General features: G+C 45.6%; 1 protein-coding gene across 1 annotated transcript; it reads left to right on the forward strand.

Annotated features, from left to right (window-relative positions):
• Nucleotides 1-23,137: 23,137 nt before the first annotated feature.
• Nucleotides 23,138-111,168, forward strand: FKBP7 (FKBP prolyl isomerase 7). The gene is made up of 4 exons (XM_085645210.1): nucleotides 23,138-23,569; nucleotides 83,865-84,016; nucleotides 105,063-105,190; nucleotides 110,887-111,168. The coding sequence occupies exons 1-4, from the start codon at nucleotides 23,352-23,354 to the stop codon at nucleotides 111,046-111,048; spliced, it is 660 nt and encodes a 219-aa protein (XP_085501336.1). The 5' UTR covers nucleotides 23,138-23,351; the 3' UTR covers nucleotides 111,049-111,168.
• Nucleotides 111,169-144,179: the final 33,011 nt, after the last annotated feature.

A 144,179-nucleotide genomic window follows, 5' to 3' on the forward strand; every position in this document is an offset into this window, starting at 1 on the left:
GCCCTGAGGAAGATTTCTCTTTTGCTTTATCCCCACCCTTCTCTTGAGGTTTGGTGGTATCTTTCTTTTGGTCACAACCCTGATTCTTAGGCCTGATCCTGGTCCTGACCCATTTATCTGCCCTCTTTCCCAATTCTTGGGGAGAGGTCAAATCTGAGTCTACCAGGTGTTGATGGAGGAGCTGGTTTTGACAGTTACTTAAAATCTGTTCTCTCATCATCAAATTATACAATCCTGTAAAATCAGATACCTTACTTCCCAGCAACCAACCCTCCAAAGCCTTAGTGGCACATTCAACATATTCAGACCAGTCCTGAGTCTGTGTCTTTTGGGTGTCTCTGAACATTAACCTGTACTGTTCAGTGGTTAAGCCTAACCCATCAACTAGGACACTCTTCAGGGCTCTGTAATTTCTGACATCCTCCTCCCTAACAGTGAGGAGTCTGTCTCTGCCTCTTCCTTCAAAGGAGAGCCAGAGGATTGCTGCCCACTGGTCTTCAGGAACCTGCTGCACTTTGCAGGCTCTCTCAAGAGCAGTCATCCATTTGTGGATGTCATCCCCACTTTTGTAGGGGGGCACAACCTTAGACAGGTTCCTATTATCAAAGACCCTATCTTTGTCCTTAGGGACAATGCTGCCACCAGTGGGTATAGACCCACTCTCTCTAGGTTGCCTAGCCTTACTCAGTTTTTCTTCCATCAGGGCTACTTCTAGCTCCTGCTTCCTGATCCTCAGCTGGGCTTCCTGCATTCTGGCCTCATGTTCCCTCCTCTGAGGGGTGGTCATCCTTTTCCTGGAGTGACCTTGAGAGCCTCTAGAGGCATGAGAAGCATTAGAGTCACCTGAGCGATTCCTTTGCCTCCCAAGCCCCTGGTTAAGTCCACTGGGGAGATCCAATGGGATGGTCCCATTGTCAGTCCCCAATAGCCTTAGTTTAGCTGGGCCAAGTATAACACTTGGCACTGGGCTAGTTCTCCCTTCATCATCACTACTTTCTGTATCCTCCCCACTTTCCTCCTCTGTAGTATGGTTCCCATCTAAGGGATGGCTATTGGAAAGGGGTACTTCTGTGGCATCTTCAGAAGGGGGGCCTCCTGTTCCTGTCCCTAAGGGGGCTAACTGGGAAGCTTTCTTGAGCTCTCTCTGATTTTCATCATTTTGCAAGAGTTCTCTGAGCTCAGCAGAGGTAGGGTTCTTGGGCTGTTTAAGGCCTCTAAGAGTTGCCAAATGCCTGAGCTCATTCTGGTTAAGGGTAGCAAAGATGGATGGTGCCCTCTGGGGGTCACTCTCAACAGAGATAGGTACAGTGGACCCCTCTGCCCCAGCCATTGCTCTTAAGTGTGGGTGGATGTGTTGCAATCTACCTACACTTGGGTTTACCTACTAAACCTATCTAGTAGTTGTAGTCAGGGTGTGCTACTCCCTTTGCTCTACAACAACTAAGTTCAGTAGAACTTATGTATATCTAATCTTGTTTTATATGTACCTACAGGTACCTATGTGATCTTTCAATTGGTAACCAAGAGATTACAATGGTAAAACACAGCAAGCTCAAATCCAACCGCTACTCACCAATGTGAGAAGTTGGCCTGGTATATGATGCTCACTAGTTAAAGTGATCACCTTGTACCATGCCAAGCAACCCTTATGGTGTGGTTGTAAGTCAACCTTTTCGGACTAGCTGCCCTAGTGGTAGCGTAGGCTAAGCAGTCTTTGAGGCTAAACTCGTGAAGCGTGTTAAGCCAGCTGTTTTACCAAATGTAACCCCCTTTTATACCAATGAAAGGACACCACACAGATATATATTCAAAATATATATGTATTTATTTTGCAAAGTAACCCCTAGTCTCTTTATGAGCACAGGAGCACAAATCGTCAAACAAGATTACAGTAGAATACACAGAAGTTGCACTTTATATGGATAGGCCCTGGTGGCCGCTCGAACCATATACTAAAATAGTGGTATAAGTACCACGAACAGAAAAGGGAAAAGGCCTAGGGCCTCTAGAATCGCTGGGCCTACAAGGAGCTAACTTCAGTTAGTGACCAGGAGGTCCACGGGTGGCGTGTGCAGAGCAAATAGTCACACGCCTGCTCCCATAGGTTTCAATGGGTGCGTAAAAAGTACAAAGTTACTGCAAAGAGGATCTTCCGGATGGACTAGGAACTCAAGATTTGGAACACAGGCACTAGAGATGTAATACTACACTTGGGCACAGGTGTGCCAGCTTTACCTCACCCACAGGAAGCGGGTGCATAGGCCTCGAAGTGCGTCGGGTTTCTTCTATCTGTTCCTTGGAGCTTGAAGACAAAGATGCTGCAGGCGGTCGGTCCGGGAGAGATGCAGTGGATCCAAGAGTGGATCGGAGATGTTGAAGACCTGTAAGCAGAGGGGACAGTGTTCACAGTCACTAGCCAGTGACCAGCGTGGCACCAGGTGGGTACCAGGCAATGTCGGGTGCAAACAGGAAGAAAGGTGTAGCTTGTCTCTGCAGCCACGTGGTCCCTGGAGGTCGACGACGTCCAGGAGTCGGTTCACGAGCTGTCCCACGCAGGCTCTCACTGTCGGCGGTGTCGGCGACTTGATCGAAGCAAACAAGCCTTGGCAAAAGCAATTGTTGTAGGAGATGAAATAAGCTGATGGTTCTGACCAGCAAGGTCAGAAGGACTGCTCCTTTGGAGGGGAGCAAGGGCCAGTCTGGAGCAACCAGACCAGCGGTGTATTTTGTGAAGTTCGTCGCCAAGATGGCTACTAGCCAGCGGGCCAGCAACCGGTTAGGCGCGTCGAGTGGCAAAATGCAGAAGGGCCCCACGCAGATCGTGGAGATGCTGGAGGGCTCACCTTTGGTGCAGATGCTGCTCGAGGGTTGGGCTTCTCAGATCCCAAAGCACAACTCGGAGGGAGCCTCGGTTGTTGCACTTGTCAGCTTGTCGTGGTCGTTCCAAGATGGCTGGCTCCACGTGTCTCGGTGCCTCCACGGGTCTCCTCTTTTCAGGGACTGTGGATCGGACGGTGAGAGGTCTGGAGGTCCAGGTCTTGTCAGTCTCTGGGCTCGGGCTCCGGCGGGAGGCGGCGGCAAAGCAGACGTTGATTCGCTGGATGGTGCTTACGTTAGCAAGGTGGTCACTCCCTGACCACAGGGGAGATTTCCTTCAGTCTTCTGTGCAGCAGAATGTCGAAGTTCCCGTCTTCTTCTTAGTTTCAAGTTGATTCCAGGATGTCTGAAGTCTTAGGACACAGCTCCTACCTTTAAGCGGATTCTAGGGGCCGGACTACCTGCTAGGTCCCCCCCTATGGGTGGGACCAGGAAGGGGGGTGGTCACACCCCCAATCCTTTGTCCAGCTCGCCCCCGGCCCGGGACTGGTGTGCCCCAGGACCGGTTTGAACTGGCCTATGCACCGAGGCTCCTTGTGAGCCACAGGCATGTCTGGTTTCTTTCAAGCCCTACCTGACCAATACACAAAATCCTGTCTGGGGTGGTGCATGCACCTCCCCTGGCAGGAAACCCTTTGTCCACACCTCCCAAGCTGGAAGGACTCCCAGCAGCAGGAGGGCAGACTTGTGTCTGTGGTGGCAGCATCCATTTTGTGGAGCTGAGGCTATGTCTGATTTTACCCGGGTTTCAGGTACTGTACATGTCGTGTCCCTCTAGAAGGGTGGAATGCTAACCCCGTCGCCAGAATTGGCGAGGGGTTAGTATTCCAATTCGTATGACACCTTACTCGACATGTTTTGATAAAGCCAAACCAAAGATAGCATTTAACCGCGAGGTTCATAATGCACTTAAGAGTATATGGTATGACGATATCTGGAAACAGTAGAAGGAAGTTGTTCCGACCACTGCAGACAGGCTCAGCTCATGCCAGAGCACCATCTCACATGGAACCAAGCACTCTGCCTTCAGGATTGTTAAGGCCTGCCATAGGAGTGACTTATAGGTTACCAGGTGTCCCATTTAAGGTTAGGTATAGGTATACTACACCTAAGTAAGAGGTGATTACACCAACTTACCCCAGCTGAGTGATCAGCCAGTTGTGTCAGATTGTTAGGCCAAGCCTGGGGTGGCATAATACATGCTTCAGCCCCTGGCAGGCCTTGGGTACACCAATGCCCTGGGTACCTAGTGTACACTGGTACAGGGGCTGACAGGGTGATCCACTTCCAATTGGTTATGCACCTAGGGTGCATGGAGTCCATTTTAAAGAGAGAACAGCCAGGCTGAGATCCTGAATAGCAGGATCTCAGGCCAACTAAGTCGAAAAACCAGCTAGACACTAGGCAAAAATTTGGGGGTAACCATAGTCAGATATCCACCTTCCTACACACACCATGTAATAAACCACTTTCCTCACACCGCTTAATTCCTCCTGCGGAGTAAGGCATCAAGCTGTAGCAAGGAAACTTGCAGTGAAGTCCACCAGACTTGCTGCGAGAGTCCACTGAGCTGGATTTTCAAATATCATAGAACTCCAAGCAGAACCAACCAATTTTCTTGCCCAGCTTGGATGGTTGGTCCTGGTTCCCCAGTGGTCTGACAGCCCAAAATGTTTCTATGTCCACATTTTTCAGAATAAGCCCCTCTGGACGCCACTAAGGCTTCCAGGACATCAGGTACCACATTCATATATCAGGACACACTCCAGCAGAGTCCTCTTCCAGTTGCAACTCGTCACTGATCCCTCCAGGAAAAAAGGCCTCTTGCAGCTTTGTATGTCACGGTAGCCTCACAGGAGGACACCCAACTGACTCCTAGAGCCCAAGTCTTTGGCCTGGGTACAAGTGGGAGCAGGTCCAGCCCTACGGTCTCCCAGATTTCAAACAGCAGGTTCAGCCCTCTTCAATCTTCTTTTGTTCTTCCGCAGGTCCAGAAAGTATCTGCTGAACTATAGTGAGGTGCCACTTTTTTTTTTCAAACTCATTTTATTAATCAGTTGCTTATTACACATTGCAATATTTAGACAATACACATTACAATAGGGCATTCTGGTAACTTTTATAGCAATACACATTATAATAGTGCTGAGCTTTCCCACTCTTTATCCCCCGTACCCACTCAGTAGAGGTGCCACTTTTGTACGATTTACTAGCCAGTGGGTGGGGTCACTCTGGGACCAATGAGGAAAAAGTTCTGGGGGCACCTTTTCCTACTTTTGCAGCACAACCTGTTTGACTGACTGCAAACTATCTCACATTCATCCATTCAAGGGAAATACAAGACTGGTCAAGCTTTCTGCTGCTTAAATGAGTCTGTCTGCCTGCCTTTTAGGAATTGGGTCTCTAGTTGGCAGAGGTTTGCACCCTGTCAAAGTAGGGACCACAATCCTAGTCAGGGTAAGTCAGTTACACAACCAAAAGCAACCTGTGCTCACCCTCTGGTAGCTTGGCACAGAGCAGTCAGGCTTAATTTAAGAGGCAATGTATAAAGTATTTGTACAACACTTGAATTACAGTAACACAGTGAAAACACCAGAAAAAGACTCCACACCAGTTTAGAACAATAGGGAATACTTATTTGAGTATGTTAGAAAAACACTCCCACACCGGAAGGGTGGTGGTGTTCTCCCAGACATACACTGTGGTAGCTTGGCTCGAGTGGTCAGGGATCAGGCACCGTGCTAAGCATACGTCATACCCACACAATAACGACACTACACCTTAAAAATTATACTGAAAATATATCTCTTTATCTTCTTTTCTCTTAGTTGCTGATTAAATAAATAATAATACAATCACAGTACACAAGGCTTTTCCTGTGGAAGGGTAAGTCAAATAAATAATACTTCAACGATTCAATAAATAAGGTAGATCATAAATAATCAGGGCATAAATATAAGTGCATTACATAAAAGGCAATTAAATATTACGAGGCAATAAATACTGCGAGACAATAAATACTGTGCGACAATAAATACTGTGAAACAATAAATACTGTAAGGCAATAAATACTGTGAGGCAATAAATAGGATGAATACAATAAATACAGTGCTCTCAATCAATAATAAAAGCCAACAGTGACACTTGAAAATCAGTTCACACTCCTGAGGTACTATGGGATGATTTGGCCCAATCCCAGCTTGTAGAGATTTGGATGGCCTGAGGGGTATACTCCCTGGCGTGGACAAGGCTGAGGCCTAAACTGAGGTAGATCAAGGGGGAATCTAGAGATCTGGCTCTCCCACACTACACAACCCCTCTGTATTAGTCTCAGCTCACCCCTGGCACTTTCAAGCTGGTTCCAGCACCTCTCTAGCCCCTAGGATGGTCTCTTAGGGCTCCACAGGGCCTTAGGCGCCCTCTATTCCACTTACTGCCCTTTTTATGAAGCTCCAATGCCGCTGGAGTCGTGTCGACGCCGTGAGGCGGCTCCGGTTCGATGTCGGCGGCCTCGGCGCAATGACAGTTCTTGACGACGCCGGTAGGCGGTTCCGGTTCGATGTCGGCGGCCTCGGCTCGATGTTGACCTCCGGTTCGATGACGTCGGGCAGTCTTGGCTCGATGTCGACTTCGGGCGGCTCCGGTTCGATGTCGGCGGCCTCGGCTCGATGTCGACCTCCGGTTTGATGACGTAGGGCAGTCTTGGCTCGATGTCGACTTTGGGCGGCTCCGGAGTGCGATCTCCACTCCCGACCTCCGGTGCTCCTTTCCTCAGGTTCCGGCGACCCCGGAGTGCGACCTCCACTCCCGACCTCCGGCACAATTCTCTTCAGGTTCCGGCGACTCCGGAGTGCGATCTCCACTCCCGACCTCCGGCACGCTTCACCTCGGTCTCCGGCGACTCCGGAGGGCGGACTTCACTCCCCCGTCGACGCCGCACACTCGACCTCAGGTGACTTCCTCCTCGACCTCTGGTGTCTCCACGACCTCCGTCGGCGCCCTCTCTCGACCTCTGGCGGCTCCGGGTACGACGTCTGCTTTCCAGTCAGCGCCGCTTCTCCACCTCGGGCTCCAGGTCTCCAGGCTTCTCGACGTCGGACTTCAGGAAGTTACCAGTAACCAGGTCAGGAACTTGCTGTTCTTTACTTTTAAGGCCTGTTCCGGCTGTCCAGGTCCTTAAGATGGTTTTTCTGGCTTTCTCCCACACAGGGCTCCAGGCTGGGCTCAGTCAGCAGGAACTAGTATCAAGGGTGGGTTTCTGGACCCCACTCCAGGCACAAGTTTCCACCCCTGTTGCCTCACTCCTTCTTCCTTTAGTTCTGTGCTCCTCTCTCTTCACCAGTCAGGTGCCAACTGCCCACTCCAACTGTCAACTCTGACTTAGCTTCCCAACATTCTAAACCGCCTCCAACTGTCACAGGGTTCCAGAATGTTGCAGAAGGTTCTAGTAGGTTCCAGTGATGTCACAGGTGACAATGGGTGGCCACCATTTTGTGCTCCAGGCCCTCAGACAGAAGTTCCAGGGGTAGATAAAATGGCTCCCTGAATCTGCATCAATACTAAAAAGTCTGGTGGTTCCCAAAAAGGAAAAAATACTACCAGGGTTTGAGGCAAAAGTGGGACAAAATAAATAATGATGAGGAGGGACCACCCAAAGGGCTGACAGGTTTAACACGCGTCCCCCCCAGCTGAAAGTGGGGAGAGCTACCCAACCCCTTGGGAGTTCTCATCACTAAGGCGGAAATACCTTGAGAGACCGTCTGCATTGGCGTGGTCCACTCCAGGCCGATGTTCCACCTGAAAGTCCATTCCCTGTAGGGAGATAGACCACCTCAACAACTTGGGATTCTCCCCCTTCATCTGCATCAGCCAACGAAGGGGTCTGTGGTCGGTCTGAACTAGGAAGTGCGAGCCAAACAGGTATGGCCGCAACTTCTTCAGAGCCTATACCACTGCAAAGGCTTCACACTCTATTGCACTCCACTTCTGTTCCCTGGGAAGTAGTCTCCGGGATAGGAAGACCACGGGTTGATCCAGACCCTCTTCATTGAGTTGCGATAACACTGCCCCAATGCCATGTTCCGACGCATCCGTCTGGACAATGAACTCCTTGGAAAAGTCTGGGGCCCGTAGGACCGGGGCCTCGCACATGGCTTGCTTCAGTTTCACAAAGGCCTGCTGACAAGCCTCCGTCCAGACTACCCGTCGAGGTTGTTTCTTGGACGTAAGCTCCGTGAGGGGGGCCACGATGGCACCGTATCCCTTCACGAAGCGGCGGTAATATCCGGTGAGGCCCAAAAATGCTCGGACCTCAGTCTGAGTCTTGGGGGGTTCCCAGGCCATGATGGCCTCGATCTTCGCCTGGAGGGGTTGCACCGCTCCCCTACCCACCAAGTGTCCAAGGTACACTACCGACCCCTGCCCGATCTGGCACTTGCTGGCCTTGATCGTTAACCCAGCTTGTCTCAGGGCCTGGAGAACAGCTTGCAGGTGACGCAAGTGATCCTCCCAGCTGTTACTGAAGACGGCTATGTCATCCAGATAAGCAGCAGAGAAACTCTCCATTCCAGTGAGGATCTGGTTCACCAGACGCTGAAACGTGGCAGGTGCGTTCTTGAGCCCAAAGGGCATCACACAGAACTGGTAGTGGCCATTGGGCGTGGAGAAGGCTGACCTTTCCCTAGCTCCATCAGTCAAAGAGATCTGCCAGTACCCAGAAGTAAGGTCAAAGGTACTTTGATATTGGGCAGCTCCCAGCCGGTCAATCAATTCATCCGCCCTTGGGATCGGATGAGCATCAGTTTTGGTTACTGAATTCAGTCCCCGGTAGTCCACACAGAACCTCAGTTCCGGTTGGCTACCCGGTGGTGCGGCTTTTGGTACTAACACCACCGGACTGGACCAGGGGCTGCTGGAAGGTTCGATCACTCCTAGCTCCAGCATCTTAGTGACTTCACCGTTAATGCTGGCCTTCACCTTGTCTGACATCCGGTAGATCTTGGACTTCACAGGTGGGCTGTCTCCTGTGTCCACGTCATGGACGCACAGGTGAATCCTACCCGGAACAAGGCAGAACAACGAAGAGTACTGTCCCAGGACCTGGCGGCAGTCCTCCTGCTGTTCAGGAGTTAGAGATGGGGAGAGAATCACTCCCTCCACCGACCCATCCTTCTCTTGAGACGCAAATAAATCGGGGAGAGGCTCGCTTTCCGCGTCCTCTGCTCCGTCAGTCACCATCATCAAAATGACTTCGGGCCTCTCGTGGTGGGGTTTGAGGCGGTTGGCATGCAGCACCCGTAGGGGCTGACGAGGGGTCTTAAGATCCACCAAGTAGGTAGCCTTACCCTTCTTCTCCAATACCTCAAAGGGTCCTGACCAGCGATCCTGGAGGGCGCTAAGCTCTCCTGGTTCGATCACCCACACCTTCTGGCCAGGCTCCAACTCCACCGGGTGAGCGTTGTGGTCATACCACGCCTTCATTACTGCTTGGCTGGCCTCCAAGTTGTCAGAAGCTTGCTTCCACAACTTAGCCATTTGGCTCCGGAAGGCCAGCATGTAGCTCACCACATCCTGGGGAAGCTTTCTGGGAGTTCTTTCCCATCCGTCTCTCACCAGGCTGAGAGGTCCACGCACAGGGTGCCCATACAAAAGCTCGAAGGGGCTGAAGCCCACTCCCTTCTGTGGCACTTCCCTGTAGGAAAACAATAGACAGGGTAGGAGGACGTCCCATTTCCTCCGCAGGCTTTCAGGCAGACTTCTGATCATGCCTTTCAAGGTCTTATTGAACCTCTCCACCAGACCATTGGTCTGGGGGTGGTAAGGAGTGGTGAACCGGTAGGTCACTCCACACTCCTTCCACTTCGCCCGCATGTATGCTGACATGAAGTTGGTCCCCCTGTCGGACACAACTTCCTTGGGAAAACCCACTCGGGTAAAGATTCCCATCAGGGCCCTAGCCACAACAGGTGCAGTAATGGTCCTCAGAGGTATAGCCTCTGGGTACCGTGTGGCATGATCCACCAAAACCAGGATAAACCTGTGACCAGCTGTAGTAGGCGGATCTAATGGACCCACAATGTCGATGCCCACCCTTTCAAAGGGGGTGCTAATGACAGGAAGTGGTTCCAGGGGAGCTTTCAGCTTCACCCCTGTTTTCCCACTGGCTTGGCAAGACACACATGTCCGGCAGTAGGTATCGGACGACACTTTCATTGAGGCCAATAAAAGTGTGGGACAAGACGGGCGAAGGTCTTGTCTTGCCCCAGGTGTCCTGCCAATGGGATCTCGTGAGCCAACTCCAGAAGGAAGGCTCGATAACGTTGAGGGACTACCAAGGCTCGTGACGATCCATGTAGGGGTGCCTTGGGTTCACTGTAGAGGAGGCCATCCTCCCAGTAAACACTGTAGTTCCCTTCAACGTTCCCTGCTGCCTGGGCTTCGGCCTGTCGCATCAGTCCCTCAAGGGTAGGGCACTCCTCCTGGCCCTGGCAGAATTCCTCCCTGGTCGAGCCTCCCTCCACGTGCCACTCGGCCGGGATGGGGAGGTCCTCCAGTTTGGTGACATCCCCCACCGCAGACTCCTGGTCCACCACCTCCGGTGGCCTATCCGTCCTACGGGGTGCGGACGCCGAGGCAGGCTCCTCCTGTCCTCGGTTCTTCCCTTGATCGGCAGCTGGCTGGGCCTTTGTTCCAGGCTCCAGCCTGAACGAACTCCCTCTCCGGGTAGTCGCGGACCTTGTGCTCACACAGGCCCAGTCAGGTGTACCCAGCATCTCAGTGTGAGTCCGGTATTCCACCTCTTTCCAAGCATTGTGCTCCATGTCATTCCCCAGCAGACAATCGACTGGCACGGCAGGGCTTACGGCAACTCGAAGTGAACCTGCAACCCCTTCCCATTCAAAGGGAACCTCGGCCACCGGATAGTGGCCCATTCTGCCGTCAGCCATCGCGGCAGGGTGGAGTACATCGGGAATCACCTGCTCTGGAGACACCAGTTGGCTACGCACCATAGTCATACTGGCTCCTGTGTCTCTCAGAGCCTCCCCCCTTTGGCCGTTGATGGTGACCCACTGCCCATACTTTATAGTATTTGCGGGCACCTGGATCTTAGGAACCATCGCCCAAATGTCCGCCTCCTCAGCAAGCTTCCGGGGATTGGTCAGCTTGCTATCCACCAGGTGTTGACGCAGTTCAGGGAAACATTTTTCGAGCAGGTGTTCCTTCAATACTAAATCAAACAACCCCTCGTAGTTCCTTACTTCACTGCCCTGAATCCAACCCTCTAATGCCTTCTTTGCATAATCCAGGAAGTCCACCCAATTCTGTGTGCCCAGTTTGTGGCTACCCCGGAACTTCTGTCTGTATTTCTCAGGTGTTAGTCCAAACTTTCGTATGAGCGCCACTTTCATGATGGGGTAGTGGGTCTGCTCATCCTGCTCTAGGGCCAATAATGCATCCCTACCAGCTGGAGGCATGTACCTGTACAATCCCCCTCCCCAGTACTTCTCTGGAACCCCATGGGCCCTTAATGAGACCTCATAGGCCGCTAGCCACTTGGCAATATCGTCGCCCACACCATAGCTAGCCACTAGGTCTTTCGGCAAATAGGGTTTGGGTTCCCTGGTGAACTCTCTTTCTTCGCTGCCACCATTAGGAATAGGGTGTGCCCCGGCTCGTAGGATCTGGAGATCTATCTCCCTTAACCTCAGCTCATGAGCCATCCTCTGTTCCTCCTTCTCTTTCTCCAGCCTTGCTAAGTCCCATGTGAGCTGTCTTTTCTCCCTCCGGTCTGTTAACTCCACTTCAGACAAGCCACCGCTAGAGGCACTGCTGCCCTTCCTAGAAAGTGTCCTGGGTCCCGCTAACAGGTTCCCCACCTCAGGTTGGTACAAACCAGCTCCCTCACTGTCGGGCTCTCTATCCCTGTCCTCCTCCTCAGCCTTGCTTTCTCGTCGTGCCTCCCCCCAAGCCCTTAAGCTGGTTTGGAGTGCACCCTTCTTTGCTCCTGGGGGACAATACACCCCCTCCCGCTGACAAAACTCCCTGAGTTGGGCCACAGTGTACGTTTCTAAATTCTCCAGTACAAACTCCATCTTGCCCACTCAGGTCAGAGGACAGTTATTTGCAGAAGCTATGCAGGGGGGTACCTTTTATAATACCTCCTCCCACCACCAGAGTAAATTTGGAAAAAACAAAAACTCACAATTAGGAAGTCCGCTTGGAGAAAACTCCCGGTGTAGGCCTATGGACTACCCACAGTTATTGTCGAGTATACGTAGGCACAGCTCTATCCCACCACTGAACACCAATTATGTTAGAAAAACACTCCCACACCGGAAGGGTGGTGGTGTTCTCCCAGACATACACTGTGGTAGCTTGGCTCGAGTGGTCAGGGATCAGGCACCGTGCTAAGCATACGTCATACCCACACAATAACCATGCGTGCATCCGTTCCAAAAACGACACTACACCTTAAAAATTATACTGAAAATATATCTCTTTATCTTCTTTTCTCTTAGTTGCTGATTAAATAAATAATAATACAATCACAGTACACAAGGCTTTTCCTGTGGAAGGGTAAGTCAAATAAATAATACTTCAACGATTCAATAAATAAGGTAGATCATAAATAATCAGGGCATAAATATAAGTGCATTACATAAAAGGCAATTAAATATTACGAGGCAATAAATACTGCGAGACAATAAATACTGTGCGACAATAAATACTGTGAAACAATAAATACTGTAAGGCAATAAATACTGTGAGGCAATAAATAGGATGAATACAATAAATACAGTGCACTCAATAAATAATAAAAGCCAACAGTGACACTTGAAAACCAGTTCACACTCCTGAGGTACTATGGGATGATTTGGCCCAATCCCAGCTTGTAGAGATTTGGATGGCCTGAGGTATACTCCCTGGCGTGGACAAGGCTGAGGCCTAAACTGAGGTAGATCAAGGGGGAATCTAGAGATCTGGCTCTCCCACACTACACAACCCCTCTGTATTAGTCTCAGCTCACCCCTGGCACTATCAAGCTGGTTCCAGCACCTCTCTAGCCCCTAGGATGGTCTCTTAGGGCTCCACAGGGCCTTAGGCGCCCTCTATTCCACTTACTGCCCTTTTTATGAAGCTCCGATGCCGCTGGAGTCGTGTCAACGCCGTGAGGCGGCTCCGGTTCGATGTCGGCGGCCTCGGCGCAATGACAGTTCTTGACGACGCCGGTAGGCGGTTCCGGTTCGATGTCGGCGGCCTCGGCTCGATGTCGACCTCCGGTTCGATGACGTCGGGCAGTCTTGGCTCGATGTCGACTTCGGGCGGCTCCGGTTCGATGTCGGCGGCCTCGGCTCGATGTCGACCTCCGGTTCGATGACGTAGGGCAGTCTTGGCTCGATGTCGACTTCGGGCAGCTCCGGATTGCGATCTCCACTCCCGACCTCCGGCACGCTTCACCTCGGTCTCCGGCGACTCCGGAGGGCGGACTTCACTCCCCCGTCGACGCCGCACACTCGACCTCAGGTGACTTCCTCCTCGACCTCTGGTGTCTCCACGACCTCCGTCGGCGCCCTCTCTCGACCTCTGGCGGCTCCGGGTATGACGTCTGCTTTCCAGTCAGCGCCGCTTCTCCACCTCGGGCTCCAGGTCTCCAGGCTTCTCGACGTCGGACTTCAGGAAGTTACCAGTAACCAGGTCAGGAACTTGCTGTTCTTTACTTTTAAGGCCTGTTCCGGCTGTCCAGGTCCTTAAGATGGTTTTTCTGGCTTTCTCCCACACAGGGCTCCAGGCTGGGCTCAGTCAGCAGGGACTAGTATCAAGGGTGGGTTTCTGGACCCCACTCCAGGCACAAGTTTCCACCCCTTTTGCCTCACTCCTTCCTCCTTTAGTTCTGTGCTCCTCTCTCTTCACCAGTCAGGTGCCAACTGCCCACTCCAACTGTCAACTCTGACTTAGCTTCCCAACATTCTAAACCGCCTCCAACTGTCACAGGGTTCCAGAATGTTGCAGAAGGTTCTAGTAGGTTCCAGTGATGTCACAGGTGACAATGGGTGGCCACCATTTTGTGCTCCAGGCCCTCAGACAGAAGTTCCAGGGGTAGATAAAATGGCTCCCTGAATCTGCATCAATACTAAAAAGTCTGGTGGTTCCCAAAAAGGAAAAAATACTACCAGGGTTTGAGGCAAAAGTGGGACAAAATAAATAATGATGAGGAGGGACCACCCAAAGGGCTGACAGGTCTAACAGAGTACAACAAGACCACAATGACAAACATCCAATAAGTAGAACTTGACATATGAATTTTTAAAGAATGGCTGCAATATAGTGCTAAAAAGTCAATAGCGCTTAAGGGTTGCTTGAGGTTGCGTTGGACCGGGTAAATCCAAAGTGTCAGGTCAACTGGGAGTTCAGGTCAACTCTCACACTCCCAGCTGGTAGCTGGGAGTTTGCTACCAGCCTTCCTTAACCAAACTGAGAGGTCCTCTCACAGGGTGACCATATAGAAGTTCAAAAGGGCTGAACCCAACCCCCTTCTGTGGTACCACCTGGTAGGCGAACAAAAGTCATTGCAGGAGGATGTCCCACTTACGCCTCATTAGTTCGCGGAGACCAATAATGATGCTTTCGAAGGTGTCGTTGAACCTTTCGGTTTGAAGGTAGTAAGGAGTGGTGAACCTGTAGGTCACCCCACACTCCTTCCACATGGCCTTCACGTAATTGAACATGAAGTTGGTACCCCGGTCAGATACCATCTCCTTGGGGATATCCATACGGGTAAAAATCCTCATCAGTGCCTTGGCCACGACTGGCGCAGTCACTGTCCTCAGAGGGATAGCTTCCAGGCACTGGGTGGCGTGGTGCACCAAGATCAGAACAAATCTGTTGCCCATGGCTGTCTTGGGAGCCAGAGGCCCCATAATATTGATGCCAACCTGATCACAAGGGGTGCTAAGGACAGGAAAAGTTTGCAGAGTGGCTTGCACTTCACCCCTTACTTGCCACTCCCTTGACAGGTAGGAGAGGACCTGCAGAAGGCATCTGTGGCCTTCCTCATTTGAGGCTAATAAAAGTGGGTGGGAAGCCCGTCACAGGTCTTGTCTTGCCCAGATGACCTGCTAGTGGCACATCATGAGCCAGACCCATTAGGAAAGACCTGAAGCACTGGGATACCACCAACACACGTGTTGCACCTGCCTCAAGAGCCTTAGACTCATTATACAAGAGATCATTCTCCCAATAAACGAGGTGCTTGCCAGCGGCGTCACCAGCTGCCGAAGACCCACAAGAGTAGGGCACTCCTGCACCTTGCAGACCTCTTCCCTGGAGGGACTTCCTTCCTTCTGCTGTTGGTTAGCTCAGACAGGTTCTCCAATTCAGCCACATCTTTCCCTGTAGTTACCCGGGTGTCCACCTCAGGGTCTGCCGCCTCCCGGACCGTGTGAATCTCAGGAGTTGGTTTGCCGCGGCCCCTGCCCTCCCTCTTTTTGGCAGTTAGCTGGGCCATTCTTCCAGGCTCCAAGTCCTTCTGGCCATCCTCTTGAATTGCAAAGATCTGTGTGGTCAGGCAGACCCACTCAGGCAGCCCCATCATCTCCAAGTGTGACCTGATCTCCAACTCCTTCCAGATGGTGTGCTCCAGGTCATTGCACAGCAGACAATCCACAGGACTGGACGGACTCACAGCTACCTCCTGCTGACCCAAGACCTCCGCCCTCATTCAAAGAGAATCCGAGCCACTGGGTAGTGGCTCTCACGGTTGTCAGCACCAACAACTTGATGGAATGTATTAGGAACTTCCTGCTCTGAAGACACCTGATGGTTATCATGCTGGCTCCTGTGTCTCAGTGCCTCCATCCTCTGCTCATTGATGGATACCCACTGACTGTACTTCCTAGTATTGGCAGGCATGTGGGTTCTCTGTACCATCTGTCCATCACCCAGTGACACTAGGGTCAACTCTACCCAAAACTATCTGGGGCAATCTCCTCCCCAAGCGCTACACTAGCCAACCCCAGTAACTGCCCACCGGTGCCCTCTTGGGACACTTGGCATCCCCTTTGTAGTGCCCTTCTTGCTGACACTCATAACATTTCACAGGAACCTTTCCTGCAGACTTACTGTCAGGAAACCATTTCATTTTCTTATCTGTACGGGGAAGGGAACCCTGACCCACAGAACTAGTTTGGGATCCTTTAAAGAACTTCTCACTCTTTTTGTGTCCCCCCTCCTTCTGGTGTGCACCTTTCCCGCCCTTGTGGTGACCCACCCCGGATATCTTCCAGGGGACCCTGGTGCTGACCCAGTGGTCCGCCTCCTTAGCAAGGTCTCTGGGGTCAGTGAGCTTACTATCAACAAGGTGTTGGAGCAGATCTGGAAAACAAAGATGGAACATATGCTCTGTTCCAAAAGGAATCTACACAATCCACCCAGGTCTGTTGGGATAGCTTCTGACTGCAAACACAACAAGATGATGGACGTTATACTGAAACTTTTCAACCATTCACCCCCAGTCAGGAGATCTGGGTTGAATCCATTATTCTTTTGCTCACTATGCCTCCCCAGTTTGGACTCAGCCATATGCAAATCATTCTTGACCCTGCTCCTCATGGGAACAATCCAGGATGAATTACCAGGCTAGTTCCTCCCTGGGCCAGAAACAAGCATCCTGGGACCGGTTTCGGGATATCAACCCTCATCAGCCAGGCTAGCTTGAATCTGGTGACCCACATCTGAAAGGATGTTCAAAGGATCAAAGGAGGATTGTTTCTGGTGCAGGGAGTGCCTGGCCTGGCAGTTCGGGACGGACTGTCCCCATGGGGAGAATAGGTCAAGACTGATTTTCATATGGCTGTATCTAAACTGGAATGGCATGGAGTGCAAAAAAACAATGTATTTAACCCTGATCTGTGACTGGGGGTGAATGTTTGAATTTTTCAGCATTCTGTCCATCATCTGATGTTTTTGCAATAGCTTTTGACTGTCCCCGAACTTTTGTCTATACTTTCCTGGGATCAAACAAAACTTCCTGATCAGGGCCTCCTTCATGGGAGGCGTACCTCATCCCGTCTCTCATATCTAGTGCCAGTAAAGTGTCCATCCCCTCAATAGGGATATTCCTCCACAGACTAGCTCCCAAAGCGTCTCAGAGACCTTGTACATCTGCAAATCAATTTCTTAGGCCTCAAACCAGCTGTCTATGCCGTCTCCCACCACAAAGTCAGACACCAGACCCTTGGGTATGTGGACCCCCCTGTCAGAGGGCACTGAAGAAATGCTGCCACCATCTTGGCTGGACTCAGCCCTCCTGGTTTCGATGTCCAGCTCTCTCAGGCTCAGCCCCTGAGCCAACATATTCTTTTTTTCTTCCATGGCCAATGTCTTTCTCTTTTCTTCCTTCGCTATATCCAGCCTTCTCTCCTCTAAGGCTCTCTCTTTATCAAGTTTGAGCTTAGCGAGCTCCAATTTTAATTTCCTCTCCTACCTCCTGTCCTCCAGCTCCTCTGGGAAATGGCCTTTAGAGGACACGCTGCCCCTGCCCTTAGGAAAACCATCTGTCCTTGCTGGCTGTTGTGCCCCTGTCCCATAGGCAGTCCCAGAACCTGGTGCGGCTCCACAACATCCTCTATGTCCTCTTCATCCTCCTCAAGGATCTCATATGCTGCATCCCTAGCTTCTATCGAGGCCCTCAGTGCCTGTTGCAGCTCCACCTTCTTGGTGAAGTCTTTGGTAGAAACCCCATGCAAAACTGTTTGAGCTGTTTCACTGTGTACTTCTCCAATTTGAACAACTTAAAATCGATGCTTGCGGGTGCAAGTGCAGTTATGGGACCTCCAATCAGAGACATGATTTAGAAAAAAACAAAAATGCTAATCAGGGAGTATGAAATAAAATGTACATTCCAATTTTAAAAAAGCAGGAAAATGCCAAATGGGGATCAGAGATAACTGATAAGAATTGGTCTAGAGGTGGGAAGTAGTGTACACCAAATTACTGTAAGGTACTGCACAGGTCCTATCCTCACCACTGATCACCAGTGTTAGGAATTGGGTTTCTAGTTGGCAGAGGTTTGCACCCTTTCTGAGTAGGGACCACAATCCTAGTCAGTGTAAGTCAGATACACAACCTAAATTAACATGTGCTCACCCTCTGGCAGCTTGGCACAGAGCAGTCAGGCTTCACTTAAGAAGCAATGTGTAAAGTATTTGTGCAACACTTGAATTACAGTAACATAGAGAAAACACCACAAAAAGACTCCACACCAGTTTAGAAAACTAGCGAATATTTATCCAAGTACAACAAGACCACAACAACAAAAATCCAATAAGTAGAACTTGAAATTTGAATTTTTAATAACTGCAATATAATTCTTAAAAGTCAATTGTGCTCATTGGTTACTTGAGGTCACTCTGAACTGTGGTAAATCCAAAGTTTCAGGTCCACCGCAATGGATGGCAGGCTGGCTCCAGGACCCATACAGGGCCTGCTGAAAAATCACCTTGGATGGAGCAAGAGTCAGCGTCAAAGACTCAATGTGTCGGTTCTGATTCACACAGTTGGGTTGATGCATCGAAGTCAACCTCACAGACGGGTCCCACTTTGTTGTTGAACTCCTTACGATGCAGGCGCTGCGTCGTCTTCGAGCAACGCAGTTGTGACCCCGGATAGGCTCAGCTTTGCCATCGAAACTTGCAGTTGGGACCTCGGATCGGCTCTGCATCATCATCAAGCCATGGAGGGATGTCTTCAGGTTGGCACTGCATACCCAACTGGCAACAGAGGCACTAAATACTAACAGCCTTCTCCCCTTACCCATAACTATGAATGTGTAGGCCACACTCTGGTCTTTTTAAAGTTAATGAATGCCATTTTTCCTTTGTTAGCTTAGTGAATGGCACATGTATGCAGCCCACAGATGACATTCAAATTCCCCATGCCCTTAGTGTTTCCTGTGCCATATGCTATGGTCTTACTACTATATTAATTAGGAGTTAGCCACTTTTACCATTTTTAAGGGTTGGAGCACATACTCGGGGACTGGACGACAGTGCCCCACTGTGCAGAGTTCAAAACTAGCAACATCATTACAAACAAGCATTTGCAATGCAATAGGTCTCGCATTTGTTAGAGTTGGAGCTATTAGCATTGTAAATGGCAATTTTGATTTTGTTGCAGTGAAATGATTATTTAAAGCCAAAAAGTGCACACTATATCATATTCTAAGCTTTTATAGCAAATATACAGTAAAGCTCTGGCTATATTAATGTAAAGGGTGTGAATGGATTAATAAAAATACATAAAAAAGAATCTTAAAATGCAAGGTGCAATGTGTAGCAGGTGACAGGGACTACCTATTAGTTAATAAAAATACACATTTAAAAGCAAATAAATAGAATGTGGAACGTGCAAATTTTAGGAAAGTAGCTGGCACCAGCGTGGTGACAGACACATAGGGGTTCATTTTTCAGTATATGTGTGTGCAAATGCACCAGGACATGGTCTCCCCTATGTTTTACTTTACCATTTTAAGATGGTTAGACACCTATCTTGGAGAGCAGCGAGGTAGGACCTGACTTAGCTGCGTGTAAAATAAATAACACATAGGAGGGGCACAGGAAGCAATAAACTTTGGGGAGTCAGGGTGCCACATGTAGAGGGTAGGGGGGTAGATCTGAAATGTGAGTAGCAGACAGGGGAGAGAGTAAGAAGTAACATGCACTCCAAAGGGTTTTGGATTTAAAATAAATAAAAAATCCGGGGTTTATTAGAACATCGCCTTAAAAAAATTAGACAGTGGGGGTTTGTCAAGTACTGTGTTTTTTCCTAATTTGCAGAGGTTTGCAAAGAAGCCTTTTGTGCTCACTTTGCTAACAATCCCGATGAGAATGCCCACATAGTCCCGATTCTATCCTTTATCCTAAATACCTGTTAATTAGGGGGATGCAATATTTAAGAATTTTTGCTCACGCTAGGGAAAGGAACTGCTATAAAAACAAGATTACATTCCAAATTCATGGGGCGAACAAAGCCGTCAGTAATAAACTGGACTGTCGCATTCCACAGAATAAATAAAAAACCCAGCATGCCTGCAAGTGTGCGCTGCCAGGAAGTAAAATAGGCTTAAAATTAATGCGTTGTCCTTATCGGTGAGACAGGATCTCATGCACAAACTTGTTGCCGGCGCTAAAGCCTGGCAAGTTGAACAAGGAAAACAACTTAACCAATGATTCGATTAAACTTCCAGCCTGACAGCTAAGGTCCTTCTAACTACACACATGCACACATGTTTACCAACATGTTATGGAAGGGGAACTGTGAACGTCGCGGGACGGTGGTGGAGGCAACAAAGTGGGACCTGTAAAAGGCTGCAGAACCACAGTGAGTGGAGGGGGCGGAGCAAAGTGCCCATTGCATGCATACAATCAAGCAATGACAAACCCAGCACAGAGAATACATGCAAGTTGGAGGGAGCAGTTAAGTTTCTGTGCTAAAAAAAAAAAAACATGAAATCAGCTCTGCATTCGCCTTTGTCACACATAATTCCACTGAGCTGTCCAGCCGTGCCGGCAGTAAAAACACGAAAACATGCAGTCAAGCCCTAAAGAAATGTACACAAAGCGCATTTACTGTTTAAAATATTAGGCACGGTCAGCCAGTGCTTCATTTGTAAAATATTAAGTGACAGGGCTCTGACCAGGAGGTCACTGCAGCTTGTACCACCCATCGCCCCTGTCATCGCTGCCAAAACAACTATTAACCATCTCCCTCCCTTGTAAATGCGACAGTTCCAATTATTCCAGGTCCCCAAACCTAAAGGAATGGCTGGGGAGGCAGGTATTAGTAATTTTTTAATGTATATTGTTTTCCTAAATAACTGTTAGACTTCTCATCTCAAAATTACATGAGCAGCGCCACCTTGAAGCAGACTGCCCTAAATGTAGTGTTGACAATTAGCTGCCGGTGCCGAGCACCGGAAACCAATTAAGTGCCAGTGCTCAGCACCGGAAAGCTCCGGCTCAAATTAAGCACTGCGGTCAGCCGATTTCAGCCTCATCCACAAAAGCAGTTTCTCTCTCAAAACATGAAAGCATGTTTCACAGTGTAAAGATCAGCATTTCTAGAAAACAATTGTACAAAAGATGTGTGCAGGTTTGCAGAAGCGTCACGATTAGAGAACCCTTGTTTCTGAGATCGTTAAAAGAATCATGGGGGAAATTGTCACAGTCTACCTTTGACCCACAAAATCAGAACTTGATAACAGAACACTGGTACTGCAAATATGTTCTTGCTAGTCTGGGAAGCAGTTATCCGATGGGCATCTGACTACTAAACAGAATAAATATGCAACACAAACACGAATGTTAAATGACTATTTACAAACGGAAGCACGGTGCAGACAAATTATGTATAATGCAGACTGGCTAGTCATGTCTTCCTTCCCCTACATGTCATATGGTCCCCAAAAGCAGGTCGTGGTTGGAATTAGCAATTATTTATCAGTCAGGCTGTGTGCACCTCTGAGCTCCGTGCCTGCTTAGCTGGCCTGGCTGCTGCAGCTCTGCCGCTCCCTGTGTGCCCATGGGCTGTCCCTGCCTCGTGGCAATACACGGCAGGCAGAAATCAGAGGACCGCAAAAGTAAAAGCGGCCCGCGTGCAAATCATTCGGCTAATTGATTAAAAATAAGCACACCGAGACAGGAGGGCACACGCACGGCTCTCTGTCCCCGGAAGTCCCCCTCGTATGGTGCTGCCTCACAGCTGTTGCAGCGGGGAGGAGGGACAGTCACGTCGGCGTGAAGGCAGCGTGATTTTAATAGAGGCCCAATCAGAGAGCCGACTGGAGCGTGTAAACAGTGTGACTGATAAGAAATGTAGTCACGTGCAGAGACGCCGTAGACTTGGTGTCCCAAGAGCATGTCCAAACCAGGCGGGAGTTTATCAGCAGGCTGCAGCAGCTTCAAAAACACTGGACAAATAAAATAGCTTGCGGGTACAGTGTGATTAAAGACAAGATGTCAGTCAATTGTCAGAAAGACGAGTGTAAATAAAACATTTATGGTATTGCAGGGGAGGAGCGGAGCGGATGGAGCTTTGTGGGTACACAGGTGGGAAGGCAGGCGCTGTGGGTTTAAAGTGAAGTTGATGGGCATTGCTGAAGCGTGCTGCTGGTGTTGTGTTGCCAGGGGGCCATGGGCGGCGGTTATGACAGAGTTTGCCTTGTGGCCTTGTTTGCGCCATGAAGGAATAAAGCAGCTGTAGCGCGTCTGCTCCTGGCATGGGGGAGTTGTGTGTGGTGGGGGGGGGGTTCTGTGCCAGGGCAGCTGCTTTAAGAGGTGTGGGCTTGGTTTCGCTGGAGATGCATGGGGAGTATCGTAGCATGCCTGGAGTGCGGTTGCCATGGTAGGACGTGGCTGGTGTGATGGTGTTGAGTTAATGGCCATTTGCGAAGCGTGAAAGGGCATGTTGCAGGAAGGCCACGGGTCACATGATGTTTTCGCTCCACCAGCTGTGGATAAGTCCATTGTGTTCGAGCTGCAATAAAAACAAGAACAAGCGGCGCGAAACTGAAAGTGATCGCAATCGCGATCAAACATCAAAGCGGCCGTGCGGCCGCGAAACTGAAAGAAAACGAATGCTTTCAGGCTGCCAAATGGTGCGCGCGCCCGGAGCACATGCACTGTAGTTGGCGGCCTGAAATGCACTCGTTTCCACTTCCAAAAGTCGCTTACTATAAGTCTCGCCAGAGCAGCGCTAAAGCGCTGTCTCAGGCGAGACCTAAAAATGAGGGTGACCAGGCAAAAAGAGGCACTTTCTCACACCAATATTCAAGGGATTGATAGTATCCTAGGAGAGCTAGAACAGTCAATAGAGGCAAACACACGAAAAGGAAAACAAATATAGCAGGGACAAGACCTTGACCTACCAGGTGCAGAGTGCAGGGGACTGAATAAGCCTACAAACTTACTGAAGTCGTGCTCAATAGCCGAGGTATGAGAAGTAGGGAGGCAAAGCAAACAATCACTAGGTATAGGCAAGTGACAGATATAAGGAAGGATGGGAAACCCAGAGAACTGAGAAGAGGGGAAAACAGGATGTTATCAGACATACAAATGTGAACAAATATTTTCAAAATGCGCCGTAAAGTATTTATAGCATGTGTGCTATTTTTTATTCGGTTACTTGGAAATAACGGTAAAACGATAATAATGAGGTTATAGTTTGTAGCTTGCTGTCTACATCATTATGCATGACAAAAAAGAGCGAGGAGAGGAATTCGGATTGTTCGGTCTGTCAGAATGTAGCTGGAGGGGTTGAATCAAAAAAGAGAGCGCGAGCGGATGAACAGTGCTCGAAGCAGCCTGAAGTAAATTATAGTGTTTTTTTGTCTAAGTGCCACGTGTTCAAGAGATCAGTCAAACGCTTTGCGGAATCTCGAGAGCTACACTAGTCGGGGCATCTGTAAATCGGCATTAACCATGTTTGCGTTTTTCGAACCACTTTTCTTCCTGCAGTGCTTTAGCCTTCTCTCGGTTCGCGTTTTCGGACAGACGAACGAAGTTGTGTTCAAGGAAGGGGTGAAAATAGAAGTTGTGGAACTTCCGAGCGTGTGCAGCCAGAAAAGCAAGAAAGGCGACCTTGTGAACGCCCATTACGACGGATACCTAGCGGAAGATAACACTAAATTCTATTGCAGGTAAGTCCGAGGCATCTTGTTTCTATTAATATATATATCTGCATTAAAAACATAATTTCATGCCAGCTTTTGAAACGTAATCTTTACAGGGCAGACAGAAAAGTGGAACGAACCTTCGATGGAAATACTGTGACAAAGATTGTTTTCAGAGGTTCGGCGACTCTTTCACCTTATTTGTTACGGTTTGCAACGCCAGTATACACCAAGCTCGAGCCAATCGGATTTTTTATCAGATGACTCGGGCTACACGGGGTAGGAGGGAGAACGGGGTATGAATGCTAGGATAGAGTTACGTTACGGCAGCCAGCGGGGCATAAGGATGCCGAGAGGAGACAAATCTCCTCCCCGTTCTCACTGCGTGGAAGGTGCAGCTAGCAGAGGATTTGTTAGAGCGACGAAAAGTTGTTTGCAGAGGAGAGTGTGGGACGGAACCACTACATTTGCAGATTACCCCCAAAAACATACGTAGCCAGGTAAAATACGTTCAAGAGTTTCATGTCACTGTTTGTACTTGGCTTCAGTGCATTTAACAGCTAATGTAAAAATGCCCAATAGGAAAAAAAAAGTGAAAGTAACAAGCATTAAACCAGCAAATGCGCCAAAGAAGTATCTGAAACGGCTGGTTTCAGTGCCCCTTAAGACGTGACAGGCAGACCACATTGTGTGAGCCTGTCTAGACACGTAGGGCACTTGTACTAGCAGCACATAGTATTTGGCCGAAAGCCAAGTGTACTCTTTGGTCTTGTGCTTGCTCATGTACAAGAAAGAATACAGCTTGCAGTAAGCCTTGCTAAATATCTTTCTTTCTTAGCAAACACTTACATCGAACAATAAACAAGCACATATGCCAAAAGGAGAGATCTCAAATTGTTACAAGGCAAGTGTCAAATATTTCATCAGTCATGGCTGGGCTTGTGGAAATATGTTTTCAATTTTAGGCGGCTATATGTGAGAAGAGTAGAGCTTCAGAATGAGACTGAAAACTAAGTGTAATTTTCTTTACAAGGAATAGGGTGACCACGTGACAAGGAAGCAAATCCTGGACAGTGACAGTAAAAATATTTGACAAAGGGTCAAAACTCAAAACAAAAGGTCAATTTTAAGGCCACATCGGAGGATGTCACCCAATTATAAAATAGATATCCGATACAGGTACTAGTCAAAATAGGTTTATGTTCTTAGGTTTGTACAATACATAGCAGTATTTATCACACATTCACTTGTAGTTGGATTTATTTAAGGATTAAAAAAACTAGAAAACATATACACACAAAGAAATATTTGTTAACCAACATCAGGGTCAGTTCACAGTTATACCTCTGCACCAAGAATGGTGTCAGGAGCAGTGGTCTGTTGGCAAACATGGAATTAATCAGTAGTAACACTACTAATTACAGGATTATTTGTAATCTTTCGACTCACAAAGTGTATACCACTGACAATGGTGTCATTGTCGTATGCCATATTATTGTGCCAGTATATTTTAAAAATACCAAATAATGTGTTGACAAAATGATAACTGGAGCAACATTATGGACTATTAAACCATATACAAGAGAGTTTTTCCTCTGCTCTCAAATATCGTGTCCAGAGAAAAGGAGCTGCAGTGAAGAAATGTAATGGCCCAGGTTAGAGGTGGGCAAGCCACTGAATGCTCGAGCAACGCTCAACTCAGATGCCCGACTCAACTCAGATGCCTCTTGCTCAGCTTGAAGTCCTCTAGTACCCCTGAGCCCAAAACGAGCCAACCTTTCATGTTGCCATGCTGCCCGCGCACTAACTTCATGTTCCAAGAATTCAAGACAAAGCATTAACATTGGATGTAAAACAGGAGAAAGAGATTTCTACCTAGTGACTGAACTGCACAATCTGAAACCAGAAAACCTGGGCTGAACACAGAGTTCCCTGGCAAACCTAATTGTGTGAGCCAAGGCAAGTATCTGTCTTGTGTTCGATTTAATAGGCTATAGTATTTCTATATGTATGATAAGAATCCAGGCCGCATGTAGGATGCACGTCACAACAGACTTGCCTCCTAGTTCACCAGTAGGACTGTAGTTGGGTCGGGGTGGCAGGAATGTTTCTTAGTTCATTGTTTAAAAACTATTGCTTAATGAATGTTGTGCAATATAATGATATCTGATGTTTAAGGTGAAACACTTCTGCATGTTAAAGAAATATAGGGTTTTATTTATAATATTTTTACATGATGTTTGTTGCATGAATTACATGGCAGAGATTTTTATGGCTTGGCTCGTGCAACGGATGTTAGAGCCAAGACCCTTGGCTCTACTATCCCCGTTCATTTTTTGAATCGCCCTTGTCTAACCCAGGGCCACATAGTTTGGTCAAGCTGGGACGCCGGGATTGAATATGGTATGAGTGAACATTAGAAGCTATGTGCCCAGAAATAGAGTTTGAGTCTGCTGATAAAGGAAAACCTCGACGAACATGTGAGAACTAGCCCTGTCTATCTACAATAACCATTAGCCACCACCCTATGGAAACAATACATATATACCATTTATATGTAAATGACTAACAGATGTAACTTAAAAAGGCGGATACCTAGGAAAGAGAAAACATGATAATTATTACAAGTGTGCTACTGCTACTTTTTATAAGGGTGATCCAGAAGCAAACCTCTCTTTTTGGATTCAAATAAATGGGCTAAAATGTAAACTTCAAATATTATTATTCCAACTATATTCGCTAAAGGGCAATAGGTTTTTTAGAGAAGGTTCTGGAAGGGGTCGGTGACACTCATAAAAAAATCCAGTAATTCAGGATCTGACAAAGACTCTGATGCCAAAAATGTCTTTATGAATCGCTTCTGTTTTTTTCTGCCTTTTCATTTGCACAGTGGCATAGTGGGGGGTTGGCGGTCATCTTGGCTGTTTGGGGGCCAAGGGAGGGGATTGAGAAGGGTTTTATGAATCCTCTCTAAATAAATTCCATGTGCTCAGTCTTGGAGTACATATTCCAGAAGGGAACAAGTGCGTCCATCTTGATAAGGAGGGACCATTGGTCAGTGTGGGTTTTTTGGGCATGGAAAGGGGGGCTTCCATACTACTTCTGGGTGGAGCTTGTGGCATGCGAGGAAGAGATGACCACCAACAGAGATGGAGCATTATGTTGGTTTTATCGAGTCAACTGCACAGTGTAAATAATGTCTATGAACACCCACTAACTTATTTCCTTCTTCCCGTATTTGGCAATGTGCCATGCCACGGACTGCCTGGCAACCTCCACAAAAGACTGACTTTTGTTGGATATTGCTCACTTTTATGTTTAAAGCCACTGAAAATATTAAATAATATATTAGCGACGGGCCCCGCTTGTCACCCTTTACCCCAGCTTCTTTCATTTTTACGTGCCGTAGCTTACACACAAAGTATGTATAAATTGTTTTTGTCATCTTTATATTTTGTATGTTAAATATTTGTTCTTTCAGATAGTTTCTCACTTCTACACCAGCAACCTAGTACTGCTGTGTGGACCATCGTCACTGTCCTTAGTTAATAGTTGCTGGTTGTTCACCCAGAATCCAGAGTAGTGCTGACTAAAATCTTTCACTCCACTAACAAAAATTAAGATGATGATGGCAATGAAAGAGTACTTCTGACGGATAAGTAACTTAGTAGGCTGACAGGAGATCCTAAATATTTCTTGCAACTGTAGTTTGTAAGCAGTAAGATTTCCGCTGTGGAAGTTTGTATGTCAAGGCTAGTAGAGTAACCTTTGAAAAATCAGTAAAAGCTGGCATTTGTCCTCGTTAAACTATACGCGTATGCAGGAAATACAAGAAGGCCTCATAGTAATTCACAGCTGTCTAAATGATTCTCAAATGTATATTAAGGAAAACAGGGCAGATATGCCTTTTGAAAAAAAAATATCCAGGTATGTTGTTCCATTATTTATTGTAGAGCTTGCTCCTGGCTTTTCCAGTATCCAAAACCATAAACACATAGGAAGTATTATCTCTGTAAACGCTGGAGATTTTACATGCAGGCTGGAATGCAAAGAATATACATGTTTAATTATTTTCTGTTCCAAACATGCCTGGCTGAGATGAGGTGAACAATAGAGGCAAGGTCAGGTATTGTATCATATTGTGTTGTTCTGGTATTTATATAGTGCTATCCACACACTTTATGAGAACTGAAGTGCTGTAGTACTTTGCAAAACGTATAGAATTTTGAAATGATGGGCACCCCCCACCATTTTAAGCTGGGGAGTAGGAATTAAAACTATGACAGTTTCAGGAAAGCATGTAAAGCACATGCCAGGCTAAATTGCTGACTTATACCATGCCAAAAGCATCTGAGGACACGTTTGCTACTTTTAAAAGATCAACGACGTCTATACGTTTTGATGATAAACCCTTGACAAAAACAGATAACATACATGGCTGTTAAGTCTGAAACACCTTTATGCACTTTAAAAGATGAATCACATGAACTACATTTGGTTATAAATTTGAAACCATCAGACAATTGCTTATAGATGAATGACTGCCACGGGAATCAGACTCCATAGCAATTCCAGGCTAAAACATAGTGGTCTGGTATGTCAGCCATGATACACAATGCCCCTCAAAAGATTATTAATATCAATCAACAGTTGTTTTGAAAAACAAAATGCCCAGATGTGCTTTGCTACAGTAAACAATTCTCAGAGGAGAGAAATGTAAGGTTGTTTCAAGTTACCCTAGAACTCCTTATTTCTCTTCATCTGTCATCTTGTCTACATGTTTCGACTGTAATGATAGTTTAGTTTAGTTTAATGGTAAATGGAACAAGATACATTTTCGGGACCAAAGCTTTTTATTAGTACAACTGCACATTGCTGGTTATCTCTTGACACGTTTAAAAGTATTTTTATTGTTTTTCAGCATGGTGTTCAGATAGATTCAGGTAGTTTTAGGGTTAAAATGTTAATTATTGAAGTAACAACTGAGGATGGTTCATAAAAGCAATTTTTTCTGCACAAAAAATGTCATGAATGTTTCTCAGGGCTCGAAAAATCCAATAAAGTGTACTAGTCCTGAAGGTCTAGTCCCTTGGAAAATCCCCTCGACCTCACTGCAACCTACTTGACCTCCGTCTCTGAAAACAGAGCAAAAGTGACAAGATAACAAGATTTAAAGGCATCTTTATTGCTCATTCCCTTTGTGAGCAATAGAACTGCCTTTAAATCTTGTTATCTTGTCACTTTTGCTCCGTTTTCAAAGACAGAGGACAAAAGTTAGTTTGTCTTCCTACTGGCCAGAAAGGGCGAGTAGGACCTAAAAATAGCTCGTCCTCATCAATTCTCCCTCGCAAATGCGAGAGGGCGAGTGGATTTGTCGAGCCCTGTTTCTTATTTAGTTTTACGCACCGCAGCTTTATCAATTATGTTCTACTTAAAGCTTCATAGATGCTGTTAAACATGAGCAGCAAATGCTGCTATGGTACAACACAGGCATAGGCTAAACTTCTTCCCTCGGTTGGATAGTGGGACATTCTGTAGTGCTTTAAGTAAAGGGAAGCAGTTACTTCTCGCTTGTGTTGTTTTTCACATCCTGCTGCCTGTATTTGTATTTTCTTTTCTTTTCTGGTCAGCTTTACAAATGATCATATAATCAGCTTTCCTGCTGCTCTGAAGAAGCATCCTCTGAAATGCATGCCCGATGCCTCACTGCGCGGACATACATTACAAAGTACGCAGGCACCCAGCTAAGACCGAACTGTAGATATAACACTCTTGTGCAAGGATCTGCAAAAAACAGTTGTCTGAGTAACGGAGGTAGATGGCCTCTTTTCTGAATTCTAAACTACGGTGAGAGAGATCAAAACTATTGTACAGCAATTAAAAGTTATTTCTATCAAACAGTCAGCACGAGCAAAAGATACAAAGGAACACTCTCACTGCAACAATTTAAGAATCATAGGCTTCCTAAAAAGAATAGAAGGCCCTAGGCCAGAATATGTTGAAGACGTGGCGTAAGAGCTTTCTGCCCAATGACATGCTTTCCCCTTGATTTCTAGTTGAACAGGCACACTGTACTCTAATCCTCAAATTGCCCTCTGGGCCCTGCCCAAATTTGATCGGAAGATTCCTGAGATACTGACCTTACTTTAAGAATAAAAAGGGACTAAGAGGAAGTGCAGTGTGATTCACCAATTATTCTAGAGTTCCCAGACTATACAAGACTGGTCTACGAGCAGAGGAAATTATTTGATGAGGTGAAACAAAAACAGAGCCATAGATCTAAAGTACATGTTGTTACATCACTCGAAGATGAAAGTCAGAGGGAAATGTATTACAATCTTGTAATTGTGGTTATGCATATTAGTGCACATTCTAAATGCTCCCTATTAATAGTTACACTTATACCCTTTCAGTTTCCATATGTAACATGAGCAGATAAGGTGGTTTCTTGGTTTAAAAATGGTTTAGTTTGAGAGAAGCAGTGCAACACTGTGTAAATCGTAAGATCACACTAACATTGATACAATTAGAGTTAGTTAACATGGAGACAGACAATGACTCAGGCTAGACCGCAAAATAAGTCAGGAGAAATTCATTATGTATAGTGGATTGTGAATGGCTTACCAAAAAAAATTAAGCACACAGCAGTCCTACAATCTGCCTAAGTCCGGATATATTAGTGATGTATGAAACACATTTGATGAGAAATAATTGTGAGTCCCTTGGAAGACAGGGCTTTGACTGAGTGCATCATACTGGCTTCAAATGTAGTTTGAGATGCATTGTGATTCTACTTAAAGCAATTTGCATTTTTTGTAGCTCATACTAAGAATGGCAGGATAATGGTGTCAGGTACAATGGAGAAGAAGGCAGGCATTTGTTTGATGGAAGCTTTGAAGAAGTCTCTTTTGATACGAAACACATGTCGGCTGTAAGCTATTGGATTTGCAGTTGTGTAGTTTATTGTCCAATCAAGATTTTCCACAACTACCAGAAGTGGTGAAAATAAAGGCATCATTACTAAGCTGGGCAACACACTAACTACGGCTCTGAACACTTTACGCCACAGGCGCTCCTGGTCCAAATGGAATCCCATCTAGTATTTTAACGGCAGCTACAGCAGAATGGACAAATAGACTCCTCTTTTTCATATATGCTTGATGAGGAATCAGGTTCTGGAGAGTTGGTGGGACTCTCTTTTAGTTCCCATACATAAGAAAGGCTCTTACGATAAGCCTGAACATTTCCATTTCATTGCCCTACTTGATGTGATGGAGGGTGTTTTTTTTTAATTCTGAATAAAAAATTGGAGGAAATGGCAAGCGACAAGAAAATTATCCCCGCAACACAAACAGGCTTCCAAAAGGGCATGGGGATGGAGATTAATTTGGCATGTTTAATAGCACTGATTGCTTTGGGAAGTATGTTCATTGACTTTGCCACAGCGTTTATTGAGGTGGATAAATGTCTATTCTGGGCCAAATTATAAGTCTGGGACATTCCTTCATGCATGCTGATGGGCATCATGAACCTCTACTCCAATACATGGGTGAAAGTGAGAGTATTAAGCAAATGGTCCACCTCAACAAACACTTATACTAATAGGGGGCTGAAACGGGGTTGCATTTTGGCCCTTCTGCTCTTTAATCCGTACTTTTCAGACTTCGGATGATCACCTGAGCACAGCCAAAGCCTTCCCTCCTAAAATAGCAGGCAGAAATATGCACTTATTGCAGTATGCTCATGATATGATTTTAATGGACCAATCTGCAATTTGGTTACAAAGATCTTTGACCAGCCTATCAGATTACTATAAAGCTAACAAGTTTAGCATTAATACATCCAAAACTAAGATTCTAGGCGAATTAAGCAACAGATTCTATCTATTGTGTCCATCAAAACTTACTGTCAGAAAACAATTGCTTCGTCTACGGCTCAACCTGATTCCTCTAAAAGCATAGAAGCATGGAAACTTCACTAACGAACAAGATGATTTATGCAGGTTTGTCGAGCCACGAATGAGTCTCTTTCTCACATTATTTGCTTGTGCCCTTATCTTTCGTGTATCAGGCATTACTAGCTTCTACCTATTTTTAGACAACTGAATATTAGATCTTGTAAAGCTGCTGTTGTTGAATGTCTGAAGGGAGAGTTGTTTTAATTCTGGTCAAGAGGTCTGCTTTGTACTAGATTGTGTATTGACTGCAAGTTTTAGTAGAACTTGATACAAACTTCACCAATACTTTTGTTCCAGAGGTGGACTGGTTGCACTTACTATAATGCTGGCACAACTTTCTTATTGTCAACTCTTTTTCATTTTGAACTGCAATGTTTGCACAAATACCGGCTACTGACTTTTCTTGACTCTTTTGTCAGCGGTTTCAGCTGCTGTTAGCCATTTGTAATGTTTAGATAATTGCCAGCTAGATGCTGCTTCTGTTTGCACAGTAGCTGTAAGTACAAATAGAATCCGATTGTTATAATTGCACTTTTTTCATCTTATTTACTGTCGACCTGGGCCGCCTGTGTATTTTTATCCCTCGGGCAACTTTATTATATATGTGAAGGTTTGTGAATTACATGATATTTTGTATTAATGGTTTTATATTCACTTCACCTCGCGGACAGCATTGACTTTTGGGTTCCAAAATGGTTGTGTCCTTTTTATGCTTTGGTAAATCACTGTCTGTTAAATTGCACTAGCAGCCTGGTGTTTGAGGTTGCCGCATATTTTATTGTATCGTGCTGTTTTACTTTTTAACTAATAGTTTGCAATGATTTTCCTCCTCCGTGCAAATAAATAAAATAAATTGTCAAATTGTCAAGGCTCCATACAAACTATGGTGCGTCTTGTCAAAAATGAATAACACACAGTGTTGGTGTGCTCCAGTGTCTTATTAGTATTCTATTTTTTTTTTTTTTTTTTTTTTAAATCGTTTATTACAGAATCCAAAAAATATACAAAGATGGGCCTACAACCTTCAGGCCGGCCGCTAGCAAACAGAAGGAGCATGTAATACAGACAATAGAACGCACGCTGCGGCAAAAGGGAATTCACAGGAGTTGAAAGAGGCGTTGGCAGCCACACCTTCCGGACCCCACATGACGGTTTCATTTTTATATAAATAACAACAAAAAAAGCAAGTCCACAAGGCAACCCACAGTCGGAAACAACAGCATGTGCTCCCCTAGGGGGGGACCCCACTGATTCATAGGAATATCAAGGGGGGGAATAGGTCAGGACGGGGACTAAATAAACTCATTGCCCAGAACCGGGAAGACAAACAGGCTAAGGAGACGGGGCCGGTGACGGATCAGGCAGTAGCGGCGGGGTACAGATTCCCCCACGGTAAGCGTTCCAGGGGCCCCATACTTTCACCCACGTCCCAGGCTTACCTCTCGCAACATACACCACCTTTTCCCGAAACATACACCAATCCATGTTGTCCTTCCACGCCGAGACAGTCGGCGACCTCTGGGAACCCCACAGTTGCGCAATGTCACGTTTGGCCACCATATATCCCAGAGTCGCCCACCACGTCTGCGGCACTGAGTAGTCGGTCGGCTCCCATACATTCAAAAGACATCTCCTCGCCTCAGGCAACAGCGGCACATGCGTAACTACCTGCAAAACCTCATGCACACCACGCCAGAATCGCACCACCTCCGGGCATTCCCACAGAATATGGAGAAAGGTCCCCAAAGAACCACACCCATGCTTACACAACCCGTCCACAGCATAGCCCATACGCATCAGCCTCGGCCCCGTAACATAGACCCTATGGAGTATCTTGAGCTGGACGAAGCGAAGGCGGGCCGGTATGGCCACCTCTTTCGGGGAGGCCACCGCAGACACCCAGTCCTCGTCATCCAGCTCCAATCCATCAGCCCCCCACGCCTCACGAAGGCCGGTCAGCAGTCCCGAACGGTCATTGATGAGCTTTTTGTAAATTAAAGAAATCGTGCCGTCCGGGACATGCCCATCTAGCACTCTATCCTCCAGCGGGGAGTACTCCGGGATGGAGGCAACGTCCGGAAATACGGAGCACAACGCATGACGGATCTGCATATAACGAAAGTACTCTCTGTCCTGCAGCTGGAATTCTGTCTGCAGCACATCGAACGTTTTGAATCCCCCCCTCGTCCAGAGATCGCCCACCCTGCTGATGCCTATCATGTCCCACTTCTCAAAGCCCTTCGAGGTCCACATGGAGCCCAGCCGCTCAGATGCGCATAGTGGCGTCGCCCGGGTCAAGCGATCCTTCCACCCCATCGCCACGCTAGCCGTGTGCCACACCCGTACCATGACCCCCGTGGGGCCCGTCAGCCGCGCGTCATGCGAGCTAGAATAAAGCGCCCGATTATAGTCACCGCCCGGCAGTAACATTTTATCCATCTCAAAGGCCGGGTTTAGGGCGGGCCCGTAAAGGCCGTGATTGATCGCAGCCAGCTGGGAGGCCCAGTAATATCGCTTGATATCCCCCCCCATCGTACCACGGGAGCGTCAGCTTCGCCAGGGCGATACGCGGCCGAGCCTCCCAAAACAGTCGGCTCTGCAAACTCTCCACCTCGCGAAAGTAGCGCGCCGGGACAACGTCCATTGTATTCTGCAAAGCATACAGGAAACGTGGCAGCGACATCATCTTAAACAATGCCGCCCGGCCGAGCGGCGAGAGCGGCAAGCGCTTCCAACGCGCGACGTCCTCCTTCAGGCGCTGGAGGGGGGAAGCAAGTTCTGGCTATATCGGGCCTCCGCGTCCAGGGTAATGAAGACACCCAGGTACCTAAATCCCCGCGGGGCGATCTGAATAGGACAACCCCGCGGAAGGATAGGATCCTCCCCAGAGAGGACATATACACACGATTTAGCCCAGTTGATGACCAGGCCGGAGTTGAGGCCAAATGAGTGCAATACATCAACCAGTACTATCAGTGATTTACGTGGGGAAGCCAGGTACAGAAGAATATCATCAGCGTAAAGAGATACGCGGTCCTCATACTCGGGGGTCCATCGGAGACCACGAATAGAAGGTTCCCACCGCAGCCACTCCGCCAGGGGCTCCAGGGCAAGCGCGAAGAGGAGCGGTGATAATGGACAGCCCTGCCGCGTGCCCCTGCCCAGCTCAAACGGAGCCGACACTCTACCGTTCACAACCACCTGCGCTAGCGGTCCCGAGTACAACAATTTCACCCAACCAATGAATCCCGGGCCAAACCCAAACTTCGCCAGTGTCGCCCAAATATATGGCCACTCAAGTGTGTCAAACGCCATAGTGGCGTCCAGGGATGCCAAAATGGCCGGTTCCCGTATAAACGGGACACGCGCGAGCACCCCATGCAAGCGCCGCAGGTTAAGCGCAGTGTTGCGATGGGGGATAAAGCCGGACTGATCCTGGTGAATCAAATCGCACACCACGCCAACCAGCCGATTGGCCAACACCTTGGCGAGAATTTTGGGCTCCGCATTCAGCAGCGAAATAGGCCGGTAGGACGTGACCCGGTCCCGCGGCCTCCCCTCCTTGTGAATGACCACGATAGTAGCCAGACGCTGGTCTAGCGGGAGGGAACCCGCCGAACGGGCCGCGAGGAACATCGCACGGAGATGCGGCGCCAGCGTATCCGGTCGCAGCTTGTCCAATTCGATGGGAAGACCATTAGGACCCGTGGCCTTGCCGGAAGCGACCGAGCGTATGGCGAGAGCAATTTCTTCCGAGGTTGGGGCGGCGTCCAACGACACTCTATCCTCCTCCGAAAGGGAAGGCAGCGCTATATCCCTGAGCAGGGCATGGGAATCCTCTTCCGAGCGGGAGGACACCGGGGAATAGACCCCACGGAGATATTCTGCAAAGCAATCGACTATTTCTTCCGGTTCCGTGACACACACACCATCCAGTTTCTCAATCGACGGGACAACTCGACTCGCCCTCTCCTTTTTATCCAGCCACGCAATCAATTTCCCAGCCTTATCACCCACATCATACAGTCTCCCCTGTTGCTCTCTACTGAGGCCCCTGGCCGCCTCCGTGACGAGGGCCTTATAGGCCGCCTGCTTGAGTCGGAGGACATGTAATTTGTCATCCGTCACCCCACATTCGAGGTCACCCTCCAACTCAGTTATTTCAGTTTCAACACGGATCACCTCCTCCCGCTCGCGCCTCCGGGAATGGGAAATAAGGGACAGGGCATCCCCCCGAATCACCGTCTTAAATGCCTCCCATAGCGAGACCGCAGATGACACCGACCCCACATTATCATCAAAATATCGCTTAAGGGACTTAACCAACTCTGCGCGAATGGTGGGGTCACGCAGGTACCAGGGATTAATCGGGGCCACCCTACCCTCTCCCCTCGGGAGAATATCGAAGTGCAATAAGAGCGGGGAGTGGTCTGAAATACCCCGCGCCAAATGGCGCACCTCCCCGATCCTCCCCGCATGCGCTGCCGGCACCAGGACATAGTCTAGTCTTGATAGACTGCCATGGGCCCCGGAATGGAAAGTGTACTGTTTCTGCGTAGGATGTTTCAAACGCCAACAATCCACCAGCCCCAAGGCATCCAATAGGCCAGACAACCACGCTTGGGCACGGGGGAGATCCCTAGGGGGGTGACGGTCCTCAATTCCGGAAACCACAGCGTTAAAATCCCCCCCAACCACCAGGATCCCCTCCGGAAGGCCAAGGAGGAGGCGCCCCAGATCCGCAAAGGTGGTCGTCTGCAACCCTGGCGGGACATAGACAGAAACAAAAATAATCACTCTGCCCTCCATTCTACCCACCAGAACCGTGTACCGTCCCCTATCATCATGGAGCACCTCATCAACTTCCAATGGGAGCGAGGTTTTAGCCATGATGCCCACACCCCTTGAACCCGACGTGAAGCCCGAATGGGCCAGAAGGCGGTAGCCCCGCCGGTTCATAGCACGAAAGGAGTTGCCAATGAGGTGCGTCTCCTGCAGAAAAACTATGTCAGGTGAAATTCGTTTCAGGAACTGCAGGACCACACCTCGTTTTATCCTGTCCCCCAGTCCATTAACGTTCCAGGACAAAAGACTCAGTCCCCTACCCCCCATCATAAACGAAAGCAATCACTCGTCCCCCCGAGAGCACTTTTGGAATAGCACAACAATACTTTTGCCTTGTGGTACAAATGAACAACACCCCACCCCAACCCAACCGCCCCAACAAAACTCCCCCCTCCCTGCCCCCCTGCATGAGCCCAAACAGCCCCCCCAACTTGCAGTGTGCCTGTCGCCCCTATATAGTTGAAACTAGGTAAACCCCCTAGAGGAGGAAAGAGTACCCCTTCGAGACCCCGCACCACCTACAAAGGAGGGAGAACGAGTACAAAAAACGAGAGACCCTAAGCTTGGCCGAAAGCGGCAGCATATGCGTCCAGAGTGAGTCCCAGTATCAGCACCTCAGTCCCGGTCCAGTGGGCCTTCTCCTCCCGCAGCCCCCCCCCGCCATCCCGATCCCGACCCCCAGACAAAGTGTCCAGCCAGTCCCCGGCCGCTTCAGGATGGTCAAAAAAGTGAGTGCGACCATCCACCTCCACCCGCAGCCTGGCCGAGAAGAGCATGGCGTATTTTAAGTTCATGTCCCGAAGCCGCCGCTTGACGCCCAAGAAGCTCAGTCTCTGCTTCTGGACCGCTTGGGTGAAGTCAGGATAAAAGTTCACCTCCATGTTCTCCAACTTAATCGGCCCTTGCAGTCTGGAGGCTTGCAGAATTGCATCCCTGTCCCGAAAATTAAAGATACGGGCAATAAGAGGCCGCGGAGTGGCTCCGACCTTCGGCCTTCCCCCGGGAACTCTATGAGCCCTCTCCACCGCAAAAAATTTACTCAGTCCCCGAGGCTGGAGATGGGTAGTGATCAGGTCCTCCACAAAAAGATCCGCCGCCGACTCCTCCCGTCCCTCAGGTACTCCGATGATGCGGATATTATTCCTCCGGGCCCGGCTTTTGGAATCCGCCAGGCGCCGATCCATGAGCGCACTCGCCTGACGAAGCCGGTGTACCTCCGTCTGAAGGGCCGCCACCTCAGTCGTGAGGCCCGACGCGGTGTGGGCCAAAGAATCGACCCGGTCGTTGGTCTTCGAGAGATCAGCTCTCACCAGATTGACATCAACAAGGACCGCGTCGATTTTATACGCTAACGTGTCAAACCGCTGGCCCACCGAGGCCTTCATCTCAGCAATGGCGCCCATGACGTCTTGCAGAGTCAGATCTGTGGGCAAGTCCGGGGCATCCAGGGGGCACTCAGAGGACTTGTGCGGCCCACCGGGAGATCCCTTCGGGAGGGTGTAGCGGTCCATGATGTTGGCCTGATGTGCGGCGCCACGCCGGGTCGACTTGGCCTTCAACCGATCTCCATCTTGTTTAGTGGCCATCATCGCGGGTCTCACACCCTCACCAGCCACGCAGTAAAAAGCGAGCAATCAAGGCCACGAGCTCCGGGGGGCCACCCCAGGACTGCGGAGCGGGCCACAGCAGGCAGGCAGGCAGGGTCTCCCAGCGAGGCCACCCCAACACCAGGAGCGCCGCGATCCCACTTGCGAAGACAGCAATGGGGCGCGAAAGTGAAAGTGAAAGTGCGGGGTACGCGACTCGCCAGGCCCAGCCCGCCGTTGTTGTTCACTTTGTCACCGGGTCGCCCCCAAACGCGAATCCGGGGTCAGGAGAGAGGTAGGCCGCAAACTTCAATCGCTGCTCACTCCGGCACCCGAGGTCCGATTCGAAAACGGGAAACGGGTACCACCTCGGCTCAGGCTCACCGACACAGTTCCCTCAACCGATGCAGGATGAAGTCAGGATAAACGTAGGAGGTTGCGGAGGTCCTCGGGAGCCTCGCACCTACGCGGCCATCTTGGTTGCGCGCTAGGCTCCTCCCCAGTATTCTATTTTTTTAATACACTCAATTGGACACCTTTAGGTAGCAAGGTGTATGGGCACTGTTTGGATTGCCTATTAATACTTTTCATAGTTTGTACTTTCTTGCTGTGTTTTTTGAACTTGCCCTTATTTTTTAATATAAGATGTGTGAATTTCTGTAACTGCGGCTACCAAACAGGTGTGTATTTTTTCTGTTACGTTTCCGGTTGGGGGAGGGTCTCTTGCGATAGCTGGGTCACATAATGCTACCTAAAGAGAGTTACAGAGGGGATTAAATACTTAACCATATATGCCTCCAATGCCCAAGAAATATGTCTTCACAGATAGAAAATCGAAAATGAACACTCAGCTGGATGCCCCTACCAGTTTAGTTAATGAGCAGAGTGACTCTAATCAAAATGATAGTTTTGCCCAAAGCGTTGTGTATCTTACAAAATATATCATTCAAGATCCCCAAACAATTGTTCAAGTCTTTCCTATGGTGTAACAAGCCCCTGCACTGAGCATGGCAACATTTTGCAAATCACCCTATGATGACTAGTTGGACAATGACAGACTTTGTTGAGTATTTGTGAGCAGCACACCAGCACAATCAATGTATGGCTGTTTGGCTGTTTGATGCCAGAACAGACCCCGCATAGGCCAGTGAACTCTGGGCAATGTGTGGCATAGACCAAACACGTTTTCTATATGGGGTCAACGCATTCGTAGATATTCCACTGGCCACCAAAATTGTTCTCACAACTTGGAATTAAACTTTCTGAGAAATTGGTTGGCAAAAGAAACTGAAGGCATAGACTCCTTTATCTTTGAGGTAACCAAGCTCAAAGGATTCACAGGCTGGAACTCTTTGGGTGTTTTGACGCTGGGGAACATCATTTCGGAATATCGTTTACTGAGCTGCCAGATGAATTTGGCCTATTAAGGTCCCAATTCTTCTGTTATTTTCAACGTAGACACACACTCCTACGATATCTAAATACAAGAGAAGACATTCCAGAATTAGTACCCCCAAAGCCAAAATTAGTTTTGCCGCATTGCTCACAAAAAAAATTCTCACATATATAAAATCTTTACACCTAACATGTTGCCACAGTTAAAGTGTGATTGAGATACTGACCCGGTGGGCGTTGAAGGATGGGAAGTGGCAGGAGGTCCTCAAGAGAAATTGCCATTGCAGCATCGATGAGGCTCATTCAATTCAAATTTATGCACCTTATTTATTTCCGGAGGGAATGGCTATGGCAAATGGGACGGAAAGAATGGCCTACATGTCTTCGATGTAATGGGGAGACTTCTTGCACTCAGTGTGGGGAAGTAGAATGCTGCAAAGATATTGGCACACAATTCCAGATGTTCTATCTGATGTCACTTAGGTAAACATTGTTCTTTACACATGATGGGCGTACTGAATATCATGGATGACCTACATACTAACAGAGATCCTACGCTTTTTATCGGACTCTAACTGTTGACTGTTGCAAGAAACATATTGCAGACATGGAAAGCTTCAAACGCACCAAATCCTGCTTAATGGAAAGTGGGCCTTGAGTGATGCAAAATTCTGGAGCAGCAGGCTTTTGACGCTCATGGCTGTTCACAGAAGTATGAAAGTATATGGGCAAATTGGCAAGACTTTTGTGATGATGGAGTAACTGATGTCCGGAATCATCTGATATCATGAGTCATCATTCCCTGAGAGATGTACATTAACTACAATGATTTATTACGTTTAAATCTATATTGGTAGCCCCAGGATAATCATTAACTTATGTGTAGTTGCTCAGACTTACATGACATAGTATTTAATTTGAGTTTAACATTGAATAAAAAAGCAAATAAAGATCACTAGAAAAATTGCCAGGTTAACAAACCTTGTAAAACAAGCCATGCAACATCTCTGGGTTCACAGCAGTTGGTTGCTGCAAGGTGGTCTCTTGCAAGGCGGCAGGTATGCAACATAGTTGGATTGCTGTCTCACTTCAGCAGGCCTGACGAGTGCTATTCTACACAGGTCATTGTAGTTTATGCTACTATGTCATCGGATCACTTTGGATGATTTTGCTAGAGAGAACATAGGCTGTGTTGTAAGCCACAGGTAGGGAAGTAAATGCAGGCAACCCACCAGTTAGCTTCTGAGGTGTTTTGAGTTCTTCCCTCAGCAGTCACATCCTTGAAGTTGTGTTTAAACGCAAAAATGGCAACTGACTTCCATGGGTGGAGAGAATTAATCTGTATTACCTTATGCGTTGTCTTGTTCGGACTAGCTATCTTCAACAGGCAAGAAGTCCATCTGATAACGTGAAATAGTCAAGCCTTGCAACTCCTAAAGTCAATTTCAGACCAGTTTTCCGTAATTGTGTTGGTCTATCGTCTTCTTTCTTCTTTAGTGACAACAATAGAAGTATTTTTCCTCAGTCCTAGAGCCTATCCATGGATTTTAAAGATAGTGCTATGTCCCTGCTTTAATTCGTCCCCTGTCCACGCTCACTGAGCTTCCAAGAATTCAAAGAAGAATTTATATGTTGTGCTCATCTCAAGCACCCGTTTTATGCTAAAGTGCCAGGTCTACCAGCCACTAAGTTTCTTAATCGCACTTGAAAATTTAGGGTGGATGATTTAAATATTAGTTCTTAGTCTGTCGTCTAGTCAGATGGTGATGAGGAAGACTATAATATTGCAGTGTCTCAGAAAGCACCGTAATGGGAGGCATATCATAATATTCACAAAGGTAGTGGTTTCTCTCTATATTAATTCATGTCACAGAGAGCTTAAGTTGGCTGCAGGATATAGAACAGGGAATGGGTAGAGAGGAAAACATCTTTGCCACAGATGTGAGCATGTGACACTGCTGATAGCTTTTACTTGTACAGTGTTAATTTCTTTCGGGCCGCAAGCTGACCTGCTAGAGCTTGCACAGATTGTTTGTTTTTAATACTAAGGGCTCTTTTCTGTGGCCCTGGGCCTTCCAGGGAGGGGGGACTGGGTAGGAGGAGTTATCTGCTCTAGGAAAGGAAGAGTAAGGTACAAGTTAAGGGCACAACTGTTCTTATTGTCAGACCAACATCGATGCGCTCCCACGTGGTAGGGGTCGAAGGGCCTGAGGCAGAGCCCATTCCATCTCCTCATATGTGTAACCACATTCATAACACATTTGAGGAGGCATTGTGAAATACTATCTATGTAAACATTATACACACAAAGAATCACTACTATTTATAGTGGTTACAGTGTGGTGTGCCTTTCCCAGTAGAGTCACCCACTCTGCTGTGAAGCACATCAATATAACTTGGAGAACCTCTTAGGGGACTCATGATACTAGTATCACTGAATAGAAAAAGTGACTAGTCAGTCAGAAATAATGAAATGAGGACAGCACAGAAGTACTCCAACTGTAAATTTACCCTACCCCCTTCGTGGAGTGCTATATTCTTCCAGTGTTGGCCCCTCATATTGTTAAATCCATCAACAGGTTGAACCGGTAATTCTCTCCTGCATTCTAGCTCCCCAGGACGGGCCTTAGGTTGAATTTCCTATTTTTTGGCTAACATGGCTCAGTCGCAGCGCTCATCTTTAAGCTGTATATTCTTCAATACCTAAATTACAAGTCTCGCAGCATTGCTGGGTGCTCTCTTTTTGTTCTTAGAACGAGTTTTTTCTCTTTCTGGCGGATTCCCAGAAGGCTTCAGTTAATGCCACTATTTTGTCATGCCTCAAGTATGGAATTTGTGTATCTTAGTCAGCTGAAATATTTAGTGCAATGGATGCGTCAGCTCACTCAAGACAATATATAGGCTGCCTTTATCTAAACATATAATTTATCATCACTCCTATGCCTTTAAGGCATGTCAAGAGATAGGTGCAATTGTTACTTCTAGCTAAACCAAAGAAAACATGTTACATCATTAATATTGATATTGTCCTTTACCCTCTAATATGTTCCCAAGATACAGCTTCCAAGGTTAGGTAGAGTTCCTCCTTTAGCTGCTGTCTGAAATATTGCATTTTCTTCTTTTGTCACCCAGGTAAACGCCTGAATAAAAACAGTTTTGTAACTTAGTAAAACCTAAAGTTTTAACACCTAAATGGCTTCCAATTTATTTTCGTTTCCATACGTATTTGTTTCTTGGCGCAAGGAAATAAGCAGGTAAGCAATCCAAAATTCAGACAAAAGGGGGAGAAAGGAAAGGCTTTAAGGTTCACATTGGTTGGCATCGTATGTATTATGCTGGTCATTCATTTTTAGGTCTCGCCTAGCGAACGCAGCGCATGCGCTGCTTCGCCTTGTTAGATCTCGCCTAGCGAACATGGCGAGTCTATTGTTGTCGGTTTGGTGCGCGAAGGGAGACAAACCATGTGCACGCACGGACAGGCGTTGTGCACGCGCATGGCATCTCCTCTCTGTTGCAGCAACAAAGGCATGAACTCCTCTGAGCCAATCCGTTTGCACCGGCATACAAGGCGCGGGCTACACAGATATCTGCAGTAAGCCCATTAACCCTCAGTGTAATTTACTGGGTTCTCATGCGGGAGCATTCACCCCGAGAGTTCCATAGTACAGAGAGTAGGAGAAATAAATAACGGTAGGAGATATCACCGCGTAAAACCCGGGACCCACAGAGTGAAGTATTTACGGGGATGACAAAAGAATACGAGGGGCTCAGGGCCAACAACGTCATGGGGGCCTCAGCTTTGGAACTCCCGGACCTCGCAAGCTCGTACCTCTCCGGCGGCCACTTGAGGCGCTCGGGCTGCGGTCTCCGAGTCTTGGTGCAGATCGCGGGCCGTGAACTGCCACTTCCTTTATCCTCCCAAAAAAAGGGGAAAAATGCATCCCCAGGCATCGGATATTAAAAAAGCAACCCTTGAGGAGCCGTGGCAGGAAAAGCCTTCGGAACTCTACAAGGATACCAACACATCTTTTCCGCGTGGATGAAAACCCATACATTTGAACTGGATTAAAACGAAGGAATTTCAGACTAATTAAAATGAAGGAATCTCAAAAGGATTGCAAAACCCTCGCGCGATCCCTGTCGCTCTGGGAAAGTGACCCTAGCAGAAAACTCTTCCCAGATGGAAACACTCTTTGCCTGCAACAGTAACTCCCTGGTCTGAATATTGTCCACCAAATCATAGGTAAGGAAGAAGTTATTAACCTATTTTTTTGCGCCCTGGGTCTGCCCTGCACCCGGCTCATACAGGACAAGTTTCTTACCTGACCTAACAGCCGACACTGCCGACTTTGAGACTGAGAAACTAGGTTCTAGTCTCGGAGACAGATGGGCACCCAGGGATTCTGGGCAAATCACTTAATCTACGTGTGTAAAGAAACAAACATTTGCAATGCAATAGGTCTCGCAGTTGTGAGCATTTGAGCTATTGGCATTGTAAATGGCAATGCCTTCTATTTACGTGTTGGTTTTTAAAACATATATAAAAGGCATTGTCATTTATAATTGCCAATAGCTTAAACTCTTGCAAATGCGAGACCTATTGCATTGCAAATGCTTTTTTTTTTTTGCATCTCTGGGTAAAATTGAAACCCCGTCATTTAGCTATTCACATGCGTATAGCGCTCCATGCTGCATATGACTGGTTACACACCAGTTACTCACCACCATGTCAGACTCTCCCCCCGTGTGAGTGGACGTCAGCTGCGAAACTTTCTCATATAAAGTTAAAACCACTCCCTTCTGTGCCCAATTATTAAACACAGTCATCTGTCCTTGTGACTAGATTTTTGTACAGTTGTAAATTATACGTTCTCTTAGGGGCTAGTGGGATAATTCCAAGATAAAGCTGTAGGCGCAGGTGCGCCGACAGGGTTAAAAGGGACGGGGTTTAATCTAGCAGGGAATAATCAGCCTCTAATCTTTCAAGAATCGGTCAAATGAGTTCCAGGGGGTTCGTCAAGACCAACAGGTGTGATTCAAGCGCTGGCAGAAAATGCATTGTGTGTATTGTGCTATGTATACATAGTGGCTGTTAAAATGATTCTGCCTCTAGTAACTAACATATTTTATAGAAATACGGTTGTTATTTTTTACTAATATTTCTCGAATCTCAAACACACGTTCGCCAATGTATTTATCCTATCGCCTCCATTTCATTGTCTGCTCAGGGGAACATATTCACAAGAAAGTGGTAAATTTGTTCTGGGTCAGTGAAGTTTCTCTTCGGTGGATTTCGCGTGTTTTACTTTCTCTGGAATATTTTACCCACCACTACCTGACGTAGGGTCCATACCTGTGCAGTTCTTTGATCATTGTTTTAAAGCCAGGATGCCTCGCTGTGTCCAGTAGTACTGTATGCACAAGTGTGGCACTGTGCAAACAAACAAGTTCTAGTGCACAAAATGCCGTCTTGGTTCAGAAACCTCCCCCCTTTTGATCAATAGCTACTAGAATGGGCCTGAATGACCCAAAGTGCCTCGTACAACTCACAAATCAACACTCCAGAGGCACCTAGGGAATGTTGACACGCTTTGTAAATTCTCGGCGGGCTTGGACCCTCTGAGGACTGAGTTCACTTCCTGCTTCACTCATAGGGCACCTTGCGCCGAGGAGGGCACAGCCCCGGTCTTTCCCCCTCTAAATCTTTTTTAATGGGAAACCTTTGGTGGTAATAAGAGCCCCTTCTCAACATTAGGGGCATTGATACAGTTTTATTGTAAAAATCACCTTCACTGTGTGGGCAATAATTTACACCCCCAGTTTAGCAACAGGTCTCGCATTTACGCAAGTTTAAGTTATTGGCATTATAACTAACAATGCCTTTTATTAATGTTTTAATAACGGAAACAAAAATAAAAGGCATTGTCATTTGCAATGTCAATAGCTCAAATTCATGTAAAGGCGAGACCTAGTGCATTGCAAATGCTTGTTTGTTTTGTTTCAAACTTAGCAGTGTCCTGGTTGTGTGTCCCTTCTATGATGCAGCATGTCTTGAAAGGGCTTTGAACTTGCTGGGGAGGGATGCAATGTAGTTCCAGGAGTATGGGAGTGGTTGTGTCTTACTTTGTGAATTTGTTGCTGAGTCTTTCTTCTTATTATGGCAGGTGCTCTTTAGTGATTAGGCTATGTGCTGTATGGGATAGTAGCAAGCAGATTGTTGCTGTTGTCTGGGCTCTCGGAGGGGGCTTTAATTTTCAACAGAAGTGAAAACTGTTGCCAAGCTATCTATGTCTTCTTTGCCAAACACTTGAGGGATTTGGCACTTTTGCAAGATGGTGGTATATCTGTCAAAGTTCAGGATTTAATGCAGTGAACCATTTTTTTTTACTTGATATTGTGTATTGATCTTGGTAATTAAGATGAACTGTCTTTTCAGAGGGTCCTGTGTCATGCATACCTGCAATAACCAGCTTAGATGTTGGAAAGGCACTTCTTTAGGTGGTTGATGTTGCCTCAAATAGAGCGTCTTCAGTGTACTGGTAAAAACTGAGGTTCTTGTTAGGAGTATGCTAAGAGACTTTGTGTACAGATTGATATTGACAGGTGATAGGATAGAAATTTGGTGTAAGCTACAAGTCCCTGGATATTTTCTGATCTTGAGAAGTCCTTTTAGAGGTGCTGGTATACGTTAGCCATGTAGAATGATAACAATTTGTCAATAGCGCCGCCCAGTCCCCGGGGTGTTGTAAAGGGCTAAACTGAGACATGAATGACCAATAATGGTTATAAGAATGAAGAAGACTTTCACCTGGATGATGGCTTTCGCTGTGTTGCACTTGGGTCTGACTCCTGACTGGAGGGGGGAGTATTGGTTTTAAGGTTATTATTTAGCATCTTTGCTGTTGCATTCTTAATATAATTGCTGAGGAAGGGGAGGTAGGTGATTGAACAGAAATTGAAGATTCCGTCTGGGTGATGATCACTTTTTCACTGGAAGGAGGACCTGTTTGGTTTGGAGCGTGTTAGAGAAGATCCCTCATGTCAGGGAGACATTACAGATATGGTGGTGGTGGTGGCTTGACTGCTTCACCAATGATGGTGTTCACTTTTGAATAGGGGATTATGTATTTGTGGCATATTGTCTTGAGGTAATTGAGAAGACTAGCAGCTCTTCAGTAGTGAGGGGTGGTAAGTGTGTCCATGAATGTGCATTGCGAGGCTGTATCTTGATCTCTTGGTGTGCTTGATTATCTTTGTAATCTTGCCTCATTTCTCTTTGAAGAAGAGGTTTAACGCATTGCAGTTGTCCGTAGAATGATGTTATGGGCAGTCTGTACTCATCCAATAAAACTGTTGACACTTCTGCTGAATGGAAATTATTTCTCTAGTTCTAGTCCGAGTGTCAGCCATGTAACAAATCTGCCTTACTAATGGTTAATCTATTAACTTTCAGCATTAACCTATTTCCAAGTGTTGTCGGATATGGCTGCTAAGGGCAATGGGGCACTAAGAATCAATATTATTTGCCAAGATCACACAGTGTATTTAAGAGTGAGAAGTTCTATTAGAACATGTCTCTTAGCTCCAGTTCTGTAAGCTCCATTTTGGGTGGTTTTTCTACTCTGGCATCAGAGGACTCATAGTCAAAAAAAACTTACAAACTCTGGGGCTCCCTTCACACAGTCAAATAAACACCCAACAAACGATTTCAATACCAGGCTGGTCTCTCTCGCTTTCTTTGATTAGCCTATCAATTTTCGTGAAACATTTTTATTTATGTTTTTCCTGTCACTCTGTCGCAATTTCTTTTTGTCTGGGTTTGTGTTTTGCTACCTTTATTTCTCTTTGAGTCTCACACAATCTCTCTGACCATTTCTAACAACTTTTATTCCTCCATCTCTAGGTTTCTTAATTGTCATTTCTCCATCTGTTATAACATACTAATCTTAGTTTATTTGGTGTTCTCATCAACCTTTTCCACCCGTTTTGTTTTTATACACCTTTTTCTGTTCTCCTCCAATATCCCGTACGCAGGCCCTTGGTCTATGTTTCTCACTGTACAATACTCAATTTCTCATTCTGCATTCCTCTTAAACTCACACTCTCTTTCCTTCACATGCCTGTTTTCTCTTCATTTCTCTGCTCCTCTGTCTCGTTCCTTAACATGAAATTCTTGTCATGCCTTGTTGTCTGCCGTCCTATGCCCATTTCCGGTCTGTCACTCTATTCCCCAATTAAACCTGCTTTCGATCCCTCCCTTTTCATGTTGCAACAGTGTCTCTTTCCGCTTCATCCTCTTGTTATCACTGTTTCTTTCCTAACCATAACCTCTCTTGGACCCTTCTCATCCTCTTTTAAAGATAGAGTTTGAAGCCATGGGCTACTTAAGGGCTGGACAAAAATAACGCACATGTGCATTGCGACACAGGCTGCTTTCTACCTTTGTTTTACATAAGATGCTGAAGCGGAGCAATCAGGATTTCCAGGTCTGTTTGCGAGTATTTGATCAAGTCCAGGCTTTTTACTTTATCCTCTAGAATTGGATTACTTACTCAGACATTCATCAGTCGGCTCCAGCAGTCGAAGTGCATTAAAAAACAAGCACTGGCAAAGCCAATAGGTCTCGGCAATCCGAGAGCTTTAAGCATTGTCAGTGTTAATGTCTCTGTGCGTTGTCAATGCTGATGGCACATCAGCTCAGCCATGCAGCATCACAAGCAGAGTGTGTAGTGTGCCCTTGCCCCTCCGTGTGCCAGAGCACTGAAAGCAGCACAGCAGACACGCATCGGCATAGAGAAGTGACATCTCCACAACAGTTCTCCGCTTACAAATGACATCATGTAATAACAATGTACTAACCGTGTTATTTACATTAATTGACATAATGTAAGCAATTTTTAGGTCTCGCATGGGCAGCGCACATGCGCTGTCTTTCCGAGACATTTAGTAATCCATATAGCGAGGGAAATCCCACCTGCTGCTTGTCTGCTGCTTGCAATTGGCTTACTGTGATTTCCGGCCTCCCTATTGGTTGCTGGTCTGATGCATCACTTCCGTTTTTATCGGAAGCAGCACCGACCAACTACAATTTCATCGCGCTGCAGTATGTCATGTTTAGGGACTTTTTTTCAGCGCCGTGCGCACTTTCAGTTTCATTTTTAAATATTCATAATTGCGTCGGCCACCGTCGAACACACCACTCGCACGGCACTGCGCCCTTGCTGCGGCTGCTACTGGCAGGCACACGCCTCCTGTTGCTGTTTGTAAGGTGTTCTGGTTATTGCTGTCAGAAAGGCGGGGTTGTGAGTACTTTTAAGGTGCAGTAGATGCCAACCTTTGTGGTAATTGTGCAATAACCAATTAATGCACAGATCCCTACGACACGCATTCAGTAGCTGAGTTAAATTACGCTGACCCCCTGTGACAGAGCAGTTTTTCACCAAAACAGGACGTATTCCTCAAAGCGGGTTTCGGCTGCTGCTCACGACAGAGTCGGTTCCCTTTGCGTGTTCCTCGAGTTCAGAAAAGTGTTTACTATATTTGTTTGTTTACAGTAGTCATTTGGTAAAAAGGCCGGCTTAGAATCGCAGTTCAAAGGATGTCGGCAGTCTTCGCAGCCTTCAGATGTTCATGTAGATTGCCTGCAGTGAGGGCCGCTGCACCCGTCCGTGCGAGCGTAGCCTTGGATGGGAGGAGAAACTACTGTCAGTGTCGCTCGGTGCACACAGGCAGTCAGGGGTACATGCGGGGCAGAGAAGGTGGACAAGAACTGTCGCCGCCCCAGTCCATCCCACCGCTCATCTTTTGGCAGTTTTTTCTCTTTGTTTCCTCTGTGGACTGTTGTCTCTTGCGGTCCTTGATTTTACAGCCTTCTGTCTTTGCTTAAGAATTGTGTCTGGTTTGTCACATTCATTCGTCAAACTCCCATATTTTGTAAAACCTTCTGCTTCCTTTACCTCCATCGGTCATAGAAGCACAAGTCTCCTGGCCCAAGAGCAGAGTTCACCTCGTATGCTACTTGACTATACGAGATTTCCCAATATATAGGTCTCACATTTGCGCGAGATTAAGCTATTGGCATTGTAAATTATAATGCCTTTTATTTTTTTATCTGTTTTCAACACCAACACATACATTGAGCTATTGGCATAGTAAATGACAATGCCTTTTATTTATGTGTTGGCTTTAAAACAGATAAATAAAAGGCATTATAATTTACAATGCCAATAGCTCAAACTCTTGCAAATGCAAGACCTATTGCATTGCAAATGCTTATTTTTTGTTATTGTGGTCTCCCTGCATGCATGGAACAATGTATATGTTCCTACTGAGCATGTTTGTGTACACTATATATTTCTTGTTCCATCACTAGAAAAGAGTAATCAAAGGTATATAAAGGAAATGTATGTTGGTAAATATAACATAGTCACTGTTGCTTCCATGCAATGGTCAGCCTTTAATTTGATGGATGTGACAGTTGAAAATCAAGAGCATAGGCATGTTAAAATAATATGTCAAGGGTAAATTTAAACTCGCACTTCTGTGTATTTCATAGAGGCTTTATGTGAGTGCATGCTTCTCTCCTCCAAACAAGCTATCCTAGCAGCATGGGGTAAGACAACTGTAGCACAGCTCCAAAAGAGGTACCCTAAACTTGGGACAATCTGGGAAATGGTTAAAATCACATATTCCATTGGGGGTACAGAGTAGTACTTTAAAGATAGATGCTCCCCAACCTTTAAATATTTTACAAAAAACTGCAGACTGCAGAGAAGTGACCTGTCCAAGAACACCTAATGCTATCCAAATACTGCCTACAGGAGACTGTTCCATCTACGCACAGAACGTGATTGTTCTCTTTTGGATGAGTGACAGTAGATCAGTCTTTCCTCTTACCAGAACACTGCAGACCGATTGGGATGGAGGGCTTGATTGGGGGTGGGGGGACATATTTGTTTTATGTATTTTTAATGTATTTTATTTCTGTTTATATTTAAAAATACCAACAAAAATGTTGTGAACATTAAAATAGTTCTCTTCAGAAAGGATCTTTTACTATGATTCTAGTGAAAGGTTTTGATGAGACGGTGAGGGACACAGGGAATTAAGTTGTCAACACTACAAAGCAGGAGCAGCATTATATATAGGGCTCCCGTCCCGCTTTGTGTTGCAGCACACTCGGTACTGTGTGCAGACCAGGACAGTGCATCATCCCTATTATAGTGAATACATTATTTAAAGTGCATGCACTAATTTACACTTGCATTATGAAAAGTGCCTTAGTGAACGGCAGACTGGCTGTTTGCAGGCACCAGTTTACCTTTCACTGCAGGAGGGTACCTGCCTTGTATTTCAAAGTGATCCCCTTTCAGGCAAGATCAGTGATTGACTGCACCCTCATGCACGTGGATGCCTAGGGTGTCCCAAGGCTTCCCTCATGGGGCACACTGACTGTGTGCCACCTCAGTGCGGCACAAAGTTAGTGCACCTCTTGATGCTCTTCTCGCCCCTAGACATGTGTTTGTAATGTGGGGGGCGCGCAGGATTGCCTTATTTGCCTGAGGCCACTCCCTCAAGCAAATGAGCCTGCCCCGTTTGGATTGTATTAGCACACATTTCGCTCTAGTCGATTCCATGTTACAGAAAGGGCTGTGTTAGTGTGTGCGGCCCTTCCTGAAATGCCCATATGCCTGGTACTAGATATAAAAAGGTGGCACACATGCCTGTTTCGTTTCTGGGGCTCTGTGTATAATATTGCTACAGATAACCTGAGAATATAAGTTGATCAGGCAGACCCGGGACTAGTGCACATAGGAAAAACTGTAAGAGAGGCCTCATGGGGCTAAATATGGAGTGTGCAAGAGGAGCATTCAGTGTAGCAACAGCCAGAAGAGGCCTCAATAACTTGAATGTGCCACCTTTTTGTGGTGTGATTTAGCAAGTCGATAATGTGGAAGTCTGACATAAGTTATAGTCTTATTCAAGTGAGTGAATCGTTGTTTCTTATTTTTTCACTAAAAACATCTGTTTTTGTGATTTTGGTGTGTTCACCTCTTCTCCTCATTCCTGTGATTATAGTGCTTCCTGTGTTTGTATTTATGCTCTAGTATGTTAGCGTTCCAAGATGTTTGGCTCTAATTTTCACTGTTAGGAAGGTTATTCTTAGCTCCCACATAAGCTTCATATTAATACTCTGTCTCTAGACAAGATGCACGGGCCTTCCCTTCCAGGTCTTGTTCTTATTGGCTGTCTTATCTGCAGTCGTCGCTAACTGGTTGGCCAGATAGAGTTGTTTCTATTACTGTTGTACACATTTCAGATAACTGTCTGACCTCAACTATCTGGTGGCACTCCAAAACACAGGTCTTTTAGCAGTTGAGCATCACAACCTACCATTACGTCATGAGGTGAGCCGTCACTGGATTCATTCTTTGTACACTTGTTACACTTACATGTTGACTCCACTATTGTTCATGCTTAGTTTATAGGTTTCCAAGCATATCGAGAGTAATAAACTGGCCAATTGCTACTATTACCTGATTCAACATAGTTTCACTTATCTGAGTGGATGCCATTAAGCCATCAATAGCGCACTAAATACTTTCCCCACATCACCTCTACTAATCTGGTGGCTTTTTGGTCTAATGTTGGGAAGGCTTGTTTATGTCTAAAGATATGAACAATCTTTTTTTTAATTTTTCTGAATACCGTGTTTTTTGAAAATCTATTGTTAGGATGTCCATGCAGATTAGGTCCAGGGATACTACAGATGTTTCAATAACACATTTTCTGAGTTGGATTCATCTAGGCAAATCATCAAGCACTCTATTAGCAACAGGCTTAAACATGCCAGGAAAGACATGCTTACTTCAGTTGCTATGTAGAACCCAAATAGTCATATTCGTCTTGGAGAATGTTTCTTTGATTGACGTGGGCAACATAGTTGAGTTACAGAATAAGAAAATAATTTCCCATCAGAATGCAATCATCAGTAGCGCTCTTGGGAAATTAGAGAGAAGCTGCAAGAAAACACAGAGGGAGAAAGATGTGCCAGCAAACCAACTTTGATTTCAAGGATAGAATTTAACATATTTGAGGTTTAGTCTAGGTAGCTCCTAATTTAGTAAGAAGTTGGGTATAACCAAGATCTAAAACACAGACTTGTATTGGGTTAAGAAGCAAAAACGGTCCAGCAGAGCATTTTCTGCTTGGTTGAAGATTAACTCTGACACAACCTAACTTGACATAATATCTATTTATTGAACTCACGTTCACCCCTTAGGGGAATCTTGGCACTGAATAACAGATGTTTGTTGGTACCAAACTCAGTGGCTCTCATATTACCAACCCCTTGAATAATGCAAGGTTAAGTGGACCCAGTGGGATTAGGGATAGACTTGCTTCACAAGTACTGGCAGGAAAGATTGCACACGTATGATAGAGGGATAGGCATGAGCAGCCACCCCCCACAATCAGTTTTTACGTAAAGTGAAATTCTAATTACCATCTGTTTCTAAGTTCTTTCCTCGACGACCTAAACTTGCTGTTACTACTCTTTCTCCAGGTAATAAGGCATGTACTTAGATTCTTTGATCCCATATGGTTGTGTTTCTGCTGGCTTTCTGCTTGTTCGCAGCAGTTGCTAATTGTTAGGGTTATTCCAGTTTTGGCTTTAACCACGGCAAATATTTCAGATAACTGAAAGAAGTACGACTCCTGGTATTGAAAAACATACAGTCTACCGGCATACGCACATTACGTTCAAATGTTAGGTCGAAGAGTAAATACAGACTGGATTCATTCTCCATGGACTGTCAGTGTTATGCCATCTGACTTGGTTTACATTGGACACCAAGAGGGACTGGTGCTCTCTCTTTTAACACCACAGTTATCCTTTCAGAATTAAACACTATCTTGGGGGAGCCAATAACAAGTTAGCTGTGAAAAAAGGACTAAATTAACTGAGTAGCCCTCCCAGCAGCCTACTCTAGTGGGTGGGCACCGGGCGTAAATTTGCACTCTAGAGCCGATGATGTGGGTGAAGCAACACTGGCACTCCAGGTAGTGTTTCAAGCTGGAGCAGAAACACTTTCCAAGTTATAAAAATATACACTTTGGTGTGAAATGTGGCACTGCTTCTGAATTGTGATTTCCATGGATTGAATCCCTTATTCAGATTTCCTGCATTAGTGATTTGCGTGGACACATATGATAGAGTGCATTGAAGTTCGTATTTACATCCATGTTTATTTAATATATTATCATACAATTGTTATTAAAAATCAATAACCATCTTATTGAACTCAACAACCTTCTGTTTAAACATAATAGGAAATACAAGTCCTTAAGCCCTTGAACGTGCATGTTGATTATGCGTTCCGTTTTAGAACTCCATTGGATATAGAGGCAAACAGTTTCTTTTGTGCACATAGATTAACCTGCCCCAGACAGGCTACCCGGTTCAAGTGGGCCTTTAAGCGTCCCTCCCCTCCACCCGCCCTCCTTTCAATAAGAGTCAGGGCCCCTGGGTGGAGCAAAAGGTCGCAGTTTATTGACGTCAAGTCATAAATCATGACAGTAATCGATCATTGAAATACACCATACATTTTGCAAGAGAGTCAGCATAAATCCATCGTACTGTCATAAATCAGTGATCCACAGTCTTAAGCTAGCTTGGCAACACCACATATCATCTTTTGCCAGCACCATCCGACACAGGTTCCTGTCCATGCCCTGGCTGTGAAGGCCCCTCAGGTTGCGCGCAGCAGCTTCTAGGCTTCCCTTGCTACCGATGTGTGACATCCAAGGCCCTTTCTGGGTGTGCCTAGGCTAAAAGCACAGTGTTTGGCGTGCAACTATCCCCTCTGGTTTTCTCCATTGCCCCCCAGTGTCCCAGCCATCAGGCATCCCTTAGGACCACTGCTATGACAACTCTTTCCTTTGCGATGGCCTACCGGCCACCCCCATGTGTTTAATGATGCATTTTAACTGCTGGTGGTTTCGCATTCATTACAGCTCCCCCTACCTCGCTAGGCCCTCTTTGTTTAAGAGCATCCCACTAGTTTGAGAGCATCCTCATGGCAACTCCCCCTCCTAACAGGAGATAGAATATAGAATACCTGTCATTACTTAAAAGTCCCAATGTGCCAATGTGTTTATATCAATTTAGTGCTGACATACTGCTTCTAGCATCTGCCTCCCACCTTTCAATTCTTCTCTCCTGCCTTAGGGTGAACCCCTGCTCCTTTGTAAGGTTTCCTGACAGAGGGTGGACTGGTACTGGCTGAGTGGCATGCACGTGAAGGGAGCCTATTTGGCAGTGGATGGCAACTGCTGGCTTATCTGCAGGAATTTGTGCCTTCTGAACACATGGGGCCACTCCTCATCCCTACTAGATTCTTTGTTGCAGTAATTGCGCTGCTCCCACAGATTAACATAAGGACCGCGACAAGCTTCTTGCCTCCAGCTTCAAATTCCTTCAAATTTACAGTGTTTAAGATTTTAGTTTGCTTTGAGAATTAACCAGTGAGCATGCATCAGGCAGTCTGAGCAGATATTCAGTATTGAGTAGTTGAATCCCCAGCAGTTGTGCCAGCTGCTTAGGTAATGCTTCCAGGCATTTAGGATCAACAATACCCTCCTGGAATTGTCAGAAGGGGTGGGTAACCTGTTGTCCGAAGCGGAGGTGATAGGGAACTACATGCCCTTAAATTAGTTTGGGCTTCAATGTTGTTTTGGTATAAGGTTAACTATTAGTCTTTAACATCAGTAACAGCCACCGGTGAAGCCATCCTGTCTCCACATGGACACTAGGGGTGGGCCTGTAAGAGGATTTGCTCCCCAACACACACAAACAGTGTATTATATATGTTTATGCCACAATCACCTCAGAGGTATAGGTCACAAAATCACCTTGATGCACATTAGTAGTGAAGAATCAGATGCGCTTAAATCTATGAAGTGAACCAGCTAGCTCTGAAATGTGGTGCGCACGGGTCGATCATGCACATATGGTATGAATATATAAAGCTGTGCCCCAGCCACCGACAGAAAATGTAAGACAGTTCTGATCCTATGAGCGTCAATCCCTTCTGAGAATCGAGACTGGCAGCCTAATTCATCTGTTGGGTGGCATCAATGACATGCGCTCACGTGAAATAGAAATGGTCAGGATCCTTACAATAGTTGCAAACTGCACCCCCCTATGCCCTATATCATCCTGACGCATGTACAATGCCATATTCCACATGGTCATTCCAGCATGTTTGTGATCCCTTACAAGACTCCAAACTAAACCCTATATTTGTAACATTACTTTTTTCCTTTCTTTCCTTTTATTATTAGTCTGGGATTATTAACACAGCTCTTTAACATATTTAAAGCGCTTTCTATTAATATTTTCTGTTTGAAATATGCCTGCTTGATGTGATTATGCTTATTTGTTTGGTCCAGCTAAGACACAAAATACCGGTAGTAAACTGGTCAGATGGCAACTCTAGTACCAATACAAATAGGCTTGCAAATATGCTCAGGTTTGCTCTGTAGTCTTTTTTGCCATTCTCCTATTTCATTCTAAAATTCAGTTGTAGTGTTAATTCTAGTGGAGAAACTTCACTAAATTGGGTATATTGGGGTTGGGTTTATCACAGTTTTTCAATTTGTGTCGGCCCACAATTTTATCTGTTCCACATGTGTATGCCCCCCCATAATATTCTTATGGTGGCAACCCGATCCATAATGGCGCCACAGTCTTCTCAGTACCCAACTGTCCGTCCTAGTAGTAGTAGCGCTACTGCACGCAACCGAATAATCGCATGTAGATTCACCCTTGCCAGGCTAGCACAGATAATTATTGACAGGGCCTTTCAAAATAAATCTTCACATTCCCCTTTTATTTGTGAAATGGAAGTGGGCTGGTAACCGGTGAGTTTCAGCCTTTGGGCTTTAATACCTTGTGGTATCCTCCTCCCGAGCACTACTTGAAATGCCACCAGAACTGCAAAATATCGGTTGCACTATTCTGTAACCGAAAGTTGATCAGGACGCCTTCCTCAAAGAACTGCACAAATGCATGTTGGGCTAGCAACTGAAATAGGCTGGGACCCCTGAACTAGCTAGTCAGAGACCTCAAATGGCCCATATTTGCTACTATGACAAGTTTGACCACTTCATGGCTCGCTCTATGAGTGTTTACAAGATATTAGAGACTGCCTACCTTTTGCACCTGTCAAAGGTAATGTTTGTACTAATAGGAGAGAAATGAAAGCCCCACAAACACTGAACAATCGGCCTGTAAACCTCTTAACAGTCCGCCCACATGCTCACCTATCGGAGCAGCTTTTCGGGCACCAAAAGAGATAATCTTGCCTGCTATGTGCCCCCGCCCGAGGAGTGGATAAACCTGCTCGTGACTCACCATCCCCCCAGTACCACCACCCAGGAAAAACCTACAAAGGTGTTTTCCTGCCCAACACCTCACACCCAACAAACCAAACAAAGTGCAACAAACACATGCCTTCGACCTCATACTGTCTCACCACACAACTTGGATAAAAATTCTTGCAGGTCTATTAAATAATATGCATTGCCAAACAGTGATAAAGGTACCCTATCCGCTCTGTATACATTAATATCGGTTTTCACAATATGTTCATGTGTCAATACTTTGATGCCCATCCACCAAGAGAAAACTCTTATAGCCATGTTGAACTTCAGTCTCACATTGTCCACAGCAGTATGCTGCACCGCCCCCGCCAATGTCTTCTGGACACTAACTCAGTCCAAGCCAAACAAGTGCTCGTCCATAGCTGCTGTATCATTGTTAAATCTTCTTTCATTGCTTTCAATAATGACAACCATAAAAACTTAACTGAACTTTTTTCATCTAAATTAATCACTAAATGGTCTAGGCATCACTTTCCTACAAATAAGTCTGCTAGTCAGGGCAATAGTTGCCACATCTCAAACCACTCTTACCCTACCATAGTACTACATACCTGTTACTTGACAGCCTCAATGAATGTCCACATGGTCAACTGTCTGCAAATATTACCACCCACCAAACAAGAGAGTGCCCGACAATCCCTGTCACCATTTTTTCAGAGGCTGGACTTCTAACGCAACCTATGAAAATTAAACGGTTAGTAAACAAAAAACATGGTACTAGTTTACATGTCCTTCCTCCACCTTATACTCAATCCACACATCTAGAATGCTACCTCTCAAGTTGCCTAATGTCTCCACAATGCAGGCCAAGGCGTGCCACTTCTGAAACCGCTCCAGTAGAAAAGAATGTGAACCAAACCATCTAGCATCCAAACCCAAATAACCCAGGGCCTTCCTAAGTACCTCCAACAAGGTAGCTGCTATAACCCTCGCACCACTGGCATGACAAAATATTCCCCCCTTGCAGATACCTGCTCCACACAGCCAGGGGAGAAACCTCTTCCACAGAACACCATTTTAAAATAATCCACTTCCCTCTGCCCTCCTGATCTGTCTTAGACCGCCTCTGCCATATTGTTAGCACCCCCTTTCAGCACTTCATGAACCCTCAAACCTGGCCTGTCTCTGCAACCTAACATCATAGACACCCTAGAGCCCCCCAAATAATCCGCACCACCCAAAGCCTAAAAATGCCCACCTCAAACTCATAACAAAAACATAATCAATGCCTCTATAAACTTCACCAACAAAGAAAACAAACCTGGTTCCCTCACTCCCCCATCCTGTCCCCCAACTTAGACTAACCCAACAAAACATGCCTTGCCAAATCACCTTCTGCTAAATCGTAACCCCAGAACAGTTTCCTGTAAAACGACAAACCTGTCAATTTACCAGAAAGAGTTGGTGCTGATAAAACGTAATCAATTAACAACACAACAAAACTCAGAACATCCTTAGTACACTGTGCAATATCAGCCTCACCAGCGCCTCTTCGTCTCACCCCACCTTTCAAAAATTCCTCCCAAGCATGCGCATACGAGCTCCCCGTTACCTAGACAACAAATGTTCCACCAACTTCAAAACACTAATTCCCCCAGTGCCCAGATGTCCATCAGTAACTCGGTCTTCATGTCGTCTGCTCCCGGGGTCAACTGGTGGAACCTTTGCCACTGCGAAAGAGATGAAGCGCCCCTTTGCAAATGATGTTGTAATGCAAACAATCCAGCATAAATCTTCCCAACAGCTTCCACACCCTTAAGTTCCTAGCCTTTTTTCTGTTTACCAGCTGCACCACAGTCATGTTGCTACATTGAACATCACTCTTCTATTAGTCAGTTCACTACCCCACACCACCAGCACAACTAACAATTGAAGAAATCCCAGAAATGAATACTTATCCCATGCTTTAACCAATGACTTAGCCACTTGTCAGCACACCACCTTCCATCCCAAAAAAGTCCAAAACCGTGGCTCCAGCTGCATCTGAAAAAGTCTGCACGTCATGTTGTCTCCTCCTCAAAACATACTGACACCATTAAAACTGGTGCCAAATCCTGAAATCTGCCCACAAAGCCATGGTGACCCTCACTCTGTGGTGCGGTAACTTAGCCCCGGATATGTCCAAACCAATCCACCTGCAGAAAGTACTCCCTACCGGTACTAACCTGCAAGCAAAAGATGACCTAGTAGAAGCTGAACTTTCTGCAGCTCAAACTTCCTTGCCTCCCTCGCTTCTGTTAATAAAGGAACAGTTTCTTGCATTTTATCAGTTGGTAATCTCGCACTTTATCAGCTGGTAATCTCACTTGCTTTGTCAGCATATCAAGTCAATACCCAGAAAAATCAAGAGTACACTTAGTCCCATTGGGCCCGATTCACAGAACTAACTTAAGACAAAATCCTAAACTTACTACCATTTTTCTCAGTTTAGGAGTAGTAAAGTTAGGACTCCCAACTTTACTACTCCTAAACTGAGAAAAATCCTAACTTTAAGACTTTCGGTATTCACAGAAGGCATTTAGGAGTCCTAAAGTTAGGACTCTTAACTTCTGTGAATACCGAAATGAGTAAGTGCCTTCTGTGAATACCAAAATGGTAGTAAGTTTAGGATTTTGTCTTAAGTTAGTTCTGTGAATCGGGCCCGTGTTTTTTCCGGTGCCAAAGGAGCACCAAATTCCGTCGCTACATTGATGTCCTCATATTTGAACAGTGCCACTGCCCTTTCATGATAATGTTCACAATACATGCTAGCACAAATTAAGAAAGCTGTTTTCCAATTATCAGTGGCGTAGCAAGGTCCGCTAGTACCCAGTGCGGGAAATTACTTGTCACCCCCGGCTTGACAAAATGGCAAAAATAGGTGTTTAAAACACATATTTTTGCCATTTTGTCACCCCTCCTCAGTGATTTCTTGTCACCCCTGGCTTAACAATATGGCAAAAATATGTGTTCAAAACACATATTTTTTCCATTTTGTCACCCCCCTCAGTGATGACACCCGGGGCAGCCCGCACCCACCGCACCTCCCTTCCTACGCCACTGCCAATTATTAATGTTAATAGGTACTCTGGGACATCTCACCAGTTCCCACTCCTCTTCTTTGAAACCAACTTTCACCACAATTTCTCAATTAAGCAATTTATAAACATCCACAAACTCTCTCTTACGAATTTTTTCTTTCGTTTTTGCTGACAAATGGGCACCCAACGGCATGGTCTTATCTCCCACTGCTTTAGCTCCATCCCCTTTTTTAGCCTCTGTCCTTGCATGACTTAATTTGTCTTGTGTACCTTCCAAAGAGTTCAAAATCACTGTAGTTCCCCCAAAGAGCTCGACCTTTCTTTCGAAGTGTTCACATCTGAAACCCCAACCTTTATTATCCCCTCTCCTACCACAACCGACTTCGTTTGATGCCTTTATCCCCGTATGGACTTATATTCCAAACCGTCCACCAATATTGCTTACCTTGGGGTAGCAGTCTCAGTCGTCTTAAGGCTTCATTCCGACCCCCCTCTTCTGAAAAATTTCTCTGCATCAGTTGGGAGTTCTGAAGTGCCATGTCAGCTCTTGACTTCTGAAAGGCACCAATCTCCCTTCCACCTTAGCCTTCAAAAATACACTTCTCTTACCACTTACCATCATGTTACACAATCTCTCCCTCTTCCACCTCAACCTCTTCATCATCAAAGTCCAATACCATCTCCACACTTCACATTCATACCCCCACTCACTCCCGGGAGTTTTCTATAATGCACTTCTCCATCATACACCCTCCAATCAGCTACAGTTTTTGTTGATTGCTAAAGAGGAGATATCATGTCCCAGCGTTTGAAAGGCTGCCAACAACTGCATCCTCACTTCTGGCTGATGTAAGAGGGCCATAACGGCCCCTGTCAAGGGCAGTGAAGCATCACCACCTCTAATACTGGTGTTGTCGGGCAAAATTCATGCTGAGCACTCTAATCTGGGGAACCCCTTGATCCATGGACCCTGCTAGCCTCTAAAGCTCCTGCTCCACCCTTCCTATCTCGTCCCCATCCAGGACCCAAACCTACTGACATAAACTCTTACCTCGTCCCCCATTATCCTCCTTAACATCTACACCCAATACCAAATCCCACTCCCTATCAACCACTAAGCCTTGTGCATATAACTGCCCCTCCTGTAAAAAAAAATATGCTTCCCATTAGCTCTCCAAACCAAACTTCGTGTTGTGACAGATTGCATTTGCATACAACCTTACACATTCAGAGCTGTTTGCATCTCAGTAGATCACCCTGGTCCTGAAGCTTTTATGTACAGTCCCCGTCTAGGTTGCAGCCCTTCCCTCTCAGCCACCTACAAGCACCTCTTAGCAGCTCATAATGGGCTGAATGTGTGAGAGTTGCTTTTCCTTAAAAAGGTTTAAAACTGCTGCAGGACAATGGGTGTCCTATGGTGCCTCTGAATGGGCAGCAGGACAGGAGGCGTGTTTGCAGGACAAACCTGCAAAAGGTCTCGCCTTGCAACTGTGCCAATAGGAGGGCCCACCTCCGCTAGGTCTAGCCTCCCTATACCATGGTTGTGAGGCCCAGGGGAGGGGCCCTCCCGTGGGCACAATTGAAAGGAGCTACCTTTCTCCCAAATTAGAAGAGCAGGGGTCAGGAGAGAACCAGTGTAGCATAGCCTGGCTGTGACACACTTAGTATCGTCATTGGCATCCTTTTCCACCCCTCCAACATAATATACATTCCCCATAAATACCACACCACACAATTTTTTGTTTGGGTAAAGTTGCTGCAGGTTTATTACATACACCGTTATGTAATAGGTGGGTTATCTAATGGGCGATCCAAGGGCAGGCAACCAACTGGGCCGCCTGCCCGTCTGATGAGCCAGGCAGCACTGGGACGAACTCCGCCTGAGCTGCCCTTACTAGTGATTCTCTTCCTGGATCACGTGACCGTTGGTACCTTCTTACTCACGCCTCTTTCAGGGCGGAGCGACGCATAGCAAACCCCTGGTTGTTCAGGCCCACAACCGCCCAAAGGACTAGCGGGGCGCCAACACGGTTTCATGGACCCTCCCATGAGGCTCCTCGGCTTTGGCTCTGGCACCCCCTATGGTGCCACGCAGAGGTACCCTTGGTACCGGCCTGCTTCCAGATCACCCTGTTACTCCGCCACAGCTCTGGAGGCGGCCACCGTCACCGCCAGAGCCCCCCACCAAAACAGCTATAGTCTTACCCGCAACCTCTCATGTCTAGAGCCTCCTGCAAATCTAGATGAAAGAGAACATCCCTACTGGTTATAGATGGCCCCATCTATAACCCAATAGCGCTTGACGTTAGCCTGGGTCAGCTAGTGTCTGATGAAACAAAAGGCCCTATTGACCTGTGAACTTGTGCCAAGAACTATTCACCCTCATGCGGGAAAGTTCCACTGCTTCACATGCCTCAGCCCCGTGCCAACTCGGGGCGGGACAAATGCAGACACCATGGCTCACATTACCCCATCTATTTGCTGATCTCACCTAGCTGCCGTCCTTCTAGCACTGTGTGTGCCTGAAAACCTGCATGCCCCATCTATGGGACAGCAGCCCACTTGCTAGGTGACCACTCCCCCACCCGCTTGCCTACTTTGGCTATTATTGCATGAAGGATTATACTTAACCTATGAACAGTCACGATGCTTGCTAAATCGTGACGCACAGGAGTGTTCATAACTAGAAGTGTGTGACAATGTACAAGTGGCCCTCCTGCCCTTGCCATGTATCCCTTATTCCTTATGGGAATTTTGCCCGTTCAGTGGTGGAACCCCCTAGGCATACAAGCTAGAGAATCTGTCTGATTTAAGCAGTATGCCCTCGACGCTAGCTTGGATCAGCTAGTGTTAGATGAAATAAAAAGTCCATTTGGCCTCTGAAGTATTCACCCCACGACAGTTTCAAACACCCTGCCCCACCTAATTGTTGATCACACTAGCTGCCGCCCTTCTAGCAACGTGTGCGTCTGAACACATGTGTCTCCCATCTCTGGGACAGCAGCTCACTAGTTAGGAGACCGCTCATACCCCCGATTGCCTACTTTGGATATTAGGGCGAGAAGGATATACTTAACCTTGGCACAGTCCCTTGCTTGCTAAATCAAGGCGCATAGGAATGTCTATAACTAGGCGTATGAGACAATGAGTAAGCTGCCCTCCAGTACTTGCCCTGCATCTCTTATTCCTTATGGGAATTTCGCCCGCTCAACTCCCTCTGATGAAGCCCCCTAGGCATACCCACTTAGAGAATCTGTCTGATACGATACAGGGCGCACTGTCTGTAATATGGTGCCTAACATTTGATGTGGGAGATGCCACGCACCACCTAGGTCATGGGAACCAGAAGTAGCACACCATTTTCACCTGCCCGTACCTCTAAATGGGACTGAGCAATACCAAAGGGGATGTTGGACGGAGCGTTTGACCAAATCAAACACTCTCCCCCAGTCAACTGATCTGGATGGAATCCATCATCCTTCTTAGCTCGCTCCACCACCCCAGTTCAGACATGGCCATATGCAAATCAGTCTGACCCTGTGCCTCATGGGAGCAGTCCAGCCTGAACTGCCAAGCCATGTCTTCCCTGGACCGGAAACAAGCATCCTGGGACCGGTTTCGGGTTCATAACCCTCATCAGCCAGGCTATCTTGAATCCAGTGGCAAAGTGCAAGGGACCCACGTCTGGGCATACCCTGCCTACTTAGGGCGAACAAAGCGATACCAAAGGGGATGTTGGACGGAGTGTTGACATAGCAAGCACTCACCCCCAGTCAACTGATCTGGGTTTAATCAATCATCATTCTTTAGCTCTCTCCGCCCCCCCAGTTCAGACATGGCCATATGCACATCAGTCTGACCCTGTGCCTCTTATTGCATCTAAATGGGACTGGCTGCACCCAGCTGTACGCCAGAGACACACATATCTTAAACCTCTTTACTGTCTTTAGACACTTGGCACCCTTCTGGTTGCAGCCCTGTTTATTTGTAAAGCGCGCAATGCCCCGGGGCACGATGTCGCTGAATGGCCAGTGTATGTTACCCACTCGCTGATACTTATCTCTCGCTAACTGCCCTACTTGGATTGAAGGGTTGCTGGATGCTACCTAAGGACCGGAGACTTAATGCTCCAACCCAGTAGGACCCCAGAACTTGGGGACAACCCAAGTAGTGACCATGCCTTTCATGTTACATCTACCCCAGCGCTTGACTATCAATGTGTTAGGGACCCCAGTCCCAAAAAATGCCCTTTCTATTGTCTGGTTCTAGCCCGCAGAAGGATAACCCAGGGGGGTAGACAAGTCTGTGGAAAGGGGAAAGTTATGTGCAAATACCTGCCCTTTCCTGAATATTTGGAATGCCCACTGGTCTATAATACCCAGTCGCCATTTGGCTCTAACACAGTGTTTACCAAACTTTTATGCACTGCAGCAAACTTGTTATATGACAACTACCACAACCCGCCTGCTGCCCTGGCCCGGGAGAATATGTCTTTTAAATGAAGCGACCTGTAACCTGGCCCTGCTTGCAGACAGCACATTAGCTGCATTCCTGATGCACCACGCCCCCAGCGTCGAGGTGTGAGCATACCCTGTGCTCCAAGAGAGGCCATTGGCAACAGAACTAGCTGCTCCTGTGTTACAGATTTGAAAGTGCGTCACCGTCCCCGCATATTGGATGTAAACATTCGTAAATTGGACGAGTGTGTCTGTGCCCGACCACAAGGTGGGCATGAAACGGACTGTATCAATTAAAAGCCGATCGAAACAGGTGCTCCCAATAATTTTTGCCCGGCGCGGCTGGTAGTACTACAGCCTGTGTTGTTGATTGCAAGTAAATGCACTTTTGACCTCAAACCTTCAAGATGCCGTGTTTTAAATGCCCTTGCCTGGTATTTTGCCGCTATGTCATGCATCCCTATATTTAATACAAAAGGAACACTACACCTCCAACAAGTCCATCTTTTGGCTTAGTCAATGCTTCTATTTGCATCAGATAAATAAGCCACAATTCTAGCTCAGTTGCAAAGCCAACCAAGAGCCCCCATCCATAGCTGCCAGGGTTTCCGTTGCTAAGAGTGCCATTTTCCTCATTACAGTGCAACTATGAGTGACATTTAAAGGACTGTGACTGACACTTTCTTGCGAGCAAAATCAAACAATGAAGAGGAGGGAGACATATCGATATCAGTAATTACACCCATTAGACTAACACGAAACTCTAAGCATCGAGATCGCCTAAAAGTATTGCCTAGCCAGTAAGATGTGACTACGTCCCCATCCAGTAACGACCCATAATGTGATTGAACTTGCAACATAGTTGTTCTCGACCCCTTTTGTCTATATTGGGACAAAAGATGAACCATGATATTATCACTGATCAAGTCTGTGATGTCATATTCGCTACCTCTGGCATATTTCTCATACTTCGCCATATATGACTGACACCGCACTCTCATCCTGTGCTTTGTGTGATCGTGGCCCACTTTGGTGTGAGCAGAGCCCCGTGAAGTATACTTGGCTTCTAGGCCGATAATGCACAAGTATTAGGTCAGAAAGATGAAACTCCTGCGCAAGTCACTCACCAAGGCACCGCTGAAGGATCCACCCATGAACAATGCCCCCTGCATGAAGCTTGAGTGCCCCTTGAGAATAATGTAGGCTGAGGTTCGCCAGACACTGCACTTGACCGCCCTGTAACAGCCGGGTCCGGCTGAATGATACCACGCTACAGGGATACAGCTCCCTGCCCCAGACCAGCATATACGCGGCGAGCATGTCAGGAAACAGGGCATGATGCCTGTCCTTGCACCCAGCGACAAGCTAACCAAAATATATACCAAGCGCAAGGCAGCAGGCGCGCACAGCCCGCCACCAGGAACGTGGCCCCCTCAGGGCACACAAGCAGGCCCACCCGGCGAGTGCATCGCCAGCATCACCAGACAACCTCAGAACCGGAGCGGCGCCCTTATACCAGTGCAAGCATGTTACCAAATGCGAGGCCCGAGGTGCCCCTTTTAATTGCAGGAGAAACCCATTGAATGGGGAACACCGGAGGGTACTTATACGGTGCAAGGTGGCAATGCCCTCTAGTGGCCTAAATGCTTTCAGAGAAAACATGAGAAATAGATTCAAATGAAGGCCTCAACATCAGGCGCTGCAACAGCATCGAGACAGCCTTTAAAAGTAGGCAACTCATGATACACCTTCGTAGGCAAATAGCTGGGGAATGGAGTCGCAATGCCCTCTAGTGGCCCAGATGCATAAAAGCTGAACAGCGGTGGGCTCCGTGCTTTCTGTGAAACCTGATAGATAGATCCAACCTAAAATCTTTAACCCCCGGCGCTGTAAGAGCATCAAGGCAGCCATTAACAGTGTTGTGTAGTCTGTACAATGTGAGCCACCCGCCTAAATTGGGAACGTAGTCACGTAAGTGGCTTTAAATATCTTAGTTTAACTGTTTGCAGGTTTAACCAGGGCTGTGTACATAAACAAGCACCCGCAGCAATTGCACCAGAGACTGTTCTCAAACAGAAAGTGCTTGCGATCATCGATGCATCGGCCATTCACACTCAGCGCTGCCAACAACCACCCGCAGTTACACCTCCCACGAGACGCGGCCGCCATTGAAGAAACAAGCAGACCCGACGCTGCGGACAACCTTGGGAAACGCTGCCAACGCTGACTGTACCACAACAAGAACCGTCATACGCCTTTATACAATTGGCAAAACATTTCAAGCGTACGCAGGGACACCGCAGCAAGCCTTCACACTTTGCAACCGAGTGGGACTGCGACCATTGCTTCTGCCGTGTGCAGCATGCTCAGTGGTACCTTTACCCAGGCGCTCCTGCTAGCGACCATTGCTTCTGCCGGCCGCAGCATGTTCAGTTGTACCTTAAACCTGACACTCCTGCTAGCCATTGGGACGCCGCAAGGATCTGTTGCTCAATACGCCACCAACCACGAGCTGTGCCTCAATCGTGCGGCATACAACAGACACTACAATCCATCAACAATAGCCACTGATCACAGGATGTCCGTTGATTTGCCCGCACTTCAGGCACACATGAAGGATAGCTTATAGCGGACCCGGCTTCCTTCCTGTCCCTACAACATTAAGTGCAATTGGCCCTACTGCCACAATCGTGGTAATGCAGTACCTGCAACCTTCGCCCAGCGACCTTCCCATTGACTATTCACAGTCCAGATCCGCTGGCCATGAACTTGCCATGAAACTTCTGGTACCCTGTTGACCCCTGACCAGTCACCTATGGAATGCTTGCGCAGCGGCCGCCATCTTGGATCCTCAACTTACACTTAATTCCCTGCACCTTCAAAACTGTCAGGGGCCCCTGTCCAACGTCCCGCAACCAGTTCCCTGCAACATAATACGAACCGTCATCCAAATAAGCACCAGTGGTGAAACATTTAAAAAAAGGTGCACAGGGGAACAGCCGCAGACCTTCGCACTCGCGGGCCGCAGCAGCCAGTGACCCGTGACACCTGTTTCTACAGACTGCTGCATGCTTCGAGGAACCTGTAAGGCAGTGCCCACCATTACTCCTTAAGACTCAACAAGCCCTGCTGCTCTGTATCCCCCAACCACGCGCCCTTACTCCATCAAACGGCTTACAGCAGATAAATCCCTTCGTACCTCCCGGCACCGCGGAGCGCATCGCTGCATCCGGAACATTAAAACATACTGTTTGCAGCACTTACGGGGTCCGTGACTTAACAGCCCATACCGGGATTTATGGCCAAATCGCCACTCCCCCTAACATTTCCCTTGCCGCTTTTCACCTGTTAATTGCTTTTCCCACTAAATGCAACATCACACATTCAACATATTTCACGGGCGAATCACAGAATGATTGAGCAGGCACCAAGGCAAGCACCTTGGTCTCCAGCCTCAGAGTTGGCCGCCCTGACCATGACGATCCTCCATCACGCCCGGTCCTTACCCCTCCTGCCCCAGTCATGGCACGACCTCGACGAGGGGAGGTGGAGAGGGTTGAGGTTGGCTCTTCAGTGAGCCGCTGCGAGATCTGGCCAAGCGATCGAATGCCCGGGCAGGACCCCCCTCGCTCCGGCCCCCAGCCGGTCCCCTTGCTGCACCCCCAGCCTCAGGACCGGCAACCCAGCGTTCCTCCAGCGTGGCCGAGCCGAAGCACCAGTGGGAGGTGGAGGCCCGCAGTTGTGACTAGTTAATGGGGGAATAGAAGGAGGTGGGGCGACTCACTTCACTGTCTGGTGACCTCAACCACCAGACCGACAACAAGGTGCCTGGCCGGCCCAGGCAAAGGCCCCCACTGGCCTCTTCGGGCCTGCACTCACCGCCTAATCTGACGACGCAACAAGGACACCCCGGCGGACCTGCCCGATGGCGTTGTCCGTGCCCGGCTTGCTCACACGCTAGACTGAGCCAGGAGTTGCTGCTCCTCGTAAGGAGGGCACCAGAAGCCAGGTAAGACCTGCCCTTCTTTTCATGATAGCCATTGTTACCTAAGCTAACAATAGCCTTGACCGTCCAAGGTCTGCCATGCGAGTCCCACTCCTCGAGCAAGAATGTGCTGCCTCAGCTCTTCATTATTGTTTAGCATGCTTAAGAGCGCGTCCACCCCCTATCTCAGCACGGACGCTCTGCCATCTGGCCCGCCTCCTACACATGGGAGTGTGTGTAGGTGGGAGCCACCCACTTCATACCGACCCCCGCGCCACCCACTAGCTGCCCTGTGCATTCCCTGCAATCAATACCCGTGGTAGCGGGGGCACGTCCCTCCAGCATGGCAACCAACACGAGGGCATGCGAATCCCCTTAAGGTCACCCTGTTTTGTATGGGCAGTCGGAGCGATGGCGGTAAACAAAACAACGAGCACGCCAGTCTGCAAAACAACTCCGGACGGTCCCAGCCCCACCAGGCTTGACATATGTTCAACCGGCACCCAAGCAACCTTACTCCACTAAGGGGGCATACCGCACCACACAGCAAGAGCACAACTGTAATGGGGGTGAAAGGGGGTATCTAGCCCAAAGACCGCGCAAAGAAGCGGGAAGAACTGCTCACCCGCAAAACCCCGACTCTCTCTCCGATGCAAGCGCGACGCAGAACCAGTAGACGACCTGCAGACGGCATGCACGGCGATCAAAGAGGTCGCCAAAATGGTGGGGGAGGGATATATACTCTCCCCAAAGTCCAGGGCACCCAGGAAGTGATGCCCCTCGTTCGCCACAAACCAGGAAGGATAATTGGGGGGGACTCCAACCAGAGTCCCTGCCCCTGAAGGGGGCGGGGGGTGTGGGGTGCCCAGGCGACACTAGAGTGCTGACCTCTCTAGTGGCCCCCTGTGGGTGCCTCGGCCAGCAGCAGGTGTGGGGCCCTGTGTTTGTGGCCTGAGAGTGGGGCCCTGGGCAGCTGCCCACACTGCCCATGCCTAGCGCCGGCCGTGCCTGGACGTATCAAATTATCTTGCCCAGCTGCTCACAGTGTACGCAGAGTCTTCCTAATTGACTCAGTTGTATATTTTGCCATAGTATTTTAATTACTTTAACTGCCATCAGACCGTCCTATTGGCCTATGCTCCCCCCGGACCCTCCCAGTCTCTGTCCGAGCAGTGACGAGACACTCCCACAGTGGAGGAACGGCCAGTGCAGACAACTGAGCATTTATTTGGCTGTTTATATAGCTTAAGCACAACCTGAATGTACTAGGGCACTTAGCATAAGTTACATCATACAAGGCACTTCATTTGTAAGCAGGGGAGATTAAGTAATTGTGCCCGGAATTACAGGATGTTGAGCTGAAGCCAAAGCTCGCCCTACTGCCACATGCTCTTGCATGAAAGGAGGGACACTAAACTGTAACTTTTGGCCCTCACTTATGAGAGGCTGTTTTAAGCATCTGACAATGAAAACATAGCAAAGCCATGCTCCCCATCAAAGCACATAGTTACCAAACGTCTAAATTTGAATCACCATGATGCACCGCTCTCCGCCAACAAGCGGCACAAATGGAGATAGAGTGCCATGCGGTGTGTAGTCAACCCCATATTTTCCAACAGCAACACAGTGCCTAGAAAGCCACTCACAGTCTACTTCTATGCCCGGACGATGTGCACCACGAGCCCAACTGCAGGAGGCATGTGGCCGGAGTGGCTGCCCCATCATTTACTCTGGAATCAGTTTTTTGTTAGTTGGACAGGACTGAGAGTGGACTGGGTGTCCTCCCATTGAGATAAAGAAGGGTCCACGCCTCTGGTAACCTTCTTGCTTCATCTTTGGGGCTGAGATGTAACTGACTGGGAAGGTAGACTCGGGGGCAGTTCATTATATCAAAGAGGGCCCCCTCTTTGATATAATGTGGAGGAGTGTTTAGGAAGACCATGCCTGATATGGAGTTGGGTATTGATGCTTTTGTAACTCATGTAACTACGCTCCGGCAACTGATGTACCTGTGTAACCATGTTCTGAAACAATGTTCTTCCTCATGTAAAGCGCTCTGATACCTCCGGGTCTAGCCAGCGCTATATAAAACTTTTCAAATAAATAAATAAATAAATAATGTGCAGTTTCATGACTCAGCCAAGGGAAACAGGCGCTGTTTCAACCCTGTGGGGCGAAGGAATATGCTGTCTTCTCTGTGCAGCCAGTCAAGGTTGGATTAGGGGGAGGGGCTCCTGACTGCGCAGAGTTTGCGCAGTGGGGTAGCAAGGGGGGTGCGGTGGGTGCGGGCCGCCCCGGGTGTCATCACTGAGGGGGTGACAAAATGGGAAAAATATGTGTTTTTTTTTTAACTCTTTTTATTATAACCAAGGCAGAGTTCAATCAAGTAGTCCGTACATACATTGCATTCCATTGTTAAACATTCTTGTGACATTTTGCTTATCGGTATTATCCACAGCACAAAAATTGACAGTATTCCACATGTTAATCTCGTGTCGCCCCTCCATCCTCCTCATCAGAGACCTTGTCTGTCTGCACCCTGGGTGGCTCACAGATGTATCCCCTGAATTTATTCCAGGCCCCCATACTCCACTCCATTTTTGAGGACTGCCTCGATTGATGAACACTGCTTTTTCGGCCACCATAGCTGTGTTCATGTCTTTGCACCATGTGGTGAGTGTCGGCGACTCTTCCGAACCCCATTTTTGTGCGATGTTACGCCTTGCAACCATTATCCCCAGTGTAGCCCAATTCTGTGCTGGACGAGTAAGGTCATTCGGTTCCCAAACATTCAGCAAACACCTCTTGGGTTCCGGCACTAGTTACACCTCCTCTGTTTGCGATATTGTTCTCATTACCTTTACCCAGTACTCTGCGATCTTCGGGCATTGCCACGTGGTATGATAAAATGTACCCTCCTCCTCACATCGCCTCAAACAGTACGGATGCGGTGTTGTCCCTATTCTGCAGAAGGTTAGCCTGGTGTAGTAGGTATGATGCAGTATTTTGAGCTGCACTAACCTGAGTTTCGAAGGTATTCCCACCTCCCGCGGGGACACCAGTGCCTCCTGCCAGTCGGTGTCGTCGAGTTCCCCCACATCTCTGGACCATTTTTCCCTGAGTGCCACATTAGGGTCAGGCAAGTTGTTGACTAGCTTTCGGTAGGTGAGGGAAGTAGCCCGTTTAATCATGTAGTCTGTCAGTAACCTATCTTCTAGGGGGGTGGCCTCCAGGACCTCGGTACCGGGTGGTAAGGCTGCTTGTAGCGCGTGTTTTATCTGCATATATCGAAATATTTCGGAAGCTCATACTGTTCTTCAAGACGTTCAAATGTGATTACTTGCCCTTTGCTCCATAGGTCGCCCACCGTGGATATGCCGATTGCGTCCCATTGGGTAAACCCCTTACTATTCTTGAGTCGCCCCAACCGCTGTGTATCCCAAAGTGGAGTAAGTTGGGTTATAACTCCTTGCCAGCCCAATTTAGTGTGTGCCTGTATGTATTGTGGGCCCAAGTATTTAAGGGGATCGCTTCTTGTTGTAAAGTGCTGACATCATGCCTTCTTCTCCCAATCCATGTCCGTCTGCTTGGAATGCGGGGTCTGTTTGCTTAATGATTTTCAACTGAGCTGCCCAAAAGTACAATTGTATATTTGGAAGTGCTATTCCACCGTCATACCACCCTCTAACCAATTTGCCCTGCGCTATGCGTGCCGGCTTGTTCCCCCATAACAGACTGCAAAACCTGTGCCGCTATCGCTTGGTGGTACTGGAAATGGTGTGTTTTCCAATGCGTACAGGAATCGTGGGAGCGCCATCATTTTAAAAAGCGCTGCCTTTCCTAGCAGGATCAGTGGTAAAGTGCCCCAGTGTATTGCATCCCTTTTTAAGCGCTCTAAGGGAGGCATGAGATTCCTTTTAAAAATATGTGTTTTAAACACATATTTTTGCCATTTTCTCAAGCCAGGGCTGACAAGAAATCACTGAGGGGGGGAGGGGGAGGGGGGTGACAAAATGGCAAAAATATGTGTTTTAAACACAATTTTTGCCATTTTGTCAAGCAGTGGGTGACAAGTAATTTTCTGCGCCGGGTTCTAGCGGACCTTACTACGCCACTGAGTCTGCGTATGAATCGCCAGAGGAGGTCCACTGGAGCTTAGTGGATCTTGGGGGGCTCCTGCTCAGCCAGAGACTGGCGCATGCCGGATTGCACCTGGGCTGCCGTGATCACCCATGCTCGGTTCCATCTCGGGGCGGCTGCTGTTGCCTTTACCCCACCAGCCTCGGAGCCTGGATCGTTCACCCTTGGTACTTGAGCTCCTCAAATAAGCCCTATTGTGCATGCCGCGACCCAGCTCACGCGTCTGGCTTTAAACCCTATAACTCTTAAGAAGCCTAGAACATTTGGCACCCTAACACAAGGGGCAATGTTCATGGTCTCCCTGTACCAGACACAAGTCATGTGGGACAGAGGTAGTTTAAGATTAGGCATATTCGTTGAAGGAGTTACCGGTTAAGTTACTACCGGTTAAACCAGAAAAACTGCCATTTTGGCACAGAATTGAATGCCAGGTGCCCCGGAAAATAAGACAGCCTCCCTCATTTTTCGACCTGTGCGTACCTAAGTGGAACAGATGCAAAGCCCGAAACTCTGCCACCGCTCGCCTTGAACAGATCACTGACAGAATATTGGAAACAAAACTATTGCATGGACCAGTGCTTATTTTGAGCTGGTAGTTTCCGGGGCTCAGAGTCCCCTCACTTTATTGGCAACACCAGCACTTATGAAAGTCTGCCACATGGTGGCACTGTTTGTCTAGTTTGGAGACTAGCACAAATAACAGTTTATTAATTCAACATACATTAAAAATTACTGATATCTGCCGCCAAAGCCATTCTTGTAGATTTTGGGACCTGGAATAGTCCGAATTGTCACATATGTAGGAGTGCAATAGATGGTAGCTATGTTGAAACTGTTATTGGCAGCACTGACAGCGGCAATGAGCGGCGCAAGTGGAAGTGAGCAAGGCCCTGGCACTTTTTTTTTTCTTTTTTACAAATCAAGCACTGGTGTGGACAAAGTATTGTGTCGCAAATATCAAGGACCAAAATATTAAGAAGGTAAGTGCAAATAAGTAAGTATAGATTTACTATTCTTAACTCCACATCTACTTACCTTGAAGATATGTATATATAAAGGCATCAGGTATGATCAAGGCAGTAGTTACTGTCGAAACGCGTTACAGCTAGAAATAAAACGTGCAGTGATTTATATCCTAGCCTGCTGTGTCGGTGTCCGGTTACTGATCAAGAACTGGAATTGATGTGTATACAGTCAATGCAGTAAAGATGCGGGTGCTGGAACACCAAAGGGCAATTGCCAATAAGGATGAAAACTATTCAGTTGCCCGTCACTTTGCCAGTCACCACAACAGCAACAGATCACTATAACAGTTTTTCTGTCTAGACTGTGTCCCCAATGAATTCAGAGGTGGAGACAGAGAGAAGAGGTTACGACGTCTGGAGTCGAGATATATTATCGAACTCCAGACCAAGTCCCCTAATGGGCTAAACGCTGGAGAAGAATTGGTAACCCACTTATGATGAAAATTAATTAGAACAGCATTCTCTAAAAATTCGGCAGAAAAATTAAAGATTATAATAATTGACATCAAAACAATTTAAAGCCCATTCAGGGCTGTATAATAAATTTCACATTTTGAATTATTATTTAAAACGCTAACATATGACTATAATGTGCGTTTTTCTTTAATATAAATAAAGAAAAGTAGAGCAGAATAATAATTTCCTGGAGGAGTGAAATTATGAATTAGTATCTTTTATACTTAAATCATGAAATAGGACAGCAATTTATTGTATATAATGACTGCTAACAATAATGAATTACAATTATGTTGGTTTTCACATTTCAATATGGCGCTAATTAATTTTCATGTGTAGTCCTTTCTTTGTTTTGATGCACCTTGTCAATATTTACTTTCTCCTCAGTGACGCTAACCGACACTGACGAAGGCTACGGCTGAAATGTTAAGTTTGCACCGAAATAAATCCTAAATTGGATTGAATGCCAACGGGAGTGCTGGTCGTTTCTGTTTGTGTAAACAGCAGTGGTATATATATATATATATATATATATTCACTTAAAAACCATAGGTTTCACACATGTTATAGTTAGCTGGACATTTCACTCGTGAAAAACCATTGAAATTCCCCCGTTATAGTTAGTGCAGGCAACTATAACTCACGCGACCGCAATCCTCTGCTGATGACGTCAGATATTACATCACTGTATTTAGACACTTATTTACCCATGTCTTCTTCCATTAATTTTTAGCTATACATATATTACAAATATTTTTTTTTCAGAAAGACACATATGTCATCAGTGATGTAATATCTGACGTCATCAGCAGAGGATTGCGGTCGCGTGAGTTATAGTTGCCTGCACTAACTATGAAGGGGGAATTTCAATGGTTTTTCACGAGTGAAATGTCCAGCTAACTATAACATGTGTGAAACCTATGGTTTTTTAAGTGAATTTGCAAGGTTTTTTAAATGCTAATTCCTAACTATAACGTGTGTGAAACCTATGGTTTTTTCAGTGAATTTGTACGGTTTTTTAAATGCTAAGTTATGTATTTATTTTATTTTATTTTTTAAGGTTTTTCACCGTGCGCGTACTGTACGCGCACGGTGCACTTCACGCACCGTGCACGCGCTGCGGGCGCGCGGTGCGCGAAGCGCACCGCGCACCCACGTTACGCAGTTCGCAGAATTTTTCCGTTTCTACCGTACGCGCACGCTACGCGTACTCCGCGATTTTTGGCAAAAAAATTAAAGGAAATTTTGGCCCTTGGGGGTCCTTCTGGGACCCCCTGACTAAGGCTAGGGGGTCAGGAACTGTCCACCCTGCCCCCTTTTCACGTTCTCCACCTTTGTTTTTCACCCCCTCAGACTGTGAGAGACAAAATGGCGGCCGACACTTCCTGGTTTCGACCGATTCGAATGTTTACTAAGATCTAACAACCAATCAGAATCGCGCTCGCGCACGGCAGCGTGCACGTACGGTAAGTTTTACCGTACGCGCACGGTGCGCGCTTATAGATATATATATGCTTTTAAATGCTATTTTCTCAGGAAATACTGAACAGATTTACACCAGACCTGCAAAAGGCACATCCCTGACCTGAGGACTACCTCTCTGCCAAATTTCAAGTAATTCTGTTCAGCCGTTCGGGCTGTAGCTTGGACTAAAGGTCCTATGGAAAAATGCATGGGGAAAACGCGTTTTGGGACCCCCCCTTTTTCTCAGCCCCCGCTTGACGAATCCCCCCGAGACTTTCAGGGAAGGAGCGGAGCGCCCCACCTATTTTGAAAATTTCGCGAGGATTTGTCAATCGGCGCCATAGTTATTCCAAATAGAATGTTGCGGATTTCCTATGGAAACACGATCCTAACTATAACTATCTACTGGCGACCGCCAGTAGATAATATATATATATATATACATACATATATATATATCTTTCTGCGACTACGGCGCCACTCCAATGAGAAGCCTCCGTGATCAATTAAAAAGCCCGCAAAATGTTAAAACATTTTCAGTCAAGCACAGCACTGGCAAGAAGAAGGCAATCGCTGAAACGCGTTCCAGGTGAAAGACTCATTGAAGATATGCCAAATTATTGTGTTTTATGGCAGAATTAAAGCCCGGTTAAACCACGATTCCAGCGGTGTCAGGCCTGTTTCAGCGGGAGTGGTGTGGATGTTTGGTGGAGGTTGGCTCCGCATTTCCTGGCACGCCTTTCGTTCTGGAGCTCTGTGGAAGCCGACAACTGTTGGTGAAATGCAGGTTTGCATATACGCGGCGCCCCCCCGACCTGAATCCTGTTTAGGTATTGGGGAGAGACCAGTGGATTTACCGCTGAGAGGGTTGGTGAATAGCAGGGCAGACCACCAGTATTCCTGCCTGGGAGAGGAACAAGCACTCCATGGACGATGGAGTCGTAGCGCTTTCAGACGCTGAGGCAGGTACTCACCTTAGCCTACAAATGTGGACTGCATGGGATTCTCTAAAGGCAGGATGGACACAATGGGGCATTACGGAGTAGAGATAGAGGGAAAGTATCTACTTTTGGAACTCTCCACGTCCTCTTTCTGTGACGACGGCGCCGCTCCAATGAGAAGGCTCCGTGATGAATTAAAAAGCCCTGCGAAATTTTTAAACATTTTCAGTCAAGCACAGCACTGGCAAGTAGAAGGCAATCGCCGAAACGTGTTCCAGGTGCAAGACTCATTGAAGATATGCCAAATTATTGTGTTTTATGGCGGAATTAAAGCCCGGTTAAACCACGATCCCAGCTGTGTCGGGCCTGTTTCTTGAAAAGGAAGCCGGAGTGGTGTGTGTGTGTGTATATATATATATATCCAACGAAAGTTGCCTGCAATGAGAGAGCCACAGCACAGGTAAGTAAATTTTGCTCATTTAATTGAAGGAAGGTAAAAACCAGCTTCGTGATGCCTCGCAGAAATTGTAAGTCCAGCCCGACGCGTTTCGTGCCTGGGGCACTTCCTCATGGGCTCTGGGCTAATGTGGATGCAAGATACGGTAGTTTCCCGGCAAAACTTTAAAGTCATCAAGTCCCGCCCTTCTGGGCACGGCCACCCCTGTGGCCTGTTGGTCTTTGTAGTGCCTTTGCTTCCCTTCAGTGAGTCGCCATACTTGTAACCAGTGAACATTTTTAAATCCATAGTAGGTAGCGATGAGCAAAACTGCCGCTTGAATTTGCCGCTTACATCCTTCAAATGCATTCACCTGCTCCCAAGGCTGTAACGTCGATTGGCGTCACAGCGGGTCTACACAACCGTGCAGCAGGGCTTTTTTCTCGCGGCTCAGGCTGTGCCGTTATAAATCCAACGAAAGTTGCCTGCAATGAGAGAGCCACAGCACAGGTAAGTAAATTTTGCTCATTTAATTGAAGGAAGGTAAAAACCAGCTTCGTGATGCCTCGCAGAAATTGTAAGTCCAGCCCGACACGTTTCGTGCCTGGGGCATTTCCTCATGGGCTCTGGGCTAATGTGGATGCAAGATACGGCAGTTTCCCGGCAAAACATTAAAGTCATCAAGTCCCGCCCTTCTGGGAGCGGCCACCCCTGTGGCCTGTTGGTCTTTGTAGTGCCTTTGCTTCCCTTCAGTGAGTCGCCATACTTGTAACCATATATATATATAATCAAGGTACATGTAAGTGGAATTGTATATAGTAAAACTTTGCTTACGTATAGAAACTTACCTTCATGATATTTTGGTCCTCGATATTCTTGACACTCTATTTTGTCCACACAATATTTTTTTCAGATATTTTGCCTAAACACCTCATGAACAGCTTTGCGGGCACAACATTCGCTGTCAGCAACTGACTGCTAAATACCCATGCCACCCCTGTCTTAGTCTTTTAGTCTTCTTGGGGGGTCACATCCTCCTACCAATATTGGTTCTTTCAAAATGACGCTGGACCAATCCTATGCATGGGTTTTCCTGCATCAAGGTACGGCTCTCTGATGAAGGGGTGGAGCACGTATACTCTCCGCTTTCACCCCAAACTCCTCTTATTCCCTCGCACTGATGCCCCTAATGTCCTGGAACCCTCGGGCGCTTTAGTCGCGGTCCCCTGTTGATCCAACTTTGCCTCAACGGCCTGCTCATCTAACCTCCTTTACTTGGTTACCATAAAACCTTCTTCTTTATTCTTCGGTTTTTATTGGTGCAGTAGCCTCTGAAAGTGTTGACTTGTGTTTCAACCCAAAGAGGACATCCTCCATGGTATCAAACACATTGGCAGGAAAAAACCTTCACTGCTGTACGGGTCGCCGGCTGAAACCGAAACTATAGAGAACAGAGGAAAGTAGCTGAGTGACAATGGATTTCCGATATATGCTGAGTTCCTCACCTCTATAAATAAAACAGGGTTATAGGTTTAGAGGAATCTTTAAAAGATAAACATACGAAGTCAAAGACCATGATAATAGAAATCCTACATGTCACAATTACTTCAACTTTGTACCACCTGCAAAGGCTTGACCCCAGTCTTAAACAGTTTCAAAATCATTGTAACCACTTGGTTAGCCTCTACTTCCTGGGTGTATTCTCTTGTTTACACTGCCAGCCCTGCCTCTATGTTCTGGGGAGGTGGGGTTTCCTTATTTCACAGGAAGAATAAGATTTCCTTTTAAGGTCTCGCCTAGCGTTGCAGCGCGCATGCGCTGCTCGCTTAGTGAGGCTTCTTGTAATCAAGCCAATTTCAGAAGTGGAGTCTAGGCTCCGCCCCTTCATTCCATTGGCTTGCGTCATAGTGCATGCTAAACCCTGGCTTTCCATTGTCAGTGAGGCTTTTTAGTCCCTCCTTGTTACCGCCCTGTCTCCTTTTGGCCCGCCCACCCGGACTGGATCTTTTACTCGTCTGTTGCTCGTTATGCGCGCTGCGTCTCTTCGCTTCTCCCTTCTCACAAGACCGTGGGCGGGTCCGGCACTTGTTTGTACCAAAATCGGCTTCCAGAGTCAGGTGTTGAATCGAGGAAAGGAAATCAAAGCTGACAGCCCTGAGGGCTTGGCATTATCTCAGCGAACATGTTGTACAAACATGCTGGAAGCCTGCTCGGTGCTCCTCTAAGCTCCATCATGTTATGTTCACTTTTGGCATTGAATTTGCCCTTTTTTTAGGTATTTATTTTTAAGCCGTGCTATTACCAACATGAGCGGAAAGACACGGCACGTTAGGTTTCCTACCCTACGCAAATCTGTTTAGTCAGTCATCCAGGCGGATATACTTTCTGCCCTTTTTTTTTTTTTAACTTACTCGTATATTTTTGTATAAAAAGTTTTTGGTACGTATGGTCCTGATGAAAAGTAATATATGTACCAGAATGCAATAGGGAAAAAAACGTGAGTTTATCAACGGGATTATGTTTTAACTCTAAACCGTGATGTTTTGTATTTTTTTATCTTAAATTCTTACCAACATTTTTCACACAAAAAATCTTAACATAGCGTACGACGGCAAAGAGAGAGTATACAGCAGCTTCATGTGACAAGAAAATTGTCTATATATTTTAAAATTACTGGAATTCAGTGACTGTGCACACAGCAAGCACCACACAGGTCACCGGAAATAGTGATGGCACGCACAACCCCACAGGTAGCTACAGACAGAGCGGTCTGCTGGCATGGCGCACGCCCGAGCATGGAACTCTCTTAGTCGCTCCCCTAGGCGCTGTGGTACGCGGAGGTGGATGTCACTGCCCTACTCAGGGGACCGTATATGTTTAACATTCTGGAAGCCTGCTCGGCTCTCCTCTAAGCTCCGTGATGTTATGTTCACTTTTGGCATTAAATTTGCCCTTTTTTAGGTATTTATTTTTAAGTCATGCTATTACCAACATGAGCGGAAAGACATGGCACGTTAGGTTTCCTACCCCATGCACATCTGTTTAGTCAGTCATTGAGGTGGATATACTTTCTGCTCTTTGTTTTGTTTTTTAACTTACTCGTATATTTTTGTATAAAATGTTTTTGGTACGTAAGGTCCTGATGAAAAGTAATATATGTACCAAAACACAATGGGGAAAAAACGCGAGTTTATCAATGGGATTATGTTTTAACTCTAAACCGTGATGTTTTGTATTTTTTTATCTTAAATTCTTACCAACATTTTTCACAAAAAAATCTTAACATAGTGTATGACGGCAAAGAGAGAGTATACAGCAGCTTCATGTGCCCAAAAAAATTTCTATATATTTAAAAATTACTGGAATGCATTGATCGCGCACACAGCAAGCACCACACAGGTCACCGGAAATAGTGACGGTGCACACAACCCCACAGGTAGCTACAGACAGAGCGATCTCTTGGCATGACGCACGCCTGAGCATGGAACTCTCATAGCCACTCCCCTAGGCACTGTGGTACACGGAGGTAGATGTCACTGTCCTACTCAGCGGACCGTATATGTTCACATCTTCTTGTCTGAACGAGAGTGACGTGACTGGGATGCTTTTGAGTGTAATTAACGAGAAAATTCAGTGTCGTGGAGATGTCTATAAAGCACTCAGATGCCTTCGGGCCATGTCAGCGCTATATAAAAGTCAAAATAAATGAATTAAAAAATGTGTAGCGTTTCCACTCTAGCCCCTCTGTTATTTGTTGTTCTTGCTGATGCAGCAGACTCAGTTTACATCTCACAAAACTGACAACATTCTATTTGTTGGGAAAAACTGTCGCAAGCATATTCAAAATTTCTTTATGCAATACGTCGGTGGGGTTAATTTAGGGCAATCAAAGTGTTCAACACTATTTATGACCAGACATCCATTACGAAACCAATACAGAGCCTCCTGAAAACACAGTGATTGCATAGTTGCCATACACTGCTTTGCCATTTCGCACTGGGGCTGTGGCCCATGCAATTCTTGAGTTGTTGCAATCCTGTCAACATGGAGAATACTAAAGCCCAGCTGTGATGATGCCAAATGTCCCTTGCAAGACAGCGGAGTGCACTCAATCATATTTAAAGGTATGTTACAGGGCAGCAGAGTCACCATCACGTCCTTCTCATGGCCCCTCTGGCCTGAAAATATTGAAGTTTGCAACCCCATCTCCAATCTTCTGGAGCACTTTTTGCATCTTGAATGAATGAATTATTGAACTCGCATTTGTAGAGCGCACAGCTACTCAGCAAAAGTTTCCCGGCGTCTAATAGGCATCTCTCCACTTTCCCCAGTGCATTTGCAATGCAACAGGTCTCGCATTTACACGAGTTTGAGCTATTGGCATTGTAAATGACAATGCTTTTTATTTATGTTTTGGTTTTTGAAACATAAATAAAAGACATTGTCATTTACAATGCTGTTAGACCTGTCAGCCCTAGGGTGGTCTCCCCATCTATTTTTGATCGTGCCTCATTTTTTCCACCCTCATTTTTATGTTGGACTAGGTCTCCGGGCGCCTGTTAATTGCCAATCAGTGTTAAGGTACAGGTGCTCCCTTCTCCCAAGATGGCTGCCACAGGCCCCTGCTACTGCAGAGTGGTCTTTAATAGTAGCACCCTAGCTGCCAGGAGCTGGCTGGGACCCCACAACAATGTTGCGACACCAGCCCGCCTTTTTTGTCCCATAGGTAGAGAGGGGAAGCTCCTGGAATGTGCTAGAACCTTCTAGAAGGGAGGTGTGGTTTTTACTTTTGCCGCCTTGGCTAGAGATCACCTGACCTAGGGCTACTTAAGTGAGGGAGGGAACTTTTTCCAGTTAGTTGGCCAGTTGGGGTGAAGCAGAGCTGGAGAATCCATGCAGGAGTTTTAGTGAGTCTCCCCTCCGTGGGATTTCCCTCCGTATTTGTGAGTCTCCCCTCTGTGGGATTTCCCTCCGTAGTTGTGAGTCTCCCCTCCGTAGGATTACCCTCTCCTGGGGACTGCCGTTCGCAGGACTCAACAGTGCTCAAGGCGCTCTAAGTCTAAGTAGCGCTGAACATTCCTTTGTATTCAACAGTGCTCAATGCGTTCTATGTTGGAGTAGCGCTGATCATTTAATTGTATTTACCCATGCTCAATGCGTTCTATGCCTAAGTAGCGCTGATCATTCCTTTGTATTCAACAGTGCTCAATGCGTTCTACGTTGGAGTAGCGCTGATCATTCAATCGTATTTACCAGTGCTCAATGCGTTCTCTGTCTAAGTAGCGCTGATCATTCCTTTGTGTTCACCAGTGCTCAATGCGTTCTATGTCTAAATAGCGCTGATCATCCATTTGCATTCGCCAGTGCTCAATGCGTTCTATGTTGCAGTAACACTGATCTGTCATTTATATGTACCCGTACTCAATGCGTTCTATGTCTAAGGAGCGCTGACCCCACGTGTTGCACTCACAAGTGCTCAGAGCGTGCTAAGTCCAAATAGCGTGTAACCTCAGTTGTGGTCTCAAGCGCTCCATTCTCCAGTTGAGGTCCCAAGTGCAAGGCGCTCCGTGTATGAGCGGCGCCTCACCTCTAAAGGGTGTCCAGCAGGGCAGTACGCTCCGTGTGCCAATAACGCTTTATCCTCAGGGTAGGCTTGAAAGTGCTCATGGTAGTAGGCACACATTATTCAACCTCAAGTTATGCTCATGTGCCTTTGTTTCTTCGTAGACACCAGTAGCGCCACGTGTGCAGGCCCCGGCCCGCAGCACTAGGGAAGTTCATACTGCAGGGATTGCTGAGGTAACCGTAATGAGATGCTGTAATGCAAATGTTAAAGTGTACAGGTAATGAGATGCTGTAATGCAAATGTTAAAGTGTACAGGTAATGAGACGCTGTAATGCAAATGTTAAAGTGTACAAGTTAAGATACATTGCCCCACAAGATTCCCGCGGATTAGATAAATCTGATTAATTTGCATTCACCTTACTGTGTGGCATCCATTATTGTGTGCGTTTACTGCTTCAGAGGATGTGTGTGTTGTATGGTCGCTTAACACATAGGCCTTTGGGTGCCCAGCCGCTCGTGTCACGTTACCCCCTTAGGGCCTGGAGACCCCAGGTCTTACAAATGCCAATAGCTTAAACTTGCGTAAATGCAAAACCTATTGCATTGCAAATGCTTGGTTAACAGGAAGGGTGGCTACCTATTTTTGATTGAGAGACTTGCATCTTGATATTCAAGTCCTGCCTCCCAAGTAGAATGTGACCTGCTGTTAAGGCTGGGTCCTTCAGAGCCCCGTGAGGCAGCTGCCAACTTCTTTCTGCCCTTGACGGCTCACCCAGAAACCTTGAAACCTTGAAGTTGTCTCTGTATCGTAGCAGGAGGCACCCTTGTAGCTGATGCTTTCAGAAGAGGTAAATAGGGAGTACAGAAAGTGTGTAGTGTTCATAGTTCAGTAAGGAGTCTCAGGAGAGGGTAACTGGTGCTCTGCCCACGGCTGCCCCACAGTTTTGCTGGGTACATGTTAAGCATCATGCACAGGGACGCTGAGCGGGAGCCGGTAGTATGACTGGTGAAGCCCTAACAGCCATTTGCCCAACCCAAGGCACCCTGGAACTCCCATAATGCTAGGTAGTGCCGGCTAGTAAATCCTAGTTGTGCCAATGCCCAGAAACACACGCAGGATAAGGGCTGCCCCTGCACCACAGTAGGCGACCAACACAATCTCTGCCAACAAATCTTCATAAAGGTATGTCTGAGGGTAAAAAATGATTAACATAACAGTTGCACTATTGCCTGGTTGACCACAACCTCACTGTCGCCAGGACAAGTACAATAATGTGGTATTTCAGCCCCCTTTCATGTTGGATAGATCGGATAGTGAGACCCTGTCAGTGAGATTTCTGGCAGGACCTATTAATATGGACTTTTATGTGGTGCCTTAATTTGCGATATGAATTTCTTTATATGTGGCATTTTCTTCAGCTGTTATTGACTCAGATGTGAACCCCCTACCTAATATTGCACATAGGTACTTTTTGCAATTGATGGGTGTTTGTTAAAAAAATGGTTTTACATTATGCATCTTTTGTACGACTTTATGTGATTTATTTGAGGTGTATTTGAATATTCCTTCCTTATTATATCTTACATGTGTTTCTGTTTTTTAGTCGGTCTGAACAGGATGGTCATCCTAAGTGGTTTGTTCTCGGTGTTGGACAAGTAATTAAAGGACTAGACATTTCAATGATGGATATGTGTCCCGGCGAGAAAAGAAAAGTGACAATACCGCCCACGTTAGCATACGGAATACATGGTTTAGGTAAAAGATACTTTCACATTATTGTGCATGAATATAGAGTTTACCCCAAATGTTTGCTATGCCATGCTCTAGCTACATGTATCTAGTTGCAGGGTCTCTACTGCTTTAGCCTCCTGTGCTAAAAGCATCCAAATTATTATTTTTAAATCCACCCGTGCAAAAAATGATAGATTTCCTGTTGTTCACTGGTGAAATGTTTCCTTGGGTAATTCAGGATTCTTCTTGTGAAACCTAATTGCGATTCCCACCGTTTTGAAGTTTTTTTGTGATTTTCTTTTTGTAATGGTGTTGCTAGAACTTTAATTTGTCTCTGCAACAAATGGAAAGCAACCGAGTTGGTCAGAAAATAAATGACTGTATAAGCTGTAGAAGCTTTATTTTCTTACCAGTGTCCCACCCCAAGGTAAAACCAGTGTCTCCCTACAGGATAAACCAGTGGCCCACCACAAGATATACTGGTGTTGCACCACAAGACATATCAGTGTCTCACCACAAGATGTACCACTGTCTCACTGCAAGATACACCAGTCCCACCACAAGATATACCAGTGTCTCACCACAAGACATACCAGTGTCCCACCACAAGATATACCAGTGTCTTACCACAAGATATACCGGTGTCTCACCACAAGATATAGCGGTGTCCCACCAAAAGATAAACCAGTGTCCCCAACATAAAGTATCCTGGTGGCTCACCATAAGGTATACCGGTGTCTCACAGCAAGATATAGCGGTGTCCCACCAAAAGATAAACCAGTGCCCCACCATAAGATATACTGGTGTCTCACCATAAAATATACTGCTGTCTCACCAGAGGATATACCGGTGTCTCACCATAAGATATACTAGTATCTCACTGCTAGAAAAAACAGTCTCGCACCACTAGATAACCAATAGATGCACTCCTTTATTAACCAGTGTGACACCCCTAGATTAACCAATGTCCCATCCCTAGATACACCAGAATTCATCCAGTACGTAAACTAATGTCACACCACCAGATCAACCAGTCCCATTCATACCACCAAGCCAGCTGTCTCACAAAGTAACCCACTGAGTCCGACATGCATTATGTACAATAATAATCCTCATTGTTAGATACAATTTAATAGCACTGTTCAGTATTATTATCAGTTAACGAGGAGTGTGACACTTTTTGCACAAAGAAAACAAATGAGAAGTTCAATCACATTTTTCAAACCATGAAATAACAGATTATTCAGAGGTTTTTGGTTTAAAAAATATACTTCACAAGCAAAAAGAGAGGGTTAATTGGAGTTGTCGCTGGATCCATTGTAAAATTGAAAGTATTGGGCATATATATGCTTTGGTCTAATTAAATATTTATTTGCTCCTGGTTTAGGGCGACCACATGGATTGGTAATCAAGTGTGGGACCTAACAATAAAACTCCTTTAGTCCCTCATTGCAAGTTGGCTAATTCTGAGAGGGTTGGTGTTCCTGCACCCCAAATTACCAGCTGAGACAATACCAGGCTAAATGTTACTGGGTGTGTAAAACTTACAGGCAAATCAGAGCTCGAAACTAGAAGAGATTCAAGTTGACAGAAATCCAAGCCATTAAACAACACAGGGGGGAATGCAGTGTAGGGACTCTCCCCCAGCAACTCAAAAAGCTGTGCTGAAACCAGGCCCACTCCCCACTACCCACAGAGTAACCCACTGTTTTGCACCACTCCCATTTACCAGCTGCTCAGTGTAGGTGATAAATTTGGCATGTGAAAAAGATCTGCAAAAGAACAGGTGATTCCCGGTCTCAAAGGTTAATCTTCATTCTGTGGACTTAAACTCATGATGGTCAAATATAGGTGGATAAATACTATCCAGAATTATTAGTTCTGGCTCCAATATCTCTCCACTTCAAATCCAGCCAATTTGTATTGATGGCCTTTAATCATTCAGTATCAGACCGCCAACTCCCTTACTCTTTGACAACAGATCCGGCCCTCAGGCACTCTGATGCAACTCTCATAGGGTCCACTGACTTGTAAATAAACATGTGTCATCAGCATAAGAATTAAAACAGAATCCTTGGTTCCAGAGGAAGTCAAATCTAAGAGGCTTCAGACAGATTTTAATGAAGTACATCCAAAAGCACTGTAGCAACACTTCGCGCCCCTCAGTTTTCATGCATGGAATATGTTTATAAATCTGTGGTGTTCACGTGTGAGATGGCAGGTGTTGGTGACCACTGAAAGCCCAATAACTCCAAGACCTGATGTTTCACACGGTCTCAAAACGCACACTCCACACTTAAAATGCTATAGATCATATTCACGATGCAAAATTTCTTTTAAAAGTTCATATTTATATAATGTAATGCAACGTTAAAAGGATAAATGTACAACAGCAAATCCATTTTTGCAAAAGTGTTCTTTGCCAGTGTGGATTTCCGAGCTAGCCCAGCCCTTCTTCGTGGTCATAATGGAGTCCAAGAAGGTCCAAGATCTAACATTAGCTGAGGACATATCATCTTTGGTAGGTCAAGTGTGGCGTGTGTGAGACTCTGCAGAGACAGTGGAATCTCCAGTTTGTCGGATTCAAAGGAGGAGTAGGGGCAGTGATCCTACAAAATGTATTGAAGAGCTCTTCACTAAATCATTACCCGAATGCTCAGAAAGGGACTTCTTCTAATTTGGGGGACTAAGAGGTGCACTATTCGAGGGGTAGTTGGGTAAAGATTAGGAAAGGGGCATGGTTGAATTTTATGGTTAAATAATTTGACTTACAGTAGTTGCTATAGCTACTAACATGGAAGCTTTTACCAAGTATTTGAAATGGCCTAAAAACATGGCAGAATGTAATTTGGTAATTCAAGAAATCACAACTAATCTGCCCAATCTTGCCTGTTTTAAGGCGCGGAAAATCATTTCTGAGAGAAGAAAAGAGAGACCCTAATAGGCTAAGAGAGTTCTTGGACTCTTTGATTGTTTTCTCTGCCTGTCGTCCAGTCCACTTCTCTCAGGGCCAAGTCAAAGTTAGGTATTTAATCAGTGCACTGTCAGGACCAGCACTATCATAGGTGACCTCATTAGTGGCCACAGAAGATCCCTGCCTGTCTAACTATGCCACCTTTGTTACAACATTTTAAAAGATTTTCGAGAGGCCTGATTTGGAATTGACGACTGAAAATACCTTGTGTGAAATCCAACAAGGCGGACAAGACATTCTGTCTTATAATACCTACTTTTGCCAGCTTGCAGCTGAAATTACTTGGGTGGAGCAAAACCAAATGGCCATTCCTTTATTTTTGGCTTTTGGTACCCATCAGGAAATGGTCTTTTTTTAACTGTATTTCTTTGACAATTCATACCATCATACTAGGGATTCCCTGGTTAATTTGCCACAACCCATACATCAATTAGGAGACCAGAAAAATCTTGTTATCCTTACATTTTTGTTATCATTACTACTATTCCTCAGGTGAATATTGGGCTCCTAAAATGAGAATATTCATCAATCGGCTAGATTCCAGAACAATAAACGGTATCAAACAGCGTTCCAGAGCAATATTCCCATTTTGCTGGACTATTTGAAAAGCCCAAATAACTGTGCTTACCAACCTATTGAGGGTGTGACTGTGCCATTCCAATTGAAACAGGAACAACTGTTCCCTTGTGTCTGTAAAAGGAGTTACTCAAACAGTATCTGGAAGACAATCTCTGTAACTGACTCATTACTCGGTCCAAGTTCCCCGTGGGGCCTTCGATGTTATTTGTACCCAAAAAATCAAACAAATTAAGACCTTGCATAGAGTACAGGGGCCTGAATAAGGTAACCATCAAAAACTGTTACCCACTATCATTGATCAAATACATTCTGGAGTCAATCAGGAAAGCAACAACCTACACAAAGCAAGATCTTCTTGTTACTTACAATCTCTTGCGCTTAAAGGAGGGTGATGAATGAAAGACTGCCTTTAGAACTCCTTTGGGCCATTATGAGTACTGCGTCATTTTGTTTGAGCTGAGCAATGCTCCGGAAATATTTCAGTGATTCATGGATATCCTTTTTGCTGACATATTGAATCAATTGATTGTGATTTATTTAGATGATATCCTCATCTTTCCATAGAGTCAAGTGGAGCACCATTCCCATGTTGGCTAAGTGTTAGGAAGATTGCAGATTCACGGTCTACATTGTAAGTAGGCAAACTGTGAGTTCCTCCAAACCAAAGCTGAATACTTGGGTTTTCAGTTGACTAGCCAATGGGACTCTATGGCTCCTTAAAAGGTTACTGCAATATTGGAATGGCCAGCCCCCACTACTGTGAATAAAGTTCAATGCTTTCTTGGATTAGCCAATTTTTAGTGTTAATTCATACCTGATTTTATGGTTCTTTCCAGCAATATAACCTGAGTTTAAAAAAAAGAATTCTTATTCATGGTTTTTGTTGGGACAGACTGGCAGATGAAGCCTTCACTAAGCTAAAACAGGCTTTCACTCAAGCACCCATTTTGCGTCATCCTCATCCAGCTCAGACGTTTATAGTTGAGACTGAGACCTCTGACAGAGCTATTGGTGCTGTCCTGCTGCAAGTTCAGGAAGACAATGAGTTAGAACACCCTATTATTTATTTGTCCCATTTACTGTCAAACACTGAACAGAACTATTCAGTCCTAGAAAGGGAGCTCCTGGCAATGAAATTAGCCTACACTGAGTGGAAGCATATGTTGATTGGGGTGCAAGAACTATTTGAAATACAAACTGATCACCTTAGCCTACAATGTTTGAGGACTATGCCATGTAGAAATAGCCATCAAGCTAGGTGGACTTATTTCTTTAATCAGTACGACTTCAACATTACCTATATTCCTGTTTCCTAAAATGCTCTAGCTGACAGCCTTTTCCGAAGATACCCTGCAACTTCTCTAGTTTTTAAGCACAATATGTTTCCGTCACCAAAGGTAATTGGGGTTGTACAATTTTGTATTGATAAGGTGCAGGCTAGATTGATGAATAAAGGATTGGTTATGCTACGTGGCATCATCCAGAAATGCTGAAACCTTTTCTTTAAGGACAACACTTTATTTATTTCACCCTGAGATGTGTAACAACTGCCCGTCACTGAACAAAGAGGAGTACAATCTACTCTGGATCTGATTCTTCGCTCCTTCTGGTCACCCAGCATTCAGAAAGATAATTATGTAACATCTTGTCTAACATGTACTTAACTAAGGCCTCACAGGCTCCACCTGTGGTCATCTTCAGCCCTTGCCAGTTCCCCCAAAACCTTGGCATAATGTTTCCACTGACTTTGTGGCCTTTCCACCCTCTGAGGGTAACATCATACTAATGGTAACTGTTAATTCTTGTTCTAAGATGGCCCATTTTATGGCTCTGAAAAAACTTCTGTCTGCTCAAGAACTGAGTCAAATCCTCTTAAGAGAGATTTTTCGGTTACATGGGTTACCTAACATTATCTCAGACTGAGGGCCCCAGTATGTTTCTCGCTTCTTGAAATCCTTTTATAAAACACTTCACTGTGACATGGCCTTGTCATTTGGTTTCCATCGCCAGACTAATGATCAGACTGAACATCTTAATCAGGGGCTCAAACAATATCCTCGATGTTTTTGTAACACAACTCAGAGCTATTGGTCCTCAATTTTGGCATTAGCAGAATTCTCCTACAATAATTCTGTTCACAGTGCTACAGACGCTTTACCATTTTTTTGTCTGCATGGTCTTCATCCATATTCATTCCCATCTAGTTTGCCACCTTCCACCATGGTTCTAGCGGCTGCCATTTTTTTCTGACAACTACGCACCATCAGACACACTGTTCTGATCAATCTGCGAGAGTCCAAATAAAAGGTGAAACGTTTTGCTGATTCCCATCGGGGTCTTGCCCATACTTATAAACTAGGGACAAAGTATCGTTGTTTTCCAGATTTCTTCCTTGTTGCCTTTCTTGGATCCCTGTCCCCTTGGCGTTTGCAGAGTGGTGGAGATAGGGGGCGTGGCCTCTGACGACCTCTTAGCAATCTACCTGTGTGGTTCTTACTGGAGGTAACAGAAGGGTTGGCTGGCCCCCAAGGACCCTCAAGAGCCAAGGGGACTTCATCCTCCAACTAGCAGTGTACCAGGTGGCGCGTTTGCAAGTGGTTGAGAAAGGAATCTCAGAAATCCTGCTGTTTGTGATTTACTGGAGGTAATAGGAGGGGTAGGTGGTCCCCAAGGATCTCCTTGGGGGCCATGTCTGAGAAAGTGCCATCTTTCTTGCATGGTATGCCCCCACTTTTTGCTGAATTGCTGAATGTACTTTGACTGAGTGTGCCCTGGACTCCTGCCAATCAGGTGCCCAGGGCCTATGTTCCTTCCCTAAAAACCTCAAACCCACAATTGGCAAACCCTGGCCACATGTCAGCCCCTGGTAGATGGTGCCCTAGGTACCCAGGGCCTTGTGACCAGGGAAGGCCTCTAAGGGCTTCAGCACTCATTGTGCCACCCTTAGAGGCCCTGTACCCTGACACACACACACTGCCCTTGCAGGCTGAGTGTTTGGGTACAAGACCAAACAAAAAGTCGACATGGCACACATCTCTGTGTACCATGCCCACCACTTACACTGCCCTGGCATACATCAATCACCCCTGTAGCTGGGTGCCCTATGCCAGTGGTGTGGGCACAGGAGCATGAGCCCTGTGCCCCTACAGTACCCAGGTCCATTCCTGGGCACTGTAAGTGCAGTGCTGCCATTTAAGAGTACATGGTAATGAGAGCTCGTCAAACACGAACTCCACAGCACCATAATGGCAACACTGAAGACTGAGAAGTTTGGTATCAAACTTCTCAGCACATTAAACCCGCACTGATGCCAGTATGGGATTTAATGTACAAAGCACCACAGAGGGCATCTTAGAGATGCCCCCTGAAACCTAACCTACAATCCACGTCTGGACTGGGAGGCTGCCTAGGCTGCCACACAGCAGACATATTGCTGGACCCCTGGGTAGGAGAGCCCCCGCTCTCCTGGGCCTGCAACAATGCACATCCTAGGCGAGATGCTAGGTTTCCTCCCCCAGGATGGGCAGGGGGAAGCTTCAAAGGCATGCCGCCTCTGTGAGCTTCCCCAGGCCACTTGCTGTACTCAGCAAACTGGCCTCCACCGGTTCTAAACCCCCACTCTGGCGGGAAGACTGGCTGGAAACCTGAAATAAGGACAGGGCATGTGCCAGCCTGCCAACCCCACCCCTCAGGTGGGGGAGGCGAGGTGAAGCACATCTCCGGGCACTCGCCATCTTGAAGATGGGAGGCCCTGCCCAATCAGGACTAGGCTACTGCCCCCTTCTCACAGGAGAGTGGCAGGATAGGGGATGTACCAACCCCAGGGCAGGGACCCATTGGTCCCTGCCCTTTACCTACCTGTAACACCCCTAAATCTAGTATTTAGGGGCACCCTGAACCTTCCTTCCTTAGATTCCAGATTCCGAAAAACAAAGAAGAGCAAGAAGAAAGAAGACCTGCTGTGCAGCTGCTAAGAAGAGGAAGACACCAACTGCTTTGGCCCTAGCCCTACCGGCCTGTCGACCCTCGAACCTGCTCCTGCTACATCCCGGCACCTCTTGTGGCCAGCAACCTCATAAACCCCGGAGGACCTGGCTACCTTTTGGCTCTAAGCACCTGGGACTCCCATGAGCAGAGGCTCTGCTCAAAAACAGCTTCTAACCCCTGGCATCAGCCCAGAACCGCGAACCCTGCACACACTGCACCCGCCAAGCCTGGCCTGTGCCGGAGTGAACAAAGACCCAGAGGACGTCCCCCCGGCGACTGTGACCCCGAATCCGGCACCCAAGGACTCACCTCGACGCTCCTGACGACGCCTGCAGCCTCAGAACAATGTACCCCCCCAACCGCGATCAACAGAGGGTAAAATTTCCTGACACCAAAAGACACCGCTGCACCCGGCGCCCTGCGGCCCCCTGTGCCCAACTCCTGGGTACCTACCTATCCTCCAACTACCCAACTTACCTCTCGAAGTGGTGGTGGCACCTGAAGCATCTTCATCCCCGAGCTTGCAGCCTTTGTTCAACCAGGAGCTTTCGCATTGAAATCCCATTGAGCGCCCGAAGGCTCAAAAGCACCCTGCACCCAGCCTCCCGAGTGGCCCTGGCAGTGTAACCTCTACACCTATCTACTTCCCCATTTGCCCTGATCAAGTGACCAGGAGCCCAGCTCCCACAGCCGCATGGCTTGCTAGTCAGCAGCCACCAACCAAGGCCCCCCCAGCCTCCCATAGGATAACATTGGGCCTAACTCGCTCTGCACCCGGCTGCCCCTGTGCCGCTGAGGGTGTAACAACTGTACTTACCTGACCCTGGGAGACCCCTGAGTCTGTCCCCAGAACCTTAACTCTTAGCAAAACATAATACCTCTGTCACCATAAATCAACTTTTCAACTTTTCAGAAGTAGATTTTTATTTTCTACTAATTGTATTCGCTGTACAAATATTGCATTTCATATTCTTACATCAAGACCTGTTGATTCTGTGCAACTGTGATTACAAAAGAACAAAAATGTTTCAGAAGACTTAACAATAATCAAATGACTAATAAACACAACGTCATATACTTAAACAATCTTCACATAAAAGACAACAACAATTCTGTATACTAGACACAAAGGATCTCCTCATACTATTTTAGGCAACTATGTGTAGGATGTTATACATATAGGAAAAGTCCTACGTTGTTCACATAGAGTTCCAGGGACTCATATTCTTCTAGTCCTCTCAGGCTGATAATCTATTAAGGTGCCAAGGAGAGGTAGCCTACAGGTTTTTGGAAACCGAGTTTGCGACACTATTTTGAATTCGTTTCAAGTGTTGTCAAAGACTTGACGTCTTTCTGTTTCCTTAATTCTTTAAGGCTTGCCTCATCAAAAAACCAACGCGTTTCGACCTTCAGCGTGGCACTTATTGTCGAAGACCTTCATCAGGGTGGGCATGAGTTATACAGAGGACTGGAGGTATCACAGGCGTATTTGCAGATGTAAGATTCCTGGTTCTTGTGTCTCCAAGTGGAAATCTTTTAAACTAATTCAGCCGGAATGCGAGCATTCGTATTCTTTGCCAGCTCGCTTGCCTCAAAAATGGCACGACGCAAGATGATGGCGTTACGGCTCCGAATTATATTCCTGGGCGGTGGGTCGATCAATCTGCTACTGCAACTCGACTCCAACACTCTTCCATGAATGCAGCGTACTTATGAAAAGTTGAAAAGTTGATTTATGGTGACAGAGGTATTATGTTTTGCTAAGAGTATTTTTGATTCCAACCTCTGTTCCCCTTAATAGAATCAACCCCCTGTTTTTTATAGAACCAGAACCTTAACTCTGCCAGTCGAGTATTTACCCAAAAGCCGATAACCCAATTTTCCTCCATAGGGTAACATTGACTGGTTTCTTCTGAAAGTTCTTCTGTGTGGAGTTTCCAAAACTTAAAATATTCACCAAAATTCAACCGAGTAACGAAAACGAAAATACTCACATGCTATTAGGAGAGCTCCCAGTGCTGGACCTTGGTGCCCAGCACTGACCCTGCAGAGTACTCACAACCGTACTTACCATTAACCCAATTTTCTTCCTTAGGAAATCATTGACTGTTTTTCTATGAAATTTCTTCGAAGTGTCGATTTTTGCAAACTACAAATATTCTTTTAAAAATCGTACCAACTCTGAAAACGTAATTGCTTACCTGTTTTAGATTGAGGTCCCAGTACTGAGCCTAGGAGCCCAGTACTGGATTACAAAAGTAACGAGAACATACCATACCTGTAACTTGAATTTTCTCCCATAGGGAATCATTGACTGTTTTTCTATGAAATTTCTTCTGTCAACTTTTAAAATAGCAAAATATTGCCTAAAAATCACAACAGTAACTAAGTCGACTTTTATCACTTGTTTCTAAGAACTGTCCCATGACTGAATCTAGAATCCAGACCTGGAGTTACAAAAGTAATCCTGAACGTAATCTTTTGCAAATAACTTAAAACTTCCATTGAGCTCAATGCATTATTGTGTTTGAAATTGTGTTGCCTATTGCAACAACCTGTAACCAGTATTTACAAAAGTCAATTGCATATTGCAAAAGTATTTACCTAAAGCATCTCATTCTGAGAAAGTATGTTTTAATACCTATTGTTGGTTCTAAAATAAAACAAACATATATTTTCTATATAAACCATTGGCCTAGAGTTCAGTTATTGAGTGTGTGAGACCATTTGCTGACTGAGCGTGTACAACAAATACTTTACACTGTCCTCTGATACTGCCTTACTGCTCGTCCAAGCTACCACTTTAGAGAGTAAGGTTATATTTAACTTTAGCCTCTGCCAAACCTCTGGGGACTGTGGACTCTGTACACACTGTACCTATTTGGGAACAGTATATACAGAGCCACTTTCTCACACCAACTACCCCCCTGTTACCTCTTGTAAGTCCTATACAGCTGGATTCCTGCGAACAAGTCGGAGACCCAGCCCCCTTTCTGCACCACTCTGCAAACGCAACTACTAAGTTATAGTTACAAATTAGCATTTGATAAACCTTAGAAATTCACTGAAAAAGCCATAGGTTTCAGGGACGTTATAGTTAGAGAATAGCATTTAAAAACCTTAGAAATTCACTGAAAAAAACACAGGTTTCATTGACGGTATAGTAAGAAATTAGCACTTAAAAAACCCTTAGAAATTCACTGAAAAAAACACCGGTTTCAGGGACGTTATAGTTAGTTGGACATTTCACTGGTACAAAACCAGAGAAATTCGGCCTTTATAGTTAGTTGAGCTAACTATAACTCGCGCCCCCACAATGCACTGCTGATGACGTCACATATTACATGACATGGTCAGTGACATCACTGATGACATCACTCATGACATCATCCACTTAATATCTGACATGAGTGCGACCTGCTTTTTCCTTCCTTGGCAGGAGGGATTTCTGGTAAATATATATTGTTTCCAAAGTTCGCTCAGAAATTGGGAAAGCACTCCAAAAGGAGGTAGGTTACAAACCAATATTTATTAAGGAAAACGTCATTTCACCCCGTTTTTTATCGTCCCTTGCCTAACATGTTTCGAAGTTCCTTACTTCTTCTTCAGAGGCAAACGCGAGCAGACAGGAAATTGCTTGCCAAACACAGTCCCCTGCGCATTCCTTACTTTTATAGGCCTCCAGTGTGCCCTTCCTCATGGCTGTCTTTCACCTTGCATGCTGGGACTTGTGGTTTCCAATTATGCAAATTTTTCCCTTCGGTGGGTCTGCCTGCATACGCGCTGATTCTAGGACACAATTAAAGCCCTCCAGTGGGCCACAGGGTGAAATTGCGCTGAAAGACAGCCATGAGGAAGGGCAAAAAAAACTGCCTTCGGGGTCCTTCAGGGACCCCCTGACAAAGGCTAGGGGGTCAGGAACTCTCTACCCTGCCCCCTTTTCACGTTCGCCACCTTCCTTTTTCACTCTCACACTGAAAACAAACAAAATGGCGGCCGACACTTCCTGATTTCGACCGATTCGAACGTTGACTAACATGTAACCACCAATCAGAATTACGCTCGCGCACGTTAGGGTGCTCACACGGTGCGCGGCTATAGATATGTATGTGCTTTTAACTGCAATTTTCTCAGGAACTACTGAACAGATTGACTCCATATATGCAAAAGGCACATCCCTGACCTGAGGACTACCTCTCTGCCAAATTTAAAGTAATTCTGTTCAGCCGTTCGGGCTGTACCTTCGACTAAAGGTCCTATGGGAAAATGCATGGGGAAAACGCATTTTGGGACCCCCCTTTTTTCTCGGCCCCCGCTTGACGAATCCCCCCGAGACTTTCAGGGTAGGAGCTGAGCGAAGCGCCCCATTCGTTTTTAGAAAATTTCACGAAGATTCGTCAACCGGCGCCAAAGTTATTCAAAATAGAATTTTCAGATTTCCTATGGAAACACGGTCCTAACTATAACTATCTACTGGCGACTGCCAGTAGATTTTATATATATATATATATATATATATATATATATATATATATATATATATATATTCACTGAAAAAACCATAGGTTTCACACATGTTATAGTTAGTGGAAATTTTACTGATAAAAAACCAATGAAATTGCCCCGTTATAGTTAGCGCAGGCAACTATAACTCACGCGACCACAATCCTCTGCTGATGCTAATACAGTATTTAGACACTTATTTGCCCATGTCTTCTTCCATACATTTTTAGCTATACATATATTACAAATATTTTTTTTTCATAAAGACACATATGTCATCAGCAGAGGATTGCGGTCGCGTGAGTTATAGTTGCCTGCGCTAACTATAACGGGGCAATTTCATTGGTTTTTTATCAGTAAAATTTCCACTAACTATAACATGTGTGAAACCTATGGTTTTTTCAGTGAATTTGCAAGGTTTTTTAAATGCTAATTCCTAACTATAACGTGTGTGAAACCTATGGTTTTTTCAGTGAATTAGTACGGTTTTTTAAATGCTAAGTTTTTTTCCCTTATAATAAGCCCTGTACATTTGGTGGCCTACGGCCACCAAAAGCACAGGGGGTGGGGTAAGTGTGGATAGTGTTTTTTTCCATTGTAATAAGCCCAGCACATTTGGTGGCCTTCGGCCACCAAAAGCACAGGGGGTGGGGTAAGTGTGGATAGTGTTTTTTTTATTTTTATTTTTTTACCGTACGCTTACCGTAAGCGTACGGTAAGCGTACCCCGCGAAATTGCCGAAAAAAAAATAAAACCGTTTTTGCACTTGGGGGATGTTTGGGGACTCCCTCAACATGACTATGTGGGAGGGAGTTGTCAAAACAGCCCCTTTACATGTTTTTGGGCTTCCGATTTTAAAAATCTCTCTCAGTGCAAGAGACAAAATGGCGGCCGCCGCTTCCTGGTTTCGGCCGATTCGAATGTTTACTAAGATCTAAGAGCCAATCAGAATCGCGCTCGCGCACGCCACCGTACGCTTACCGTAAGCGTACGGTAAGCGTACCGTAAGCTGGCTCAGATATATATATTGATTTAAAGGCTATTTTCTCAGAATCTACTGAACAGATTTACACCAAACCTACAAAAGGCACTTCCTTGACCTAGGGACTACCTCTCTGCCAAATTTTGAGTAATTCTGTTCAGCCATTCGGGCTGTAGCTCGTTCTAAAGGTCCTATGGAAAAATGCATGGGAAAAACGAGTTTTGGGACCCCCCTTTTATCTCAGCCCCCGCTTGACGAATCCCCCCGAGACTTTCAGGGTAGGAGCGGAGCGTAGCGCCCCACCTATTTTGAGAAATTCGCGAGGATTCGTCGACCGGCGCCAAAGTTATTCAAAATAGAATGTTGAGGTTTTCCTATGGAAACGTGGTCCTAACTATAACTACCTACTGGCTATCGCCAGTAGGTAATATATATATATATATATATATATATTTGTATATGTGTGTATATATATATATATATATATATATATATATATATATATATATATATATATATATATATATATATATATATATATATATATATATATATATATATATATATATATGCAAAAAAGGAGCAGAGGACTCTGGGTAGTATAGGATTAGCACAGTGCTATACACACCAAGATAGAAATGTACAAAGTATTTTGCCATTTCTACAGCAAAGTCTTTAAGCATAGAACTAGCACAGTGCTGTCCTTTCCGAGCTGTAAAATGACAAAAGCCATTTACCACTCCAGGCACAATATTACAGCTTTGAATTGGTAAAATACCAACCAAGCCAACCTGAAATGAGTAAAAGCAACCGCTGACACAGTGTTTTGCTCTAATTAGAGCTCTTCAGAGAGGTATAGCTTTGTCCAGACACAAGGTAGCACCCAGTATAAGTAAAAAAAATACCCTTTCAGGCATAAAGTGACGAATAAATTATGCAAAAAAGAAGCAGTGGACTCTGGGTAGTTCTCAAGTTTAGGTGGAAAGCAGCTCCTGTATAGAGCACTCTCAACACCAGCGACACTCTAGATCTTCTCACCTCAAATGTCTGCTTTTCTATCAAAGTTTTTAAGCATAGGATTAGCACAGTGCTATCCACGCCAAGATAGAAATGGACAAAGTCTTTTGCCATTTCTACAGCAAAATCTTTAAGCATAGAACTAGCACAGTGCTGTCCTTGCCGAGCTGTAAAATGACAAAAGCCATTTACCACTCCAGGCACAATATTACAGCTTTGAATTGGTAAAATATCAACTAAGCCAACCTGAAATGAGTAAAAGCAACCCCTGACACAGTGTTTCGCTCTAATTAGAGCTCTTCAGAGAGGTATAGTTTGTTCAGACACAAGGGAGCACCCAGTATAAGTAAAAAAAATACCCTTTCAGGCATAGAGTGACAAATAAATTATGCAAAAAAGAAGCAGAGGACTCTGGGTAGTTCTCAAGTTTAGGTGGAAATCAGCTCCAGTATAGAGCACTCTCAACACCAGCGACACTCTAGATCTGCTCACCTCAAATGTCTACTTTTCTATAAAAGTCTTTAAGCATAGGATTAGCACAGTGTTGTCCTTGTCGAGCTGTAAAATGACAAAAGCCATTTACCACTCCAGGCACAATATTACAGCTTTGAATTGGTAAAATACCAACCAAGCCAACCTGAAATGAGTAAAAGCAACCCCTGACATATACATACATGGTCAATAAGCAGTCAAGCGTAGTAGTTTCTTCTTAGACTCTATCCTACCATTTTCTGCTTATTTCCACTTCTTCTACTTCAGCATATTCCTTGTCATCTGTTTTGTCAATCTACATCCAGCACCCAGTTCTCGCCATTCAGACTTTTTTTTACCCTAGGGCCTCTTCCTACTATTCTTTGGGGCCTTTTTTTGAAGGGCACCTTTTTGCCCAGGCACTACCCAGTCTCAGTGGCAACGTGGCTACTGGAAGGGGTTGCCCTTATCTCTGGCAGACAAGGACGGTGAAGACCTGGATGTCCTGATCTAGAGGTCTGTGGCTGGGCGTCAAATACTTGGTAGTTACATTTTCAGAATTATAATAGTATGCATGTATGTTTTGGTCTTTCTAAAATGCAAACCTAACTGGCTAGCAATGTAGTGTTGTATAAGGGCGTATCCACAGTGGGAGGAACCTGGGAGGAGGAGACCAGGGAAGGAGGTACAGCTAGTGGAAGGGATAAGAAATCTGCTTGTCTGAGCAAGTGCCCCTTGAAGAGATGAGTTTGCACTTTCTTCCTGAGGTGAAGGCGGGTTGGTATTCTAATGTTACAGAGGATGTTGTTACAGATCCTGGGGATGTCCACTGAGAAGGCTTGTTTCCTACTTTTCTGCTTCCTGTGAAGTTTAGTCTCTAACCTCGCAATGCCAGAGTTCTTTGTCTAGCTTTGACCTCCAGATGTTAGTTTATTTGATAGGTAAATTGTTAGTTTATTAGCTAGGTAAACAGGGGTCTTGGTGTGGATGGCCTTGTGAGGCAGCTGATCTTAGATATGATGTGCGCTTGTAGGGGAAGCCAGTTTAGATCTTTTAGCCCAAGGTTGACATGGTTGGATTTCTTCAGCCTCTTCATAACCTGTGATGTTGTGTGAAGGATGCTTTTCAGGGACATGGGTGGTCTCTGGGAAGCTATTAAGCAGGGCATTGCCTGCATTTGGGTGGAAGAGGAATAGGGCCTGTTGTTCAGAAGTCTTCTGCTGGGAGAAAATGTTTCACTTTTTTCAGAAGAGAGTTGGAACCATGTGTTTTGGTCTCATTGGCAACATGTCCTTTGAGTGAGAATGTTTAAGTCGAGGATGAGTCTGAGGGGTTTGGCCTGTTCTGTTAGTTGAGGCATCAGATCAGTTACGTTTATGAATCTGTGAATGTCTGGCATAGTTGGTAAACAGGAGCCATTTGGTCTTGATGTAGTTTAGCATCAAATAGTTTGTTGACATCCATGTTTGGATGTCTTAAAGCAGACTTTGAGTCTTTGTATGCAGTTGATTGACGAGATCTTTTTAAATATTGTTGTGTGTCTTCAGCATATTGATGGATCGTGATGTTGCTGTCTGCAAGAATGGCTCTGATGGGTTCCATACAAAGGCAGAAAATGATGGGTGACAGAATGGAGTCCAGTTGACTCAACAAGTAATGGGGATAGCCTGGAATCTGTATTTCATATCTGAACGAGTTGCTGTCCGTTTGTGAGGTAGGATTTGTCAACCATTGTAGGATTGTGCCAGAGAAGCCCTTGTGAGTTTTCAGAGTGTGGATCGATGCTGGATGGTCTGGGGTTGAAAATCTGCAGAGAACTCAAGCAGGAATAAGTGGCAGGAGTTGTTTTTGTAATACTCAAGGACTAGGCCAACTCCTGAGATCACTGGGTCATGTCAGTGTAGCTTTCACTTAGTCTGGGGGAGGGGGCTAACTCCAGTGACACAGAGCTTTGTCAGCAATGTTATTGATCTGTATGCGTAGGATGGGCTCCTGTTCTTGTATGAACTACAATAACTAGACTGACCCTAAAGTAGATATTATTAGTAGACATTACAAAAACAGGATGTGCCAGGAGCCCTTACCTCTATACTTCAGACATTAACTGCGCCGAAAACCTAAGGCATGGGTTATATGTTTTTCTCCTGTCATCATTCTTATTTCTTGTCCATTAAATTGTTCATGGTCTCTTGTAACATAGCTGGTATTTTGCATACGTTAATACATGTTACAGTGATCTTTGACCTTTTTCCTAATAGGCAAATTGTAACATTGGATTGGATGTAAGCATTCACTGCAAATCCGTGTCATTTTCCTTTGAAGCAGTAGCTTTAATACAGAAGCATTTTGCAAACCCTCTGGTTTCGATTGACTTCTGAGTGACTTTTTAAGGTACTTCTATTTTTAGTTCTCACCTATGCTGTCTGCTGGCAAGCAGGACTGTTCTATCTAAAATAGATTTAGAGTGGGCTTTGGGTAAACTCTTTGGTTATGGTCAACTGGTTTCTTGTCTATCTCAGTTCCTTTTTCATGATTCAATGAATTTCCTTCCAATTTTTGTGTTTTCCCACTGAAGGAGCACTTCGGTGTCACTGTGTTTTGATTATGTGAGGCGTATTTTCTCCTGCTCACATCAGTAACTTGCATTGTAGTGCATGAGGGAGGACTTTCCCTCCTTTTCTCCACTTCGTTCTTATCCCTGCTTTCCCATCCTCTTTGCCGCCCCTGCTTTCTTTATTGAAATTGTTGTATCTTGGCTCTCCCCCAGTGCCAGCTTCTGTCCCCACCCATGCACTCCTTTGGCACTGTGAGGAGGGTAGCCCATTGGGGTGAGATAGGTCACTTGGGCAAGCGTCGAACCACTTCATGGTGGAGGGCATTCTCCTCAGCTATGCCCCATTTGCGCACTATACTGTGCCGCGAAGCAACTGGCGGGGCTATTGGAGAGCGTCATTGGAGTGTAAGTGCACGTTCAACGAGGAGGAGCGACAGTGCCGCAAAGCGGGCATGCACCTTATGTTGTTTTCTATGCTTAAAAATACCCTAGGAGCATGCTCCCCACGTTTGGATATCAGGCAGTTCCGTGACGTCACGTCGGTGGTGTGCACCGACCGCCAGTAACTCTACAGGGTCGGACAGGACCACAGCATATGTTTGAGATCCGCATCAGGGGTCTGGCAATGTGGACAGTTCACCTGTGCTTTAGGGAAGTAGCGATTCAGCTGGGCTGGGGTAAGGTACGCTCTGTGAAGCATACATTTCTTTATATTTTTAAAACTGGATTTACGGGGGACTAGACAGGGACATTCTAACGCTTGTTCCCATTCTCTATTATGCAAAATCGCAACCCCTATTTTACGTATGGCTTTATACAGCCAAATGATAAGGCTGTGGTCGTCGTCCATGGTAAGGATTGCTTGCAGTACCGGATGTGTGGCAGGGTCTCCCTCTGAAGTGTCCCATAGAGTACAGCACATGATGCTAAGTTGTCTGTGGAGAAGAAACTGCCCTGGTTGGATGTCGTGCTCCGAGATCAATTGTTCAAACGTGAGGAGCTGGCCATCAGAGAAGAGGTCCCCAAGCGTGAGCAGTGAGAATGTTTGGGCCTGGTATATATACAGTAAAAGTGGGTTGTTACTATCTCATCCATGTAGTTAGAATGTGGAGGGTGATTGAGAGAGCAAACTGTCCTCTATAAATTATGGGTGCGAGCTTCAGCAAGGTGTGGTGAAAACAATATTCCTCATATGGGATAGTCCTTTTGTTACCTCCAACTTAAAGAAATGCCCACTCTACTGGATCCTTTAGAAGGATGCTCTCCATTCGATGGGAGCCACATTGAGTCTTGCTTGCTCGATTTGTACAATGTATTCCCACAATTCCTTCATTTAAAGGGTTGTGCCAAAGGTAAGGCAACACAAGGCTCATGTTATTCTTTATGTATGTATAATTTTATTGTGTATAATCCATTAAAATCTTTACAAATACACAAAATGATAAAAACACCAAAACAAAAGTACATACAACAATTTTTCCAGATAAAAAAGCACGTCTAACTTAGGTTAGTCGAGAAGTATTGGCTTCAATTAAATCTGTATGTGTTCCACCTACCGCCTGCAGAGGCCAGACAGAGAATACTTTCTCGTTGTCATATAGTGATCCTTTAGGCTTTAAGTGGGGTTCACAGTGCTTGAACAGGTATGCGGAACGAGGCGATTCAGGCCCCTTGTGTGTTGATGCCAGTCTGTCTCTGCCCTCTTTGTGCTATAAAAGGTCAAGGGCCAGAGGGTAATTTCCTGGGATCCTGTTGATAGCCTATGAGTAGCTGCTCCAGGACAAGGGGGCATATTAACAAGGGCTTTATCTCTGCTTTTTTGGCTTTAAAAGCCAAAGAAGCGGAGATAAAAATATCGCCCTATCAACAACAGGGTGCTAACATGCAAAATCACATGTTAGCACCCTTTTTCACTACGCTTCCCTTTGCATCTCTAATGAGATGCAAAGTGGGCGTTCCAGAGCAAAATAATAGGAGAAATGTCGCTAAGCGACATTTCTCCTATTATCAAGCTTCACGCTAACCCTGTTAGAGACAAAAAAAGCAGCGCTAACCACGGTTAACGCTGCTTTTTTACGTCTGCTAATTTTCAGACTTAGCCATGTACTCCAATGGGAGGTGGATTACATGGCTAAGTCCACCATGGGCTATCAACAAGGATATCCCTATCCTTGTAGTTTTATCGCTGCATTACCAGCGATAACCTGCCAAAATGCCGCTATCGCTGGATTTTTTATCGCCTAGGTGGTTAGCGTTGTTAATAACGCGATAACCAGGCGATATTATCCAGCGATAGCGGGCGTTAAAAAAATTAACGCTAAGCGCCCTTAGCATTAATTTTCCCTGTTCCTTGTTAATATGCCCCAAAGTGACTTCAGAATAGCAAGCGAAGACACAAGAGTTAAAACCTAGTGATAAGGCCTCATTGCAAGTAAAGCATCCATATGACAGGACCAGGTGTTTCAAAAGAGAGCGACGAGCGCTCCCAAATTTTAACCAGCAGAGTAACAAATGAGTGAAGGATTCTTTCTTGAGACCCTTTCCTCCTTTGCCGCGCCCAGACATGGTCTTCTCTCACTCAGAACAGAAATAAGAAGCTTGCATTAATCATATCACACCGAAATGGCATGGCATCTATGATTCCCAGACCTCCTATAGGTGATACATTTTGAGTGCATTTGCTCTCAGACTTTCTACTATTGTAGTTCATGAGTCAAATCTTACATCCAAATGGAATTTGAGAGAATAGCTCTGACCTCGTTAAGATGGTGTTTTTTGTGCAGGAGGCAGCCTCCTGCAAGAGCTGTGTTCTCAGTGGATGTATGGATGAATCCCTCATGTATTTCCCATGCATGCCTTTACTCTGCAGTCACTACCCAGCTGCAACGTCATCATGCGTTCCTTTACCACACAATTAGTTACAATGACTTCCCTTTACGGGCGTGCTGGACTCCAGTCAGTGTATCTGTAGGGAAGGTGCAACGACATGCTTTAGGTAAAGGAACATGTGGTGACGTCGCATTCGGGGTAGTGACTGCTTAGTAAAGGCAGGTTGTGTTTCTGCCTGTGGGGTAAAGGATGTTTTCCATTCTCAAGGCGATGGTGGGTTGTTGCGTGGTGTATCAGTTTAGTCAATTTGCACATCAGAGATTTCTGGTGTATTCCTCAACCTTGCCCCCACTTCCACTAGTGCTATGAGAGTGGATTATACAAAGACTCTGCAGAAGTGATATCCTTTAGAACAGTGATACTCAAAGTACAGCCCAGGGGGCGCCTGCGGCCCTCTTGACCTTTACATGTGGCCACCATGGTGAACAGCAGCACAAGCTACTATCTACTTGCTGAACCCTTATATCCAGAATTTTTTTTTTTTTTTAAATAAACAGGCAAGCATTTATTAACCTGCAAATAAATGCTTGCCTCTTAATTTATCATTTTTTTAGACCTCCTTACACAATCCCTAACCCACCCAGACCCTCTACCGCCACCCTGCTGGCATAAGGGACACACCACAACGTACTTTGTGGCCCTGGGCAAATGTTTGCGAGTATCCATGCTTTAAAAGAACAAGTTACTTACTTTTCTGATATTCTTTTTGGTGGATAGGATAGCTCCTGGAGATTCCTTGTTGCCCTCTCGACTCTCCTCTTCAGAATGATTCTTCATTATGTATTTTTATTCGTTCTGCCTATGCCACTTTAGCCTTTGATGGTTGGCAAAAAAATTGTCCCGAACTGATGTTACTTGCTGAATCTGTGCATCATATATGATTCATTCACTTCCGGTCTCTTTGACTCTTGAAACAATGTGTAGCGAATCCAAGCATCTGTGAAATGGTAATGCAGAATAATGTTCCGGTTCGTACAAGAAATGTGCAAGAACTATCTATCAGAATGAAGGTTACCAAATGTAGCTTGTTCATCTTTATAATAGTGTTAACCATGTACACATGTTTTCTGTCCCCTTTATTTATTTTTTATCTTTTTTGTACTCCTCATTTTAGGCAAAATTCCACCAAATGCTACATTGATTTTTGAGATTGAACTTTTTGCTGTCAGCAAAGGACCACGAAGTGTTGAAGCATTTAAAAACATAGACTTGGACAGTGACCAAAAACTTTCACGAAATGAGGTAACGTATTGTTAATAATTCTGTTAATAGAGGAAAACGCTTAATTTTATTTACTTTTTATTTTAATTATCTTTATTGGGATTTTTCCCCATTTGTTTCCCAGCGAGAGATCAGCACAAATACATAATATCAACAAAAAACAAACAGAACCACAAAAATATACTACTTAAGGCAGAGAGCAAATGTCCAAAGACAAAGAAACATACCATCAGTTTAAGAAAATAAAAAGAAAACATTGAATGAATTAACAGCAAATACCGTGAAGCACCCATGGGCCATTTGTCAAAACCCTGTTTTCCAATTCTTAACAACAACAGATAACTTCCCACCCCAATTACCTTAAATTATACAGATTCCTTCCATTTTATTAAGGGTGCCCAGATATGTCTGCTTAATTTTATTTACATTGTATTTATATATGACCTTTAAACATTTGGAAGAAACTTCTCATTCCTAAGAATTAATGATGTAATTTGACACACAGGAAGTACACCAATGCAGTCCAAAAGTATTCTCTTAGGAATCAGGAGGCTTACAGTCTTTAAATCCATCTGTGGTTCAAATCAGATGTGGTTTAGAGTTTGCTCCAACCATTCAGCACAATATCAGTGCCTCGCTCCCCATAAAACTATGCATATGCATTGAAAGAGGTCTTGGTGTTCACTTTCTTTTTTTTTACAGAACTAGTACTATCTGTTGAATCTGCAATATAGACCAGTTATTCGTCTGTATCTAATGCCTCATTCCTTGTTGACCATTTAGAGTGATGCTGGGCTTCTAAGCAGTGCTTTGTTTGTAAAAGAATGAGTTCCAGTGCCAAAAGCTCTGCTGAGAAGCCCACCGCCGGTGCAGTTAAATGCCTCTATAGATCTTAGTTTTTTCATTCTTTACAACTCCGTCATGCATTAACACCCTACTTGCCAACCAGAGACCCTTTTGACTTTAATTTGGTGGAGGCGAAGCTAGCCATGTATGAATTACCTAACAAAAGAACTTTACAAATCTACAAGACATTGGTAATGCACACAGCTGACATATTTCCAAACCTCAGAGTGGCTTGGGAGTTAGAACTTGGTCCCTTGGACGAAAGTGAGTGGCAGACTGACTTAATGGCTCCTAGAGAGATTGCCATCTCCACAGAGTGTAAACTTAGTTTAAATGCCTCCACCCTTATACTTCACCAGGAAAATACTCGAGCAAACGGAAGGAGACCCCTACTGACTTGTTCGAGTTGTCAGGAAGGCAAATTAGACTTCATACATACAGTGTGGATCTGTAAGGCTTTAAATGACTTCTGGGAGACACCAGCGAGATTTATATATCTGATTGTGGGCAGCCCAATTTTCCTTAATTCTCAACAGACACTACTTAATATCTTGGATGATCTGGGCGTGAATATGTACATGAGGGCGTTTGTGGGACTCAGGCTGATTATAAGTAAGAGAGACATCTCCCAGAACTGGAGCCCAACTGAAGCTCCACACCTTCTTACAATGAAAGCAGAACTAGAAGCAGAATCGGAAGCAAAGCAATGTTCGAGGCTTGAGGGTGTAGAACCATTGAATACTTTATTGAGAACTCCTTATACGTGACTACACAACGGTCATAGACATTAGATATTAGTACAACTGTGCCATGTAGGTTAGTTACAACTACTCAGCCATGGCCGGTGCAGGTAAGAACGGTGGGGCCGGTTGGGGGGGATTTCCACATACGACGAGGAGGTAAAATTAATTGTTTACTTAATTTTCCCATGTGGTCATCTGACGAATCCCCCCCAACCCCACCCCACCGCTCTTACCTGCACGAGCCACGGCTGCACCTACTTGATAAATGTAGGTATGTATATGTGACAATACCTTGCTGCACCTTGTTGTACAGTTACTTTTGGTTTTTAGGTCTCACCTGAGCCAGCGCATGCCCTGCCCTGGCGAGACTTTAGTTAGCGGGCTTCAAAAAGCTCGACCACAGATTTTAGTGAGGCATAGAGCGTGGGGTTACGCGCACAAGCGCGCGACTTGCTCTGCCTCTCAACGTTCCTCCTCCCCCTCCTGCACCACAGAGCACGTCTGGCGGCTGCGCGTCTTTTTCAGGTAGGAGCGGATCAGTGTCTTTCTGAGCTTTGTGAGCACCGAGTCACTCACTGCCTCTCTCCTTCACTCCCCCTGTCTTGTCTCCCTCTCTCCCATCTTGCAACCTCCTCCTGGCTCATCCACTGACACCCCCTTCCGTTTCTGAGCCTTAACTTACCTGCCTTCTGTCTGCCCTCTCCTGTGTTCTCATCTGTGCTTCATTCCCGTTTCTTGCTCTCTACCACATTGTGCCCACCTCAAATCCACTTCTACTCTCTCCCTGCATCCCTCCGTCGCCTGACTTTTCCCCTTCTGCTACTACTTTCGTCTTCCTACATATCTCTTGCCTACTTAGCCCATGTTCTCGACTTCGGCGCCTACCTCTGCCTATCTTCTTGCACCCCCTCTTCCACACTCTGCACGGCACCTCCTCTTCCCCCTCCCACTTTCTCTCTTCCTTCAATCTTGCTAGGTGTCTATCCTCTTCCCCCTCCCACTTTCTCTCTTCCTTCGATCTTGCTAGGTGTCTATCCTCTTCCCCCTGCCCTCTCTGTACTCAGACTGAATGCAGGGAAATGTAAACAAGAGTCTTCAAGGCGCATTACTGCATATCATTTTCGTCTTTTTTTATGAACTATGGTGAATGGTGATATTACGTGATCTTTCTTACTGCGTGTCTGCTGGTGGATTTACAATGGCGATACGCGCACCATTTCTTTTAAAACATTTTTAATTGCTTAATGTTTGAGTGGCTAATTTTTCATAATTTCTTAGCTTCAAGAATACCTAGTTAATAAGCATGTACTTTTGTCTCTTAGTGTTAGGACAGTAAGCTGAAATTCTTTAGGTCATTTTCGGGTGTGAACTGCACTCCGGGGTGATGGGTATGTTTATTGTCTAAGGTGTGAAAGTCACACATTGGCGTTCTGATATTTAGGTCCTGGGCTTTGCTTCTGGTATCTATTTACTGTATTCCTCTTAAAGAGGCAGAATGGTATGCCTCCACCCTTCTTTTTGTCTAATCCAGGAAAACCACCCATTAGGTGGTCTATGTGTAAAATGGTCTTTATGAATTACGCATTTGTGTGTAGTGTCTCACTAAGTGCTGGGAGAAAGACTTCTTTGTTGCTGCACTGCTATGGACCCGAAGGTCAAGAGGTCCTCGAACATTTACCTGACCTAAGTGGAAGTGATACTGACTATCTTAATGAGTTTGAGATATGATTGGCTAAATTGGTTTAGGGACTATCTACCAAAAGTGATTACGATCTTGGAGCACTACCATTTCCGTAGACGTATGGAAAGGGCACAGGAATCCATTGAGTCTTATGTCACAACCTTGTGTAAGTTGGATGGTACTTGCAAGTTTGAAGGCTTGTTGGAAGAGTGAATACGCGACTAGTTTATGTTGGGTTGCAGCATAGGAAAGATTAACAAGCATTGGCATAGCCAATAGGTCTCGCCTTTGGGACCTTATAAGTGTTTAGCTATGCAACAGTTGATGTTGTTGCACCAAGGATATTGTGCTGCATAATTAGAATACTTATAAGGTCCCAAAAGTGAAGCCTATTGGCTATGCCAATGCTTATTACTTGATGTAATGTATATTATAAATTGGTTTACCAAAAACGTATTGAATTAAAACAGTGTAGTAATGCACATATTTAACATCCTTACTCCCCATTTTTCTTCTGTCCTCCAGACAATCCACAGAAGTAAATATGGAGTGACTGTAGAGGAGAATTCAGATAGATGGACATTTCATGTGTAGATTTCCATGTGTACTCTCTGGGATGTGTGAGACTTCCCGTAAAGCCAGAAATGTACACAAATCTCTGTAGAAAACATATCATGCATATATTTCTGACTATAACAATTCCTTTGTGAATCGAACCTCTTAAAATGAGCCTGGCTTAGCTCTACTGTGTTTCCTTTGTGGTCACTAAATAGAATGGTAAGCCCCTTGTGTCTGATATAAAAAATGCAGAAAAATAAATAATGGCTGAAATTCTTTACTGTACGTTGTGCTTTGCGAATTTGGGTCTAATTTAATCCGCTACTGTGATGGAGACAGACCTGATGCCACACCATCCGCACCTGTACATTCAAATTTAAAGATGTCTGCCAAAGTGGCTCCAGGAGACATTGCAGGTGCTATTTCTGGAAAATAATTAATTAATAAAGGTCTACTATAACGAACATGCCACACTCACTGAGGGTTTTCTGCAATCACATGGGGGAAATGTAAAGCATTTTTCTGACTGACATTGACATGGTCTACAACAGGGCACAAGTCCTCAAAAAAGAAGTGGGTGGACTAACCTAGTTAGGCAGTATGCAAGTGACATCAAGGCGCACGACATCACGGTGTTAGACTTCACACATGGCATCACAAGAATTGACATCATAGAAAGTGGCATCTTTACAGGAAGTGACATCACAAGAAGTGACATCAGATCTAAAGCTCTCACAAATATGTTTAGCAGGTCTATCATGTGTACGTTTGAGTGCATTGCGAGGATAATAGCACAGTGAGCTATGGAAGATGATATGTGACTTCTACACCTTGCAATCCCCCAGTTTTATGTAACACAGCCTGTACATTCATTTATAAACTTATATAATTTATTGTACATGTGATATGCACATGTTGATGTAAACCACTCTGACACCCTGCATTGGAATGAGTAGGGTTATACAAGAAAAAATAGTGGTACTTACATTATTTCAACGCCTTCTCAGAGGAAGTAAGCTCTAGATAAATGCAATTTGCTTTGTATAAATACTGGGAAAGACCAACACATCTGATATTCTTACAGTACATGCATATCTCCTCAACAGGGACTGAACAAAGTGAAGAGCTGCCTGTCTTAAGTATGTGTGGTGTGCTAACAAGGTGTGAGCCTTTATTTCCCCTCCGCTTCATTTGCATCAGGTGTGAATGAGGCTCCTGGCTGCTCCCAGCAAGAGAGTCGAACAAAAGGAGGCCTGATGACCCCTCAAATTCGGCCTTTGTATGGGCCCAGCAGGAGTCTTAAATAAGAAAGCCCCACCCCGTCCCCGCCTGCACATTGCTGCTTGTTGCAGAAGGAAAGCAGACAATGTGCAGGCGCTGCTGAAAGTGTCACGGTGTTTGGAAATTACACCGGGACGAGTTCAGCACATTATTCAGTGGGGGCCAAATTCTTGGCAGGGTGGACGATGTTCTCTCTGGGAAAAAGTGGGTGGACGCCATCCACCCGCGTGTACCCTCGACTCGTGCCCCAGTCTATAAGGTGTTGTCAGACAGCAAGGACACTATTTCCAGTGATGCCAGGTCCACCAACAGGGTGTTCCAGATGATGGAGCCAACAGCAGCTCCGGCATCAAGAACACCACATTTTCCCACTCTCTGAATGAGGCGGAGAAGGCAGAGGCAGATGATTGGGAATATCCTCTGTTTTTGTTGGATGCCCCACTGCTGCTCACCTCTTAATAATACCATTTGATTTTAAGTACTTCAGGAGGTGGTACATCACAGTACATATTGCTGCTCAATAAAACAATCTGCATCTTATTTCTATCTTGGGGAGGGTTCTCTCATTTCGTGTCCAACCAAATGATCTTTGATATTCCTCTTTGCAGCTAAATCACTACCTGACAGAAGAATTTCTGAGAGACGGCAAACCACGCGACCAATCGCTCCATGATAAGATTCTACAAGATATATTCCAGAAGAATGACCATGACGAAGATGGTTTCATTTCCGCCAAGGAATACAACGTCTATCAGCACGATGAATTATAATAAAGGAAGCCCTTTAAGCAATGTTGCACTTCTTTGCCGACTGGATTTAAAGAAGATGACACTCGCTATGTGATTTGTTGTATTTTGTGACATTTTTTATTTATAAAACAATGAAAAACATTGAGTCTGAATTTCTATTTTTTTAATACATTTTGTACGTTTATTTAGTCCGTTTAAGTATCTGCAGTTCACAAAGAACATTTTGAAAAAGCTTGATTCTAGTATTATCTTGTGTGTACAGTTTAACACTGACGTGGAAAAGTGCACACAGGTTGCTCTAGAATATTATACAATGAACAAGATATGAAGATTTGTGTTATTATTAGTATTTGCAACTTTTTAAGTAGACTGTAAGCCTGGAGACTTTTTAAAGTACATTAGTTGTATTGCAGCTCTAGATGAGTTGTGAATCCATGTATTTTATATCCTTACCTTATCCTTCACCTATATATCTCACCAGAGGGCAGTTTTCATTCTAGTGCTCTTATCTTACAAACCATAGTTTTGCGGAGATTAAGATAAAATGGTTCTCATTGAATGTAAAACCACCTGCTCCGCAGTAGATCTGGTTAAGTACCCCCAAAATATTTAGTAGAAGTCATTCATTGGAAGAAAACACCCATCTAATTCCCGAGGCAATATTTCAGATTGCAAAGAGGTAGCCAAAACATGGTGTGCTTGCACACCTGACCAGTTTATTTGAAGTTTTATATAGCGCGAACATGACCCGTTAGGGTATCAGAGCGCTGTACAATCAACAGGTAAGTTACACATACAAGGGAGAAATGCAAAAGGAATAAGCAATCATCAAACATATACAAACCAAGGGCACCAGAGCACACCTGATGAATGTTACTTATATCATACAAGCACTCCACACTATCACCATAAATGATCTGATCCAATTCCAGGATAGATGCCACAAGTATAAGTCCCAAGTTCATGTATGTAGTCGTAGATATCCAAAAATCATTCTTCATTCCTTTTCAATACACACAGCAGCCGACGTGCGTTTCGCCCAAACGGGCTTCCTCAAGGCCGCAAATTATAAAAACATGAATTGTAGTCGCTTTCAATACAGTGAATTAAAAACACATCTCAAAAATTTGAATCTTTTCATGTTTGAACACAGTTTTAGAAATGGAGCCACCAAATCCCAATGAAACAACATTTTTGAAATTGCTCTTGGTTAATCCAATGTACCACACCTTTTCAACAAATGTTACTTAAAGAAAGGAAAGAAAAAACGCCACCATGTCTCCAAAGCACCCAGTGCTCAACGCTATATCAGTGATTCACATCCGGATTATATTTGTCTTATGCCAACATAGTGTTAATGAACTATTCAGACTATATGGCAGAAATTGATAGACAATTAGGAGAAACAACTACGTATATGAAATTGAACACAAACCCGATTCAATGTACAATAGATAACATCTCCAGAAAATTGAGACAGTGGAGAGATCAGGATCTGATCTCAGACATCGAATTTAAATATCTTCTCAATGAAACGCCCACATATCCCTGTATATATTGTTTACCAAAAGTACACAAGGGGGGCGATTTCCCTCCTGGGAGAACCATCATTTCTGGTATAGGTTCTCCTACAGAAAAGATTTCTGAATACATTGATCTATACCTGCAACCCCTGGTGGTCAATGTACCTTCTTATATCAGACACATGTGACATCTTTAGTAAAATCATGGATGTGAAGTGGGTGCCAGGTCATTATCTGGTCACATTGGATGTATGCTTGTTGTACACGAGCATACCAAGTAGACTGGGACTTGACGCAATACAACAATTTTTGGACACACGACCTGTCCATACATATGAGCATTCAGTCATGCTGATGGTCATGATAGAACTTGTACTCAATAACAATATATTTGTTCACAATGGCAATTGGTATCGCCAAATTAGAGATGGGGCAATGGGGGCGAAATGTTCGCCCTTGTTTGCCAACCTCTATATGGGGCATTTTGAGCAAATACACCTTCGGCGAAAAGGTCGGGCCAACCTAATGGAGAATATCCTATACCTAGGAAGATACATCGATGATACACTTATGTTTTGGGCTGGGACCAGTGAGACCTTAGAAGAATTCTATGCATACATCAATGACAATCCCTTTAATTTGACCTTTACAAAAGAGCAGAGTACTACCGAGATTAATTTCTTGGATATTACAATCATGGTAAATAATGATAGATTACTAACTGCACCTTACAGGAAACCTACTGCATGTAATGCTTTATTACATGCTAGTAGTTCCCATACTCAGTCGCAAATAAGATCAATTCCACTAGGGGAAATGATAAGAACAAAGAGAAGTTGTAGTGATGCTGCAAAACTGGATGAAGAATTAAACCAAGTGGAAAGAAGATTTATTGCTAAAGGGTATAATAAGGATATCATTCAAAAAGCCCGCCGCAAAACAAACAGAAGAAATAGGGATAACTTACTGACAGGTAAACACAAGAACAAGACAAGAAAGAATAAAAGAATCAGATTCATCACACCATTTTCATCCGTAAGTACAGATTTATATAGCATACTCAACAAACATTGGCATCTGTTTATGGATGATTTGAGCCTACATGACATAGTGGGTCTTAAACCGTCAATAACTTTCAGCAAGGGAAAAACACTGAGACAATCACTTTGTCCCAGCTACATACCACCGAGGGCAACTAAAACTTGGCTCCTATCAGCTCCCAAAGGCTTTTTTAAATGTGGAACTTGTAGTGTGTGCTGTTTTGCCATGAACAGAACGACCACCTTTAAATATAACAACAAAACAGTGTATTCCATACATCAGTTTATTAATTGTAATACAAAATTTACAGTGTACTGCATTAAATGCATCTGTAATAAGATCTACATTGGAAGTACTGTGAGCCCTCTTAAGGAGATGATACAAGAAAACGTAAAAGCCATTCGCAACAACAACACGCAATACCCCCTGGCAGTGCACTTCAACACCATACATAAGAGCTCAGAAATGATGAATATAGGATTCCATGGTATTGATGTGGCACAGCCGGGTGCAAGGGGTGGTGACAGAACATCAAGATTACGTCAAATGGATAATTAATTTGAGAGCTGTGGAACTGGGGATAAATGGGGATAAAGATCTATTCCAGTTTCTTTAATTGTTGTCCCGTGTTTAAGGATATGATGAGGGTATCAGATGGGATAATCTCCTTAACTAGCGTTACTCATTTGAAAAAATCTCTGTATATGATGAGGTGTTCTTTCCTTCTTTAATACAGTGGAAGTAAGGCGGAAGATTGTAAACAGTACCTAGTACTGAACATATAATACAAGATATATCTGATTGGAGTACATTGGTGAATGCATGAAATTGTCTTTGTAAAAGTATGTTATGTACTCTGCTTGTAATGGTTTATATCTTAATGAGATACCTTGGATTTTCAATCAATGCCAAGCATTGTGAGTAGCTCTTGATATACTCATTTTCAAGATAATAGTCAAACTGTCTGGACTTTGAGTAATACTTTTGTTTGGGACGCAGGAGTTCGAAGTTTGAATTATGATTTCTGTATATGCATATTCATTCTTCTCACTTTTGTCATGTTTCCTATTGTGTTTATAAGTGTGCACTGATTGGGACTACCAAATGACTCTCTCTCCGTGCACTAGGACGATTCAAAACTTTGGAATGAATCTTTCTTCCCACTTAAATACAGAGGGGCAGATTTACGTTCCCTGGTGCCTCCCTGCAAATCAGCAGGGATGCGCCAGGGAAGATGCGTCACGCAAGTTTGCCCTTGCGCCACTGCAGATGCGCCGCATTTACAATGCGGTGCATCGTGGCGCAAGGACAAGCAGATGCGTGACGCATCTGCTGGCGTAAGGTTGGCGCAGTGCTGAAGTTGTGTCGCAAGCGCGACGCAACTCCAGCACTGTTCCAACCTGCCCTATCCCTAACATGGTGCGCCACGCCTTACGCCTGCTTGAAGCAGGCGTAAGGATTTGACGCACCAGCGTTGGAAATGTGACTGCGTGAAATCTTGTAGATTTCACTGCTTCACTTTTTCGAGGCTTTTTCCGACATAACGCCCACCCTGCATACATTAAACCTGACGCAGGTTTAATGTGGCGCAGGGCTTTACAACGTGACGCATCTCCCTAGATGCGTCACGTTGTAAATCTGTCGCAGCATGGCACTAGCTTTGCGCCGCCGCTGCGTCACAAAAGTGACGCAACGGCGGCGCAAAAGTGGCGCACAGGGCTTGTAAATCTGCCCCGTGAATAGACCTTCTAGATGCTGTCAAGAATGATGACGGCAGCTTTCTATAAATAAGGATCTGATTTAATATTATTCGGACTTGGGTGTTATGATAGATAAAAGGACGTTAGCCATGCTATCTAATGGACGAGACTGAACTATCAAATATGACTCTTTGCACAAGCCCACTTGACGATTTATAATTCATGATTAATATTTAGGTAGAGGTATAATGCTGGTATTGTAATGATGAGTTTTTATTTGGATTTATAAAGCATTATGTGTTCAAATATATGCAGTGGGATAGTACTAAGATGGCGACCATATGAATATTGGAACCCTATTTTGTTATGTCCGTCTTCAATTTCCATCTTATCCAGTTGAAAAAGCACTCGCTTAGATACCGTTACACGCACGCGACAGAAGGACCGCATACACACGCTTGTGGGACTCGTTAGAGTTCGAAGGTAGACAAAACGCGAAAATCAATGAGTCGATAGTTTTTTACGACTCGAGATGAAGGATAGGAGTTATGTTAGTCGGCTACACAGACTTTGATATACACTAATGGCATGATTCGGTTATCCGTTTTTCTGTAGATGTAACTTAGCAAGGTTCCATAAACTGAGACTGAACGACACTAATGGAAAGCTATAAAACTTTGATACTATAGGGAATTCTACTACGTATTAAAATAAGTACCAAGGAAACAACTGTGACTTTACGGTAAGACGTAACTACGCTATCTCAGTGTGGATAATAGTTAGTCATTTAATTTCTAATGAACTGATGTTGACACCGAAAAGCACTTTGTAAGTACTATCAGCCTCATGCATCAAGCCAAAATCCAGTCGGTAAAATACCGAATCGCAAAAATCACCCGTTAGCGATTAAAAAATACCTACTTCAAATGCATGAACCCAAAACGTGAGCAAATAACGAATCGCAAAAAATAAATCCGCCAAAATACCGAATCGCTAATAACCAAAATGCTAAATTACCGAATCGCTAAATACCGAATTAGCAGTTACCGAAATCACTATTAGCTCCCGGAAAGTGCCAATAGCAAATAACGAATCGCACCCCAATGCAACAACAGTCGCTAATAACGAAAATCCCAAAAATCGCTATTTTGCAAGAGCTAAATAAGGGGAATCAAAACCTGGAGGTAAAGTTAAAGAAAAAAAACGCAAATGCTAAAAAAAATTCAACATGTGCAAATGATTGAGGCAATCACAAAACCCTTAAATGTGGCCCAGGAGACCCTGTTGGATCCCACAAAATGGCTGCCCTCTACGTGCTTGCAAGGAGGATGCGTATCAATGCAGCAGGACAGCGCAGGAGAAGGGTCCAGGAGCGAGTTTTCAGACTGCGCATAACCTTGCTCGGGCAGAATGACGACGAGGTGTACGAGAAGTATCGCCTCAATCGTGCAATGATCATGCGCCTGATTGCAGACCTGGAACCATTACTGCAGCACCAGACACACCGGACCAATGCAATCCCTGCGCACGTTCAGGTCCTATGCAGCCTGCACCTACTGGCCTCAGGGAGTTTCCAGGGGGTAATTGCGGTGGCCGGAGGCGTATCGCAAAGCGCACTGTCACGCTTCTTCAAGAAATTCCTAGATGCCATGCTGACAATGCTACACACCCACATCAGCTTCCCCACAACCCCACAGCAGTTGGACCGCACCAAACAGGCATTCTACCAGGTGGCACAATTCCCACATGTGATTGGATGCATAGACTGCACGCATATCCCCATATGTCCACCCGCAGCAAATGAGTACATATTCCCGAACCGCAAGTCATACCACTCAATCAACGTGCAGGTTGTGTGCGATGCCAATAACATCATAACGGACCTAGTGGCACAATTCCCAGGGAGCACACACGACTCCTACATCTTCCGCCACAGTGGAATGCACAGGCGACTAATCAACGGAGAATTTGGAGAGGGACTCCTGCTAGGTACGTAAAAATACGCTTCCCCACACCAACACCACACATGTATGTACATCACCAATGCTAAGTCTATGCTTCTATCTTCTAGGTGACAGTGCTTACGCCCTGCGTGAATACATACTCACCCCATACATCAATCCAGCAACCCCGCAGGAACATCGCTACAACGCTGCACACATCAACACTAGGAATGTCATAGAGAGGACATTTGGGATTCTGAAGAGTCGCTTCAGAATCCTACACAAGACTGGCGGCGCCATGCTATACAAACCTGAAACATGCTGCCGGATAATTGCTGTATGTGCAATGCTGCACAACATTGCGACCAGAAGGGGGATACCCATAGAGGTGGACAGGGATGACGACCACCGGGATGACCAACCACCCGCCCAACAACGACAGGCACACGTCCCTAACACAGCAGAGGGCCATAGGAGGTGGACATACATCATGCAAAATCATTTTTGAAACATGTGAGAATGAAACATTACAAGTTAGTTTGGGGTGCAACTGTTTAATGTACAGTAGCACTGAGGTTTGTGCAACAAAACTAGCTATGTGAATCATGCTCCAATTGCATAAAGTAAAATAAAAGGTGCCTTAAAGTCACGCCTGTGCATACTCAGTAAGTGGATGTCCATGGTTGCCCCACCATGGTCCTGTATGCATGTCCAACTGTCTAGTGGCGCTTCCCACGTACCCCAAGCCTCCGCTCAGGTGTCTCCAAAGCCTCACCACGGCCTGTCCCCGTGGATGCCCGCGAACTGCGGCGCCTGGTGCTGCCCTCTGCCACAGACACACTGCTCACACTCGAGGCAGCCTCACTAGCGTCATCCCCCCCCAAAGCTGCAGCACTGCATGTGCTGCTCTGGAAGTGTTCCACAGCAGTGGTCAACTGCCCCAGTGCCTTTGCCACATCCCTGCAGAAGTGCCCAAGGTCGACCTGCAAGGACACAGTGCGACGTGCCAACACTGCGGTACTGTTGCTGTGGCGCGTGATAGCCTTAGTAGTGGCAGCGGAACGCAACAATTGCTGTCGGTGCCTCCTCTTCTGGCACTCATGGCCCTCCCTCATGGCACTGGTGAGCTCTTGTACATCTTCCCTGAGGTGAGCATTGCCCTCTGCCACCACAGTGCTCATGTCCCTGACCGCCGTGCCCAAGGCCGTTACTGCGGCAGTCATGGCTCGCATTTCACGAACAAGGTGCACGATGTTGGTGCTGATGGTTGCCATGTGGCGGCTCTGCACGCGCTGGACAGACAGCATCCTCTCCTCAATGCCAGGAGTATGTTGGATATCCAGGTTGCCTGAGGAGACCGAACGTTGGCGAGACCTGCGCCGCTGTGTTAGCCTGGCGCGGACAGGTGGTGCATCAGGTGATGTGATGGCGCGCTGACCGTGTCCCGTTTGTGTGGTGGGTGTTTCCATCACCGCCAAGGGCGCAACCTGGGACCTGCGCCGCAGCGCTTTGGTGGCTGTCGTGGCAGCAGCTGGTGTGGCTGGTGCTGGTGGTGCTGGTGTTGCTGGTGCTGGTGGTGCTGGTGGGGTGGCAGGTGTAGGTGATGTGAGGGCATCCTGCGCTGTCTCAAGGTCTGATTCAACCGGTGTTTGGGAGATTATCAGCCGGCCGCTGTCATCTGAATCCCCAGGTGATGCATCTGTGTGTGAAACAGTGCATGGTTAGTGGGATAGTTAGACCTACGTAGTGTTGCACACATACATGTCCCTCTGTGATCCACTAAACATACTGTCTATACCCAGCTTCTACTGATCTGGTGAATGGTTATTGCATTTACCCCTGTACATGCACACTTGCCTGAGTAGACTACAACTCCCATGATGCACTAGTGTTAGGAGTAAAGCTGTGTGTTGCAAAGCTGCATGCACACTCAGATCCTGCTGGGGGCCTGGAATGGGATTTACGCTATGCTGGGTATGGCAACAGGCATACATCTTACCTTGGGCACTTGTGGCTGCGCCGGACGTGTCCATCTGGGTCACTCCCACGACGGCTTCCCGCTCAATTGTACCTCCCACCAGCTCCTCCAGGGCAGTGTTAGCCTGGACCGTGGAAGGGCCGCCTCCCGTTCTGCTAGCGTCCTGGAGCCTCTCTGCTATCCTCTCCTTCGCGCGCTTCCGCAGGTCGTACCACCTTTTTTTTAGGTCGTCGATGCTGCGGGGCGTCACACCAACTGCATTCACCCTCTCGCGGATGCGCAGCCATATGCGGCGCTTCTCCGCCTCAGGCACCTTGAGGGACAGCTTGCCGAAGAGGCGATCGTGCTTGCTCGAGACTCCCTCAATTAGGTGCTCCAGCTCCCTGTCGGAGAACTTGCGCTTGCGCGCAGCCTCAGCGCTGGATGGGGCTTCCTTCTCCATGGATGGTGTATTTTAGCACATGGAACAGTCTTTGTGGCTTCAGTCTGCACAGGCAGTCTGCAGTCAGTGCTCCTGTTTGCTCCTCTGTCGATGCAATGAGGGTGGGGCTGCTGTATTTCCTGGTTGGTGATGTCATCTGCACGTTCCCGGTGCGACGCGGTCATTTGCGATTTCGCTAATACCGAATTCGCTATTTGCTAATTCGGAATTACCGAACTCGCTAATAGCTAATCGGAGTTTGCATGCCCCGCTATTGTATAATCGGTAAAATTAGCGATTTTTAAGGAATCGCTAATTATTACCGAATCTGTTGATGCATACCCAAAAGCAATTCCTTAATAACGATTCCTTATTTCTCGCTATTAAGGAATCGCTTTTGGTTTGCTTGATGCATGTGCACCTATGTTCTTACTTCCAGAGACAAATAAATAGGACATTGTGTGTATGACCTGTAATTATAAGGTGTATGGACTGGTTGATTTCGTGAGAACGACTCTTTTCAAATAGCGAGGTGAGAATTTAATGGAGGTCCTGTTGTATACTTTGCACTCTATCACATCTTGCTATAAGACAAATATAATCCGGATGTGAATCACTGAAGTAGCGTTGAGCACTGGGTGCTTTGGAGACACAGTGGTGTTTTTTCTTTCCTTTCTTTAAGTAACATTTGTTGAAAAGGTGCGGTACATTGGATTAACCAAGAGCAATTTCAATAATGTTGTTTCATTGGGATTTGGTGGCTCCATTTCTAAAACTGTGTTCAAACATGAAAATGATTCAAATTTTTGAGATATGTTTTTAAATCACTGTATTGTAAGCGACTATAATTCATGTTTTTATAATTTGCAGCCTGGAGGAAGCCTGTTTGGGCGAAACACGCGTCGGCTGCTGTGTATATTGAAAAAGGAATAAAGATTGATTTTTGGATATCTACGACTACGTACATGAACTAGGGACTTATATTTGTGACATCTATCCTGGAATTGTATCAGATCATTTATGGTGATAGTGTGGAGTGCTTGTAGGATATAAGTAACATTCATCAGGTGTGCTCTGGTGCCCTTGGTTTGATTTGATATCTGGACTGTTCTGATAAGTCCAGTAATTTGATAGTTAAGGTGGATGAGCATCTGGCACCTAGGGAGCACCCAAAATTAAGCAAACGTGATTGACATATGCTTTAATCATACAGCAACCCAGGAGACTTGATGATGTGCAGATCTTTTTGAAGCATATCCATCTTAGCTTGATATTTAAGAAATCAAAACATATACAATATAACACTCAATTAGCATAATTAAGTAACAGGTGTGCCCCAGAAAGTAGTAAAGCTGAGTGGCTTCCGGTCTACTCTTGAAGGAATTTATTCAGCAGATGCATTTTTACTTCTTTTTTTTCAGGAGAATTTTGAGGGGTTAGACCTGAGTGAAGGAGGCAGTACATTCCGAATTCTTGGGGCAAGACCGTAGAATGAGCAGTCGTAAGTTTTCTTTTTTGTTAAACTTCTGAGGTTTCATCAGTAGGGAGTTTGCGCTTCTTAGGGAGCGACTACCACCAGACAGTTCGAGTTTCTTCACCAGGTACACTGGAGTGTTATGGTGCAGGGCCTTGTGTGTCATGCAGGCTATCTTCAGCTGGAATTTTGCTTCCATGGAGAGCTAAGTCAACAGTTTTAGAACTGGAGTAATATTGTCGAATCTTGTGGATCTCGTGCCAAGGGACCACTGTTAAACATGGCCCCTGTGTCTGAGGACTGCTTACTATTGGTGGTCAAAGACTGTTTGTCAGTGCCCAGAATGATTGCCACTGGCGCCCCTTGTGGGGACTGCAGCATGTGCTGGACTTGTTCTAGGCAGGCCCTGTTTCCTGAGCTCCACCTAAATCACACCAACCTATAGACGAAGGATAGGATCAGAAAGAGGGGTGCCACAAGTTTTTTCTCAGTGTCTCTTCAGACAGTTTAGCTGCTGCTGCTCACACTGTTTAGGTAAATATCTTTTTAATATGCTCTTTTGTTTATCCAAATAGTGTTAACCCCAGTTAGCCTATTAGCATTTAGAATCTGCCATTTGCATTTGAAAGGCTGCTTCTGCCCTCTCACCCACTTTTCTGTTTAACACTTGATTGCAAAGGCAGAAAGTCAGGAACAAAGTGTTATTTTGTATGTTGTCTCTGAGCGGAGCCAAACTTTTTTTGCGCTTACAGTGTTTAAGGTTCAAACATATCACTCAAAATGTCTCAGAAATCATTCATGAACTTTAGGCAGAACAAGTCAGAACCAGAGAAAGGCAAACCCTAGTCACTATTTCTGGCTGGTTCTGCTTCAAGTTCCTGCATTAACTTGGAGAAATTCCCAATTATATGTTTGAACTTTAGAAACCTACATGCAGAAAAGCAGGTACCTGGCTCTGCCCAGAGCCATCATGATACTGCTGCAGGACCCACATTATACATAAAGTGCATTGTGCCAGATTGCACCATGGCGTACCTTTCAAAAGCTACACCTGGTGCAGACCAAGATAGTGCACCCTATTATCCATGAATGCAGCCCTGGGGCAGTGCATTCAGTGAAAGTCGGAGCGGCTGCTTACAAGCCACCCTGTGTTTTACAGTGCAGGCATCAACAGCATGCACTTTAAAGAAGGGACAGAGATTCCACGGCAAGCGGGTGCAGTGAATGACTTTTAGAGGGCTTCCCTTGGGGCACATTGATAGTGCGCTACCACTCTATGGCACACAATCAGTTCGCCTCGTAAGAGCCTGTTTGCCCTTGCACCCACGTCCGTAATAGGGCAGAGGCAAAGTGATACCCTAATTTGCATGGGGGCCATGCCCTATCAGCACTATGAGTATTATAGAAGGGCAGCACAGGCTTTTGCTGTCCCTTCGGTAATAGTACAGTGACCCGAGATTGCAAAGAATTGGTGCACACGCTTGTGCCACTGGGGCACTGTATGTAATACAGCTCCAGAAGTCTTGACAGTTGTCACTATAACTATAATCGGCACAACTGGAATTATGCGTTCCTCCGACTGCAGCGTTTCCTCATATATCATGGATTTTCTTGATTTGCCAGTTAATGCACACTCTGCTGCATAATTTGAAGATTTCATCAAAAAAAGAATCAATGGCTATGGATCAGAAGTTATTAAATAAAAAACGCTATACATAATTCTGAGAGGTGGCAAATCTTTTGTAAAGTTTAACTGTTCACCTTTGACGTTGCTGAGTACTGTGTTCTGGGTTTAAACTGGAACTAATGTGGTGCAGCTATGCAGAGACACTTTTTGTAGTTGCTAAAATGATAAAATAAAGAAATAAAAACTGCCATAGATTGTGCTGCATTATGCCACATAATTTGCATTTCCTAGCTCCATAATTTGGTCAATGCTAGCGCATAATTTTCTCCTCCACTGCCGCATAATTCCAGTAGGCCTGCATATAATACCATCCATTGTTTTTTAGCCAAGAGCATGTTGCATTGTGGGGGTTATAGTCTTGTTTTGAATGTCACCATTATGTGTTCAAAACGCAGGATGCAAAAAGCTGGTAGTTACTGTGTCAGAACTGGCCTAAGGTGTAATGCATGACATTAAGCCACTTTTCAGCAGTGTTTAAAAATGTTACAAAGTCATGTAGTCCATTTCAATATACTCCTTGCTTCACACATAACACCCAAAGTAAGGTCAGCTCACACATTTTGTGAGGGTTCACTCTCTCCTTCACATCATACATTAAAATGCCTTTTGTGTAATGATAAGTTTTATACTGAGCTTCAACTAACAACAAAGGTATAACACTTCTCAGCAGAAGAGCATCCATAACCACACAGAGGATAAGTAAAAGACAGGTCACAGATGGGGCAACAGCAGTGCAAACAACCAAAATGTAAGCTTCTGTCCATCAGAGGACAGGTACAGCTATAGCATCAGCTGTGCAAGCTTTTCCAATCACAGGACGCATACAAATCAGGAGTGGTGCAAACTTTGCTTCCTTGTATAACAGGTATAGCATAGCATTAGCAAAGTAAGCTTCCCTCTCTCACAGAAAGCAGTAAGTGCAATCTTCCATTCCCTGCAGAATAGGTCCAGCTGGACACACTAGTACAAGCTTTTGTTGCTCACAGAGCATGCACAGTTATGGTATGAGTGACATGTTGGTAACAGATCTCTGGAGAGGGTGCTTATCTCACTGAAAGGAATGTATAGGAAGATGAGCGAGCGAATATGCAGTCTGACATCATTCTCACTAAGGTGATATTTCACACCAGAATCCTTAAAGGCCTGCTGCTGTCACTCGAACTTCTGTCACTGTTGTAACTCTTTTATCATATCCTCTTCTTTATTTCGGCCAATTAGGCCATAAAAGATGCAAATGTACAGTAACAGCATAAGACAAACACTTGTAATAAAAACCATTAATAAAATCCATAAAATCAATATACAAAAGATATCAAATTGCAAGGAACAATTAGAATTCATTACCACAGTAGTCAAACTTTAAGTAATTTGGACCTTATCTGCCACATAGCCGTTAAAAATTTAGCAACTGCAAAGACTATATGGGGAGCAGTACTCGTTTTCAATATTCTGAACGAGTACAAATGACTCCTTGTGCCCAAGTTTCTACATAGTGGAACCAGCCAGTATTTCCTTGGTCTATTATAGGCTGAGCAAAAAAACAGAATATGAATTTCTTCCTCATCGTGGATCATATCCTATAGTCCTGCTTCGGTCACTTCATTTAGATTCAATTTCTGCCATTCACATGCCCATAAGTCAAAGGGTTTGCGCTTGCTTTACCAAAGCAGAGAGATTCCGTGCTTGTGGTGCGAAAATGGCAAAACAACAAAAGCAACACACCTCTCTTTTGCCCTTTTGTTCTCCTACAATTGCCTACCATTGCCCCTGCTGTTGCATCTTATGTCTCTGTATCCCTCTTTCTACATTAAATGTTCCTTTTCTCTCGCTCGCTCTCTCCATTCATCTTCTAACACTATTTATTCTCCTCTTTCCTACCTTTTTCCTCGCCTCATTCTCTTGTCCTCACTCTCATTGCACCTCTTTGGCTTACATTTCTATCTCTTTCATTCTCTTCACATTTTTTGTTGTTTAATCTTTATATGGTTTTCACCGTTTTCTCTTACCCTGAACTCTTTCACACTCATTATTAACACACTCTCTCTCTCCCTCTTCTGTTCCAATTGAATCTATTATACAAAACCTCTGTCACTCTCTTTCCTCATTCTTTTACTCTATCTATGTCTTTCATACCCCCGTCTTTCTTACTTGTCTCTTACTTATGTCTCCATCTGCACCATCCAGGACCAGCACGAGGATGTTTGCCATCCCTACTTCATGGTATATTTCTCTGTACCGTGCATGCTACCAGTTGTGCCTTATTTGCTCATTGTATTGGAAATATGACATGCCCTGCTTGTGGCATCCAAGACATTTTCCTCATATTCTCTTTCCCAAAATTGACCCTTTCTCATATGTCTCAGACTGTCTTCTCTTCTAGTTTTCTCCCTTGAACTGTTTTTGATTATTCATCCCCTTCCTTTGTGTAAATGCATGAGCTGACTGCAGGGAAATCTTCGCAACTGCGTGGTGCCTTCGGGTTGCATGCTTCACAAACACGGAAAAACTGTTAATGTGTGGCTTTGATTGGACCGTGAGGTGCCTGTATGAGTGGAACTGGCAGTGCTTTCCACATTTATCTGACATAGTGTCCCTGATAAATGCTCCTGCTAAATTGTGGTGGCCCATTGGTGAGCTCCGGGCTGCCTGTGACCTTAGGGACGGGAGAACCGAGGTGTGGCGGGGCCTGGACGTCGCTGGGGAGGCTCCCTTCCTGCAAGCTGCGGTAGTCCACTGTGATTCCACCAGCAGTACTTGCTGGACTGTAACTGAGGAGGATGCCTGATCTACACAATTGCCCTGCTGAGGTGACTGTGGTATGCTTGTGCCACCCAACTGCACCTTTCTGGGGGAGAGGCGGGACCTGATTGCAGCGGCGACTGGCTGAAAAGCTTGCAGCTACATTCACCCTTCTCACGATGCTGCGGTTTGCTGCACTACACCTGATGCACGATAGGGAAAACCGACGTAAAACAGTCCAAGCTCTCCTTTGAAAATTGCAGACAGACGCGAGTGACGGATTCACCTCATGATAAACACCAGCTGAGTCATGGCGCTGGAGAGGGCTTGATTCTGGAGCTAGACATCTGTGCTATGTTCCTAGGCCTCAAGCAGAGTCTGACCACTATTGATACTAAAATAGATCTCTTGTCAGACAGATTTGACCGCCTCAAAGAAAAAGTTGATAATCACAACGAATGCATAGATCAACTCAAGCTTTGTACAACGGGCGTGGAAGATGGGCACTCCGTGACTGGGGAGAAGCTACTCCAGATGGAAAATATGCTAGAGGTCATCCGTTTCTTGGGAGTACCGGAATTGATGGTGATGGGTCACATGGAAGACTGTGTTGAGGTGATGCTCCAAGCCCTGTTCGATGACGCACTTTCTGCCATGCTGATTGTGGAACGGGCCAGTAGATCGCTGCATATCGGCCTCCTCCGGGTACCGGCCCATTCAATAATAGCCGGCTGTTGAACTATAGAGACAGGGATACAGCTTAGTGACTGGCAAGAGATCAGCGGCCACTCCATTAAAAATTTATAAAATCTCCCTCTTCCCCTATTTTACGATTGCTGTGCAGGTCGCTAAAAGGGATTTTCTGCCAGTCAAGCACTCTTTCCAATGAACGGATGCCAAATACTCTTTGATTTACTCAGCCAAACTGTGCATACACCATTTGGGAAAGACTCGCTACTTTATGGATCCAAAGTCTGCTGCCAGATTCATCAAGAATATCCCAGCGACTACGGAGGGGTCATAGTTGGAGGCACAGGATTCTGACTCAAGACTTTTGAGTTACAATGACAATGCACCTCTTGTGAGTGCTGCTTGTGACTGTGTGACCTGATGGTTGTTGGTGGGCCCGTTGTGGATTCCTTAGTGCACCATAATTTATGAATGAGTTGTATGTAGAAGCAACTTGGCTGGGCACCATGACTCCTAACAGTAGAGACTGGTGGGAGGTTGATAATCAACTGACGGCGATGTTCTTTTGCTGACCATCTTGGGGCTCTGGGCAACGACATTGTGCTAACGCACGGGTTGGCGGCAGTAATGGATACGAGGCTGCCCCTGCTGGCACACCTGGGCGGCCCTTGGCTCCCCTGACTTTGTACTCCTCTGACCACCCGGCTTTGCACTGGCTGAGAGAGTGCAGGATCTCTGGATTGCCCCCTTAGGATGAGTTCCTGGCTGTTTACTCTGGTTGCTTGTTTGGTGTCAAATGGTGAGCGTGTTGGTTTGGCCCAATTGGAGGGGCCAAAGTGGGTGGTGGGTGGAATGTTGAGCTATTGTTGATGTTAGCAGCCTATTGGCTGTAAAATGTTTCCTTGTTTTTCCCATTTATTGCCACTCAGCGTACTGATGTAAGCTCTCATGCTTGACAATTTATACAAGCGCGTCACAAATTCTCACACCAACATATTGACCAATGCAGTCGATTAAATGTTTAACCTGAAATGTACTGGGCCTCAATGATAAGTGCAAGGTGCAACATGTCTTCTTTCATACTTGCAGAGACACAATGCAGACATTTGTATGTTGCAAGTGCTGCATCTCACGTAGTGCACTCAGGAGCATCTGCGGGCAGGGTGAATAGGCAAACATCATGCAGCGTATTATTCCAGTTATGCCCATGGGGTGGCAATACTAATTCGTAAGGGCTTACCATGGTGCAAAAGCAGATCAACATGTAATCAACAAGGTCAATTTGTCCTGATCTCTTGTATGCTGCAGGGTCGCCCGATGAGACTCGTCTCCATGTATGGTCCTAATGTAGATGACCCCCCTATTCTTCACAGAGGTCTGGAGACTGGTGGTAAGCTGGGATCTGGGGCGCTTTGGGGGGGGGGGGACTTTAATGTGGTCTTAGACCCTGAAGCTAATAGATCTAGCGACTGCTGATGCCTACACCTGAAGGCAGCTGCGCAGTTACGTTTACTAATGGATAACAATGACCTCACTGATCTTTGGCACTTCCGACATTCGGATAGTGCTGAAAGTACATGCATAGCAGCTACACACGTCACATGGTCACGCATTGACTACTGGCTGGCACCATGCAATATTGATACATTGACCTCTTGTAACACACACCTGTTGCGGACGTTATCTGACAGTGTTGTTGAGATGGTCCCTCTAGATTGTGGTGCACGTGCATTTACATGGCATCTCCGGACTGGGGCATTGCATGACCAGGGATTCAGGGAGGAGGTTAGATCGGCTATCTTTGAATACTTTGAGCACAATGAGCGCTTGGTAGAGTTGCGGTCTTCCCTCTCGGAGGCCTTCAAAGCGGTGATAAGGAGAGTATGTTTAGCGAAACAGGCTGGGGTGCTGCATGCGCGTTGCTGTGAGCATTTAGAGGCGAACCGAGTGTTGGACTTCCAGTAGTTAGCAGATTGCAGTGCTTCCACGTTGGCATCTATCCGTGGCAAACTTGTGGAGGACAAAGAGGCAGCGCATAGGAAACTCATTTGGGAAAAGAGGCCCACGCTCTACGATTTGGTGAGGGTGACAAGACAGGTAAGACATTAGCCAACTTGTTATGCAAACCAACAAGCGATTACATAGTTGAACTGCAGGACGACCAACTTAACGAGCATGTTGGTACTGAGGCCCTACACAGAGAGAGGACCATATTTTTCTTCACCCTTTACACAACTGAGCTGCCTCCAATTTCCTCTGGACCTTGCCTCCTATTTCGATTCAGTGCAGTTACTGTGGCTTGAGGAGGGGGATAGGCGATTCTTGGACGAGCCCTTTTCAGTGGAAGAGGTTGTCCAGGTTATCAATGCAATGCCTGGCGACAGGCTCCTGGCCTAGATGCCTTACTGCTGCCTTCTATAAAGAGTGTGCCGGCATCCTGGCCCCGCATCTTCTTGACAAGCATAATGAGTCCCTTACTGCTGGTATTCTCACCCCTCCCTGAGGGGGGCGTTGATCATGGCAATACTCAATCTAGACAACAACCCTCAGCGCTATGAATCTTACTGACCCTTATCCATGATTGACATAGACAATAAAATCCTTGCAAAGCTGATAGCCTCGTGGCTGCTCCCAATTTTGCTTATTATTGTGCACCCGGATCAGTCGGGATTTGTTCCCGGTAGGTCAATGGCTCACAACCAGCACACCTTCCTTGTATTACTCCATACTAACAATCCTAACCTCAGTGCAGCTGTGATTGTTTTGTACGCCACTAAGGTGTTAGATTCACTCGGATGGCCTTATCTCTTCACCCTGTTATCACGCCTTGGAGTGAGCCCCAAGTTCATAAGATTAGTTGTTCTCCTGTATGTCCAGTCTGTAGCCCGCTTATGGGTTAATAGAACAATTACGCCCCCCTTTCCAGTGACAAGGGGTACATGACAGGGGTGCCCCGTTGTCACCAATTCTATTTGCCATAGCCATCGACCCACTTGGGTTCGATTGCATCAGCACCATCCACATCGGGGCCTGGCGTTAACACATTGCAGAATTCTTTTATCCATGTAGGCAGACAATGTCACCCTGTACATGATAGACCCGCAAAATAATTTAGATCCACTGATTAGAAAATTCACCAGGTTTGGTGGCATATCAGGTATCACTATAAACTGGGGCAAATTGATCCTATTCCCATTGACAGCTGTGACAGCGGAGTTCACCTCAGACTTCCGGCTGCAGTGGATGAGAGAGCCGGTGAGATACTTAGGGATTTGGCTCAGTTGGGACCTAGATGATCTGTGAAAAGCTTATTATAGAGGCTTAATGACATGGCTAGAAGAGCTTGTGGAGAGCAGGGTAGCTAGCCATTGCAAAGATGGTGATCCTCCCTAAATTTCTATATTTGCCCATTAACCTGCCACGTACCCTGCCATTGTATTTCTATCAACAACTTCACTCGTGCCTGTTATCCCCACATGGGCAGGTGGATGGCCTCACACCGCATGGGAGATAATGAAGCTCCCTTTCAAACAGGGCGGGCTTGGGGCTCCAGATATGGATTCGTATTACTATAGCACCCAGGCACAATTTGTAGTCTATTGGCTTTACCCTACACAGTGACTTGTACGGTGTGGGCATGGAACGAGCTCTGACGGCAGACACAACTGGAATGCCTATTTGCCACCTCAGTGCCACATATTTGACACCCCTCCTTTCCTATTACCCTCGACGCTAGAACCCGCAACAGGCTGTACAATCTGCAGCTGACTTCCATGGGTGTGGTGAACCTGGATGGCACCTTCATCGCAACACAACAGGCTCTGCAGGGACCCACTGTGGCTCTTTTAGACATATTCACATATTACCAACTGCAGGCCGCCATCCGAACGATTCATGAATCTTGCCCACTGGCTCCACCTACATTTTAGGTCCTGGAAGCAACTCTTACAACCCCTTCATCATGCAGGCTGGTCACAAGACTTTATGCTGCGATACAGGAGACTGTGCTGGTGCGTGTTGCTGCCAGCTTGCGGATGTTGGACACAGATTTGACGACCCCTCCTTTGTGACGACCAGTGGAAGTTCTGTTGCGCTCAATCCTGCGCGCTCTCCCCCAGTTACAGATTGCGATTAGTGCATTTCAAATATCCACATAGATTATACTGCATCCCAGAAAAGATGCACAGAATGGGTTTGATTGACAATGGGCGCTGCGCTGCGACTTACGCTGACTTTCTACATCTTGAGTGGGACTGACCTGGAGTGCAGCACTTCTGGAGCACCATATTTTAAGCTCTTGAGGAAATTACTGGGTACTCACCTGAGCGATCACCGTGCATAGCACTCTGAGGTTATCTGAAAGACGTACCCCCTGGACATGTGCAAATTGTCAGCTCTCCTCCTTTTATTAGCAAAGCGCCAAGTGGCGATACATTGGGGCTGGTGCACAACGCCGCAGAGAGCTTGATGGTTTAGGGATGTGGCTTAGTGCCAGGAACAATTGACTACCGTCAGGGAGTTGAAGCCAGCAAAATCTCACCCCAAAGATATATGGTCACCCTTCAAATTGTACCTCAGCGAGTCGACTGTTGAGGAAGAATCTGTAGCTGTCTGTAGCTTGAGGTGACTGACCCATTGGACTTTCCTACTGCTATGATTTAGGTTCATTAGGCGTTTCAGTTCGACTGCAGTGCCATGCGTCTGCCATCATGCATCAGAGTGCACACCTTTGCCGAGTCTTGGCATTGTCTCCCTTGCTGAGTGGCTCTCCCCTCTGTTCTCTTTTATTTCCTATTCCCCCCTCTTAGCAATGTAAACAACAGTACAGTAAATACAGGTGTTATTTGTTAGACACGTTGTACTGAAAATGTTGGGAGCATACTGGATTTCACACTGTTCGCTTATGAAGATTTTCTTTTTTTAAATGAATATCCATTTAGAAACACACTAGGCCAAAGCTAAAGTATGTACATTATATGAATTTTTGAACTTTAAGTACACTACCGTAATATATAAAACACAAGAAACAGACTGTTATAAAATTATCAACATAATGCAATGAAAGCTATCAGCATTAGCAATGAATAACCACAGGTCTTTGGCCACAGACCAGTGGTGAGCACCAATGCAAATAATATGCAAACATATGATCATATCGAACTAAAGCATCCATGATTGTTGGGCACTACTGATAACACAAATACTCAATAGTGTAATTTATAGTTGAAATCTTTTTTATTCTCAACCTGATTGGGACTATATGTGGTTCCCACATATATTATCTCAAAAACACAATTTAACAAAGGCAAATAAAAATAGTGCAAACAGCTTATACTGCCAATATTGACATTGTGAATACATGGAATACATGTCTAAAGACTTAATGCATAATGAACTTCAGCCAACATGTATTTCGCAGGATATAGGCTGCTTCTTCAGGGCTAAAACGAAATAGATTTAATTTACATGTATTCAAAACTTTTGACATGATTAATTATTATTTACATTAAGGCAAAATCCATCACACATAGTCATTATTGTAGTTCATTTCCACTTGTAAATAGTATTCCATTAGATAACTCATCCTGTATTCTTAGAGAAGCATATAGGAATATGATTCATAATTTCTATAGTTTCATTAGGTCTTACCTAGGCAGTGCATGAGCTGTCTCATATGAGACATGTTGTATCTCCTCTGTTGGGTTTCATCACGCCCCTCGCTTTTAATTGGTGTTTTTGTGTGTCTTTAAACTCTGTGTCTTTTGGGTGGTGAAACTGTCCCTAATGTCCCACCTTTGTTGATTTTGTTTCCGCCAATGGTGACTTGCTCTTTCACATGTTTTCTTTCTCCTGTGTCCATTTATGTTGTTCTTGATAGACTCTTTTGTTAGTTTGCCTTGTTCTATGAATTGGTCCCGTGCTATTTGTTCAACAGGAGAGCCAATGCTCAGACTTGATCCCGGGTCCCCAGTCCCAAAGATGGCAGCCCTGTGAGTTACGTCACATCCTCTCAGACCGCTAACTTAAAAAGCAAACTTGTTTTGATGATTGTATCCATTTTGGATGCCTTTCTCCCTTAAATTATAATTACAGTGCGGTTCTGCGTGGAGCGTGTGAGGCATTTAAGCTCCGTCCACTCTCCCTTGTGCTGTCATCCATGCTAGTTATTTTTTTAATCCTCCCACATCGCCGCTTACCCGATCTCAGAGGAAGCAAACACACTCAGTTGATTTTACCCATACTAAGCAATGCAGTCAGAATGACGGCATGGCCACTTCTTTTATAGGTAAGCATGCTGTGAGTAGGTGGTGAAATGAGTTTGGGGGTATGTATTTTCTTATGCTCTGGGATCTTTGAAACCCAGCGCTTCGGGGTTTAGAAGGTGTTTTCTGTCCCTCACATCAGGCTCGGCAAAAGCCTGAATATGTATTATAGCCAGCTATAGCTTCCTTCGTGTGGTCGGAAAGCCCTGTGCTGCAGTCGTCCTCTGTAACCACTGCATGCCATTAGTGAGCTGATAACTTCTGCGAAGCGGAAGAAGGTGGGGCTCTTTTTTATTAGCTCCATGCCCGGCTATGACTGCTGCCTTCCCGTTGTTTTATTTATCTAACCAGCCTCCGAAAGATCTCCCCTTTCATACTACTATTCCGAGCCCCGTCTTCTACCTGCTACACTCTCACCTTTCTCTACCTATATTTGTCCATAACTCTCCTGCTGCTCCCTGGCTTCCCTACGAGTCATCTTTCTCTCTTGCTCCCTCACCAGGGGGCATATCATCAAGGCCAGGCGAAAATTATCGCTCAGCGCTCTTAGTGCGAGGATAATTATCGCCGGCCAACGCTGAATTTTATCGCAGAGATAGCGTGCTATCAGCAACGCTTATCTCCAAAGCGATAAAATTCAATGCGCAAGCTGTCAAATGTGTGGAAATCCAGCGATAATCGCACAACCTTTGGCGAAAGCTTGCTGATAGGGCAAGGCAGACTTAGCCATGATATCCACCTTCCATAGGATATCATGGCTAAGTCCGTTGAAAAGCAGGCGTAAGGAAAGTAGCGATAACCGAGGTTATCGCTACTTTTCTTGTCGCTCTGCAGGTTAGCGTGTGGCTAGATAATAGGAGAAATGTCACTTAGCAACATTTCTACCGTTATCTTGGTGTGGAATGCCCACTTTCCATCTCATTAGATATGTGAAGATGGGCGTTGGGGGAAAGGGCGATAAGGCAAGGATTTACGCGATAGCGTGACCTTGCTGATAAGGGATAAAATTATCGCTGCTTTCCGTCCGAAAACGGACGCTAAAGCGGCGATAATGTTATCGCCTGGCCATGATAATATGCCCCCAAGTTCTCCCTCTTTTCCCTGAATTCAAGTGAATGCTTCTCTACTTAGCCTCTTGGGCAGGCAGGCAGCTGTCCAGACTCTCTCTCACATTAAATGAATGCCATCCGTTACCTCCAATCAGGGTGTGCAGCACAGCCCTTGGAGACCTCGGAGGGATCCAGTTCAATAAGCAACAGCCTTGTGTGCCTGTGTTGTCGCGTACAGTAGTAGTTAAATGAGAGCAGTCTCTAACTTGTTTAAAATGCTTTGTAAACACGCTTGATATTGTGCTGAAGATAAATACAGAAGAATTAAGTGCAATGCATTTCTCAATAATTAAACAAAGATATTCTAAATGCGAAAACACTATGCATTATCACTAGAAAACAAATGTTATTTTAAACGTTTTGGGAAGTGTGTGTGCCCGTTCAAAGAATAAACAAATACATTTCCAAAACGCGGACACATGCTTCCCAAAGCGTTCTCAAAATGCTTTGTTTTCAAGTGATAATGTAGCGTGTGAGCACATTTAAAATGTCTTTTTTTAAATTATGAAAAAAGCATTGTGCTTGACTTTTCTTTATCGGTATTTATCTTAAGCGATTTAACAAGCGCACACAAGCATCTGTTTGCCCCCGCACTGCCAGCTCGCCAGATATTTTATTGTATTGTATGGTAATTGCATTTATATAGCTCTTACCACCCGTGACGAGGCGCTGAAGCGCTTTTTCCGTGAGTAGCACTCTAGATATGCTAGACTGGGTAGAAATCCCTCTGGTGCATTGACTACTGTGCCATCCTTTGAAAGTGCAGTTGTGATGACACATGGAGTGTAGCAGAGTAAGAGACAGAGTTGCATTTTTCGTATGTTTACTATCTTTGAGTATCCTTTCTATATAGAGCGCACTGCCCGTGGAGTGTAGAAATGAACAGAATGATGAGCGTTGCTTGTGTATTCCTGACATGCAGGGCAATGTAGGGATTCGCTCTCTCACCACCTCCATTTGAAAGCCACATCCTACGGCCCAGGGAATTCAGACAGGGGTTGAAGACAAATGCAAGTACCTGCTCTTGCTATACGAGCATAATCCATTTGTGGCTCGGTTATTGCTGCCGGTTAGCCTGTCTTTGCATCATTCTAATTCTTTGAGGATCACTGTTGTTTGTATTGTACTACTACCCAAGGTCCTCATTTACCCCTTTGGGTTCCCTTGTTTCTAAAAATATGTTAAGCGCAATCGCTGGATTGCAAGGGTAGGATACCTATCCCCTTCTCAAAAAGTGGGTCCTCTCCTTGTCCCTCCTGTCTTACCCTATTCCTTGTTATGTCTGACCATGCACCTCTCTATTCCGATGATTATATCAAAAAGATTTGTGAGGGTCCCTCCCTTTTCTCAGACTCTGTAGATGGCCCCTCCGCCACAAACATATCATCTGCTGATCAACTTGAAAAGTGTAAAAAGAAACAAGTGCGCCTCCAATTAATGACCCGTATGCTCACAGAATATTTAAAAGCAGAGATCATCCCCACTGGGTTACAAGTACGCAATATCCCTGGTATCTTTACAGATAATCCAAAGTATATCAATAGCTTTAGTTACATTGGCACTACCTGCTCTAGACATTGTCTGGTACTGGGTATTGACACCGCTACAGAAGCCCTAAAGAAATTAGCAGAAGAAATCGACGAGATTGAAAAACAAATTAAGGAAATGTGCCCAATCACGGAGAGTAAGAAACTACTAGAACAAATACAAAAAACAGCTGACGAATTCCATAGAATAGAGCAAAACAAAAAATCGGTTAAAGTAAGAATAGACATCAGAGCATACAACATCGAACGTACTTACCCATATCTGCAAAAAGATTTATATACGAATAGGTCATATTCCAACCCACAAAACAGCAGGCCTTGGGGCCGCTTCAACAAACGCAATAATCTGGTCGGTTTTTCTGACACATCAGCTGAGTCTTCAGATAACTCAGACTCAGGTGAAGGTACCAGCTCATCAAACCGCACCCCTGGTCCTAGCTTCGCAACTCCAAGCAGTAATTTTTTAGGAAGAGGCCAGAACGAACCACCCAGACGCGGTTGCGTCACACAAGCCCAGAGATGGTACAATCCACCGGGGGAGCGCCAAACCCGTCAAAAATTCTACCAATGGTAACTGTTGACAATTTGCAACAAATACCCATTTTCAATCTATCACAACACCAACTCTCAGACCCCGAGTTATCACTACTTAGCAAAGGATTATCGTTTGTCCCTACCACTCATCCCAATTTTTTGGAACTCCACACAGAAATACTCAGATTTTTTAGACGCCTCCGTCTACATACATTTTTTCTTCTTAACCCATCCCCCTCAACTGTCTCTAACACCCCCTTCAGACCTCCATCCACCTTCTCTCCCTCTACGAACATGCTCCCCAGTGAAATAAACACTTTTGAAAAACTGGTTCTGAATGACTTATCTATTTTGGAATCAAAGAAACGTTTCATTCCCTACAATATCTCTCTTCCTGAAAAGAAAGCCATCACTTCCCTAAAAACTAATGATTCCTTAGTCATCAAATCAGCCGATAAGGGTGGTGGCATTGTACTTCAAGAAAGAGTAGCGTACACAGGAGAAATTCAACGTCAACTATCAAATACAGATCACTACTGTAAACTACCAACGAACCCTACCAAAGAGTTACAAACGCTTATTTTACAAATTACCACAGAAGCCAAATTGGAAGGTTTCCTGAGTCCAAAAGAATTCTTATTCCTCAATGTTAAATCACCCCGAATTCCAGTGATCTATACCTTACCAAAGGTCCACAAAAATCAGACCAACCCACCGGGCCGCCCTATAGTCTCCGGATGCGGATCAGTCTTAGAGCCCTTAGGTCAATATATTGACCATTTTATCAAAGATTTCGTACCACCCACCCAATGCTATATCAGAGACAGCATGGCGATGATAAACCTCATTGAACACCACCCCTTTGATCCCACCCTTGAAATCCTTTGCACTATGAATGTAGAGTCTCTCTACACTAATATTCCACAAACCCCTGCACTTCTCGTGATACAAGGGATCTTGGACTCCAGACCACGTCCCCATCCTGTACCCACACTTTTTATTATTCAGTTGCTTGAAATCTGTCTCACCCGTAATTTTTTCATCTTTGAGAACGACTATTACCAGCAAGTCAAAGGTACATCGATGGGCGCAATTTTTGCACCTAACCTAGCGATCCTCTATATGGATCACCTCGAAATGAATACTATCCTTGATGCCACGAATCCATTCCTCTCGGGCATCATTATGTGGCGCCGTTACAAAGATGATATTTTCCTGATATGGCGTCAAAATGAGGCTACGCTTTCTCAATTCAATCACTGTCTCAATAATAATTGTTCAGGTCTAAACTTCACCAACACATATGACAGATCACAAATCCCATTCCTTGACTTAACCATATATCATTCTGATGGTGAACTATTAACCAAACTATACAGGAAAAGCACAGAGAGAAATACACTACTCAGATACGAAAGTCATCATCCCCGAGCACTCAGAGACTCTTTACCATATTCTCAATTTCTCCGCATAAGACGGAATTGTTTTTCTAAGGAGGATTACTTCTCTGAGGCTCTCACTCTCACCAACAAACTGAGAGCCCGTGGTTACCCCAAAAGACTGATAAGAAATGCAAAAAAACGTGCTTGGTATTGCCCCAGGGAAATCCTTCTCTCTCCCAAAGTGAAAACCAATGCCAACCGTCTAGTATGTGTGACCACTTTCTCTCCTGTGTCTAACCAAATTCGAAAATCCATTCTACACCACTGGCCCGTGGTCAACGCAGGCAATCTCTCAATAGAGCGTCCCATCTTTACTTTCCGTAAGAATCGGAACTTAAAGGACCACCTGATAAGAGCCGCTTTACCTTCTCCTCGTCCGATGGTCACCCTTGATGCACACTGGGGGTTAGACCCTCTCATTGGACATGCAAAATGTGGCAATTGTAACGTTTGTAGCACTACCATGGAAGGAAAGGACTTTGTATTTAACAATGTTTCTATCACTTTAACTTCCTTCTCTAACTGTAATACGAGCAATGTTATTTATCTCATTTCGTGCCCATGCCACAAGATCTACATTGGTCAAACGACACAGAAGGTAAAACTGCGAATTGGCCAACACAGAAGTAGAGTGCGGTGCAAGACCCCAAATGCCCTTCTTGTCGAACATTTTATTGAAATGGGGCACAAAGATGTCGACATCAAATGGACAGTGCTTAAATGCATCAAGCAGCCGCCAAGAGGCGGAGACATTTCCAAAATCTTGAATAAAGAAGAACTCAGAATGATTATCCGCACTGACAGCATCAGACAAGGCCTGAATCGCAGCGAAGATTGGACTAACCTCCTGTAACTGGTTGAACTCCCACGCAACTGTTCCTTCCCACCCCTGTATCACAATGATATTCTGTGCTAACCTTAGGCACGATTTACCTTGGTTGCCTCTCTATGTGTTCATTATTTCGACACCAATGTATTGATCTTAATTTGCCCGCTCTCTCTACATTACAGTTTCATTGTTATCCTGTTCTTTCCCCTATTGCAGGTTCTGTCTTGTTTTATTTTTATTTTTATCTCTATTGTATTAACAATTTTTCTTATTGTAATAATATTGTTCCTCTCACGAAGGTTTTTTGTATAAAATGGAATGAGTGTTCTGTGTGGTCAACATCCTCTCGAAATATAATTCCAGTCTATCTTCTCTTTCCTTCACTAAATTCCTCCCTAAGATGGCGCCGCTCTTACACGCTCTAGCCTTCCCCACACCTTCTTGAATAACTACAGACACTCCACGCGCCGTACCTCGCCACTTGGTTCACTGTAACCATTAGGACCCGGCTGGATCACGGTAAGCGCGCCACAATTCACCTCTGTTCCGGCACTTTTCACGGGCACCAACACCGTGTTTATACCATATATTTTTTTCTCTCCGCAGTGCATTGTCACGCCGCCTCCATTCCCAACATCGCTTGGACTTACTTATACCCCCCACATTGGATTTTCCACCCTTCCTATTAGGTAATGACCCTTTCCCCCCCCCCCCCGCCTTCCCTTCCCTTTTTAACGCTCACCTCTCTGTTTCTAGCGGAAACTCTACCGGCGAACTTACTGATCCTTCGCCCCAAGCCATTGACCTGCGAGCCCTCCTCGTAGTGGCTCCCTATATCTCCCGTATTGGATTCTCTACACCTCCTTTTAGGTAAATATCCCTTTTTCTCCCCCCCCCCCCGCCTGTCTACTTCTTTCACTCCCCTTTTTAACGTACCCCTCTCTGTTTTTAGCGGAAACTCTACCAGCTACTGGCGAACTTACTGGTCCGTCGCCCCAAGCCATTGACCTGTGAGCCCTCCTCGTAGTGTCTCCCGTCACTGTACGGTCCTCGGTTCTTTCACTTATTAAGGTGAGACCATTCTCATTCCAGCATCGCTTTACCGACATCATCCGCTCACGCCTACCGCATTGTGTCTCCACCCTCGAACGTTAATTCCCTACCCCGTATCACCTCTTCGGTCCTGCAACCCGGCATAGTCACTTGCACTCACCATTCCCTCTCTCAGCGCCCTTACGGATTCGGGTCACCCGAGACACTTGTCTTTACTCCACACGGTTCCGCTTTCGCCGATTCACTTTCCGTGCAATCGATCGCGTTAGAGCCAGCACTCACGCGCCCGACATTGATCGGCTTATTTGTCTTGTATTCCTCACCATTATTAACTCCTGCACCACTGGACGTATGTTTTGTCCTCCCTTGGCCCCCCAGAACTCACCTCCTGTTCTTCCACGGTCGACGTGTTTTTTGACACCTAGCATGCCTAGACTCTCGCATGCATACGTGGTGTCCTTCCCTCACCCAGAGTCCCCCCTACCTCGTTCTGCATGCTTTGAGCGGACTACCTATATTTTCCCTTTTTCTCATTTCTTTCTTCGCTTTTTCTCTCTCTCTACATCTACTTTATTTCCCCACAGGCAATTTCGTTCCCAATCAGGCATGAACACATTTAAGTCCTGATGATGATCCTGGCACCCCTCTAAAAGGATCGAAACGTCGTCGACCCCTCTAAAATAGCATGCACGTTACTCCATTGTGTTAATTAAGTGCATTAGCTGTTGTGTAAAAGCTTATAACACTGGATTCTTAAATAAGCTCCACTCTCTGTCTTGCCTGAAATGCCTTGTTTGTTTTGTTAATGTTCTTGTCCTATTCGGACACAGGATTGTGTCCCACGTGCATTTGTTCTTATATGTATGTATTCTTTATTATGAATAATTAAATCAGTTGTCCGGCTGGACTTCTGGAATATAGTACGGATTCTCAACTATATTTATCTTTGCATCATCCTAATTCTTTGAGGATCACTGTTGTTTGTATTGTACTACTACCCAAGGTCCTCATGTACCCCTTTGGGTTCCCTTGTTTCTAAAAATAGGTTAGCCTGTCTAAGGCATTGCAGAAGCTTACACCAGCTGCAGTCGGTTTCTATTCTAGTGAAAAGCTTGTCAAGCCCACTTCCTCAGTATTGCCTGGCATCGGCCCATCCGGTAAGCAAGACAAGTGCTCTGTAGACTCCCAGGATGACTTTGAATGTTGCCATAATAGTTTGTCATGTTCAGAATTTTATGGAGCCCATTTGAATGACTTATAGGAAGAGTCGTGAGAGAGCGTTGCTGATGCGAAATTTGTAGGGGTGCACCATATTCACCGTTAGTCAGCATCCGTATATAATGCAAGAGTGTTTAGACTTATCATAGAGATATATTCGTTGATATAGAAAGGAAGAAATGTAAACAGGCCTCGAGAAAAGAGAAAAGGCCATTAGATATTACAAAATGTATTTGTGTATGTGTAAAGTTTAGTTTTACAACACTATCATGTATTAAGTGATATTAGGTTATGTTAGAAGAATAGAATGTAGGTTGCTCATGTAGGAGTATGAGATGAAAAAGTTGAATTGATAATCGTAATGTGTTTAGCTGACAGGCCTAAGCATGTATGTAAAAGTGAAGGCCTCTCGTTCCATATATTAGCCATGTTTTATTAGGTCGACAGGATTTATAGTAAAGCTTACAATTACAGTGAAACTTCATGATGCGAGGGTTTTTCCGTTCATTATTTTGTTACAGGTGCAAGGCCATGCAGCTTGTTAGTTAAGAATAAGTCTTTGTGTAAAGAAATCATGATAGAAGGAGTAGACAGAAAGGGAGTGAACTGGAATGTGAAATTGCAACTCCGGGTACAGAAGGAGCCTGGGACTCAAGGTCGAATTAATGAAAAGGAAGATGAAAGGGTCCGAATGGAAATCTACTGGAAGAAGATCTGCCTGGAGGGGTGTGCTGGAGGGCGTGAACAAGATTTTGGGGTTTTGTATTAGGGACAGCGCCCCGAGGGAAGAGCAGATGAGATTTAGGAGAGAGACCGAGAGGAGCACTATAGATCGAGCTCTCATTTAGTGAAGACTTCTTAGGAAGTTTCACTGCTGACACCTTTTGTGCTGTTCTCACCTGAAAGGGAATGTTATGTAGGGATGTCACTTTAGAATAGAGTAGGGACAGAAATGTTTGATTCATGACTCTCAAATTTGACATCACAATAGCCATATTGTACCTGATGCTTCTAGAAGCTGTAGTTCTGTTTATATTTAGTCGAATGCGAATACTTCGACGAGTAGCTTTTGTGTTAGTTCCCATTTATCTTTTGTGTCTTGTATTGAGGTGCCTTTATATTCAGATGTTTTTGCTGATAATAAAAGGTCAACTTCCCAGACTTTGAGTCATCCTTTATGAAATGTCAAATTGCGGTAAATACGATCTGATAATTGTGTTTCTTCCCTCTACGCTATTTGGCAAATAAAAAGATCCTGGTGACCTGAGTGGGTTCTTGTAAGTAATTGGTTAGAGACAAGAATCCGGCGTTCCCAGTTGGTAGCAGAAACGGATGGTTTATTTCTGGTAGCGAGGGAAGATTGAGATCTGGATAAGTGATCCTTGAGGCCCATAAATGTTAAGTGAGGTTGACTCATCGGAAGGTGAACAGCAGACGACCTGGCGGACAGACATAGATGGCGAGTAGCAGTGCGGCAGCAAGCAGCAGTTCGAAGAGTGAGTATGAATAGGATGCGATGTTGTAGATTGCGGTGTTGTATTGTGTGAGATGTCTTGCGGAGTTGGTGTGAATGTTGTGTGATTGTGAGATCAGGCTGTGAGCGCGCGCAGCCCGGGAAAGTCTTAGGCGATGAGAAGCTTAAGCGAGTGGGTGTAGAATACACCCGTGGTAGATTTTGTTGACCACCCGAAGGGGATCGTGAGGTACCATCGATCACCTGGACCGAGATAGGGGGAGCGAATGTGTAAGTGCATGACAACCTGACGCTGGTCGTGGGTTGTTGTGTGTGGAATTGAGTATTTGTAACCTATCAAGAGGCGACCTGTCTGCCCGGCGGGGACAGACAGTTGCCAACCGAAGTCGACAATTTCGAGAGACTGTGGACGGACAGTCAGAGGCTGTGGACGGACAGCCAGAGAAGTAACTTGTTTGGGACAAACGGTTATTTCAGCGTATGAAAGGGACGAATGCAAGGGTGAGACGTGTGTTGTGAAGGAGGGGAACTGCTGTGAGTGGAGGAAAGTGATGTCAGAAGGTGTCGCGCTGTGATAGGTTGGTTGGTTTAGTTCGCGCTGCCATTGAGGGACACTTACCAGGAAGTAAACAGAAATTGTATACGTTCAGAATTTGGCCATTATGAAATGTTTTAAAGTTTTTCGAGAATTGTGTCGAGGGGATGAACATGTGGTTACTCGAGAGGGAGAAGAAGCCCCTCCCGAGGATACCCCAGCACACTACATGGCAAGAAATGTGGGGTTGCATACCATAATTTGGCTTGAGAATTGGCATAAATTGACTCAAGGTGAAGGAGAATTAGCATTCCCGAGGTATGGCTCATTCAGGTTAGCAGTGTTGTACCAGTTGAAGTCTGTGATGGCGGCTTTACGACCTTTGCCAAGGCCATCGCAATTTGAAGCACTACATGCGTGGATTAGAGCAGCGCATGATAGAGAAAGAGGAAGAAATCAGGAAAGGGTGAAAAAGTCGATCAGGGCTTTTCAGGATGCCAGATGGGATGCAGCGGAGAAAAGATGGAGAGTACAGGCAATAGAAGGACATAAATTGTATCCCTTATTGGTAACGACAGGAAAATCAAAGGAAAAGGCAGTAGATGGGGAGGAAGACAGCGATACGGATGACAGTCTATTGGAAAGGTTGCTATCCGAGAGACCACCTCCGTATAACCCGGAGGCCTCAGAGGGAAATGAGACAAAGGAAGAAGAGAGAAGGGGAGGACTACCCCGTTCAGAAGTAAGGGTGGAAGGAAAGATCTCGATAGGAACAGAGAATACGAGGAATAAGCCTGTAACTAGCTTCGGGGTTGAAAGAGGCGTGAGGTTACCGGATGCTTTGAAAATACCGGTTATTATCGGACCTATTGAGTCGATGTATGAACTTGAGCCAGAGAAGGTGGAAAGCTCAGACCAGTCAGAGGCAGGGGTGAGGAGTGTGGTCGAAGAAAGTGAGTTGGTGAGGAGAATGGAGCAGATTTCGAAGCCTGTAGAATGGAGTGCGCCGCTGCCAGCTACAGCCGACTCCTCGGGAGGACAGGGAGAGTCGAGACCTGGTAGATCAAGGTCTTTAGCTGAGTCAAGATCAGACTTAAGAATGTGGACGCCACCAGTGAGAACCCAAAGTCAGGGCGTGTTACAAGCAGAGAGGGATCGAGGGACGATTATAAATCGTTCTGTTCCCATGGGTATGTCAGGAGAGAGTAGACCACAGGAACAAGAATGTGAGTACGACGAAAGAGATGGTGCAGGTTGTCGAGAAGTCCTGAGGGGAGCCCTGAGAGGAAGGATGCTAGATGTCGTAAGACTAAAGGCAGAATTGGACGAGATAATATACGGAAATTTATCCCTTGAGAGAATTTTAACGTACGAACAGGATGAGTTACTCTTTGTAGCGAAGGATGTGACTCGTAAAGCGAGGACAGCACATGAGAAATTATCAGAGCTGGCAAAGAGATATGGGGTGGATTTGTCGAAGACTAAAGCATTGCAAGGAAATCACAGGTTACAGTACAGTGAGCAAGACTTGGAAGAGAAAAGAGTCATTGGATTGAGAACCCATGTCAAAGATCTAATCATAGCGATGAGGGCATGGATCATGCTTGATAAATGGGAAGAAAAGTGGTCAAAGAAGAAAAGCTCCAGGGGTGTAGTGGGAGAGACGCCACCTCCGGGGGGAGGAATAACGGAGATAGGGAACTTTCCTTTAAGGGAGGTACAGAATGGAGGGTACGTGCATGTACCTTGGAGTAGGGGTGATTTGGCTGCCTTTACGAATGATTTTCCCCGTTTGAGGGAAAAGCCTGTGGAGTGGTACAAGCAAGTTGATCGCTTTGTTAAAATCTCGAAAGTACTGTGGATTGATTTGAATACTTTGTTTGACATAGTAGTTCCAGGTGATCTGTGGTCGGCATGTAAAATTGCGGTTGAGTGGCCGGCCTCGGAGCCTA

Source organism: Triturus cristatus, chromosome 3_1, assembly GCF_964204655.1.
Source record: "Triturus cristatus chromosome 3_1, aTriCri1.1, whole genome shotgun sequence".
In the NCBI taxonomy this organism is placed as follows: domain Eukaryota; kingdom Metazoa; phylum Chordata; class Amphibia; order Caudata; family Salamandridae; genus Triturus; species Triturus cristatus.

What these genes read in the sequence shown, in the direction of transcription:
- FKBP7 (XM_085645210.1), top strand. Translation starts at nt 23,352, where the DNA reads ATGTTTGCGTTTTTCGAACCACTTTTCTTCCTGCAGTGCTTTAGCCTT. An exon ending in AACACTAAATTCTATTGCAG is followed by an intron (nt 23,570 to 83,864) that starts GTAAGTCCGAGG and finishes TCTGTTTTTTAG; the next exon opens with TCGGTCTGAACAGGATGGTC. An exon ending in ATACGGAATACATGGTTTAG is followed by an intron (nt 84,017 to 105,062) that starts GTAAAAGATACT and finishes TCCTCATTTTAG; the next exon opens with GCAAAATTCCACCAAATGCT.